General features: G+C 37.6%; 3 long non-coding RNA genes across 3 annotated transcripts; 2 read left to right on the plus strand and 1 right to left on the minus strand.

Annotated features, from left to right (window-relative positions):
• Nucleotides 1–5,753: 5,753 nt before the first annotated feature.
• LOC108166080 (uncharacterized) lies at nt 5,754–7,117 on the plus strand. Its single transcript, XR_014089329.1, has 4 exons — nt 5,754–5,827; nt 5,995–6,187; nt 6,597–6,668; nt 7,046–7,117. It is a non-coding gene; the product is annotated as an uncharacterized LOC108166080 (long non-coding RNA).
• Nucleotides 7,118–13,110: 5,993 nt separating this feature from the next.
• Nucleotides 13,111–13,930, plus strand: LOC145553044 (uncharacterized). Its single transcript, XR_014089224.1, has 3 exons — nt 13,111–13,172; nt 13,352–13,416; nt 13,508–13,930. It is a non-coding gene; the product is annotated as an uncharacterized LOC145553044 (long non-coding RNA).
• Nucleotides 13,931–29,225: 15,295 nt separating this feature from the next.
• LOC145553078 (uncharacterized) lies at nt 29,226–81,480 on the minus strand. The gene is made up of 3 exons (XR_014089263.1): nt 81,175–81,480; nt 80,962–81,078; nt 29,226–29,308 (listed from the first exon to the last, which is right to left on the minus strand). It is a non-coding gene; the product is annotated as an uncharacterized LOC145553078 (long non-coding RNA).
• Nucleotides 81,481–144,179: the final 62,699 nt, after the last annotated feature.

Here is a 144,179-nt window from a genome sequence, read left to right on the forward strand (position 1 = left end):
TGGCTTTTGGCAAACTGCAAATGAGACTTCTTATAGTTTTCTTTATGCCATGGCTTTTCTATTGCCACTCTTCCATAAAACCACATTTTTGCAGTGAATGACTAATAATTATACTGTGAACAGATTACCCCACCTGAGGTGTGGATATATCTGCATTTCATCCAGAGCCACCATGAACCTCTTGGCTGTATCTCTGATCAGTGTTCTTCTTGTTCAGCTTGTAAGTTTAGGTGGATGGCCTTTTCTTGGTAGGTTCACAACTGTGTGATTTGCTCTTTCCATTTCCAGATGATTCATGGAACAGTACTCTGTGAGATGGCCTAAGCCTGCTTTAAGCTTCTCCACAACTTTATCACTGTCCTGTCTGGTGTGTTCCTTGGACTTCATGATGCTGCCGTTCCCCAATATTCTCTTGGACAACTTTTGAGGCAGTCATAGAGGAGTTGAATTTTTTACCATTAGCAGTCATCAGGCAACTTCTGAAGGCAATTGGTTGCATTCAGGGAAAGGGGGCTGAACACTTTTGCACACTGCACTTTTAGCTTTTATTTGTAAAAACTGTTTTGAATCATGTATAGTTTCACTTCTACTTCACAACTATATACCACTTTATGTTTGTCTTTCCCATAAAATTCTGTGAAAATATATTTGCAGTTGTGACAAAATATAGAAAAGTTCAAGGGCTATGGATACTTTTGCAAGCCACTGTACTTACAAATAGTAAGGTAAGTCCAATGACAGAAACAAGGTCCAGACAATCAACAGGTATGCACTGATAGTTATCATATACCCTGCTGAGATATTAAGACAGAAAAATTCATTCCACTGATATAAGAATACAAAAGCTGATGATGATGCATGGAAAATTGTGCCACTCAAGGTTGTAGCACATTGGAATAGCTCTGTTCTTTCATTGAGAATTTTACTTTTTAAAATTTCCTTCCCGCCTTTCTGGAGAAAAAATAGCTTTTGTTTGGAGAAAAGTTCCTCCTTGTTTTGGATACTGTGCATTTGGATTGATTTTTGGAAATATTTTTCATACTTTGCTATGATGCATAACCATAGCAACAGGATATTTTACAACAGAGAGCAAATAATGCTCCAATGGACAGAAAGGCTTAGACACAGCACAGTGTTTCAGCCTAAACACTGTGCTGTGTTTATGTGCAGGTTTCTGGTGCTAGGGACCTGCACATAAGGTCCCTTATGTGCAGGACCTTATGTGCAGCTCCTGCATATAAGGTGCTCTGGCTATAGCTAGAGCTATAGCCAGAGCTATAGCCAGATCAATAGCGGCCCAGATTTGTAACACCAAGCAAGATCTTCGGTGAATGCTATGCAAGATGGTAGCATGATAAGAATGCATGGAACACCACAACCAAGTACCCAGAATAGTGTGAGGAAACATCTGAAGGGAATATAACCTTGAACACACCTTGTTAAAATGGGAGGTGGTAGAAAACAAACAAGCTAAGATCCTCTGGGCCTTCCATATACAGGAAGACAAAATGGGAAAAGCAAACCAACTGAAGATGGTGATCATTGAGCAGCAGAGCAAAGCAGTTGTTATGATGTGACTATCCTGAGTGAACATAAGGTACAGAAAAAAACAAGAGAAATAGAAAAGGCTAAAAAAAAACATCATCCTCCTAGAACCTGAGAAAAAAATTGTCCACATAAGTGGATGACTTATTTTGGACTGTCCAGTCCACAATGCTAAATTTTGCTCCAGATGGGGTCTGGTGTCCACATGTTAGGCCATTATTTTATGACTCAGTGGTGGTGGAAGATTATAACACATTACAGGTTAGACTCAAGATGTTCAGTGTTGTGTAATTTTAGAAAAGTTAGCAACTGTATAAATTTACCATGGTGCTAAACATGGTGATTACAAATATAAAAATAATTAAAGCTCCGCGGAGCCTCAAGCGGCCCGAGCAGCCAAGCGCCGCTCCGGCCTATAGCCACCGCGGGGGACCCAGCACCGCCGCCCGCCTGCCACCGCGTACCCTTTCGCACAGTTGAGGCGCGCGTCCGCCAGGCAGTTCGCACCGTTAACTTCGGCATGGTTCCCTGGCGACACACCACAAATTTGGTGCAGATCGGTCGATGTAGAGAGGAGATATTGATGATGGGATAATCTAGGGGGCGCTGTAGAGTAAAATCACAATTCAAACCTGTTGGGCTCTTTAGCATTGAGCACAGGTCAAACGTATCCAGTTTGGTTCCAATCGGAAGATGCGTGTTTGATTCAGAGACAATTTTATGCATATGGCGAAGGACAGCCAGTTTGCTACGCCCCCATGAGTCAGAGTTCATCATCACAGTTCATCATCAGGTCATATAATATCAGGTGGTAGAAGATTAATTCCATATGTATTACTCAGTAAAAATAAGACATACAGTAGAAAAAACAGGTCACTTCCTGTCAAAAGTGGGCGGAGCTAAGGTTGCGTAATCATCTGACCATGAGAATGTAATGAGGGTTGGTCAGTATTGAGACATAGGAAGTCTGAAGCAGCTGTGACCTTCTTGTATGTGGAAGTTATGTCACTTTGATGTTTTATGGCGAATATTAAAAGTTTGGCACTTAGCCACTCCCACATGCTTTAACATACAAAAATTCCTGTGATAACTTTAGACCTTTAATGTCTCAACTCTCTGCTCACTGAGTTTGAAGTCTGTATCTCAAACGCTGTAGGAGGAGTTCGATCAAATACGACGTCTGTGAAAAGCAGCAAATGGCGGCTTTGATCCAAAATGGCCGACTTCCTGTTAGGTTTGGACCATGGCTCCAAGAGACTTTTTTGTAGGTCTTGAAAAGATACACAAGTGTACCAAGTTTCATAATTCTAGGTTAAAGAATGGCTTGGGGCTGATTATTTAAAATCTTCAAGGGGGCGCTGTTGAGACATTAGGCCACGGCCACAAAAAATTACACTGGATTCCTGTCGAGGGGCCCACAAGGATCAAACCTAGTGAGTTTGGTGCAGCTGGGCTTTAAACTGTGGAATTCAAGGCCAAACGTAAGGAGACGGCGTTAAAGGTCACTTCGCCACACCGCCACGCCCACTTGCTGCATCCAAACCAAACGGGGTTGGACACCCTGACACACCAACATGTCTTCTGTCTGTCGACAGTGTTTCATGTTGATTAGGTCAAAGGGGTCAGATAGTGAACGTTCGCAGTAAAACATGACACTTCCTGTTCTAAGGGGGCGTGGCTTAGGTGTTCTCAAAATTTCACAACTGGGTGTTGTAGGTCATCCAAAGGTGATCACACACATAAAGTTTGGTTGCTCTGTGACTTTCTTTGTAGGAGATATAACAGTTTATGACTTTCTGGTACGTCGGTGAACTTTGACCCCTGGAACGACCCCTTCAACATGCTCGAAAACTCACGAATTTGATAACTTTGAATCGGCCATGCGTTATGAACAATCTCACTGAGTTTGAAGCCGATCGATCGAAATCCCTAGGATGAGTTCGATCAAATGCGACGTGTGTAAACGGCCAAAATGGGCTCAAAATCGGAACTTCAATCCAAAATGGCCGACTTCCTGGGATACTTGCACTATGACATTAATTGTAAATTCTGAGTGTCTTGGGGAGCTCTACAACTGTACCAAATTTCAAGTCTGTACGATAAAGTAAGTGAATAGGAAAGGATCTTTTGAAAGTTGTGCGATTTTTGCGAGGACCTTAAAATACGTACATTTCACACGGGCTCTATGCGCCCGCCAAGTTTGGTGAGTTTTTGAATATGATAAAGCCCCCAAAAAGCCAAATCATTTGGCATTAGAAAAATAATAATAAACAGCACGATTACAATAGGCCTTCGCAGCGCTTAGCTGCTCGGGCCTAAAAAGCATTTATTTAAAAAATATTTAAAGTGCCAAAAATATCATTACTTATGCTATTGTTAGCACAAAACTATACAAATTGATATTTTGTCATTATCTCAATGTTGCTACTTTTCATACATGCAGATTGTCTCTAGGTAGTCTAAATTGTCTGTTGGCAGGTACATCAGCCAACCTTTTTCTGCAGGTGTTGTGTCTGCCATTAGACAACAGTTTGTTTTTATGATATAGTGTTTTCAACTGCTGCAGAAATGTGCTATACAAATAAACATGATTAATTGATTGAACAGAAATGATTAAAAGAAGTGGCAACATTGCTGGTGGGAGATACCATCTGACTGTTGCCTCTTAATTAAAGAAAAATGTATGATAAACTATTTAGCTTTGAAATATTGAATGAAAGTTACAAAATATTATTCAAATAAATGTTTCTTGTTCCTGAAAAAAATCAGACCTTGTGTGCTTCAGAAACAAAATGGAATTCTCCTTTTATTGTACCCCTCCTCCTCTATCAAGGTGGTACAGTCCGTCAAGTCCAGGTGCAAGCAATTAAGAGTTAATTGAACTTGTTTCATTCTTTTGCGTGGAGGAAGAGGTAAGATACATACAGAATCTTTTAAGACATTTAAATACATATAGTTTTGTAATTTTGCAGAATGTTGTAGGTTACTTGATGCTTGAATACACCAAAGCATCTGATTTGTGCCAGTTTAGCTAGTAATTACCAACCATGTTAGTCAGTGTACCAGAGTTTAAAGGGAAGGTGGTTCACTGCAGAATTAGACAAAACTGTATTTGGTCATTTTCTGTGTATCAGTGAGTGATATTATTTCACAGGCACAAATTATCCTAGATAATAATCATTAGTATTAAGATAATTTTTTTAATATTTGAAGGTTTTGAGAACCTGTCAATAGAAAGTTAATTATGTAATACTGTGTACTTCAGTACAGAATTTTCACATACAATAACTCGTATTGTGTACAGCAGGGTGTCAAACTCCAGGTGTTGAGGGCAGGTGTCCAGCCACTTTTAGATGTGTCTCTGATGTCACATGGCTGGCTCAGATTTGGTGGTCATCAGCAGGTCATCAACTTGACTGCACTGAAGATTATCAACTTGACTGCACTGATGAGCTAATTTAGTCATATAATTCAGGTGCTATGGATCAGATGAACATCTAAAAGTTGCAGTACAATGGCCCACAAGGCCAGGAGTACGACACCCCTGGTGTACAGTATCATGTTGTTAACACATTACTCTGATCTTTGCAGGAGATGTCAGCAACAAGGTCTCGGAGAACAAAAGGAAATCCCAAACATGATGCCAGTTATTATTGCTCCTTAGGTGGAGATAAAGAAGGATTTGATGTAAAATACATTAATTCATTTAAAGGTGAGGTGCGATTTTATGCACAGGAATCCAGAGTTTATTAAATAAATGTTTTTTGTTTTGCTTTTGGACTTTTAAACTATTTGTATACTGCACATTATTAGCATAGTTCATGTTCAATGATTATTATAATCAGAACATCTTCATTATTCCACAGGAGATGAGCAACTGCTCAGATTAGAAACACACACACATATGAATGACTAAATTTTGAAATTACAAGTACAAAACAATGAGTTACACCACTCAGTTGACAAAAAATATTTAAGTAATCACAGAAAGACATCAAATTAGATCAATTAACTGATTTAAAAAATGTTAATCTCATTTGCTACTATTTGACAGATCTGCATTGTTTAAAGTTTATTCTATTATTCTGAAGTTTATTCTACTCATTATGTGTACCTACAGGTCGGGGTGTGTTCAGCTGCCGGTGCTTTCAAAAAGGAGATTTCCTTATTGAGTACAGAGGGGAAGTCATAAGTAGAAAGGAACAAGAAACCGATTGAAAGTTTACCATGATGCACTCAAGGTTTTTATGTTTGATTTCAAGTTCAATGGACAACACCTTTGGTATGTGACTGTTTTAAGGTTGTTTTCTTTGCACAGTGATGTAAACATTTTTAGCTTTATCAGTAAAAATAGTTTTAGTTTGTGGAGGAGTATTCTTCTGACATGCATACACCAAATCCTTTCCCTTACATGGTATAGTTATTCTCATTGCATACTTAATATTTTAGTGTTGATGCTGCCAGAGAGGATGGATCATTGGGGAGGCTGGTCAATGACGATGAGATGAACCCAAACAGCAAAATGAAAGTTACAAGAGTGGACGGAAGGCCTCATCTCTGTTTATTTGCACTCAGAGATATTGGTCCAGGGGAAGAAATTACTTATAATTATGGTGATTCTGACTGGCCGTGGAGAAGAAAGGTACTTATAAGTGTGAAAATACTAAAACAAATAATTCTACTAGCATTGAAGCCATTTGAAAGGATATGTCAAGTTGTAGTACAGAGTTTTATTATAGTTGAAAACAAGAAGTGATTAGCAGAGTGCCTAAAAACAGATTTTGGAGAAATACTTACAACTACCATTTCAACTTGGTGGTCTTATTGAGTAAGACCACCAAGGACTGTGCTATCCAAAGTGCTAGAAACTGTCACATGTAAATGCATTAATTCTGACTGTATATTTATGAACATTTTCTAGTAGGTGATATATTTTTCAGTGTTAATATACAAAGGTTCTGTTTAACAATTAACTGGACAGGTACATAGAGTAGGTGGACATTTTCTATTTAGAAGTATGGACTCATTCACTGTACATCCCTTTATTTCAGATTTCCAAAGATGAACCATGTCAGGATGGTGATGTGGATGCATGCAGATCCAGTTCAGGCAACCCTCCAGAGGTAATTTTGGTCTACAACAACTTACTTTCTAATATAAAGTCTTTGAAATGATATTAAGTACTGTTAAACACACAGGTCTTGTGTAATACTTGATATGTCAACGGCATTAAAAAGGGAGGACTGAGGTCCAAAAGAATGAAAGTTACATTTAGAAGCGCACATACACACATGTCCTGTGTAATACTCAAAATGTAAGGTTCCGAAATAAGGAGGACAGAGTTGTGAAATTACAAGTACAAAAGAATGAAAGATACATTTAGAAGCGCACATACACACGGGTCCTGTGTAATACTCAAAATGTAAGGTGCATGAATAGGGAGGACTGTTTTCTACATTAGGAACAAATTCATATTCAGTGAGTGTTCTTTACATTTCAGATTTCCAAAGATGAACCATGTCAGGCTGGTGATGTGGACGAATGCAGATCCTATTCAACCAACCCTCCAGAGGTAATTTTGGTCTCCCAACAACCAACCTATTTTCTAATATAAAGTCTTTGAAATGCTATTAAGTACTATTCAAACACACACAGATCTTGTCTAATATTTGATATGCAAGTTGCATAAAACGGGAGGACTGAGGTCTGAATTTTCACGTCCAAAGAATGAAAGTTACATTTAGAAGCGCACATGCAGACAGGTCCTGTGTAAGACTCAATGCAAGGTGGATGAATAGGGAGGACTGTTTTCGACATTAGGAACAAACTCGTATTCAGTGAGTGTTCTTCACATTTCAGATTTCCAAAGATGAACCATGTCAGGCTGGTGATGTGGACGAATGCAGATCTTGTTCAAGCAACTCACTAGAGGTCATTTGAATCTCAAAATCTATTTTCTCATATAGAGTCTTGAGAATTATAGTACTATTCAAACACACAGATCTTGTGTACTGTAATACTCAACATGTAAGGTGCAGGAATAAGGAGGACTGTTTTCTACTTTGGGAACAAACTTGCATTCAGTGAGTGTTCTTTACATTTCAGATTTCCAAAGATGAACCATGTCAGGCTGGTGATGTGGATGGATGGGCATCCTGTCCAACCAACCCTCCAGAGGTAATTTTGGTCTCCAACAACCAACTTATCTTCTAATTTAAAGTATTTGAAATGATATTAAGTACTGTTAAAACACACAGGTCTTGTGTAATACTTGATATGTCAACAGCATTAAAAAGGGAGGACTGAGGTCTGAATTTGCAAGTACAAAAGAATGAAAGTTGCATTTACAAGCGCACATACACATAGGTCCTGTGTAATACTCAAAATGTAAGGTTCCAGAATAAGGAGGACTGGGTTTTGAAATTGCAAGTACAGAAGAATGAAAGTTACATTTCAAAGTGCACATACACACGGGTCCTGTGTAATACTAAAATGTAAGGTACATGAATAGGGAGGACTGTTTTTTTACATTGGGAACAAATTCATATTCATTGAGTAGTCCTCACATTTCAGATTTCCAAAGATGAACCATGTCAGCCTGATGATGTGGACGAATGCAGATCTTGTTCAAGCAACTCACTAGAGGTCATTTGAATCTCAAAATCTATTTTCTCATATAGAGTCTTGAGAATTATAGTACTATTCAAACACACAGATCTTGTGTACTGTAATACTCAACATGTAAGGTGCAGGAATAAGAAGGACTGTTTTCTACTTTGGGAACAAACTTGCATTCAGTGAGTGTTCTTTACATTTCAGATTTCCAAAGATGAACCATGTCAGGCTGGTGACGTGGATGGATGGGCATCCTGTCCAACCAACCCTCCAGAGGTAATTTTGGTCTCCAACAACCAACTTATCTTCTAATTTAAAGTATTTGAAATGATATTAAGTACTGTTAAAACACACAGGTCTTGTGTAATACTTGATATGTCAACAGCATTAAAAGGGAGGACTGAGGTCTGAATTTGCAAGTACAAGAGAATGAAAGTTGCATTTAGAAGCGCACATACACATAGGTCCTGTGTAATACTCAAAATGTAAGGTTCTGGAATAAGGAGGACTGAGTTTTGAAAGTACAGAAGAATGAAAGTTACATTTCGAAGTGCACATACACACGGGTCCTGTGTAATACTCAAAATGTAAGGTGAATGAATAGGGAGGACTGTTTTCTACATTAGGAACAAACTCTTATTCAGTGAGTGTCCTTTATATTTCAGATTTCCAAAAATGAACAATGTCAGGCTGGTGACGTGGACGAATGCAGATCCTATTCAACCAACCTTTCAGAGGTAATTTTGGTCTCCGACAACCAATTTCTTTTCTAATATAAGGTCTTTGAAATTATATTAAGTACTGTTAAAACACACAGGTCTTGTGTAATACTTGATATGTCAACAGCATTAAAAAGGGAGGACTGAGGTCTGAATTTGCAAGTACAAAAGAATGAAAGTTGCATTTAGAAGCGCACATACACATAGGTCCTGTGTAATACTCAAAATGTAAGGTTCTGGAATAAGGAGGACTGAGTTTTGAAAGTACAGAAGAATGAAAGTTACATTTCGAAGTGCACATACACACGGGTCCTGTGTAATACTCAAAATGTAAGGTGGATGAATAGGGAGGACTGTTTTCTACATTAGGAACAAACTCTTATTCAGATTCAGTGAGTGTCCTTTATATTTCAGATTTCCAAAAATGAACAATGTCAGGCTGGTGACGTGGACGAATGCAGATCCTATTCAACCAACCTTCCAGAGGTAATTTTGGTCTCCGACAACCAATTTCTTTTCTAATATAAGGTCTTTGAAATGATATTAAGTACTGTTAAAACTCACAGGTCTTGTGTAATACTTGATATGTCAACAGCATTAAAAAGGGAGGACTGAGGTCTGAATTTGCAAGTACAAAAGAATGAAAGTTGCATTTACAAGCGCACATACACATAGGTCCTGTGTAATACTCAAAATGTAAGGTTCCAGAATAAGGAGGACTGGGTTTTGAAATTGCAAGTACAGAAGAATGAAAGTTACATTTCAAAGTGCACATACACACGGGTCCTGTGTAATACTCAAAATGTAAGGTTCTGGAATAAGGAGGACTGAGTTTTGAAATTACAAGTACAGAAAAATGAAGGTTACATTTCGAAGTGCACATACACACGGGTCCTGTGTAATACTCAAAATGTAAGGTACATGGATAGGGAGGACTGTTTTCTTCAATCGGAACAAACTCATATTCAGTGAGTGTTCTTTACATTTCAGATTTCCAAAGATGAACCATGTCAGCCTGGTGATGTGGACGAATGCAGATCTTGTTCAAGCAACTCACTAGAGGTCATTTGAATCTCAAAATCTATTTTCTCATATAGAGTCTTGAGAATTATAGTACTATTCAAACACACATATCTTGTGTACTGTAATACTCAACATGTAAGGTGCAGGAATAAGGAGGATTGTTTTCTACTTTGGGAATAAACTTGCATTCAGTGAGTGTTCTTTACATTTCAGATTTCCAAAGATGAACCATGTCAGGCTGGTGACATGGATGGATGGGCACCCTGTCCAACCAACCCTCCAGAGGTAATTTTGGTCTCCAACAACCAACTTATTTTCTATTATAAAGTCTTTGAAATGCTGTTAAGTACTATTCAAACACACAGGTCTTGTGTACTGTAATACTCAACCTGTAAGGTGCAGGAATAAGGAGGTCTGTTTTCTACATTGGGAACAAACTGGCATTTAGTGAGTGTTCTTTACCTTTCAGATTTCCAAAGATGAACCATGTCAGGCTGGGGATATGGATGCATGCAGATCCCGTTCAAAAATCTCACCAGAGGTAATTTTGATCTCCAACAATAAACTTATTTTCTAATATAAAGTCTTTGAAATGCCATTAAGTACTTTTCAAACACACACAGGTCTTGTCTAGTATTTGATAAGTAAGTTGCATAAAAAGGGAGAACTGAGGTCTGAATTTACAAGTACAAAAGAATGAAAGTTACATTTAGAAGCGCACATACACATAGGTCCTGTGTAATACTCAAAATGTAAGGTGCAGGAATAAGGAGGCCTGGGGCCTGAATTTACAAGTACAAAAGAATGAAAGTTACTTTTAGGAGTGCACATACACAGAAGTCCTGTGTAATACTGAAGATGTAAGGTACATGGATAGGGAGGACTGTTTTCTACATTGGGAACAAACTCATATTCAGTGATTGTTCTTTACATTTCAGATTTCCAAAGATGAACCATGTCAGGCTGGTGATGTGGACGAATGCAGATCTTGTTCAAGCAACTCACTAGAGGTCATTTGAATCTCAAAATCTATTTTCTCACATAGTCTTGAGAATTATAGTACTATTCAAACACACAGATCTTGTGTACTGTAATAATCAACATGTAAGGTGCAGGAATAAGGAGGACTGTTTTCTACATTGGGACCAAACTTGCATTCAGTGAGTGTTCTTTACATTTCAGATTTCCAAAGATGAACCATGTCAGGCTGGTGACGTGGATGGTTGGGCATCCTGTCCAACCAACCCTCCAGAGGTAATTTTGGTCTCCAACAACCAACTTATTTTCTAATATAAAGTCTTTGAAATGCCATTAAGTACCTTTCAAACCCACACAGATCTTGGCTAGTATTTGATAAGTAAGTTGCATAAAAGGGAGAACTGAGGTCTGAATTTACAAGTACAAAAGAATGAAAGTTACATTTAGAAGCGCACATACACATAGGTCCTGTGTAATACTCAAAATGTAAGGTGCAGGAATAAGGAGGCCTGGGCCTGAATTTACAAGTACAAAAGAATGAAAGTTACTTTTAGGAGTGCACATACACAGAAGTCCTGTGTAATACTGAAGATGTAAGGTACATGGATAGGGAGGACTGTTTTCTACATTGGGAACAAACTCATATTCAGTGAGTGTTCTTTACATTTCAGATTTCCAAAGATGAACCATGTCAGGCTGGTGATGTGGACGAATGCAGATCTTGTTCAAGCAACTCACTAGAGGTCATTTGAATCTCAATCTATTTTCTCACATAGTCTTGAGAATTATAGTACTATTCAAACACACAGATCTTGTGTACTGTAATAATCAACATGTAAGGTGCAGGAATAAGGAGGACTGTTTTCTACATTGGGACCAAACTTGCATTCAGTGAGTGTTCTTTACATGTCAGATTTCCAAAGATGAACCATGTCAGGCTGGTGACGTGGATGGTTGGGCATCCTGTCCAACCAACCCTCCAGAGGTAATTTTGGTCTCCAACAACCAACTTATTTTCTAATATAAAGTCTTTGTAATGCTGTTAAGTACTATTCAAACACACAGGTCTTGTGTACTGTAATACTCAACCTGTCAGGTGCAGAAATAAGGAGTTCTGTTTTCTACATTGGGAACAAACTCGCATTTAGTGAGTGTTCTTTACCTTTCAAATTTCCAAAGATGAACCATGTCAGGCTGGTGACGTGGATGCATGCAGATCCCGTTCAAACATCTCACCGGAGGTGAATTCAGTCTCCAACAATCAACTTCTTTTCTACTATAAAATCTTTGAAATGCTATTAAGTACTGTTCAAACACACACAGGTCTTGTCTAATCTTTGATATGCAAGTTGCATAAAAAGGGAGGACTGAGGCCTGAATTTGCAAGTCCAAAAGAATGAAAGTTACATTTAGATGCGCACATACACACAGGTCCTGTGTAATACTCAAAATGTAAGGTGCAAGAATAAGGTTTACTGTTTTCTTCAATCGGAACAAACTCTTATTCAGTTAGTGTTCTTTACATTTCAGATTTCCAAAGATGAAACATGTCAGGCTGGTGACGTGGACGAATGCAGATCCCTTTCAAACATCTCACCAGAGGTAATTTTAGTCTTGAATTACCTTTTTTTTTTCAAAGCAAAGTCATGAGATTGATATTCAGCAGTAGTCGGTAACAGTTTCAATGTAACCTTAACATGCAAAAAGCAGAAATTTGGAGAACTGACTTTTGAAATTACAGGTAGAAAGAAATGAAAGTAGCATTTAGAAGCACATACACAAAGGTTTTGTTATACTCGACTGGACAGTTTCTTACATTAGGTGGACATTGTTTATTTGTATTTATTTAGAAACACTCATTCAGTGTTCACCTCTTCACTTTAGCAAGTCAGGTCTCTTGTCAGGCATCCCTATGGATGCCTGACAAGACATCCATAGGGATGTCTTGTCAGGCTGCTGATTTGGATGCATTCAAATTATTTTCAGGCAACTCACCTGAGGTAAGTTTTATCTCCAATAACCTTTTTATTTTCTAAAATAGCCATGAGAATATTAAGTGCTGTTCAAACATATAATTATTACAATTCAAAACCAATTAATTATAACAGTTAATTGGTTTTGATACTCTACACTACACAAGTGACAAGATCAAATTCTTGTCTTATGATTACACTTTTTGGTTAACAGGACTGTGATCACGATCTCATCCCTGACGAAATGCCAAGTTTAGAAAATGTGTGTCATGTGAAGGACCTTTTGCACCTCTGAAATGGAGTGGTGTGAGATGCAAAGGTAATTTTTTGAGAATGGGAATTGGGTTCATCTTTTGTATATGATCCCACAGGAACACTTCTAAAAAATTATTTCATGTGTAGCTGTGCTGTATTTGAAATTGAGTCATGCTGCAGCACCACTTTTAAAATACTTATCATTCTACCTCCCGCTGTCAATTCTAATTTTTCTTTGTCTAGTTTGCAACCAGTCCTGGCACAAAAAGTGTTATGTTAAACAAATTAACATCACTGAACTTCAGTTGGTAAGGTTTTAGTAGAAATATTATTTCTGGAATGCTTTCAATGTATACAATATAAATATATTTGTGTGTGTGTGTGTTTAATCATTAACAGGTCTGTACTGAACAAAGTTCAAATGAAGTGACATCATCAGAAGAGGAGTATGTTCCTGATTCTGTAGATGATTCAGACCTCTCTTGGGATGACAGATCAGAGCTTTTAAAAATCAGTCACAAACAACTACAGAATTGTGAGGTCTCCACCAGCAAATATATTTCCAAAAAGGAAAGTGACGACCAAGAAAGTTTTGTAGAGGAAGAAAGAGAGTCCATTTATGAAGCTGCAGAATCATTATCTAAAGATGTGATCAGCTCAAGTCAGCTTGAAGTATCAAGAGTTACTTCAAACACTGATGCTGAAGACATAATTGGTAATGATGGTGCTGATGGTAGGGCTGAAAACGTCTCAAACACATCATCCTTGCTCAGAAATAAAACTTACTGCTACATTTGTGGAAAGCTACAGACAAAGTTTACACGTCACTTAAAACTCACGAGAAAACACATGCAGACGTTGCTCAAGTTTTGAGTCTTCCCAAGAAGTCCAAACAACGTATAAAAATGCTTATGAAGCTTCGCAACAAGGGAAACCATAGTCATAACTCGGAGGTCTTGAAGAGTGGATTTGGATCACTGAAACCAAGACGCACATCAAAGAAAAGTACAATGAAAAAGACTACATTCACTGCATATACTGCCAGGATTATATCTCCGACGAGATCTGTGGCGACATGTTCGCAAATGTTCTTCAAAACCAATAGAAGCTGCTTCAGCGATTGGAAGAAAAAAGTTTTGTCTTTGGCCTCTATGAATGAGTCCGCTCAGTGTCAGCAGATATCACCAGGGGTTTGGAACATGTTGGCTGTTATGAAAGATGATGAGATCACTTCTACTGTGCGAAGTGACTTCTGTATACTACAGCTGGCCCAATCATTCTTTAACAAATATGGACAGGATCCCACCAAATATGACTACATTCGCCAGAGACTCCGAGAATCTGGAAGACTTCTGCTTACACTTCGCAAGGAATTCTCAATACATACTCTTGAGGATGCTGTGAGACCTGCAAATTTTGATGTGGTCATCAAAGCAGTCAAGAAAGTATCTGGATATGATGAAGAAAAGCACCACTACCGTACTCCAAGCCTTGCTCTAAAGTTAGGTCACTCACTGCAGACAGTCAGTGATATTTTACATTGCAGAGCACTCATGGCACAAGACAGCATGCTGATAAAGTCAACGCAGAGTTTCAAACACTCTATTCTACAAAGTGGTCTGAACTCATCTCTCATACCGCTTTAACTACATTGAACGAGCGGCACTTCAACAAGCCTTCCACTCTTCCTTTTACAGAAGATGTTCAGCGTCTTCACAGACATCTGGAAAAGACTACAGAACAAGCATTGAAGGACTTGGAAGACCATAGTTCACCAAAGGTATACAGTGAACTGTGTAAAGCCACCATGGCAAATGTAATACTTTTTAACAGGAGAAGAGGGGGAGAAATTTCAAAGATGACAATGAATGGCTTTCTGGAGAGAGACACAAGTCCCCTGCATAAGGATGTCGCATTTGGACTGACAGAATTTGAACTTAACCTTTGTCAACACTTCAGTCGTGTTGAAATAAGGGGTAAAAAAGGCCGCAAGGTTGCAGTGCTACTTTCACCAGATATGGTGAATGCCATAACACGTCTTATAGAAAAGAGAGAAGACTGTGGAGTTCTGGCAGATAACCTGTTCCTGTTTGCCAGACCTCATTGTCTGACTCCCTACAGAGGACAGGACTGTTTGAGGGTTTATGCCAATGAATGTGGGGCTGAAAACCCTGAGCTTCTCAGATCAACACAATTGCGCAAACATGTTGCAACTTGTCTCAGATCTTAAACCTCAAGAATCATGAGTTGGACCAAGTTGCTAATTTTCTAGGCCATGATATTCGCGTTCATCGTGAATATTACAGACTTCCTGAGGCTACTACCCAACTGGCCAAGATATCAAACTGCTGCTTGCCATGGAGAAAGGATCTCTTAGAAGCCTTCAAGGCAAGACGCTTGATGAGATTGAAATCGAAGGTAAATACGTTTAAACTTCAGGAAATGTAGAAATTCTTGGACATTGTGTTGGCAATCTATAGCACTTTAACCTAATTCAATAAGGCAATGCAATTTATTTTAGACAACCTAGAGTTGACTGATTCAGATGCTGAGAGTGAGGCCGATGATGGAGAGGTTGATCCTGACCATGAGGTTGATGAAGGAAATTTCACAGATTCACAGACTGGTAAGCACAGTGTTTTACATATATCCATCCATTTTGTATACCCTTGTCCCTTGTGGGATTGTGAGGGTCTGTTGGAGCATATCTCTAGCTGTCAACAGGCAGGAGGCAGGGTACACCCTGGGCAAGCTGCCAGTCTATTGCAGGTTTTACATATGTCAAGTTAAATTTATGAATATAGCACTTTTCAGCAACACGGTGATACAAAGTGCCTTGCATGATTAAAAACATACTTTAATATTTTGTAGCTAAACACGGAATGGAAATTATTTTGTCACAATACAGTAGCTAAACGAGTACTATATGGTATATTTTGTCAGGTAAATCAATGAGTTTGTGGTTTAAGAATATACCAGTGTCTAAGTAGAAATTGTTTTTCTGTCCATCAACCTGTCAATTACTTCTACTCATCTTTTGCTATTTATATGTTTGTAATGAAGTATTTTATATTTTATGACTTTGATTCTGCAGGACTGTTAACTAAGCAACCTGTGGAGGAACCTCCAGGCACGTCTGCATCATTATCACAAGGTTAGCCATTATAATTGGTCTACTAACATGTCACCTTATTTGATTGCTATAAAATGATGCACAGTGTAATCAGACCTTAACTTGTTTGTCACGGCAACAGTTAAGATACATTTGGTGGAATTTCTCTTATTAGTTACCAGGTTTGCTTGGCTCTCTCTGTGCTCTCCTCCTTGATCTTGCAGAACCTGGTCAACTTTTTACTCACTGCTTTAGTCTTATTTTAGTTCATAACTCAACTCAGTGTCTCTTGTAGTAGCACTTAGCATATCACACATACATATGTATCACTGAAACTACAAATCTAAACTGTAAATCTGGGTTTAATCATTAAGAGAATAAACTATTCATCTATTAGTTGCTTGACCCCATAAAGGAGTGTATTGGACTTCACAGTTTAAGGAACCTACCTACAACAAATAAATGCTCATCCAGATCATTATTTTTTATCTGCTCTTTTCAGCACAAAGTAAACACAGAGATGCTAAGGGGAAAGAACTCAACAGAAAACTAAAACAGAAGAACATGGAACCCCGCAGAAAAAAGAACACAAATAAAAATTCTGGTAAATCACCACACCTGCACAAGTCACAAAACACCAACCTACTTAAGCTCAAACGCACAACTGAAGCAAGATGGTTCTGAGTGGGATCTCCTTCACTGGGAAAAAAAGACTAGGGACCAGAATGAGAAGGCCGAACAAGTCTTTTGGCTTTGGATGGTTCTTCACCCACTGCTGAGGCCTGTCTGTCAAACAAATGCAATTTTAAATTATGAAAATCCTTTTTTCAGAATTCAGTCAAATAATCAATCATTCATACCAAGCAAGTATGCTGTTTGGCATTGGCAGAAATTTTCATCTGTGCAACCTACATGCTCATTTCTATAGCTTGTCCCACTAATGTATGTTCTTTATGAATGCACATTTTAAAGGGAAATTAACAGGCATTGCATAATTTATAACAAAGAGAAGTTAACAATTAATATACCAAACACAATTGTTTTCATTTCTTCATTATAAGTGGAGTTCAATAATGGTTTATTTGTCTTTTTTCTAGCATCTCTGGAAAGTGCTAGAAGAGCAAAAAAGCATCCATGGTCTCCCGTAGAGGTTGCTGCGGTAATGAGGCACTTTGGCGAACACATCAAGAAAGGACAACTGGCCACTATGATAGAATGCCAGCAATGCAAAAGGCTGAGGATCCTGCTCTAGCTAGTCGTTCTATCCAAAACATAAGAGATTTTGTGAGAAATCGGGGCGTAACTTTGAAAAGAAAAGAAATACTGTATAGTCTATGTGACTGTAATGAATTTTCCATCAGTGATATCAGCAGCACACATGGGATATTTAGAGCCAGACCAGAGGTAATCTCTGTGTTCTGATATCACTAATGGACAGTTTAAATATTTCATCTTGTGGAGGCAGAAGGAGGGTTGACACAGTTTGAGTTATAATGGCAAGTTGCTTGTTAAACAGAATATGTAAACATACTGACATTTTTGCACCATCTATTGTTTGGTATAGATCTGTTATTGTACTTTAAAAATATTCAGCTGTATTTCTACTGATATGAGTAAGTTCATCGTGTTCACACAATTTGTTTAATCTCTGATTTAACAATAGGCATGCAATTCATTTAATTTTGCCATTAAGATTTATCTTTATGTTCACAAATAGAATTGTTGCTCTAGTTCTTAGTGAAGGTGGTGTAAAATGCTGTCCACTTTATGTGTAGTTATACTCCATAATGCCATGTTTGGACTTCTTAATACACATAAATTTCATGTTTGTGTATGTGTATGCCATGGTCCTGATAATAAAGTTGGCCCTGACAATTACTGTTGGTGTCATGGGCGGAGCCAAGCACCTCATTATCGTTTGTCCTTTTAATACAGCATTGTATCAGGTTCTTGTATTTTGAGTTCTGATGTGTGTATTTACATTTTTAAGTGAGATTTATGTTGTGTAGCTCAAACAAGATTTTTGACAACTTACTACATCTTTCTAGCATAAGTGGAAAGGGGTGACTGTTTAGTGTTGCAAAAAACTGGTTTGAAAAAAGTGTCCTGCTAATACACCAAACCAGTAGGGGTGTGTGTGTGTGTGTGTGTGTGTGTGTGCGCGGCTGCTCGGATGTCCTCGGAGGCTGCTGTAGTACGAATCTGCGGCATTGTTTTGTTTTTCCAAACCAATCTGACAGTTTTCTTTTTCTTCTTCTTCACTTTGCTTGTCTCTCTGTGTCTGTTTTCTGCTGTCAAGCTTGTTAATCTCAAAAGAGTTAAAGAAAATGGAGCCTCTGGTAACTTTAAGTCTGAACATCTTGTTCTGTGGCTTAGCTGAGCAGCGTTGTTGCTTTGAATTGAAAACTGCTGCCTCTTGAGTTTACATTTATGTTTCTGACATTATAGCATAAAAAGCTCAAAATATGTTGTTACATTTTTGTAAATTTACATTTTGAGCTATGCTTACAAATGACAAGTATGCAACAGGTTTCATTGACATTCAGCCTTAAAGCTACAATTAACAGTCTATTTAAATCATTTGAAGTAAATGACAAGAGGCAACATTTCCTTTTCAGTAATTGTTTAATTATAATAAAAAAGGATAAATTCTGAATTTCACATGTTGGATTTCGTAGAAATACCGTGATTTTACAAGTCACTTTTACATCGTCCTGCTATTAGAGAGGCTTATGAGATATGGCGAGGAGATTAATAAACAAATGGCGTGTACTCAGAAAATCAACTTCTAGGTAGATGTTAAGGAATGCAATGTTGGACAGTTGACTGGTGATTGATTCTAACATGGGTTTTGTAGCGTTCTCATCAGGTTAGACAAACTCTTTCCCTGAGGAAAACAACTCGTATGGATACGTCCATAACAAAGATCTGACAGAGCGTTGAGGCCGCCAGGAGAACAACATTTCTTGAGCTTGGGCCGGAACATGACACACAGGCTCTACGTGCCGTGATGGATGCTAACATGGATGCAGAGGCCGAAGAAAACCGTTGAAAGGATTAGTTTTGTAAGTGGAGCTGAAACTAGTACAAATATTTTATATTCTTTTAAGTTTTTAATCTTATTGCCTTCCAAACATCTTCACTACTCCGTAAATTGTTTTCTTCTGGTATCGCTTCCCAACTTGGTAAAAGCTGGGAAGCGCCCCTTGTACTGCACTTTGAGGGTCTGGGCTCTCAGCTATTGAGAATCGTTTGACTCCTGGAGGCACGGACTCTGTCGAAGTTTTAGATTTGACCCAACTGTGAACGCTTGGCCATGAGGCGTGCGACACGGCAGCTCCACCGTTATGAAGCTTACTGGACATTGCCTGCACTGTAAACAACAATCCTCAACTGTAAAGACAGAAGTGTCGATCTGAACAAAGTGGCTGTTCATGTTAATCCAATATTGCTGTGGGTGGATGCAAACCTGTGTCTAAATGGTTTGCTTCCACCCAAACCAAAAATCTAAACTTCACATGCTGGATTTCACAGAAATCCTGTGCTTTTACAAGACACTTTTTTACATCGTCTATGTTGCTGTCATGGAGGTCATTTTTTCCAGTTGTGGTGAATAATGCAGCAGGCTTGCAGATTCCCATCAGATGTATAGTTACTAATTGCCCCAGTCCTCTTCAGCCCTCTTCACAAACCACTTTCATTCCTTTCCATCTTTTCTTGCTAAATTATTTAGAAAACTATGCAGCATTCAAGGGTTACCACCGAAACATTTTGTTGGAAGTTCACAGCTTCAACATAATCTAATTCTCATCAATTTTCCATATTTTATCTGACAGAAAATGTTGAAAAACATAAGTCGTGATGTTATTCAGCACATCGATTATCTTATAATGAAACCTGGCATCTCTCAGCTCATTGATATCTGTTCATTTCTCTCTTACACTGTATAGTGTTACGGCCAAATTCCCAAAACGACTGGACTGATTCACATTTTGCAATACCTTGGTCATTGGTAAACAAAAGGAGTCTGAAACTGTGAACCTAAGGTAGTCCCTTAAAATTGTGTTTGTAAATTCAAACGTTTAAAGCACCTCTTAAACAAAATCTTGTTTAAAAAAAAAAATAAACATGTCAGGTGAGAAAACTGCCTCTCAAAAATCTTAAGAACTACATTCCTGCTGTTTTTTGGCTTTGTTTACCTAGAATGAACCAAGCTGTGGCTTCATCGGCCCAGCTCTAAACGTAGCTGAAACTTAAAGCGATGATGCAGAAGGTGTTGTTGTCAAGTGTAAAGTTGGGGGGAAAGCAAAGATTATCGATAATGGGTGTCCACAAGGACTGCCTCTGTGTGCATAACAGCTGAACCATGGCTGTACCCACACACACACACAGAGCAGCTCTCGAGGCTGTGTCATCTTCCCTGCAAGCTCTCAGATGGAAAGTGTCGATTTTGTTTTGGGCATTAAAAATACCCCAAAAATGCAGGTAATTTCCCGTAGAATCCACCATTAGACGATGCCCATATGAATCATTTGACTCCAGGAGAAGTCAAACGATTCCAGGAGGAGTCCTGGAATCGTTTGACTCTTGATGAACTTCATCAAGTTCATCAAGTAAAAAAGGCAATTATTCCGTTTCAAAGTTCTCGAAAAAGTGGCTGCGTGAATGTGTTCAACACGGTGTACAGAGTACAGCTGAACCCAGAGAATAAAGCTGAAAAAACAGAAGTAGACTTTTAGCGCACTGTGGGGACTTATTACTCCAATCTCTAAACTGGAGTCTTTGTAAAGTCTTGAACTGAAAGCTGTCATTCCTTCTTGAGAACATTAAAGCATTGTATATTTTCACTTCTGTTTTCAAGGTTCAATACAAAGTAAAGAGAAAGACGATTATAATGATAGGAAGGAGTTCACTATTTAGAAGGCCGAGGCCAAAATACAAATAATTTAAGATGATGATTTACGAATGATTGTGGCGGGCTCATTTTGTTCCGCATGTGATATTGTGAAAATCGTTAGCGAATTCAGAGAAATTTCCATATGCTGGGAGCTTTATTGAATAGACATGATATTTTGGGGCTACTGGCAGCACCACATTGAAAACGAGCATGAAATTTATGCATGGCCTCAAGAACATTTCAAAGAAACGCAGTCGGTGAACACAGTTAACGGCTGCATCGCAAAATAAGAGTTAAAGCTCAGTAATGTAATGAAAAACATATATGCAAAGAAGATGCAGAAAAGTGGCCAAAAATGTTTCAACAGTAACTATGGGAAAGTAGAAACTTGAAGTAACAGAGATGTTTTCTTTTTAATCACAATTTGTGTTATTGCCCCGAGAAATTTTCACATCTGTGTGGATACATTATTGATTTATAACAACGCATCAAAGTTTTAGAAGAACATGCTGTATGTGGCACTGCATTTATGTTTTGTGTTTATCAGCTGTGTTTTTGTTCTGTTTATTAAATAATAAAAATTTTATGGCTCAGTTAGTTTTTCTTCATTGTCTTGGGGGCTTCAAGGCCACACCCCTTTGCCAGATGTCTCTGTACTGTGCACTGAGTTACACCAACTTGTCTTCTGTCACTGAGCACAGTTTGATGTTGATCAGGATTAGGGAGTCAAATGTAGACCATTCAAAGTGAAGCATGGAGCTTGATCACTGAGATTTTCTAGATGCCAGATGAGGACCAACCACAGCCTTTCTTTGCAGGAGTTGCGACAATTTGAGTTTTTGGGGCGTAATTGAAGTTTGAGGCTTGACTACGGCCCTTCAACAGGCGTGAAAAGTTGAAGATTTTGATAACTTTAGAGGCACTGGTGCCTTTTGAGCAAACTCATCGATTTTCACACGGACTGATAAAAACCTCTGGAAGGAGTTTGATCAAATACGGAGGCTAAAACTGGGTAAAAAAACGTTGAAAATCGTAGGTTCATTCCAAGATGGCTGGCATTCAGTTTGTTTTAGAGCATGGATATAAGTTAGTTTTGTATAGATCTTGGAAGTTCTATAAGTTAACCAAATTTCATATCTTTATGATAAAGTAAAGGTATATGAGGAGGGTTTTTTTTTAAGTTACCAGGGGCGCTGTTGAGCTATTTCTGTTGAGACTTTTTGCAAAACTCTTAAAATGCATACATTTCTATACAACAGGCATGTCTGCACACTTTTGTGAGTTCTGCACATACTCAGGCCTCCAGATAGCCAAATCAATTGAGGAGAGAATAGTAGCAAAAAACATCAAAAAAGAAAACAGTTTTCGGAGTGAATGAGCTGCTCCGGCCTAATAAATTATATCTTCCAGCGGGAATTTGCTGAGGTTGTAATACAATGTGTTTCATAATGTGGACTGGCCTAAACTGAGATCACAATCAAACAATACAGGAAGAGTAAAAAACCTCCAAAACTGATCTAGAGTTAAATTGAATTGGATATAAGATTGAGTATTTAATTCTTATATTAAATACTAAATTCTTGATAATGATCAATATTTTGATCATTATTAATGATCAAAATATTGAACTGCAAACAGAAATTAACTGATTTACCAAAGCTAAGTTCAAAGATTGTTTTGAGGTAAGAAAATAAAGTAGCAAGGCACATAAGACATCATGTGTCCTCAAAGCGTAGGTGCAAATAGGCCTGAATTGACCTCAAGAGCTCTTTTTTATCACACATTGTCCCATTTTTACAATGTTACACAATGTTCTAGTTTGATAGAGAGCCCTAACTTTGATCTATTTTACTTAACAATTTTGCTTATTTTCTCCTCACTTCTTTCCCTTTGACTGTGAATCTGAATTTGAACCCACCTCTGTTCTTCTACAGGAGGGCATATAAATCTGTTAACTGAGTTTAAAGCCAAAGCAAGGCTCTGTAATAAAAATGTACCTGCTTGCAGTGAGCCACTTATATTTGCCTCTTCTTAAAGAAAATGTGACTGCAACAAAGTGAAGTCACACAGTGGCTCAGTTCTACAACAGGGCGAGTAGGAAACAGGTGATGCAACACAGTTGTAAACATGCTAATTTGCCAGAAGTTTTGAAATGTGTTGCTGGCATTGTGTTCAAAACATTTAACCACATAAATTGGCTTTCTTTATTTAAAGCCATTTTATTGTGGTTTAATTCAATTTGGTTTGAATTAACCACACAATTAAACATTTGCTCATTTTATCCTTTTGCAAAAGCCAAAGTTTACAGGGAGGGTGCAAAGGATCAGAAAATCTCATTGTATGAGATATAAATCAGGAGAAGGATACAAAAAAAATCGTTCAAATTTATTAGCACATGGAAGAAAGTCTTCAGCAACTAAAAAACAAAAAGGCGTGGAGAACAAAAAAAATACAAAAACTGGACTGTGTTCAAAAAAAATGACGAAAGGCAGAAACTTGTGAGGAAGCCTACAGAGAGCCTGACAATAATCCTTTGGGAGCTGCAGAAATGTCCAAAACATAGACACAAAAACAATACTAAATAATAAAAAAAACTACCCACAGTAAAACACTGTGATTGAAGCATCACCAGTCAAGTATATTTTTCAGAAAAAGGGTTTATTTCAGAAGAGAGAAAATTGTAATCGCTTCTAAATGCCAGTCAGTTCTGACCCAAGATCTTTTGAGTCTGCTGGAAATATGGAGATAAAAAATAAATGTGTATTTCTCAGCGTTACAATTTATCCAAGCCTACACCCAAATCCAGAGTCCAGAACAAAATCTAAGAATTTAAGGGGTCTCCCAAAGATGTCCTCACGGTCTGGTAGATTTGGGAAATCCTTGAAGCACAAAGTGGGCAAAACCTTTGCAAGTCAAGATGCTGGATGTTGATAGACGTTCAAAGAAATGCTAAAACTGAATCGAGCTGTTCATCAAGAAAGTTGTAGCTTAAGGTTGTGCACACTTATGAAGTGAGGGTGTTTTGCTTTGAGTATATTTTTTTCAGTTGATTTGTATAGAATAAGCGTAACCTCGTGTGCAGAATGATTTTTAAATCTTGATTCGTTATTTGACAGAAGACATTAAACAGGAGTACTTTGTAAAAAGTGCCAGTCGTTGTATATTTATGTTTAGCAGCTTATCATCCATACCAGACGTTATTATATCAGCCTCAGGCTTTTATTATGTATATTGGTGCTTCTATTTTATCACCAAAATAAAACGATCTACCACCCAAAGGAGGCAGAGACCTTATATTTAGGTTGTAACAAACTATGGATTTAACTGCTACTCTAACTTTGTGCCCCACAACTCTTCATTCATTATCCCACAAATTAAAAGACAACAAAAAATTAGAGCAAAGGTTAAAAAAAAATGTCAGCAACACTAGGATGAAAAGTGTATAAACTTAAAGAGTAGGTCTAATTATAACCGACGGCGTCATATTCATAGTTGGTTTCATTTGTCAACTGCCACTTTTGCTTACTCATTAAAAAGGCTTGAAGGCATGGCGCCTTCAAGCCTTTTTACGTGTAGCTTTGTGTCTGCGTTTTTTTGTTGTTTTTTTTACTGGGAAAAGTGGATGTCAAGATGAAACTCTGGGAATACATAATGACTTCATTAGTGGTACTTTTCTGTGATTAATTGGAGTGCTGTGTCACCCAGCGTGACAGAGAAGCTCAACGTCACTGTTGTGACAGAAGGCCCGTACCGTGTTGATGAATCGGGAGATGATCGCACCCACAACTCGTAAGACGCACACATGTACGGTCGCACGCATTCGGCTTTATGTTGGCACAGAAATCCCTCTGTCATCTCTGCCGAACAAAAGATCTGGCTTTAATCCAGTCAGGCTTGTAGAAAAGGGAAGCGCTGCCTATTTTTCATAGGCCGACTGTAGTCTCGCAGTACACGGCTTTGATTAGCAACACTGATGTCACCACATTCTTTCTTCTTCTTCCAGTGCCTCGTTGGCACAAGCCCAGCTGTGTGATCACTCTGAAGATGCTGGCAATCTCTCTCTCTTTCTAAACGGTGGGGGAAAAATAAATAAATAAATCCAAGGGAACTCACTGTCTCTGAGCTCAAGGGGCCAGATAAATATGTTGTGTTCAACGGTTTCTTGGGGTTCACCATCACAGAGCGTTCGACTGTCAAGGAGCAGAAGGAGAAAACAAAACATATGTGTGGTGGTGTACAGAAGTCAGGAAGGAGATGTAGGATTAAAGCAGAGGAAGAATGGAACAGTGAGTAGTAAACGTCAAGCTTTGTAGCCGCCACGGAGAGGCCGGGGATAAAGCGGAGCAAGTCTTTCAGGCGTAAGATAAGAATAAGCTACAAGAGGCGGACAAGCTGTCTGCTCATTTTGATCTGGGTAAATGCTTCCCACAAGGAAAAACCAGTCTGGCCTTTGATGGATTCATTTGACTGCTGCTGTTTTCTGCAACTTTGAACAGGGCGTATGGAGTCAGCGAGGCAGGATGATCCCGATGCACGACTCGAGAGACCTTTACAGTGTAAATTCGAGTTGATCAATTTTATTGACGCAACTGTTGCACTGGGTCTGCTGCCACATCAGCGATGCAACGAAATGGTAAGGGACACGTCTTGACCTGAGATTTCTACCTGAGCCAGTATTAAAGCATTTACTTATTCAGGAGGAGCCCGATGGGACGGGCTCGGTTCAGGGAAACAGCTTTACTGGGAGGCTGTTTTTAAATGTTTGTATGTCTCAGACATAAAGAACTTAATGGAGCACAGCAATCTCATCAATTTTCTATATTGCATTAAACAAGCAATTAGATTTTTTTTTCTTTCTGCAATGGATTCACAAAGCAGATTGCATTAAATACACTTGCAAGAAAACACACACATCACTGCCCTCTCTTTAGCCAAAAACACAGTGATCCCAGGGAAGGAATTAAAGACATTGAGAAAAATATTAATATATTTTATTATTTGAATAAAACAAAGCATCCAGGTCCACGTCCTTAAGAACAATATCTGACTGGAGTGTCTAAGTGTTTTTTGTTTTTTTAATCAATAAGTCATGTTGCAGGTTGCATGGTAAATGGTTTGTACTTGTATAGCACTTTCAAGTTCAAAGGTCCCCAAAGCGTTCTACACTACACTGTCATTCAAGCATTCACACACACATACACACACTGATGATGGCCCTCTGGATGATGGCCCATGATGCATTAAAGGAATGCATCATGGAATGATGCATTCCTTTAACTAATTAACTTGGAAATAAGCATTTGTTGAAAATAAAATTGTACAGCATTCAGATTGTAAAATTACTAGATTATAGTAATGTGAGAATAAAAAAACAAGAACTATTACATCATCTCAATCCCCCTTCATGAATGTAAAGTTTCTTTTTCTGCTCAGCCAAAATTATGACCAGCTTTCAGCGGATGGTATTTTTTCTCTGACAGTATCGGGACGTCTGACCAAGGCGGGTGAAGTGTCTTCCCCAAGGACGGAGATTAACCACCGCCGCCACTTTAGCCCCCAGTCTGCGTCTCATTTCAGAAGTCGACGTGTGCACAGGTTCTTGACCGCACACATTTTGCGTCTGCAAATGCTTGGTTGAATTTGGTCTAATGTAAGGGCCAAGATCTAGCTCTACATTTTTAATATCTTATTGCCACAAGTAAAATATGCCTGGCAGTTGCTTATCAACCACAACTTTCCCCAGTGCTGGATCTTTAGAGACTAAGATGTCGCTGTTCTTTAGCTTGGTCTCTCATGAACTCAGAGATCATTAAAGGCAGAGCAAAGGATTGCAGAAGGATTTTCTTTCTAGAACATAACTCCATACACAGAGAGATGCAGGAAAGCAAACTCTTCTGTTTACAATAGAAATAGTTTTGCATTTGCTTATTATGTTCCTTCCACAATATTTTTTATGTCTTTTCTGGTGTTGTTTGATCAACTTGCCAAGTGCTCTGTGGCTTTCTCTTCTCGTCACAGTTTGCTCAGATCAGCGTGAAGTGTTGAAGGACACTAGCCTTTCCTTTCCAGTGGGAACACTGAGATATTCAAGAGTGGCACTTTATTTGTCAGGCACAGCTAGAGGAAAATGTCAAATATGTTTACCTCCTAAAATGAAATATTTTTTCTCTTATGCCTGTGAGTTGGTGAGTCTCCCTGCTGTGCTGTCCACCACTTTTAAAAAGGTCTTATAGCTCCATAGTCCTATTGTGCCATATTTATTATAACTGGAATTGCCTATGTATGGCATTAAGCGGTAGAGTAATATAATTTGAAAAATGATGGATAAAATTGAACTTTAACTCTGGTCTACTGCTTATTGCAGATTAATGCCATATTCCTCTTGCTACATTGCAGGTTTAATGATTTGTAAAACAGACGGGAATTCAAAACTTATGATGATTCCTTTCAAGCAAGAAATGAAGAGATAAGGGAACTTTTATAGATTAATTTGATCACATTAGTACCTATTGGTCAGTAAATGCACTGATGTCAGGTGTTGCTCAGTCCCACCTGTATTTATGTTTTCACTCGTTACATCACAACCACAACAATAATGCGACAGCTTTTCAAGATCACAATTCTTTTAGCATTGTTGCATAATAAAAATGAGTCTTTGCTGAATATGGTCATGTGCAAGAGACAAAGATACCAAAAGATACCAAAGATAAGCCTGCAAAGCATCTCCAAGTCAGCAGTCTAGTTTATTGCTAATTTAAAGAAATGTCCTACTAAAGAATGTACAACATATTTCTTACTCGGCCAAAACTTTTTTGCATGAATATATACAGCAGGTATCATTATTTTATTAACAAGCTCCATTTGTTGAATTAAGAAATAGATTATCACCTGATCACATGAAACCAGAAATGTTCTCCTTTTTTGACAGTTTCTGAAAGTAGATATACCGTTATGAGATCTCCCTCAGATTTTCTAAATGTGAATGGTATATTTGGGCACATGACTTATGACTTAAGCAGGAACATTTTCCATTTCAATTTCCCATGCCACTGATCTACATTAAAGAGCGGGGTGAGATACGTGGCAGTGATTCAGCACAGAAGAGGTTTTACCTGCGCTAAGTGGCAACCACGACGAGACAATAAATGGGCCAGTGAATTAATTATAATGCTAAAGCCTTGTGAGGATGAGCAAAATGTTTTTGATGTTTCCAGAAATTGTATTTAATATGGTAATTAGAGAAAGCATTTTACTCGTTCTGCATAATACAGCGTTGGCTTCACTGATGGATTAACACAAAGATTAATGGATGCTTTGAAACACTTTAATACTAGTCTGTTGCAGACAAAATATAAAAAAACATTTGTAATCTTCATTTAAATGGATTTAAAATGCATTCTTTTTAAACGCTTGTGGTTGCTTCAGATTTGATTACGCTATTGATTGCAAACTTTTACCCTACAGCATATTATAAGTCCTTGTTCTGTTCAAGTACTGGCAGGTACACTGGGCCATCACAGAGGACCCCATTCGGCCCTGGCTCTCAGCTCTCTGGCATAGAATCAATGCAGAGTTTCAGATGTGAGCAAAAGCCGCAGCGGACAAGCACACACATCACTGCTGTTGAAATGATCGCACCTTTACTGCAGTGTCATAAAAACAGGGGATTTCCATCGAGACACAGCTTTGACTAGATGAACATAATGTCTCTAAAGAAAGACGGCAAGGCTGAGAGTGTTGGAGGGTAAATCACTGGTGCTCACGGTGCACTTTGAAAGGCTTATTATTGTATGATCAGACGTTGACAAAGAGGATATACGTTTAAGAAAATTATTTAGCTTTTGGATGTGGCTCATTGATGGGGGATTTGGCAGTTCGTCTTTGTGCAATTAGGTTTTATTTGCCTTTGTGTTTCTGTCAGGTCAAAATAAAAGAGACGGGCGATAGGATACTGCCTCACACATAACCCACGCTCTGTCTAATAGCCCTTTTAGCTTTAGATTAAATCGTCTCGCTGCAATATATTAACTCACTGATTCTCACAGTAATGCAGGGATTTGGTAGAGTTAAAACAAAACGGAACGGAAAATACAGCATTTACTTACGATCTCTGAGTGCTGGCGTCTGGAAAGAAGGTCTCTCCTTCAGCAGGAAACTCCCACAAACACACTCGAGGTTGCAGTGTGTGTATCTGGAGAGATAAATAAGGAGAGACAATCAGTTCTTCATACTCACATCAGGCTACTTATGGAGGCTTTTTTTTGTGAAAAATAATGTAAAAGAACACCCAAGATTACAGTTCAGTTTATTATTGAGTTCTTTATTCTTTTGTTTGTTTCTGTTAGGAGTTTGTGTTTTGTTCAAAAAGTTTTTCAGATACTGTAAGGTCTGTAAATAAATAAAAATGGAGAACTGAAACATATCCATGCGCGTGGGTGGGAAAATAACACATAGTGCTGCTTATATAATGGTGGATGTCAAGATGCAAATACTTAGACCTCCTGCAGCTATAATGCATTTGCGTTGATGCAGACCTCTCACTGGAGTCACTCAAAGCCATTTGCAAGACTGTGTATTGTTTAGCTACTGAAAAGTGGTGCAAAAGCATAGCTTTATGTCCAGATGTAACCTTCCTGTCAGAGGGCACTTGGTTGTCCTTTGATATCAGAGTTTTGAGGGAAACTCAACAAATGATTCAATCTTTTGAAAGAATTTAATACCTTTTTTACCAATGAGGAGTAAATCTGTACCAAATGCCTTTTTATTTGGTTAACTTCAGTATGACTTCAATATTCAATATTGTTTGGTTTATATATACAGTATATCTATATATATATATATATATATATATATATATTATATATATAATATATAATGTATATGCATTGTAGCATTGCATGTTAGGGCTGAGAAGTGAATTCAGGCAAACAGCCTATGATAACCTTGACCTTGATTTTCTGTCAAATGGAGGCACTTGATCCTTCGATGCTGCTATCTACTCTGACCTCAGCAGGTTAAATATTACTGGTGGCCTACATTTCCTCACATCCATCTCCATTATGGTATCTATCATGGGTCATAGGTCTTTAAGCTGTTTTGTTTATTTACCATTCATTGGTCAGCTGAGGTCAAACAATGCTGAAGGAAATAATCAACCCAGAGTGCTATTATTTGAAAACTGCTAAAGTCACTTCCAAGTAATGTGACCCATGCTTTGCTCACTTTTGGGAACACTAATCCTGATTATATTTGTTACAAATGCAAACCTAGATTTTGTTTTCTGTTACCCTTAAAGATACAGTTGTGCTAATTGTTAGAAGGAAAACTTTTTTTTTTTTACACCTTCTCTCAGGTCAGAATAGTATATAGTAATAGTAATAATAATAATAATAATAGAACAGGAAAAATATTTCTTGAGGAATAGTTTTATATTTATTTGTACTTTTGTTTCCTAAAATATGGTTTGATGTTTGCTGCATCACCTCAATAAGACTGTCTTGCAATGGAATCTGTGTTGCAGTGCTGCATTAATATTACAACATTGAGGGGACACCCTCCTCCCCCTCATACTCAAGCTTTAGGATGATCATTTTTGTGTTTATATGCAATTTTAATTAAAATGGAAAGTAATTTAGTTAAACTTAGCTTTGAGAAAGTTTTAAAATTTCTTGCACAGTTGCTCAGCCTTTGCTTTTATGCGAAACTGATGATTTACCTGGGTGGCTAAGGGAGCTGTTGAGTGCAAGAAAACTGCAGAGACTAATTGGACTTATGTTTCTGAGTGAGTGTATTCTCACACAAAATCATTGATCATGCTCTATCATGGTATCTGACCACACTTTCTAATTACAGACCAAGAGAAATACTTTGCATCATCAGAGGATGTGATTCGGCGTTCCACCAACTTAAAAGCAAACAATTACATTTCTGCCTCAAACAACGTCGCTTTGCTTGTGGAACCAAACACAAGAGAAGAACTCGGCTAAACATTCAGAAACTCTCAATAGTCAAGCTGAGCTCTGCTTCATGGAGCTGACCCTGGAGGATGTAAAATCTAATACACAAATTTGTTGCCTGAGAGCAGAAAACTAATAACCCTATTCAGCTTCAGTGGCTTTACTCGTGCTTGTTGGTTCACATTTTATAATGTTTAAGAAAGCAAGCCAGCTTTTCTGCCACAAAGCATGATACTTTTTTCCCACAATTAACCAAACACACATCTGTTTGTGGCCTGAAGCAGATTGTTGACATTATTCAAATGTCTTGTTATGACAACTTAACATTAACAAGAAATCATTACTGTTTAACTTTACCTTTAATAACATAAAGTTACCTAATTTTTAAAGTGCAATCAGTATAATTATAACATTTATATCAGTAATGATTTCTTGGTTAATGTCAAGTTGTCATAACAAGACATTTTGAATGACAACTTTGTATTAAAAGTATCATAATTTACCGAATGATGCTTTATGACAACAGTCATAATATTCATAAAGGCTTATTCATGTTCATGACAGGTGTTTATGACAGTGTCATGTCAGTCTTATTCACCCCACTTCAAATAAAGTGTTACCGAATAAATTAATCCAACCAAGTCACCAAGAGCAGCAAATTCATTGTAGTAGCAGTTTCAATTGTTTTGTGTTGAATACTATGGTCATTTGTCAAATTTGAGTGATATCCTTCTAAACTGGTTTGATAACCTGGTTCAAGTTTAAAGTGGAGAACCATCCAAAACCTAAAGTGAAGCTAAGACACCACTGTCCTATCTGAAAGTGACCACTAGGGGCAGACAGAGGCAATGCTATCCTCTTGAGTTAGTCTTTAAGCCAAAGAGACAAATGTAAAGGAGCCATGTGAGGATGCAGAAGGTTCCATGAGCGGCTGATACCAGAAAACGTGTCAGATCCCAAAGGTGTTTTCCCTTCATGACCAGAGCAGATACTGATGTATCTGCAAGTGGATTCTCCAGTGACCTTTAACCTTTTCCTATTGTCATACCAAACTCCCTAAGTGATAAACTCTGACATAGATCATCCAGAGCAACTTCCTCCTGGCATCTAATAATCAAACATATACTTTATATCTAAGTTGTAGACAAGAAATATTATCTCAGGCAACAAAAAAGTTGTGCATCTTAGATTTAGAAATGCTTGTCTGGTTGATCATTTATATAGCTCATCAATGTGATGTACGTTTTTGTCTTTAAAAGCTTCAGTAAACTGATTTCTCTTACGTATTCTTTAAATAAATACTAGCCATAAAAATAATAAGAAATCTGCTCTGCCTCCTTTTAGAGGAATTGTTAAGAACTCCATGCAAAGGTCAGCAATTCATCTTTGGATTAATTAATTTTATTGATAAGTGAAGAGACAGATGGGACTTTTTGCAACCAGTGAGACTGGTTGTGCTATGGATTTAAAAGTCCATTAAAGTAATTGATATTCGCTACACATGTGAAACTCATACATTTGTCTTAAGCAGGCAGACCGTGTCTGCATTGTTTATTTTTTCCCTGGCTGTTCTCCTTATGGAGGCAACAAGCACAGCCTGTAGTTTCTACTCCTTTAGATAGATGACAATACCATGCACACTTAATACTGAGAAAAATATTTCTGCTTTCATTTTAAGCTTGGTTACACAAACATTATGTAGACAACCGGTCCTAATAAAGAGGGGAAACAAAAAAAAAAAGTGTGTTGCAGCACATCCGGATATGTCTGAACATTTGCAGCTCTGGCATATTTAATTAACGGGCAGCATTTTGTACGCAACATCCATATATCAACACAACACCCACTGGCATGGCATCTGCAGAGTTTCTATGGTAACCACTTGCAACGTCTCATTGCAGTCATTATTTGTAATTAGAGCTAACCCATTTGCGTAAACCTTGATTTTTAAGCAGAGAGGCAAAAATGAAGGAAGTCAGTCTCTTTGTTTGTGTCTTGGATTGGTAGAACAACAATGAAGTCAGAAATGAACAATATAGTTAACAACACAAACATGAAAGCTTGAAGTATGAATCAGCAGTCCTCCTACTTGCCCATACTTATATTTACATACAATTGACAATGAAAAAAAAAAGATCTGCGTCTTCGGAGCTCAAAATAATTTGCTAGAGAGCAACTTGAACTGAAGACGTTTCCCTGATCAGCCTACAAACTTTAATATTCTCTTCATAGCAATACCTCACACTTGGCAGGAAATTAGTGGTTAGAAAGAATCCTCTCTCTTCAATAGGCAATTGCAAGGATTTCTGATATTATGACAAAACCAGGCTGAAAAGACTAGACGTCCCAATAATATTTCCACCACTAAAGCTTTTGCAATGATGAGGAACTCCCAAAACCAGAGCACAAAGAGGACTGTAGGCAGTCTAAGCTCATTGCCAAGAAAAGTTAATACAGTAAAAGCAGCTGGGTGAAAACAACCTAATTTAGGTTATTTTTGAAATTCAGTACTTGGGCAAACACAGACTGATCCATCTCTGGGCTAATTTAACACGGCAGGGTGTGGTTGCAGGATGGTTGAAGGTTTGAATGAGTTAATAGATGAATTAAAGTGACTAAGGTTTAAACCTAAGACCTCTAAAGACTGGACTGAAAAGAATAATACATAACCTGACTTATAATTTATGGATTAATAATGAATCATCAAACAAACTTTTTCTATACCCACTTAATGTTTGCATGATGTTAATGCTAATCTCCAATTGCCAATGGTCAATATGGAAGGTACTGTGGAAAGGTCACCAATCCATAACAGAGCATGAGGAGACATGCAAACATAAAAACGTGGACGCTCACAGCAACAAATTGTCCCAAAAGTTATTTGGATAAATAATGTTTTCAGAAAATTTTCAAAGAAAAATGGCAAAATAATGCAAGGACACATTCTCAAAGATCCCAAAATTGCATGTTGGGTTTCTTGGAAGTTTCCAGGATGAAAATCTCAGTCCAAATCTCAATTCATACATTATGAAAAGAAAAACACAAAAGGCCAGTGCCATTGTTGGACCTGGGAAATAGTAAAAAATGAATGTAGATTACATGAACTCCCACATACTCAGCAAGTGACGCTGTCTCTAAACACTAAGTAGCCTGTTTTACCAGGACAAACCTCTCTGTCTTAAACAAGAAATGTATTTAAAATAAATGTGGGAACAAAGCACAAAATCTAACTTGTTAACCTGCCTTCCTTATTCCTTAGAAATAAAATGACAACACCTAATCAATAACCGGAATTGCAACTTGCCTTGTTTCTCATAATAATGTTTCGCTTGAAACGTCTTTGAGTTGTTGGCACATTACTAAATGCTCTTCCTCTGTGTCCATCAATGTTCTTCATTCAGCTGTCATCCTCTGCATCTGCTTGCTAATGGAAGCTTAAATAACTATTTAAAAAGAAAATGATGGTTAAACAATTCAGATGAATTTAACAAACCTCTTAGCCATTTCATTTTGCGCATTAGTACTGATCATCCAGCGGGGGAGGCTGAGGTAAGGTGTCAGCTAAAAGCTTATAATGAAGCGCACAGTTTGTCAAGCAGGAAGATAAAGCCTGTAATTGCACAAGGTCCTGTTGTCAATATGCATCCTAATGCTTCCAGGGGAGCTATGGTAATAAGAGCAGGTGCTTTGGCTTTCTTCTCCTTCCAGATAGCACATGGCTTTGCCCTTCTTGACACATGAGAAGGATTCGGGGAAAACTGTTTTTTTTTTTTTTTTGGGAGTTTGGATATTCATAATAAACCAGGTGGAATATTCAGGCACAGTGGTATCTCAGTGGTCCAGCTGTTTTCAAGCTCAGATGCTTGCAGTTTAAGGCAATCGTATTGACTTGTTTTGTGTTTTACATCTTGTAGAACTTCACATACAAGTCATTTGCAGCAAGCTCTCTTTTTTATATAAAGGTCTGAATGTTTTAGTTTTTGTGCTGCTACTGTATTATTATACTACCAGTTTTGCATAATAAATCATGACAGATTTATGAAAACTGTGGCTTGATTTTATAGTAAAATTATCAATGATTACACCTTGTAAATCATTGATAAGCAGTTTGGTAAATAAGGCAACAATAAACTAGAATTTGTCCCTGCATCTGTCATTTTCTGACTATGATTATCAGATTAAAGAAGCATCTGCTTGATCTTTTCAGTTCTCGCCCTGCACCAATTGATGGAATAATAACTGCAGACAATCTTAAGAATAAAGCAAGAATGTTCTTTATTCTTGCTTTGTTAAACTGTGCTTGCTAGTTAATTCAACCATACTACACAAAGTGTCATCATGGTTGATAAGAACAAAATCAACAAACACCCTAATTAACGTATTTGAACCTATGAAAGAAAAAACTTTGCTTATCATGCTGCTGCATTTTATAAGTGTTGGGTTTCTGTTAAATTCTTCAGTCACCACACTTTAGCTAATGAGTTTGAATCAGCAAAGAGCCTTCCACCACCGTATGTGTTTCATAGCAGTTACTAAGTGTGTGCAACTAATTAAGAACTTAATCACAAAATAATTTAGAAATCCTTTCAACCAAGCTCTCTGCATGCCTTGGGCAGCAACTGGGCAAGTGAACTGATTCTAAAAACATTAGTGAAAGGGTTGGTTACTCGTAGGACCTCACTACATTTTTGTAATGTGATACAGTCAAAATTTCCCTCTGCTGAATAGTCTACAGTCAACTGGTAGTGGTGTTATCACAGTTAGAGCAGCTGAAACACTCAACGACAAATTTAACAATGTACAACTATTTTTCCTGCAAACATTCTCTACACCCGGAAACACTGAAACATCCTACATTTTACCAGGTAGTACCCATGACAACCTTAACAATCCTAGGTTAAGGTTCCTCTATATTGAACATCATCACTGCTGCAGATGCAATGTAAAAGTTCAGTTTTTAGGAACCCCTGTCTTTTTTACATGAACATCAGCAAGGTCAAAAACATACTGTGAATAGATGGCAAAGTGAAGAAAGTATACAAAAATGTCAATTGCTTTACAAAGGGCCATGCATATTTGTCTTCCAGTAGAAACCCGTGACTATACCTTACCCTTAGATATCTTCTCTTATTATCTGCACTAGTACCTTTTAAAATAATATGTATATGTGAGTAACTCAGATAATGCTCAATAATGCTCTATACTGTTTAACCCACAGGACAATTTGCACAGACCATGAGAAGCTCATTATGAGCTTGCTTTGCAGCTTGATGTTTACACCCTAGGACAATTATACATGATTACCCAATGCATACAAAGGCAAAACAAAGCCTAAAGGAGATCAGTGAATGGGAAGGTGGGCAACTAATTAATACAGCCTTTACTGCCTTTTCACAGAAAGAAAGTGTGTCTGTGTCGCACATACTATGTGTGTGTGCGTATGCGTGTGTGAGTGTGTGTGCTTGAGGGAGACTCTGTTGAGATACTTATTGGAGGTTGCTGGATGGTTGCACATTTTAATTCCCTGCACATCTCACAGATAAGGCTGCCGTCTTGGGACTCCTGACACTTTCTTATCTTTGGAATTATTACCAATTACTGAGATAATTTCCACCCAGGTTTTGGCCCAACAATTCACCTGATCTTATTATTGGAACAATGTGAAGAATGCATAAAATTTTGGTTGGTCAAAATGGGTTTCCCAAGTACACACACAGAAAGGAAAAAGACACCGAAAACGTAGAAGCAGGGAAACAACTGAGAGCACCACATGGTAATAACATGTGTTGGTAAAGAGGTGTATCCAACAATGACTTAGAGTTAGGAAGCACAAAGCTAAAATCAAGTAATTACACGGCAAAAATATAAAAATCCGAAACAAGCAAAAACAAAACCACACCCACACACAGCCTGATACACTAAAAGGTTTGTGTATATATATATATATATATATATATATATATATATATATATATATAATATCATATCATACACAAAACTGATCTACAAACATGCAAACAGAATTGCGAAAGTAAAATGAGGAGAATCGTAGGTGCAATAAATTATAAATTTAGCGTGCGAATATGCAAAACATATGCTGATCATCAGAAAGTGTAAAGTACTGGGAGGAGGATTGGCAAAAGTAATGATCTCCCACCTGCAATGAAAATTATTGGTATATGCTGTATAGCATCTATATTTTTAAAAGTAGGTGTGAACTGGCATTCAAAGAAATATGAATTTGCCAATGACTGAAGTCATTGCTTGTCAAATATTTCGGAACATTTAAAAAAACATAAAATGAGTTGTACACTAATTTACATGAATTGTATTATTATTATTATTATAATTATTACACATCCAGTGTAATGACTTTCTACTTCATTTTTCTTTAATGTCCAGTCTGCTCTCTAACACTCTCCATGATGAAAGCCAGTGACTCGAGCAAATTCCTCATTTAAACATGGTGGTCTACATCACTATTGCTCCTCTAATCAATTTCGTGGTGAATATTTGTAGATTGCACATGCAAGGCACCCACTTATTGATGCGTGAATTCTCCAGGTACTCCGATTTACCCCTGTAACCCACATAAAATGGGGATGTCTCCTTGAGAAACAGAGGCTAGGGAAGCTAGGTAGTCTACCTAGCCAATGGACCTTACCAAGCTTCGCCCAGAAACGACCCTCGAAAGTCCCACGTGGCTGCATGTCTCACAAGCAAAGCTTCGCGGAGCTTAGTTTCTATGTGTAAACATGGCGTCTTTCATTTCGACTTACTCTCTGCAGAGTATTTCTGAGTCGGTTAGTGTAGCATTTCTGCCGGATTTTCAAAAAATATCAGTACCTGACAATGGACAGGGGAACCAACAAGTTCATGTCATCTTTCTTGGACGACATCAATGTGTTTGAGCCACGCGATGCCTCTAACATTGTGCGCCTCACAGCTAAATGCTACCGGTCGATGGGGAAAACGGCAGATCCTCACACGCTCAGCATAAATATGGCTGTGGACAAGATCATTGATGCCTATTCTTGCAAGGCTGGGTAAGTCGGACATTCAATGTTTTGAGGGTTACTTTTGAAACCAGTGATTTTTGTTGTTGGCAAATGTTTGCGTGTGCCTAGGCCTTATACACGGAACTCAGTGCTAGCGTGGCTAACACGATTACAGTTTAGTAAAAAGCCTTTTCAGGTAAAATAAAATCTTTAATGTATGTCAGATACTGTACACATTGCATATTGATCTGTTCAGCTAACGTAAGACTAACAGACAGGCTTCAAGGTGTAGAAGTTGTATCGGTACTGCCATTATGCTTTACTTGGCTAAAAGGTTTTCATAATGGAATGTTTTTATTATTGACTGTCTTTTTTTCATTCACTAAACACAAAGAAAGCAAAACAATAATACTTAAACCAGCACACACTCCTTTGTTCTTATTGATTCTACGATGGTTGAGCTGCAAATGTGGTCGTGCACAAGCTTTGATCCAAGCAAGGCATTCCGTTTCAGAGTTTGGAAATCTGTGAATTTTAGTTCCACAAATACGAACATAATACCGGACATCGCCTGTACAGATACCCCACTGACAGAGTCCTGACGCAAAAACTTTCTGCCGGTCTGCTAGTCCACAATGTACAATGCATGTGTTTACTACTGTAGGTTGTGTTTGTGAGACTGTCATGCACGTGGTAGCTGTGCTGTGACGGAAAGTGGGCATTAGCCAATGAAACGCGGCCCCTGTGGTAAGGTCATGGGAAGTTTAGTTTCCAGTGTGTATCAACCAATCAGAATGCAAATTGCCGCTGTAGGTCCCGCCCTTCTTCCCCGTGTCTGCAGCATTGTTTGTGTGCGGTAGAGATCCGACATGAGGAAGAAACTGCGTGAGAGTCCGTGTCCTTTAAGACATAAAAAAATACTAGACACGAACTCGAAACAAACCCTTTTGCAAATAGAATTACCGTTTATCATCCGACTTCTAAGCTGGAAGTAGTGAAGTTAGTAAACAGACTGAGCTACACTTTTTCGGCAGAGCACTGTTTGAGCTACCTCGTTAGCTCTAATTGGCTATTGGTTTCCTGGAAGTTCATCTCGTTCTCCGTTCAGCTGAAGGTAAAGACTAAAATATAGTATATGCTTACTTTATTCACAATGAAAGTTCATATTATTGAGGTTAAAGCATGAAAAATATGCCTTTTTACATTATCTAGTGCCCCACGTGTCCGGACTGAGAGCCACCATATTGTTGCCCCAAATGTTTGAGATCGGTGAGCATATTCTATGCCTTTCTTTTGGATTTTTGTTCTGTTTATCACATTGTTGTTAAATAATAGCCTTTATCTGAACTATTTAATTATTCAAATGTAAACTTTTACTGATTTTGTGTAAAATGTAATGTTTAATATTGTGTTTGGAAAATGATTTTGCAATTAACAAAAAAGTGAATTGATAATGCTGTGAAATACTGCATTGAGGTAAAAGAGAATTGCTTTATGGCAAATTGATCTCTACAGAAATTTGATTTATGGATTAAAGCTAGAACAGCTTAATAACAATTCTATATTTCTGTCGGTCCTGTCTGTTGACAGGTCAGGATTTTTGGTGGCTTCCTCCTGTGACTATGGTTCCCACCTGGACTTAGAGAAAGAACTGGATTCCTTCTTTTCCATTTGGAGTCTTGCTGCACCGTCCTCTGTGGTAGGCCTGTATCACTCACATCTTCACGCACAGTTATTTATACCTGAGACCACTGAAAGACATTTGTCATTCCTTTTGTTTCATCCTGGAATTTTTGACATTACCTTTTGGACCAGTTTTTATTTGGGACATTATAACAAACTGCTGTGTAGGAAATTCTCCTCATGTGAACGGTGTTGAGTTGAACCTGAATTGGAACTGAATTTGATTAACTTGTTTATTACGGTTTAGAATTCAGATTATCAGGATGCACCCAAAATATTTAAAACTGTATTACTACCATTTTCTGTATTTCATTGTGTGTAATTTTATTTTGCTTTTAAATTCATCCAACTGCCTTTGTGTGTCATCTAAACACCCCACTGTGCTCCGATAGCCGAACCTATCGGCCAATTAATTTAAAATACTACTCTGCACTACTGTGTTACACTCCCACAGTCCAAAAACGTCACAATTAGGTTAATTGTTCTTTCTAAATTCTCCTTCAGTGTGAATCTGTCTCTGTGTTGCCCTGCGACACAGAGACAGAGTGTACCCTGCCTCTCACCTGCTGACTGCTGGAGAAAGGCCCCAGCACCCTTTGCGACCCTTTAAGGATAAGCGTGTTAATGACTGGACGGCAACTTACTGCACATGCTTTTTATTTTTCTTCACGCTCCTTATTTGGAATCTCGTCAGGCCAAAACTGTTTTCATCGCAAATTTAAGGTGTTCAGCTCACTTTAGTTGGTTTGACCCCCTCCCCTCATGTACGCAGTTTGTGATCCTTTAAAGGGCTTAGATTTTAGGTTTTGGATCCGGTTCTGTGATTAAAACAAAGTCTGCTGAAACAACTGAACTGCAAATCCTTTTAGAATCTGTGTAGACTGAAGAGTTGTGTAGCATGTCCCCAGCTTAGGCGAAGTGAAGTAAAAATAAAATTCTCTGAATAGTTCATTAATTATTCTGATGGTTAGAATAATTGAAATAATGTTAGTAATCCCAATTGATCCAAAACAGAAAAAAAACTTAGTTTCATTTAATATAAGGCTTTGAAAAAGTGGTTATTTGTGTCCAGCCGTGTTGGGATGTTGATTACTGGAACAGGTGGGTTATTAGCGAAAAGCTGCAGCTGGGAATGAGCCAAGAATGGGAAACTGAGAAAGGGGAATGGAGAAAAGACACAAGGCCAGTACAGGAATGAGGTAAACCATACATAAACTGAAACATTTCCAAACATGAACATGTGATAACAATAGAAATCATAAGAGTTTTCTGAAACACAGGGTATTGGCCAAAAGGTGAGGAAGTCGATGCACAGGGTGTAGGGGACACTCCACACACTTTTTCCAACCCTGAGAAATGATGAGAACCACTTCAACCATGTGACAGATATGAATGCATCAGTGGCTTTGGTGAAAAGACGGAGTCTAAAATAGCTACGTCAATTACGTGGTAGAAAATGGCACATTTCAGGCTCTGTGTTTGTATGATTTCTAACGGTTTGTATTTCATTATTTCACATTTATGTGGCCAAAAGTTAACGATATGACTAACTTTGATCCCTGTGTATTTGACCTCATCCTGTTTGCAAATACTTTGCTCTGCGTTTAATAAAAATCTCCTCCCACACCACCTCATCATCACTTCTTTCCGGGTGATGCGTCTGCTGACAAAGTATTCACTTGCAAAATAACACAAATTGAAGATAACGGTAATTAATCCAGATGCCTTTAACTCGTGACCAAAACATTTGCTTTATTTATATGTTACATTTCATCATGACTTGGAAATCTTGTGCTTTTTTTTTCTTTACCTTTGGATATTTGGCAGTTTCACTAACACCAAAAGGGCACAAGAAATACAGGGGAGAGGTAGTGTAGAGGTAGACGGTGTTGCACCGTCAGGCTGCTCTCCTCAGAGCTGCATTGAGTCCTTGGTTGAATAAAACAGATCAATAAACAGATGTAAGACAAGCCACTTTTATTATATTTACTATTTTGTGGTGTTCTTCAGACTCCTGATTACTTGGACAGGGAACGCAGGCAATGTGAATGGATTTTCAATTACATAAATTGCAAAGGGATGGGCAGTAAACACTTTCTAATTACATTTTAATTTATTTTAAATTTACAAAAGAGGCTCCCATAGACGAAAGTTTGATCTTACTTTAAAATATTTTATATTTCCTGTGAGAACTTGCCTGCTTTAAAAGAAAGTGCTGAAGATTTTACTTCCTGCCATCCGGGTTGAAATTTTCCTGTTTTCAAACACAGTGTGGTCCACTGACTGGAAAAGTATTAAGCCAAATGAATAACGGTTTAGAAAGAAAAACTCCAGAATTATTAAAATGGTCTTTTGGGGGGAAAATAGTGTTAATGGACTCTATTGAGGTGCATGATTTCCCTTTTTATTGCAATCCTCTAAAAATAAAATCTGAGTCAGTGGTGAATTTGCTTTCATGTAACTTGATTCAGGTGGCAAGCTTTCATTTATGGCTTTGACAGATTTTTGTTTTCATGTCTGTCTTTCATCTTGTCTATTGCAAAGAGAATCTGCAAATGTTGTGGTGCATGTGCTTTACCAAGATACAATCATAACTTCCGTAGTTAAAGTCCAGATCACTGTAAGTCCTTCTAGCATCACTGAGTGCCCCTCATGAAGGCAAGTGCAATATTAAATTAAGTGCCCATTTAAATCTTCAGGAAAAGAAAGAAAAAGATTGCAAATGGATTTATTCAGACAGTTCTGTTCCCTTCATCAGAATGAAATCTGACATGAGTTGTAACGCTAGTTCACGATTAGGGTGAAGTGTTACTGGGACACTTAGGAGTCCTATTACTTCATCCAATAACTTATTTTGTATGTACGGCTCTGTACGTCACAGTTCAATAACAGCAGTTATAGGGGGATCGTTTTCTTTTTTTGTATTGATTATTCTACTAAAAAGACTTTGCTTTACTCTTTAGGTTTTTTTGTATCCACATGGCATTGTTCTATCGCCATCTGTAAGGAAATCAGTCTGTGTATGGATTTAGCATGGACACATCCAATTTCCCTAAGTAATGCCTCTGTGTATTTTAAGATGGAGAGCATTGCAATGCATTGTACCTCTGTAACTTGTACTTAAATGTAAACCTCATGGTGTCTGTTACAGCCCACTCATCTATGCGCTGGAATCTGTCCTTTATTACGTGATTGTACCCGGGGCCCAGCATAAGGAGTTTACGTCAGCAGCCAGAACACCTGTGACTAACCACGTCTTTCACTGCACTCTTCCCTTTTTATCTTTTAATGTCAAACTGCTCCCAAAATACGCCCACGCACCACCACCGCTTACTCTGTGCAGAAAAAAGGACTATTATTCATGCTGTACTTTGCTGTGGCGTAACAACAAAGCAACAAAGGAGGCAGTGAAGTCAACAGTTTATGATTTGCATTTATAAGGAAAAGGAAAACAATTTAATAACAGTGTGCTTAGCTTTTTACTGAACAAATGAACAACAAGGCGACTCATTAAGGCGGATATAATGTAAATATCCAAATTATCTCAAAGTTTTGTTCCTCTTGATATCAGTTTCTTAATTTGACAGCCTATTATTAGACTATTTTAAAGATAAAGCTACAATAACAACATTTGTGTAATTGGTCGAGCTCGGTAAAACTTGGTCTGAAAAACTGGAATTGGTTTCATAAGAATATCCATGTAAGATTAGCAGAGTACAGCGACATAAATTTATCATCAACACATCAAACTAAAAGAAAACAAATACTGTTTTTTACAGTTTCCTGTAATCAGCAGCTGTTTGCTCATCATCACTTTTTGTATTTCAAGCAACCATTTGCTGTAATCACAACACATTCAACCATTGCCCTTTCATGATTATAACACATAGATATTTTGCATAGAAAGGGTTTGACAACTGCAGACAATTATAAAATTTAGTCTCAAATCAGAAAAGGCCTGTGTATTTTGATTTGAGTTAAAAGTAATTAGATTAAACATGAACTGAACGTGTTTATTCAGAAGACTCGCTTCCTGAAGTAATGTCTGTGATTACGCCAGCTGACAGCTTTGCCTGGACCAGGGACAAGATAATCTTAGATGTGCTCCCCCTACCCACAAAATGCTGCAACTACTTGGATATTTATCAATGTTTACAGTTTTAAGGCATGATTAATCTTCTCCCTTACTCTTCTCTTCCAGCTCCTCCTCCTATCTGCAACACTTTGTTTTTTTTTTAAATGTTCTCACTCAAAACAAGTTCTAAATTACATTTGTGATTGAAAGCGGAAGGTGATAAGTGAAAATCTGAAGAAATCAAATATATATATGCGTATACGTAAAATAAACACATATTGTCTCTAGCTTGTTTTAAAGCTAGGAACTTTAAAAACAATATGTTTTAAAGCTCCTAGCTTATCAAACAGTGTAGATGACTTGAAGAACTTAATTACATTTGAATTATGCATATAACTTTTTTTTTATTATTATTTTTTGCTACATAGAGGGAAGCAGCAAATGGGAGAGGAATGCATGAGACCAAATGAGATATTTGCCTTGCATGCACAATGCCTGCTGCCAAATACAGTGGTGGCTTCTTCATGCTTTTCTTCACTAGTGACAAGGAAGCTGGACACTAGATGATGGGAAGATGGGTGAAGCTGAATACAGAAACAATCCTGCAAGAAAAAAAAACTCAGAGGCTGAAAAAACTAGAGATGGGTAGGAACTGAAGTTTACTTTCAAGGAGGACAAAGACCAAAATCACTCAATCAGAGCTGCCAGAAAGGCTAAATTAAAGCACATTCACATTGTGTGGTTCAACACATTATCGGGCACAGGGGTTGAACACACAGGCAAACAATTCCTTTCAGAATTTTATTTGTAAAATGAAAACCATGAATAATTGTACTTATTTGCACAATTATGTGTTGGTCTACAACAATCTCACTAAAACATGGTGAAGTTTATGTTTGCAATGGGTTAAAATATGATAATGTCTTTGGAAAGGTGCTATAAAGACGAAAAGACGACAAAGGCTGGTTTGAACTGCCTTAAAATTGGATCAAATTTGATTTGCTATTTTATTGAATGTGAATCTGTGCTGAACTCGAAAGCAATGATGACAATTGAATGAAGTGACTTGGACTGAATTTCATAGAAAGTGTCTAAAGCAGTGGTTCTTAACCTTTTTTGAGGTACCGAACCCCCCAGTTGCATATGCGCATTCACCGAACCCTTCTTATTCCACCTCCCCGGAACACAAAAGAATTTGTGGTATTCTGATTTAGTAATGTAATTATATTAACTGTGTTACCACCCCCACACCACTAGAGGCAGTACCAACCCCGAAAAGATGCGACTAAGGAGCAGATTTAGACTATAGAATTTGGTAAACACTGTGAGCTTTGCTGAAGTAATTAAAGACACAAGTTCAAATCCATGTTGAGAGTGGAACTCCTTCAATCAGGGCTCCTCCGCAGCACTGATTGGCTAAGCAATGTAATGTGATCCTCTGCAGCAAGTGATGGCAAAGCGGGGCGTCATCACGACTTTACACAAGTGTGTCTTTACCTCTGCGGCAGAGGCTCCGCCGAACCCCTGAGACTGACTCACCGAACCCCTGGGGTTCGATCGAACCCAGGTTAAGAACCACTGGTCTAAAGATTGTTTCTTTCTGATTTGGTGTTATATCAGTAAATTGGACTAAAAGATTCAACTCGCAGTCTGTGGATGATTTATTACCAATACTTTGCATTCTGCCTGTGTTGCTGCTTTTGTTCTTATGCATTTATAACATCTGAACAGCTGCAGTGACTGCATTATTGAATCCTTCATGTTTGTATTGAGCCATACACAGAAAGAAAACAAAACTAAATCATGTTTTTTGTGATACTTTGCTGATATGGTGCGTACAAATAAGTCAGTTGCTTGTAAAGATTAGAATAAAAGAAGAATAGCGTCTCAGTTCTTTGGTGCAGCTTCTGAATAAGATAAGCATTAAACTATTTCCTCCAACTCCTCTAGATATTTTTAAAAGATAAACTTTGCAATAAATGTTTCAGTTTTGCATCTCATTGTATTTTCTTGTCACTCAGTGCATGCTCTTTTTGAATGACAAAGAAAGCAGTGCAAAGCTTCATTCGATGGTCCTTCCATCTATTTGGTGAGAGCTCTGAATTAAAATGAATCGCATCACATCTAAAATCAGGTGACACAAATCTCACTAGAAACATGGGTCCTCTGATATACTGTGAAGCACTTTGGTGTCATCTTATGCGGCCAATTATAAGTCAGTAGCATAAGCTAGAACTTAATGCTTTATGCTTCAAAGAGCACTGCGTTGACCTCTTAAAAAGTCAGGTCTACGGGAAAGTGGTAAAAAGCATTGCATCATAACAGGTTTGGCCCGATAGAGCGCCCGAGGCCATCTATTGCTCATCCAGAGAAAGCCATTACACAGAGAGGGTCACAGAAACACTGTCAGTGGACCTTTAACAATGTTGAGCACTGCAAGAAATCTGCAGAAAGGGAACCATTTTCTTCAAATAGATTTTTTTGTTATTTATATATAAAAATGAAAGGACATAAATGTGAAGCAGTACAAAAGAAATTTTAAGATCAACAATATTTCCTTTGTAATGTGCTATTTTATATCATAACTCTTATAAACTGTGCAGTCAAAACCATTCATTTAATAAACACCAAATCTTTTTTTTGTTGTTTTTTTAATAATCAAACATTTAAACATCAAAACTAAACCACCTAATTGGTAATCAAGATTACCAATATTATTCCTGGCTGCTAAATTCCAGGAAAATTCAACAGGTGTGTGCTAAATTCCACACCTGTTGATGTATTTTAAAGTGGCATCTGAAAGACAGTGCCATCTTGTGTGACAGCCTTAGAAAATCTATCAGGAAGTACAAACTACAAGTGTCCTTCCTCTGAAAAGTTCCAGATGCCTGAATATGCCATAATCGTCAAACAATAATAGGCTAGTATAAATGCATAGGAAAGTCCCGTCATTATTCAGGATGAAGACTGACCCTGTGTCTTAGAGTTGGACGTGCCCTTATGCTAAATGTATATGAAACAATTCCAGAAAAAACCCCCCAAAAAAACACTCAAGACTTTGTGAAGATGTTGGTGCTTAAGAGGGTGAAAATGACATGGACTGAAGGTCAACTCAGGAAAAAAATTCTACTCCAAAATTGATATTAAAAATGTAATTTTACTAATGTACCCTGGGTAAAAAAACAACTTGATTTGTGTAGATATGTCTTGAGGTCTGACAAAAGTAGAATGCGTTTGGACATGATGAGTATTATAGAGAGTAAAAGGGGGAAACGTTCAGACCCGACATCATCCCAGCTGTTAATTGTAGGGATGTCAACATCAGGTTTTATGCATGTGTTGCTACAGGGGAGACTGGTGCATTTCACAAAACATATGGCATCATCAGTGCAAAACATTTTGTGAAAATACTAACGCACATCCCTAGATATCAGCCGGGAAGTTCAAGCTTGAGCACAATAGGGTCTTCCTAAAGGGTAATTATCCTTTGGAAGGGTAATTATTTTCACGCCTCCAAATTACTTACAAAGGCCAACAAAGCCCGTGTTTTGGTGTCGCCATCACAAAGCCCTGATTTAATTTGCATAGAAAATTTTTGAGCAAAGCTGAAACACTCACAAGAAAATTTGATGCGCTAAAATTTTAGAAAATGATTTAAAAAAAAAATCTTGATTTAGCAAAGTGATCAAAATTAGGAAAGGTTTACTCTGATTAAATGTAAGAGAGAGGAAAAATGTCTTGTGCCACAATATAGGTAAATATATGGCTTTCAAGCATAAAGAACTTCAGAAAAATATTTTTTTCCTTACAACAAAGAGCATTTTTATGCATGAAGCAAAAAAAAAATATATATATATATATAGCCCATACCGGTGAGTAGATCTACAGAGAGATTTGTCTAAATGAAGTGCAATAGACTAACTGTCACAGCAGCATAATGAGAAGCTTCTGCTTTACATGTCAGGAAATTGTTCTCAATTCAACAAGATGATGTATCCTCTCTGATAGCTCTGAAGTGATCTTCACATGCTGACGCACAGATAGGACCTAATGACTCAAAGAGTGCTACTCTCCACCTAAAATGAAACTGTTCATGCTGAGAGAGGCAAACGGTAAAACAGAGAGAAAAAATAAAGACAAAGGTCTTTGTTTAAAGCTGCAAGCACAACTTCCAAGCCTTGCTACGCTCTTTGTGTGGAGAACTAGGTTTAGACACTAAGGCAACATTACATTGGTTTAATTGGAAGATTAGCTCCAATTGTTTGTTATTGACTGGCTGTTAACTTCCCCATTTTCACCTCATTAACTGATAAAATAGCATTGCTGCACATAATGTTTTGTTGAAAAGCTGAAAGAATGTTCACTTAAGGTGAACAAATTCTTCTGTATGTGCTTGTGCTTACAAAACGCACTCTGAATATATATAGTTTTTTCTCCTGCAGTAATGTGGGGAAACATGATATTTAATAATCTGTGATATTGGTTTGCCTGAATTCATGCTTTGTAGTTCTCTCTTAGCTCAGATGTGGAAATAAAAAAAAAAAAAACACGGCCTCTTCTGATTTTTACCTGCGTAGTTGAGAAAACCAGTGATCGTTCCTGCTTTCCCCCCAGAGCTGATGGAGAATATGCAAAGCAGCTCAGGTTGCACTCTGCAGAAACCATAAATTTCCTGTGAACAACTTAGAGGAGCTCATAAGGGCTGTGATTAGGAAATGAAGTGCTGTTGTTGCAAAGCTGTGCACCACCACATCCCTTCTGCCTCCTCAGCATTCCCGTCACGTGTCCCGTCACGTCACGCTTTTACACATTCCCATAAAAACAGAGATCATCAAAGGCAGCTGCACTGAATCACTGAGGCTCAGCACTAATTTTAACAAACAGACACAGCAACGACTTTCACACTTCTGTTTGTTGATGTACCAGGCAGCTGAATGCAGCATAAGATTCTGCATCCCAGCAAACGCTGAAGGTTGAGGTGAACATTGATCAGTGGCAGCCGAGCAGGTCATCCCCTAACGCTGCATCAATACGTCAAAGTTGCACTTTTCCTCAGCACAGTCCCAGTTGCGACTGCAGATTGCTCGGCTTTTAAAATGTATGACTACTGACAAAAAATATTGAGCTATAAAGAAAAAATTCGGAGAGGTGATAATTTAAGTGGAAACCTGAACCCTTTAAGTGAAGAGATCTATTGCACCATGTGGAGCATTTTGCTAAAACAGTTTAAATCCATTTGTTAGCTCAGAGAAAGGGTCACCATAAATCCATATTGGCTTATTCTTAGTGGTTAGTGAAATCCTATAATAAAACACTTGAACAATAGATGGAGTGAATTCATCTATTCACTGACATAGTATATTGTCATAAACTATGACAATATAAAAATTAATAAACTACTTAGAAGAAAATAAGAATAATAACCAATAAAATTATTCTATGATATTACAGATAAATAGATATGATTAAGAAACAAAGTTTTCTTTTGAGGAATTGGGATTGATTGCTTTAACTCTTATAGGTAATGAACAGCTGTTGCTATGTGTTCAAGTAAGCAGTACTTAATGAAAAGATGAAGGTAAAATGTTTTCAATAAAGTAATGTTTTTTTTGTTTTTTTTTTTTAATACCAGAACTAGAACTCGATAACCTTTTGAACAATTGATACATTATCAAGATGGTGCCTTAAACAAGATATAGACTCACAATTTGATAATCCGTCCATAAGCTTATTTTCAGACGGGAAGCTGCAACTGAATATGCAAACAGACCCTTATTTAATTTTGCATCCAAGGTTTCTTCGAAGATGCCTTCTTTAACTTAGTGAGGAAAAGGATTTCACGCACATGTGTCCATCCAGGCTCCGGCGGCCACAGATAAGAAAAAAAACAAACAAACCCATCAACACTGCTGCAATTCAGTTTTGTTGTGCTATGATGTCACATGCATTTCCACTGTGACTCCTCTTTGCTGGGAGGTGTGCATGGGCATTCTGGTATTTAGAAATTCTCACCATTCTCTTGTCTCCTGTGTGTAGTTTAATCCTTTTTGTAGTTTAATCCAAGTTTGACCCAAACTTAGAATCTTCTAACATGACTTGAAAACTGATGTTCTCCATCCAATCTGACTAAATCTGAGCAACTTTCCATCCACTTTTACAATTATGTACTACTTTGTGTTAGTCTGTCTCATAACATCCCTATAAAATACACTGATGGTTGTGGTTATAATGTGAAAAAATTTTAAGAGTCTATCAGTACTTTTACTTTTAGGCCCTTTAGCCATGTAAAATTCATGCATGTTACGTCATATTCTGGTAAAAGTACAGAAGCGTATATAATTCTAAGCTATATTTAGTTAAAATGTAAAAGTACTCCTTTTGCAGCCAACGTGACTGACGTTCTGTAATATATTACCTCATTAATATTGATGCAACAGTGCATAAGGAGCAATTTTTAACTGGTTTCCATGGGGTTAGCTAGTATTGTGTGATAGATTCCAATAGGAGGGTTTGTCCCATTTAAAAATGCATCGCTACTCTATGATGCATGAGGATTATTTATCAATTGACTGTTATCTGATGGCAGATCTTTCCCAGCTAATTTTAATGTTTAATTTTTGGTTTGAGCTGAAATACTTGCCTAACAGTTGAAATAGTAGCCTCATATTACCATACATCATCAATCACTGTCTGAAGGGATAATCACAGTATTTGTAAGGGGAAGAATGGCTTCGTTTGGGGGCATTTGGTACTTTCTCAGATAAATAGATTTTCTCTGCACAATGAGATTTTGTGTTCTCACTGCATTTATATCACAGCTTAGCCTTGCAGTCTCCTGTGAGAGCCCAAACCCGAGGCAGTTAGTCACATTAGAGCTGCCTCCTTCATGCATCACAATGTGGTGGACCTGTCAGCTGATGGCAGCAATGTTTGTTTATTTATTTATTTTTTTCTTACACTCTCACCTTTCCCCTCCTCAAGTTATCAGAAAAAGAGCCCTCACTCAAAGAGGCCCTGAAGCTGCCAGGCGAAGAGTGATGGGTGTTGAACACAGAGTGTGTTTGTGCGTGGGTGTGTGAATGCTTCTCTTTTTTTTTCTTTTTTTAAAAATCCTGTGCTACTTCTGCCGCATTTCGGCCTCGATAAAGTCACGTCCTTGCTGCTGTCGCATGCTCAAGTCCTCCTTTCCAAGCGGCTTGAGACGATTTAGGTAATTCAGTGGAGATTAAATGCAGATTTGCAGTTTCTTCCTTTTCAAAAACAGCTTTCGCTCAAGCAGCTGCGATATCTCCCCACTTCCCCATCTTAGCCGGCTTCAAACTTTTTGAGTAGATGGTGAATCCTCGAAGATTCCCCGGGTTCAAACAGCTTTCACAGGGGCTGCAAAAATAGAAGCCGTCACAAATTCATTAATCATTTAGCTGTGCATGACTCCCAATCAGCTGGGTCCTGACTGTAACTGTGCAGCAAGTATTCCCCAGGTTCAAGCGGGACTGGGAGCATAATCGCAGGAGGCAGCTTTGTCCTCACAGCCACGTTCGATGCTTTGATTGTTATCTGAAAAGGAACATCTGTTGAAGCCACAAGTTTTATGTCATAAGAGACTCCAGCTTTTGGCTCAGTGGAAAAATCTACTTAGCGCTTGTACTCACACAGGCACTCGCACAAGCAGATAACAAATACGGATCAGAAACCAGCTGAAGCAGGAACACAGGGACTGCGTGTCAGTTTCTCCTTGATCCTGAGACAATCTGCAACCTGAGGAGCCGCTTCAAAGAAATCATGTGACGTTCTCAGAAATTCAGTTTCCCTCTGGGTGGATGCTATCCTTTTAGTCTACTCCTGAATCATAAATTATCAAAATGTTTTAGGATTTTCCTTTCTAAGAGCTATGGAATAAAGAAAAATATACCCAAATGCTTTCTTTGAAAGCATTAGGGCACTAGAGGCAGGAGAGACTGGAAGACTTTTTAGTACCCGTCTTATTAATGCTTGAAAAATAAAGCCTCCAGAATATTAACCAACTAGAATATTAAACAATGTAGCAGAAAACAAATAAAACAATTCCCCTTTTACCTCCTACTATACCCAATGTTTATGAAATAGGTCAGCAACTGTAATCTGAATGTAACCTAAATAAGAACACCATCAACACTTCAAAAGCCATATTAATATTTGGAAGCACTGCAAAGGTATGAAATCCTGCTCTCAAATTGAAAATATAAGCTCTTGATATTTGGCATTTTAATTCCTGTATGTGCTGACATGAACTCTGAGCAAATTTTAGTAATTTGCTTGACATATGGGAGAGAAACTGAAAACAAAAGTATTGACCTCATCATGTTGGTATTGATCCAATACCAATGCTCACCTTGTTATTGATGGTATTGATATTTAGATCAATAAGCCCAGCCCTACCGAAGAGTTTGACAGTCAGTGGAGGATTGCTAGGTTTAAAGTTGACAAAAGACCAATAAACATAACAAAGTCTATATAACCTCCCAGTTTACTGTGAATGTAAAATGTTATGCCCTTTTCATCTCTTCTAGCAAACTAAAGTAGGGGCAATGATTGCACAAAGTTCTGCACAAAAATGGTAAAAAGTACTGTATATATATCTTTTTGAAAAGGAATATAACAAATGTTTGCAGTTTCAAAAGGTTTTAAAATTAAGTGTGAAAATGCACATCTCAGTGAATTATTTGCATTTTTTCTCCTCCTAGAATCACACACACTGAGCAGTCTTAATTAAATAGTACTGAGTTAATGACCTGAATTTGAACACTGTTTTGAGACTTAAACCACAAAATGAGCTCCAGCAGCTTAAAATTTAAGTTGTCTCGTTTTATCCATCAGTTCTGATAACTAGGTGATGCTTTTGCCAGTAATTTATACGGATAAGCAATTGAACATGATCAAGTTATCAATGATATTTTAATTCAGTGAGGATATGAAAAAATTAAGTTCCCCCAGGAGGGGAATAATGTAAACTAAATGAGAATAATTAAGAAACACTGATTTAGATCAAGGCTAAAAACTACTTTGTTGCTATTTCTTAATAAATGGACCATTTATAATTTTTAGATTTTATTACAATATTTTACAATGATGATTTTTGTTTGTCCTTGATGGCAACACTCGAGAAATCATGTTGGTTACTTTGTCGTTTTTCTTTTGTTTGTCTAATATTTGTTCATTATTGCATTTTGTTTTTTCTTGTTGCTGAAAATAACTTTGCATTATTTAGATTTGCAAAGCCAGCAAATCTCTGTCAGACGGGAAAGCCTGCAGGAATGTATGCAAGTGCAGCATGTGATATACATCAAGGCTCCTGGGCTTCTGCAGGAGACCGAGCTGATTTATTGTGTGCCAGACTGATGAGCCTGTGAGCCACACAGTTATTGGCCACACTTGGCATGAGGGAGAGGGATTACAGCTTTTAGCGGGGAGAAGCACCAGAGAGACATTTGGCAAAAGGCAGACTGGCCACATGTTCGGTTCCAGCCTCAAATTGGCAAATAGGTTTGTGAAGCTGTCAACTGCCAACACACACTTTAGACACCAGCGTCGTTTCACATCACACCGTAAAAAGATTGTGGACCAAACTAGGTAGTTGTCACAGAAATTATTCAAAATTTAATCAAGCATAGTAGTTTTTAATTCAATGTTTAAAAATGGGGGAATTATTAAAAAAGAATATTTCTTACCTAAACATTTCAACAAGTTGTTTTGTCCCATGAACAGTCATGTCTTCCCTTCATCATGTGCCAGTTATTTGGATGGATTACATTATTGAAGTTTGGAAAACAATATTAAGGTTTAGAAAGATTTGGTACTGAATGAATAATATTTATATCCAGCTTTAGTTAAACAATGTTGCAAAATTTAAACCAAGTGGGGCTTCTTAATGCTGAGGTAATAATTGACAATAAGCAACATATTTATCTTAGTAATGTTCTGAATACCAGTCTGTCGCAAACTTTATGTATTCATTAAAGTTGCATGCTTTAATAAGAAACCAGTTCTTCTTTTGTCAACATTAATATGCAAGATGAAAATCCCAGATGAAATGGCCTTAATATGTATATAAGAATTTAACAAACAATTAAATACATATTCAAAAATTTATACATTTCACTTGTTAGGTATTATTTTACCTTACAGACTCGTGTAATTTCTAAAAATAAATATTGACTGAAACCTTCTACACTAAAGTATAAGACAATAATTGCACCACTTTGGTGATTAACAGTTTGTTTTATCAGTGCATGCTGTTAAAGTTACACTATTGTTTAAAAACAGATTGACAGAAAACTAGTTAGACTACAGACTGGAATCACCCAGATCCAGCAAGACACTTAAACCTTAAATCCATTATGACCTTCCTCCATTGTCGATTAGTTTCTCATCATTGCTGTTCAGACACATTGTGAAAATTGAACCAATCTAAAAATAAAAAATGCAAATGCCAGCAGACCAGATGGACACTCAGCTCAACTATATTTGGAGCACTGTAGTAGCTGCCCTCACAAATGCAAATTTTCTAATTCTGTGTTTCCTCTATGTTCAACTTCAGCTTGAATGGGCTGCAAACGTGCAACTTAAAAGAAAAGCAGTCAGGCTCAAATTCAGCACACCGTGACAACATTAAACATTTACCTACAGACCCAGATTTTATTTTGTTATGGATTGTAGCTTCTGATGAGCATTCAGTTCAGCTGAGTCAGATTGGTTCATTTGAAAGTGCTTTGCACCTGTTTTTATTATGCATCTGTGATTGTCTTTTATCAGTGAGTTTCTTTAGATCAAAGCATTATGTGTTTTTTTATTTTACTTGGGGCTAGTTTGGTTTGGGTAGTTTATTTCCCCTGATAGATGAAATCATCATTTGAAATCTGCTTTTTGTATTCAATTTGGTTGCCTTTGTCTGATTTTAAAATTTGCTTGTGTGATAGTATGAAGCAATTAACTATGATAAAACAAAACAAATCTCTAGGGGACCAAACAAATATGTTTAAACTACATTTTTTTTCAATGTGGGATCATTAAACAACAAAGCAACTTTAGCAAATTTCAAAAGTAAAACAGATTTCATAGGTCTAAATATATTTTCTAAAATCCAGTCAAGGTCAAAATTATACACACAGGCTCAAATATTAGATGCATAAACACTTGGTTAATTGACTCTTAAGGAGTTGTACTATACACATTCTTTTTCAATCATTTGATCACTCTTCTTGGAAGACTGAGAAGAGTTCATTTAAATTGGATGGTTTCCTGTCAAACACTTGACTGTTAAACATGGTCCACAAATCTTCAATACGGCTCTGGTTTATCTATTTTAAATTTTGAGTTTTGTTTGAGATCATTGTTCTGTTGGAGCACCCGACTATAGCCAAATGCCAACCCACACTCGGAGAAACTCAGATTGATTGGGCTGTTCAATAAACTCAAGGTTCAAGCCTGGCATCAACTAGAAACTCTAACACCAGCATCACAGTGCACTGTCACATGTGGCTTGCATTAGCATTGATTTTGAGAGAGATCGCTAGTAAACCAACCCATTTAAATGAGCTCTTCCATTTCTGCAAAAAAAAAAAAAAAAGTAAAATATCCTGGTTGATCCCAAAAGCTTGTTAATGGTTAAAAAAAAGCATATGGTTAATATGTTGTTTTGTCAATGACATGTCCATACATTAGTGGATACAATTTTGTCTTCATGTATACTTCTGACAAAGTAACTTTTGAAGTTCACTGAAGTTGTTTGATCATTTAATCTGGAAACAAACAACAAAAAAACAATTCAAATGCACCAACAAAACACACACACGCACACACACACACCTACACACACACACACACACACACACACACACACACGCACACACACACACAACCTAAAGCGTAACTTTTAGATGTTGGCACAGCTATAGATCATCAAAATCTGATCTACTTTGTTTCCAGAATAATGCTTTCAGTTTAAAAATCTTTATAGTAATGCTGGAAAAAGTCAGATAACAAAACTGAGAGAATCCTTTTACCTCCAGGGGCAAAACCATCCGAAAATAATAATGCTGACTAAAGCAGATAACTGTCATAAAAGTGATTCTTCACACATTGCGAGGCTTTACTGTCTCCATACCATCTGCTACGCAACACTACTATAGAGTGCAGAAATGTATCATTATCACTCAAGTAAGTATTTACCTTCATAACAATGAATTTATGAATGGAGAGATATTTTAATATGTATTTTTTTTATATCTTATTGACTCTGTAGCACTGGTGGTGTCTCTTATAGAAGGCAGAAATAATGCTGCATCTCATGGAAACGAAGACAAAACACTGCAGATCAGCTGCTGTGACTGCAGATGCGACAGGATTGAAGTGATTCGGCCCAAATTAGATACAGTGTTGCAGCAAACTCTGAAAACTGATTACAGTTTACTCATTCAGATTAAAGCTCCATACACATACATCCCAATAGGCTTTTGCATGAATAAGTTCTTATTCTAGTTTTCCCCTTTTATTAGTGTGTGCATTATTCATCTTCCATATTTGCTGTTCTGAGTATTGTTGGCATATTTGCTTGGAGCAATTCACTCTGAAATATGACTTGACATAGACAGGATTTACTGTATTCCTTGCAGGACTAATAGGGTATTACCAAAGGGATTTGTTTAACTCCAGACACTTTAGCTTAGACTTACTGAATGAGAAAGGACACCCCCCCCCCAAAAAAGGTGCTTCACCACCGGTCCTGTAATTATAAACAAACATGTCCTCAAGGTTTCATCTATAATTAAACAATTTAAATAAAGAACCAAATGTTGGCGATATCGCCACACCACGTCTCAGTTGATCATCTGTGATGAATCTGATTGAATCTGAGAGAACTCTTAGTGACTTTTAATCATGGCTGTAGTCTCCTAGCAGGTGGTCTAAGTGCCCTTCATTACAGAATGATTCCTCTCCAGAGAACGGACTGCACTGGCTGATGAAGACGGCGCCTCCCATTTTACCTGCAGACCATTAATTAACCAGAGGAGTGCTCCATCTCAGCAGTGGCCCTCAGTTGAGATCAGACATAGCCTGTAAAATCCTGGAACAAGATCAATGGTCGTTCTGTTTTTTATAAATCAACATAAAGACGTCCTGCCAGGCGGTGACAACCAGCTAATGTCAAGAGGGAGAGCATATTAGTGAGAGATGACCCCGCTTTCTGCATGACTCCACCTCAGGGTGTGTGCTTGAATTTTTTAAGTCTATTTACTTCTCAGTAGGTCCACAGTCTGCTCACTACTGGAAAGTGGTGGAAGATCTTTAAGCCTTTTACTTACCGACTAAAGTCTGGAGTTTGGGATACAATTGACTTCAGACTGAGTGTTCAAACACGCTGACATTAAATATGTAGAGTACAATCAGAGTCTCATTCTGAACTCACTGAGTTAAATATGTTGAACCACAAGCAACGCTGCACAACTTCTTGCTTTCACATCAAAACAAGGCTGAAAAACATTTAAGCACCACAGGTTTGTTCATTATTATTTTCAATTATAAAAGTTCATATCCCTTAGACATTTTCACATTTTATCCAAGTAATGATTACTGATTAATCCTTTAAAAAGTAAGTTACTTTACTGACTGCTTGATTTCAAAAGTAATTAAGTTACATTACACATTACTTTTATAGATACTTTGAGTAGCTGCCAACAACAAACCTAAAAATAACAGCTGATTTTAAAAATACTCACTTTATAGGAAGTACATTTTTAACAGAAACTAATGATATGACTTATGACTCTTTGAAGGGAACCAAATCGACTCCAAAATGCAGTTCAAAAGATCAATTTCTGAAACTAAACATAGCTCTATAAACATGTAGAGAAAGTTGTTTTTATATCTGAAATTCACAGAAAGGTTTTCATAATCTGCATTAAGCAAAGTTAATATTATTCATAAAATATAACATTTTTAAACATATAAATGTCAAATACCCAAGTGTTTAACATATTAATCCTGCAGCTGCCATCATGACCTGATCCTGGAAAAGCGGAAGATAATGAATGTGATGGAGAAGCAAAAATAAAAGGAAAATGTAACAAGAGAAACTTTGGCAGAAATAAAGATCCTCTTCTGCACTATTAAATGTAATAATTAAGGCACTAATGGTAAACAACACTCAAACATAATCAATAAGGAGCAACAAGCAAGAAAATCCCCCAGAAAGGAGCACACAATTAACCGTCTCATCATATAAAATGTCAATGGTCCAGACTGTCTGTCCAGCTGCATGAAGTCTGTGTGTGTGTCGCAGCCAGGTCACACACTGTCTGCTGCCCTGACATATGATAAACTGCTTGTAAACAAAAGTATCAACACACTTAGCTGTATTATATAAACTGGTACTGAATAGAGAGAAAACTCTACATGTATTTTACTATCTAATAATATATCCATATTTAAGCTACTATGCTGAGATGTGAAGAATTAACTATTAAAGTGCCATTTGTCCTCTATTTATTCTGAAGAATAGCAGAATCTTTGGTACGCCAACGACCTCCTCCCCCCAACTCTGTGATCACTCACAGAGATCACAAAAAAATCACTGTTTAGTATCAAAACAGGTTAAACGTGGATTATATAGAATTATAAATTATACAAAATATATTTGAAACCAAACACAATCTACACACATTTCTTTTCACACAAATCTTATATTGTATTTAGTGGTATCACGGTAAAGGAGGCCAAAAACAAATGCAACCCACACTTTTTAGATTTTCAGTACAGAGCAAAAGCAAATCTTAAAAACTGCGCTGAAGTCTGAGTTGAACAAAATATGAAAAAAAGTCAAGGAGCAGGAATGTTTGTGCAAATACCGTAAAAGCTCCAACAATATGAATATAAATACGTAAAAGAGTAATACAGTGAGCACCAGTACCTTAACTTCTTTGTAACCATTAAAGTGAACAGTTCTTTCACTGTAGGAACTGATCTAGTCAGAAACTTTGAGTTCTCTTTCATCTGTGGAGATATATTTTTTACAAATGGATTTCCTTGCCCTTCCTCTTTGAAGAGATAAACACTCTATTATTTTCATTGCGAATGTCAATACTGAAGGTAATAATGTGCAGGAATAAACAGGGAAATGTATATAATGTGGATGACTGTGAATTTTGTTTAAGCTGAAACTGAAAATTCAGTCATACTCATGTAGGTTAAGCAAGAAAAATGGAAAGAAAAACAATTGTGTGTGAGTTTAGAAAGAATTAAGCCAACAATCTGCTACCTTGTAGTCTTGAATTTAACAAACTAGTCCTAAACCCTCCCAATTTTCTGCTTTTAGGAAACCCATGAAAACTGGATCTTGTGTGTGTACTCACAGCTTTCACTGTAGCATTGTCTACGTTGCAGTGGCCTGTGCCAAGTGTCTCGGTATGCAGTGACATGGCGCAGCATACTAACCAGACTGAACCCAGACTATTTATGAAAATGAGGCTAGAGTTTTGTCTATGCTTCATCCCCCATTTGTAGATCCTGTTTTTGGTAAAAACATATTTCATTGCTTTCGCCATGCAAGTATTTACTCAGTCAGAAGACATTGAAAAGACTGTAAATCACCGATCATGTATGTGGGAATTTCCATGATGATGCAAACGATGAGGAAACGTTAACATTGTGAGAGCGGTAATCATAAATTAAATTCTTGCGTTAATGACAAAGTACAGTTTAAAGATTCAAATAGCTTTGACACGATTAAACCTCTTGTGTTAAAGCAGAAAAAACTATGAAATAGTATTACTTTATCGTTCTCTGTTAATCAGATGACACTTTATTCCCCTTTCTTAGACTTTTTATAAACTTCATGGTTGTGATTATTTTTCTTTGCTGCAAGGAATCTTTGTCAGACACAAAAGGTTGATTTCATACTAATAAGACTGGAACCAGATCCTCTCTTCATCCGACTAATTCACTCTGATTAAGTCTTACATTGCCTAAAATTAACTTCAGAATGCATTTCTCCGCCTAATGAGGGCAGTGGATTTGGTTGATTATAATTTGCGCTGAAAGAGCATTAGGAAAGGATTTATGTTTAAATAAGCAAAACCAGCACCAATGCTTACATAAATACCAAAGACCAAAAACCTGGCTGTAAAGTCTGTATACGTCTAATTTGTTTTGGAGGAGACTGTGTTTACATGCTTATATTTGTAAGGCACTGCTTTTATACATAGGTGTTTTAGGTGGAGACTGAATTAAACGCCTAAATGTATATTTTAATCTTCAGAGAAGAATAACTGGAAAATAAACAGTTATTTTTCTCGTTCTTGCACAGACTGGAGAAAGTCTAGCGTTAGACTAAAGTGTTTTCCAGTTCTGAAAAAATATGGAAGAAAAATAAATATGAAAAATATTTAATTTCATAATTTTATTCTCTAACCCATTCATTAAAAGATCCATTTGTATGTATGTATGTATAAAATATATGTATATATTGAAAAAGATAAACAATACAAGCCGTAATAATTACAGTCAACATATTTACCAGATTTTATACTTAGTCTATACTAAATAAAGCCTCAGTTACTAGGAATTTTATCATTATATTCTAGCCAGATGATATTGCAAAAGTGAGGCATTGCTCAAAACAATGAGGTTGATGTATTTTCTTTTTTGTCAACCTTCATCCATACTATGTATCCATTTATCTTCTTGGAAACAGAAATTAATCCCTTTTCCATTAGTACCTGAAGACAAAACTAATTGATTTACAGTAATAGATGGGATGATAATGTCTATTTTATTGATAAACACACAAAAATCTTAAAATGTTGTCAAATCACAGTTTCATAACATGAACAGATGGAAAAACATTAGCAAAATATCAGTTGACAAGTGGCAGGGGAATCGAAGTCAAGACGGATGTTTTGGTTCAAATCAATCGTTCACGCACAGCGGAGTGCTATTTACAAGAGGACACATTCTGCATAATGTAACATTTAGTATGTCCAATTACATTATAGTTTTGCATGGGGTTGCATCCTTTCCTCTGGGATGTGGTAATGTAGGTGTGGGAGGGCTGGTGGCCCACATGGATTCAGTGAAGCCACTTCTCTATTTTCCTCAGAGTTTGAATGCATTAAAAATTTAAATTAGCCATCCCTGAAGAGAATGAATGTACCTCCACACAATTACGGTGTCAGTGAGGCTTTTATCTGTGTGTTTCAGAGTGTGTGTGTGTGTGTGTGTGTGCACAAGCATCTCTGTGTGCATGAGAAAGGTTGGAAAGACTTACAGTAATACAACCTTTTGGCCTGCTTTAATTGAGCATGCTTATGCAAGATCACAATCACACATGCTTACATCAGAATTTTCCAGTACCAGAAGAAGCTGAAAGTTGCAATCTTAGAGTTTTTGCCTGAAAATTATAGCATTTTGGAGTGGTTTGCAAAAGAAATCATCCATGAAAGCAATCAATCTGATTGAAATATGCATAGCAGTTTTCAACTACAAATCGGAGCAATTTATCTAGCCGTGTTTGCACATGGATGTGTTGACAGCAGAACTCTGAGAACAGAAGCTTTGTGTTTGATTGTACAGGGGAATCAGACGGTACGGTCTGCCGTCACTACGCTGACAGAATTTTTCTTCCACATCCTCCATTTAATTACAGTCGTATGAAAGCACAGAGAATACATGTGGAGCAAACAAAGTTTAAAAGTCCTTCACCGTTTCTAATTACTGAGAGAAATATAGAAAAAGTCCAATATTTGTCCAAAATATAAACTTAACCCTTTCATGCATAGTGGTCACTACTGTGGACAGCGATCTAAAAGCCATTTTCTTGTGCTTCTTGTAGATTTTTATGTTCAGCTGCAAATGCAAGAAATTATTTTTGTTAAATCCAATATGGCCGACAGACAAAAAAGCATGCCGACCGACCCGGTCCCTCCTTCTGCTGTAGACGACTCTGGTAGGTAAAACAAAGATTGTGACATCTGATAACCCCTAAAGAACAATACTACTGATCTATTTTCAAATAACAACTTTGTATTTAGAGAAAATTACAATTGATCACCTAAAAAAAAAAAGAATAAATAAATAGAATTACATTTTCTTTCTACCTTTTTTTTATGCCTTAAGGAAATAAAAAAAAGGGAAAAAATCCTGACACAAAGGATGGATCATAATTCATGCAAGAACGGGTTAATGCAAAAATTCCAAGTTAAATTGTCATATTGAACATTTGCACATAATGTAGAAAATGTGCCTCCAAATCATCCTGCTCGTTGCCCTTCCCAACAGATTGAAACCAAAGATAATCACAGACAACCACAATCACTCTCCCATGTATTGTTTACACTGTGCGCACACACAGAAAAAATAACCAAGCATGGCCTAGTTGTTAATATTGGCAAATTAATCACCATAAGTGAGTTAATGTGATGCAATAAACATATCTAATTACCTAAAATTACTGTGCACATGTCCGAACACATCTGTGAAGCAAAAATCAAACATGCTACATCTTGTTCTGGACACAATGGACCAAATGGTGTCAAAATGGCCCCTGCTACACAAAAATGGGCTTACTCAACCTTGAACAAAACTACTATAATTCAGTAGGCGTCGAAGAAGCACTTCTCACAACATACTTTACAAATCTTCACAGTCCCTGTTTCACAATATCAGGCAACTAAATAACAATTACAAAAACACTGCTTAAAAGTAGATAAATTATAAAGGAGCACACCTTATTTTACTGGATGCAGAGAATCCTTTAAAGGACAGCCTTCACTGCCAGGCAGCAGCCTGAAAGAAGCAGTGGATTTTTATCACCTAGGTAAATGAGATAAGACAGAAACAAACTAAATAATAAAAAAGACCCTGCAACAAAATGGCCTCCTAAAACGACAGAGCTCTGGGAGCATTCCCAGTTGGAGATAAAAGTGTTTCATCTGTCTTTCTCTAAGTGCCAATACATTTTTTTTTTCTTCTTTTTGCTTGTTTACCAGTGAGTAAAGAATGTATATGACCATCGGGATAAAAGAAGCACACCATCTTGTTTCAGGCTGTCTCAAAGATTTCATAACGCCTCAAAAATGTATGAAATGTATGTTGTCTGATTTAAATAAATCATCTAGGCAGAATTTGTTATTCCAAAACAGTTCTAGTTGACTGCCTTGGGTGGTGGAGCTTGTAGGGGGGGAAAAAGCTAAATTCAAATTTGTAAATGTAGATCTTTTATATATATATATATATATATATATATATATATATATATATATATATATATATATATATATATAAAGAAAAAGTATAAGACATAAAAATGCAAAGAAAGGTGTCAAAGATAATGGGTGAAAATACAAAAGCTCTTGAACCGTGACCCACCTTAATGATGGTTCACGGTTATCTCAACCTTGCAGCTGAATTTCTTACTGAGGAAAAGTTTGCTCTACCAGGAAGCAGCTAAAGTCAAGCTAGACTGACCCAGTGGGGAGGAGGAGAAATTTACATTCAGTCTCCATTATAAATGTTCCAATGGCTTTGGGCCTCCGTTGTGCCAAGACACTTCTCCTGAATTCAGAGTGCAATTGATTCTAGGTAAAGATAAAAAAAAAAAAAGCAAGCAAAAAAAAATTGTGATTTTAGAACAAACATAAAGATTCCTAAATCCAATACACTGGCAGATCTGTAAAACAAACAAATAGGTTAAATTGTAAAGCAGAGCAAAGAGTCAGCTGAAAGAATATCAAAGCTTGGTGCACCTAGACGGGGTAAGGTAAAAAGAAACGGATCATTGTCAATATTAAGGATTTATCAAAGGTGTGGCCCAAGATGTTCAAACGACTGCAGCTAAATAATAAATCCATTCCTTTTGAAGACGAGATAGAGAGTTGTGATGGTGTTCCTAAAACAAGGTAAAAGCCTCGTTTTAAAGATGTTTCATTGTGCTAACAGAACACAGAAGATAAATGGTTTTAAAATGAAGTGTCATGTTTTTCAGGTGGCTTGCACCACACAGAGCTTTACAGCAAAATAACGTTTGTTCAATATTTTTGCTTTCTCTTTCGATAGAATTAAATAAGCAGAGACATTGGCCACTCCTGCAGTCGCTCATATTGATTTGCCCATGAGAAGAAACACGCAAGTCATGTCTGAGACAAAACTGGCACATTATTTGCATGAGCTGAATCCAAGTAGTGGTGAACAGCTGCCTTGAATTCTGTTGGATTAAACCAATCAGCTTTTTAAATTGGCTCCATGTCATCATCCACAAGTGATGAGATGACGGCTTGTTTGAAACGGCATTGTTGTTTTAGTCTGATGTTTTGCCATGAGCTGAATTTCTTCAAGACTTATATTGGTAGAGACATAAACAGCCAAATGTCAACAGAAAACTGCCTCAATAGTCTAAACCAGGGGTGCCCAAACTAATTGAGACCAAGATCTACTTTTTCTCTCACCAGCCGCCTGAGATCTACCTCATGACACAAAGACATAACAATTGCTAATTAAACTCTATTGACTTATTTTATATGTGAATATACATCAGTTAAAGCAGAAATAATAAAGTGACAGAAAACCTAATCCAGTTTCATCCTCAGTGAGATTCTGACACTGGGCAGGGGCGCAACTACATATTTGTGAGGTGGATGCGAAAACATCATCGGCGCCCCCCCCTCCCAGTTTCTCAGGTTTCCTCCCTTAGTCACGCACTTGGAACATACATTGTCACATATTATATCAGGTGAAATTTTCAATCATAAGCAAATAAGAAGTTTATTAGAGTACAAATATTTAACGCAATTTAACAGCAAGGGCACTCAGTGCTCAACATTTCGTGTTTTGGAAATATGAAATCTTAACAGCTTGCACTCCTTGTCAGAGTTTTAACATTTATGGAATTTAAATTGTTACATTCCGTGACATAAATCTTGTGTTAAATAGGCTTAAAAAATACAGCAGTCAAACCACAATATAAATGAAACTTTAATTTAAATCATCTCCTTGTTGGATAACAGTTACTGATTGGACATTGCATCTAATCTGACTTATCAGATACATCACATCACCACTGTAGTAGTATTGAATAAGACATTTAAACTTAAGTGCCCCCCTGCCAAAAAGGTTGGTAAAATAGGTAACCAACCTTTTTGAGTCTAAGGGCTAAAGTGACTCTAAGGAATTTGTCTGATACACACATGAACTTGAACAACTCATCTTTAATTAAAGAATCCATAATGCATATGAGTGAAAAAATTACGCCCTGGAGAGCTAAGTGTTGGACCATAGCTGGGCACTGCCACAACAACTTTAGCTTTCCGTGTTAATATTTCCTGAGTTTTATTTAGGTCATTCTTACACTAGTGTGCGGTTATGTGTCTGTGACAGGTTTATGTATCAGATATTCATAGAAATACGAAACAAATTGCGTCCCTTAATGGTTTAATAGGGGATGCAACTTTTAACAGCCAAATATGGGACGATTCCGTATTAGGCTAGCTTTAGCTAACCTGATTATTTACCACCCTCCTGTCCTGCTAATACACTGACGGTACTTACCTACTATCTTTCAACCACATTGAAAGGCTTTTTTTCATCCCGCCAACATCTTTATCCTTCTCACTTTTCCGTTTTCTGTTTTGCGCCCCGGACAGCTTTTTTTTCTGCCGCTCCATTTTGTCAAGTGCACTACGAGTGGAAATCTAAAATAAAAAAATTCAAAAGGCGCGCCTGCGTTCTCTTAGGGGCAAGTGCACAGCCACCTGTATGGGAAGGGAGAGCGACGTGAAGGAGCTGAGGGGCGCCTAATCAGTGCGGTTTCCCTGTTAATGATCATTTCATTCTGTTAAATATAGAAAATGCCAACAAGAAAAAAACTTTTTTCGAGACGGGGTTTTGGCGCCCCCTCTAGTGCTGCGCCCCTATGCGTTGCATACCCTGCATACCCACTTTTTGCGCCACTGACACTGGGAGCAGGTTACTGGTTTCTCAGTAAGAAGCTGGTTGCAAACCTGAGGCCAGCAGGTGTCAGTCAGTCATGGTAGATCTGAAATTTGGTTTGATGACCTCAATATGAGAAACTACAGACTGATAGGAGGAACCAAAGAGCCCAATAAAGGTAAAGGCAAATCTTCTGAAGTCGGGACATAATTAATTTAATTTCACATAATTATCGCGGTAGAATTTGTTAAAACTTAATGAAATATATTTGTCCTATTTGATGTTTGTTGTGACGTATAGTCACGAACGAACGAGGTAATTAGTCCAATTTTGTCGTTTATCGAATGTTCAGAAACTACAGCAGGTGTAATGAGCCACAGCAAAGATAAAAAAAGGTAAAACAACCCGAACAGACTATCAACTGGAAACATCTCCTACCTTTTTACTCTGTCTCTTTGTCGTTTAAGCACACCCGTTGCCTTGGCAACCGCCTGCACCCCGCAAGCCGAGCAAAGATTAGGCTACATTAAAAACACAACATTCAGTCCGTTACAATATCAGGTTTCCAGGCTTGATATTTATTTCTCGATTATTAATAAGCCTCTCATGAACACAGCGGTGGTTGAGTAGCTAATTTAAACTCCTACTCTGTTCGTCAGTTGGTCTTTGAGTCGCTTTTGTTTTTTTTTTTTGTTAATGGAACCGAAACGCACAGAATTGCGCAACATCTTGTTGAAACAATAATTACTGAGATTATTAATTTTAACATGTTTCGTTGACTTTTAATAATTATTCTTTATTTAATGAAGCTACAAACGTTTAGGATCTTAGTGAATATTTTTGATAAGCCTATCAGAAAAGGAAGTGCTGGCCTCAGCGTCCTGGCGGCGTTCAGTTTGTCACTTGCCGAGATCCACTCAAAACCTTTCCACGATCGACCGGTCGATCGCGATCAACGTATTGAGCACCCCTGGTCTAAACCATTTGTTTAATTATTAGAAGGACTTTAGTGGCTGAAAATGTAACCAAACACTGTTACGTTTCTGAGTTGCTAAGCAAGGTTACCCACCCATATGACTGGCTTTTGTAAGAGCTGACCACCTGATTGGACTGATGTAATAATGAGAGGAAGTCTCTGCTATCACCTGGACATACATGGACATAATCACTTGGCAAAAAATAATGCCAAGAGAGACATCAATTAAGTGTTTAATAGGATGAAGCACTGAAATACATCACCATTGATAATGTTATTGATAATGTTGCACTGTCTTGTTCACACAGCAGGTCTTAATGCTCAATTCAGATTTTTTCCTGAGATCTGCTTAGTTTGTATGGATATTGGTAATAATGAAGTACATGCTGTAAAATCTGATCTGTGTGGATGTGGCTTAAGAAAATGCTTTACTGTCTAACTTTGAACTGCTGTTGCTCACTGTCATTCTGCACAAAGCACACTCCTTAATGCACTGTTGCATCTTCTTATAAATAAAAAAAAGGTTTTAACCTTAATAATTATTAGGCTTCTGTATAGAAGAATAAATAAGAATGTAAACACTAAAATGTGTGTTTTTTTTAGGTGTTAATCAAATTCAGTGTGTATTTTATAAACTGCTACCATTAAATGTCCTATTTCTCAGTTTTATAAAAAAAATTGACGGAGACAAAGTACAAAACATAAAAAACAAATTAAATCTCAATGATTTTGAAAAACTAGGCATATTCTCACATCCTACTTGACAGCATTAGAAATACTCTGTCAGTAGAAACTCAAATACTTCAAATATGTCAGTAGTATTTACAGTATTGACAAGTATTTTTCAATTAATCTACATGTTCTTTTTTGAAAAAAGAACAGAAGTGTTTTTGCTAACAGTTGCATTAAAATGTGTAGACTTATCACAACATTTGAGCACACCTGTGCATTAATTTTTAGACCTTTGAAGTGAAGTGCTGTATTATGTGCAAAAGCTTTATCTTCGGTTTGTACTGCTTCAGGGAGCGAGCAACGTGCACATCAAAGAACCTCACAGATCTCAGCAGAGAGACTCCAGCACCAGATTGAGAGGAATCCTCAGCCTTATTTACTCCAACAAATCAAAGGTACCAAGAGTTTCCTGTCTGAGAAGCAGCTTTTCTTTGAGGCAACACCGTGGTAGCATAGATTTATGTTTTCGATTTGGCTGGTTTTAGCTTTCTTATACTGTAGCTCTATTTTAACAAGATACAATGAAATGTCACACCAATAAGTATAAAAGCACACAGGGGACCATGTGTTTAATGAATCCACTTAATAGTATGAATTCAATATTTAAAGAATTACTAGGTTTAAGATAATTATTACAGATGGTGTTGCAGCCTGTTTTGTTGAAGATTTTATGAGTGTGTCAAGGCAACAGTAAAAACAATGTGAGCAACAAACCACAGATAAAGATTTCAGTGTTTAATGTATGCTAATTTGTTTTACTGCTCACAAATGTATCTTTTCAAAGTTCTGGTGCAAGACTCAGTAGTATATCACAGCAAAGTGGGTTATCGTCCTCTTGTACTTTGAATTGTCTTGTTGCTGAAAAAGTGCTATATAAATAAAATTACCTTACCTTCATGTTTAACAACATCATTAATGTCCAAATTTTTGTGAGTCACGCCCCCAAAACAAAGAATAAAATGTGTCACAGTACAATAATAAATTAGCCATATTGTTTAAACACCAAGACAAACTCTTTTATAATTAATAGCAGATCTGTGTAATGTTTTGTGTAAATGATGATTAACTAACAGAAGATTCTGTAAATATACCGAAAACGAAAGTGCTAGCTCTCCCATGCTTGAAAAGCTTTATAGTCTAAGAATTGCTAATGCTAGTGCTAGCTTTCTCAGGCTAATTAGCCAATATCCACAGCTAGTTATTCTCAATTAGCTTTTTTAATTCAAAGCAATATGTCAAACAATATGTACTTTGTCCATATATGTCTAGACTGAAATTATGTTTATGGTTTAAAAGCTTACTATGTTTTAATTCAGTTTGTAGATTTGTAGCAGGAAGCTAAACAGACCTATTTTAGGATAAACTGGAAGCATAAAAAGGTTAAATACATCTCTCAATTATTAAGACATCATTTTTAACTTGATGAGTTACATATCATCACACTTGAATGTGCAAATAATAAGCCCCATACTCTTCATCAGCGCTGCTCATATTACCACTGCAATCGAAGTTACTAAAAAAAAAAAAAGAAAAAAAGGAAGTGAAACTCCATTCCTCATCTGCCTCAGGTGTATATACTACAAAATTAGTAATAATTACTCATGCTTGAATGTGGTGTACATGCAGTCTCAATGTTAAAACTGTAACTGTGTGAGTATGAGTCTTTGATAAAATAACCAAAGACCAATCAACTCAACAACCCCACACAGAACTCCAGAGAAATTTACTGCGTGGCAGAATGAAATGGGACATTCTGACAATGACTGAATGTGGCTGCAGTTTTTAAGCAACAAGAGGAGAAATTGCTAGATGTGAAAAAGGCAAGTCTGACTACAGAATATGGAAGAGCTGAAGGAGAACATAAAACTGAGTTAAAGTTATATCTTATTTAAAACACACAATCTGGGGGAAATTAACTTTACATAGGCAGTGGAAACGGTAGTCTAAAAAAAAGTAAGGCTAGATTTGTATTTAATCACCAAACATGAACACAAGTGTTTATGTAATAAATTTTGGAAACAAAAAAAAGAAACGCATTAGTAGACTCCTCATGATAAAGATTTAAAACGACTCAAAAACAAAATTAAGTGACGCGATCTAGCCTGAGCCACTTCTGAATAACATACCTACATGCAAGTCAGCAGATTTTTGATGTAAGATATCTGATAACTTTTATGATAATGATGATTTTCTTTTTATTGCACCTTCCATCGTAAAAGGCGTAATACAGTTGCAGCAATCCACGGTTGTATAAATGGACACGGGGCAACAAAAGCTTATAAAAAAGGTAAAAAATAGAATTTTGCCATAAAAGTTTATATCAGTGTCATGAAGACAGATGATGTTAATTATGTCGTGTAACAGCCTGAAACAGCTAAATCATGCTGTCACCTCAGTTTGAGTGACTGTGCTTTTTATGTTCTGGTGTATTGTCCTGGTGTTTATGTGCGCAATACCTAACTGTGAATGCCCGCAGCATACTTATGAAGTACCACTGCACTTAAGCCGTGTTTAAAATGCTAAAGCAGCTGACTACCCCGGCTCTCTTACTATGCAGAGAGAGAGTAAACATTTGAAACACTGTTACACATGATAAAAATAAAAAAACATAAAATAAATCGTGATTTGAGGAGTTCACCTCATACCTGTCACTTTGCTGTCAGTGTTTATTTTTTCTGTCTTTCTGGACTTGATTGATTGTGACATAATGCTTGCAGCCTTGGTGGGAAATGTGGGCACTATGCATCATTTTAAAAGTTAGAGAATAATGTAGTTTTCTGTTTCAAATAGGACATAATTAACTTTCCTTTGGTCAGAACTGAAAACTATTGGACATTATTTGTTCAAGGAAGCCTTGTGATCAAAACTTGTGTAAAATACAAGAATAAAATGTTTTTATTTTTTTTAATTAAAATGGCATTTACTTTGCCATGGTTGCATTGCTGAGAAAGCAGCACAGATACCCAACTTCTCTTTCATCTACCTGCTTGTTAAAGTTTATATAAAATATACCATACGTTTGATCCTCTGAACAGAGAAATCCAACACACACACACACACACACACAAAAAACAGTTTTAAATCTTTTGTAGAAAAAGAAAAAAAGACCAGACATAAAGTACTGTGTCATACCATGCTTCTAGGATTTTATTAAAATCTATGCCGTGTGAGTCAACCACCAGCAGGGTCACTGAAAGCTTTGATATAGGGGAGTCTGGAGGAGCTTCACTCTGTGCAGCGGCTGTGGTGGTTCTACTTCACAGAGCCACGTCTGATTTAAGTCTGATGCAATCTAGTGTTTGACAGCTTGTTAGAGAATTCTGCAGAGATCTGTATCCACAACATATTTAGAGTTTTCACCTGCTAGACAATTAAATGTAACAAGAGGCTTTAGAAAGGTTTAGTAATCCCTGAAGTAAGGACAGACTGTTTTGTTTATTAGACAGCTTAAGCACGTGTCCCTCTGCTAGGGAAAAAAATGTAATCAATAGGCTTTTTGTCTGACGGAAGGATGTCAGACAACAGATTGAGTTGATGAAAGTGTTTAAAGGCAAGATCTCAGTTGCTTTGTGGAGTATTTGTGAAAGATTTATGCAGTGTACAGTGAAACATGTTTGCACATATTCAAATAAAAGTCTTAAGCTCTAGTCAATATTCAAAGGTTCTGTTTCCCAGGCATGGATTAAGCCTACTCATATTCAAAAAGCTTGTGCCAGTGAAGATCTTCGCTGAATGTTTCTTTTCGTCAAGGACCGGAACTTAATCCAAGCCTTGGAAACAGACTGAATAAGCTAAAAACTGTAAAAATGTTAAGCCTCTAAGATTATCATAGCAGTGAATGTAGTTCTAAAACATACTTTAATCAAGAGGGAGAAAAGGTGTATCGCAGTGGGAGTTTTTATTGTTGCTTGAGATTCGAGGCAGAGTTCGATGTAAATCAGTTTATTTATCTAAATTATAAGCACGTAGAAACGACAAACATTTTGTACATGAATGCATGTACAAAATGCGCTTTCTGCTAAAGAATGCGTGGTAATTAAAATTAACGAACGCTAAATCGGTGAAGCACTCGGTAATTTCGCCTTTCGTTTTAAATTAATCCAAAACACAACCCAGCAACTCCAGACACACTCATGCAGAGAATTTGTGACCAGCATAATATGCCACGGTGACATGGTGATATTTGTTTTACGAATGCCAGACGCTAACGGTAGATAGTTCATTTCAAGACAGCATGAACTTTAATTTAATTTAGCAAATAGGGACTGGTGGTGCGCACCTACATGTGCTATGATGTTTGACATGCCACCACCTAAAAATGTCCATAAGTCCATTTTGCATGTTCTTCCTCCAAGTTACCATCTGTCATCTTACAGTAGCTGAAGTATTTCCACATAGCAGACTTCACTCGTTTTAGATGGGGGCGATAGGAGGCGGCTTGTCTGAATTTGCAGAATTCAGGCAATTTAATTTATGCCTCTGATCAGACATAAAAAAATGCTTATACAGCAGGAAGAGTAGGACAGAAAATTTTAGTGCTTTTGAAACCATGACTTTTTAACATCGCAATACACCTTCAAACCTGTAACCTGCCCCTGCCTAATTATTACAGAATGCAACGTTATAATGCTGAAATAAAATGGTCATTAAGCAAACAGATGGTTGCTTCATCAGTGAATATTCCAGGAGTTCATCCATGCTAGTGTTACTGGTTATGCCCACATCTCTCACAGAGAATGGCGTACATCCCCCAAAATGGCTGCTGACCCTGAGTCTTTCACAGCACATTACATTTTCTCTTTGATGGATGTTCAGCCATACAGTTTTGGCAAGAGAATTTTGTAGATGCTGTAGAAAAGCTTTTTGTCGATGAGGGTTCATCGTAATTTATTCATCCTCTTCCCACTTTGTGCTCCGAGGGTTAAATGGTGAATAAACTGAATTTTTGTAGCACTTTTTGAATCTTGTTGACCACTTTAAGTGCTTTTACTCTACATTCCAAGTCACCTACTTAAACACACACTTTACTGTAAAAACCTTGAAATATATCAGTAAAGAAGGCACAGACATGTTGTACACTGCTTTGCTGTGCATTGGCTGAGTTACTGTAACTAACAATAAGACTCCATCATAGTACACAGATATTAAAGTAATAAATAACAGATACAAACTAAACCTGTTTACTCCAATACAGAGGGTGCATTTTCTACAACCAAATTTTAAACTTCAGTAATTTTTTATACACAAAGTAATTCAAATTAATGGACTCAAGCTAATGTACACGACTGTAGTATCAGAACACCTGTGTTAAGAGATAAACAGTATCTTCTGCAAACTGCATAAACAAGTCCATTTTTAAAATGTTCATTTTATTCTGCCTTTGATATTCAGCATTTCATTTTACAAGTACACAGATTCGTATCTAATCAAAGTTTTAACAGCTCAGATGAAAAACAACCCAATTATTGGGATTCATTTGATTTAGCAAAATGTATTAATTTAATTTACCTTTAAATTGTGACAGTCACTTGAAATGCATGTTACACTTAATTAGTATTGTATAACAGCAATTGCTGTGTGCTCTACTTCACTCCACAAAAATGGTGCATTGAATAATGAGGATGATTTGTTCCTGTTGATAGTGACCGAGCCTTTGTCTCCTGAACGTTTCTAAACGGTATTCTCCACTCCATCATTGTTTAACTATAATGTTAAAACAACACTTTACTAAAATTTCTAAAGGACTGCCTAACTTGGGACAGCTACTGTAAAAAGACGTTTGTAGCTGTCCTAATAATTTGGCTTGTATTTCTTTTCTTTGCTGCTCCAATTAAGCATGTGGGGGCCAAACTACAGTCATATTCAATAAATTAGAATAATACTGAAAAATGTATATGTTTCATTAACTATATTCAAGTCATTATATAGATTAATTACACACAGACTGATCTCAAGCCTTTGTTTTGTATTAATGATGATTTTCCACGTGGAGCTACTGAAAACTTATATTTGATTACAATATTATGTTAGACCAATTAAAAAAAACTATACAGAAATGTGAGCTCAATGAAAAGCATGTTGAATTTCTGCTTTTTCAAAAGATGCTTTTAATTTGAGCATCATCGGAACAAATTATAATTTATTTAATGTAACTGTGAGCCCTTTGCATTAAATGTTGTGTCTATAATTGATCAATGTTATAGGTTTGCTATATATGTATTCAGGTTTCTTCCAAATAGCTGAGTTCCAGCCCGGAAATAAGGTGTGAATTGGGTCTGTATCCAAATCCGGATCAATGTTTGACAATTGTCAAGACTTTATATTCAACATACAGATACTCAGAGCCATCATAATGTTACTGTGTTTTTTTTTTTTACATTACAACATAAGGAGTGGCGCAACTCAAACTGGCTGACAGCTGCTCTTCTCAGCACATGCATAAACCCAAACCCAAGTCATAGAAGAAGGACTCGGTTGACATAAAAGTGAAGGTAAGTATAAGAAATATTTATGGGAGCTTGAGAGAGACATATGGCTGTGCTGAAACATAAACATCTTGAGGCAGATTTAGTATTTATGATGCATGCAGAGAAGCTATAGATTCCTACTGTTGCTCATTTATTTCAGAAGGGACACTGCACATCGCATAATGTGCCAGAGTCGGTCATAATGACTAGTTTTCATCTGTAGTCCCTCAACGTGCAACCAATATAAATGTAATGTATTACAGCGCAATGCAAACAAATGAACAAGCTTCTTCCAAAAGAAAAGAGAATGATGATGATAAGTAAAAAGCATTTTTTATCTAAAAAGTCAAGCTACAAATTTAAAAAGAATAAATAACCTTATAGCACAAAAGCTTATTGAGTTAAAAACGATACATTAAAAAAAACAGAATAAAAATAATAATCACATGATCAGTACCTGCACTTTGATTATCTAGGTGCCATACTTTTAAGTTTGTAGAAAGTTATTTAAAATGCTCGTATGTTATTACACTTTTTGGTATTTTATTCCATTCGAAGCTTTCATTAAAATTGAGTTCTGGAGCTCTGGTGGTTCTTACAGACAACGATGTAACAAGTGGAGGAGGTGAAATACCTCTAAAGACCAAACAGGTTTGCAAATATTTTTCCAACTCAACAGATGATGTTGAATGTTAAATGACAAAGTTTTGGGTATCAAAACGGAATTAATGAGTCCGCAAACCTTCAAAGGGAAGTCAGTTTTCTGGTAGTTTTTGATGAGGCTTCACACCGTCGAGTGATTTTCCAAATGATTCTCCAGCACCATACTACGTCTCATTAGTATCTAATGTACCTGTGCCCTGCATGTTGTTGAGGTAGAAATGTTTCTGGTTGGATAGCCGGAATGGCTGTCGACATGGTGTGAAGTTGTCTATTAGCCAGAGACTGTTTGCAGCTAAATTAAAGTGTGGTTACACTTTTGTAAAAAAGACGGACTGTTTTGCTAAATGTGGCCGACAGCTGACCAAAACACACACCCACAGCTCGTACAATCTGGTTTTCAAATGGCAAATTTATCGTTTGGATTCACTTCAAATTTGTGTTCTTATTTTTCTTCCTCCCCCCCCAGTTGACTGTTTGGGATTTTGGCCAAGTTAAGCAAAAACTCCACATGGCATTGCTCTGCCATGGAGCATAAATCTGCTGGCACGGAAGACCAATTAATATAATTGTAGTTACTTAAATATTTATCACTCTAGTAACACCTTCAGTTTATTGCTATCGTTTTTGCCCGTCTCAGGTCTGATCTCCAGCTTGCAAGATTCCCCCTCAGAAACAGCAGCAGAAAACGATGGTTGTCAGGGGTGACCACAACCAAGAGTGAACGTGATATATATATATATATATATATATATATATATATATATTTTTTTTTTTTTACATTATCACAGATGATTGGGAGGAATTATCTATCAATCTATTGATCCTCATCATAGCACAGATCTTGCTGTAGCATGAGTTCTAGCATTGTCCTGTATGTAAAATACATTCCCTTTATGATGTCATTTAATCAATCCCATTTCTTTATGTTATCCCGACCCCTGGCCTTTTAGCTCTGACTTTGTTTGTGGTTGAATTACTCTTGTCTGACATATCTTAGTAAAGAAGCCAATATCTAATCAGTTCTTATCGATCCCATATGATCCCATATCATTTAAACAGTTTCTAAGCCTGCAAAATCAATTTGTTGATTAAGACAACAAATTGTCTTAAGCAATATTAAATTGTATTATTGTAACAGACAATATTTGTAAAGGATAAACACATGGCTCTCTTTGCGGTTTGTCGAGAACTGATGCTGCTGCTAAAGAAAATACTGATATAAATCACAACCAAACATTAAACTTATTTTCTTTCTAGATTTTGCAAATAGGTTTCATTTCTACAGCATTTTAACAGTAACCCTGGCCACACAAACTGACTCATGCACCCAGTTTCATTTAAAAATGTGCACACCTTCTTATTCCAATACACAGATTGGCATGCAAATTGGAGTGAAGTGTTTTGCCTAGTAACACATCAACCTGTGCCATTAAGAAACTGGAATTAAACCTACAACTGTACAAGCGTAAAACTAAAATGCTTCCCAGCAAGCAACAGTAACTCTGATGATTTAAAGGCAGTCTGAGGATAAAACTAAAATGGTCAATGAGCAAATAAATATAAACTCAATCAGATCTATAATCAACTGCAGCTTCTTTAAGCATTCATAGCAGACATGAGGAAATCTTCATTAGTAGAGACAGAGTGTCTGCATATTGCAGCACACGATTAAGTATTGTTGCGATTGCTGCCACATGCGAGTAGCTCATGCAGTTATGCATAACTGTGGCATGTACAGTTTGGCACTGAAGTTTAACGTTTATAAGGCAGAATGTTTCAGTATGTCCAGAAAGTCTGTGGCTGATCCCACAATGAACTCTTTTACAAAATCTTTTTTTTCCCTAAACCTTTTTGCTGCCAAGTAGTTCGTTTATTTTACGCTCATTCTGACACGTTAGCCAGTTACAGGAATGTTGGTTCCTATTTAGTCCATCATCGTTGTCCTTAATAGTCTTAACCTAGCACAATATTTTAACTTGTAATGGCATCAGATTCTACCTTTGTTTTCCTTTACTGCAGTATCTGTCCATCAGTTAAACACAGACTGACACTGAACCTGTCATGCTGTCACTCACACATACTGCCAGGTTAGTCACCAGTTTCGTCTCATACATGTTGTTGGACTGTGTGAAACATATTGAGCCACGTCAGCATTTAGAGGAACGCCACATAGAAATGCCTCGACCCATTATCAGGTTAAAAGCATCACCATTAAAAGATCATCGTAGTACATGATGTCCTTTAATTTTGGAAATGACCGCTTTGAGATGTGTGTTGGTAAATAGAGTGAAAAATATAAAAGGTTTCATTTTAGGAATACTCTGGCTTTAGTGACAGTAACCGGCACAACTGAATATAAAATCTAATTTGGTCAAACAAAACAAAATCCTAATAATCATATATGTTTCTGCAGAACCAGTAGACAATATAGCCTTTGCATACAGTGTTAAACAGATTAATGCATGAAATTAAATATCTATCTTTTTAGATATAGGAAATTAGTTTATTTATTATTTGATCTTAGCTCAAGACAAGAAGTAAAACTGTAACTTTTCAAGATCCCTAAAATGATATAAATAAAACAAAGTAACAAATGGCTTTAAAAAAATCTTTTGCAAATAAAAATTTGAAATGTTTGGCATACAACCACCTCTACTGTAACTTCCAGCTGCAAGTCTTTTATTGGTTCTCTACAGCTTTGCCCATCTAGAGACTCTTTGTAAATTTGTATTTGAAAAATAGCTCAAGCTGGGTCAGATTTGATTTAAGCCTGAAAATCTATGTTAAGTACTGTGAGAAATTTTTTACTGGATTTAGGCCTGGCCTCTGATTGTCCCATTCTCAAATATTAATGTAAACATATTTTTGGCTGTATGCTTAGGGTCATTATCTTCCAGGAAAGTGAACCTACATCCCAGTTTAAAGTCTTTTGCAGCATCTAAGAGATTTTCTTCCTTTTTTGCCCTGTCTATGTATTTTGGTTTTCCTTCCTGCTTCTCTTACATTAGGGCTAGATTTTTGGAGTGCACCACTAATAGTTGCTCAGTTGAAAATTTTTCAAAACCTGTTGACTAGTGGATCTCAAGAGGAGCTCAAGAGTTATAATTTGTTCTTTGGCTGCTTCTCTATTTACGTCTCTCCTTGCCCCGCCGTCGGTTTGGATGGACTGGCTGTCTTGAAATGTTTGCAGTTGTTCCACGCTCTCTTCATACTGAGCAGCGCTGTGTGAGATGTTCAAAACTTGGAATATCACTTTGTCAAACTGTTCTACAATGATGTCCCTGACTTGTGTGATGCATTCCTTGGTCTTCATGATGCTATTTGTTGTCTATGTTCTCATGCAAACTTCTGAGGTATTGTACACAGACAGCAGTCGTGTCACTAGATTTTATTTAGGACATAATGCTGAAGAAACATGAATAGAAATCAACAAGTTTCAGCTTTTCATTTAAAATACATTTTCATACCATGTATGATTTTCATTCTACTTCTTAACTATGAGCCGTTTTGCATTGGTCTACCGCAACATTTACAACGAAAGCCATTTTGCTGTTATACATGGTAAATAAATTTTGTCTGGAGCCATACAGCCTGCATGACACGTTTTTAGTTGTATGAACACCTACTACAACAATTATTTTGAGTTTTTACTAAAGTTAATGAACTAAAAAAAAAAAGAACAAAGTAACATTTCCAAATTTTGCACATAATAAAACACTTTTTTGAATGAAACGTTACGTATTTATGGAAGATGTTCAGTTTGCAGCCTAATGACAAAATAAAAGAACTAAACGTTTATATTTAAACATATTTCTCAGGTCTTTAACACTTTTGGCCAACACATTGAGGAGCCACGGTGGCTAAAGAGACACCTTGTTTCTCATATAAAATCATTTAGAAACAGCCATACACTCAGGTATGGATAGCTTTTGCAAGTCACCATATATTTTCTCTCTAATTAGATCACATAAACAAATTATCCCAATTAATCTGAGATAAAGACATGCCATTTATCCTACCTGATCTTCTGTAGCACATCTGGCAGATGTCATTTTTCATGCAGACATTTTCACTTCCTTTGATATGTATATAATTAGAGTCAACAAATCACCCAAATGCATCAATTAGGTAAAATAGAAACACAGGCTGCATCAGACTAATACCAGACTGAATATCTAGTAGTTTTCTGGAGAAGTTGGTGTTTTCATCAGATTTAATGATGGTAATTAATGCATAAAATACTGCAAGGCTTATCCTTGAACTCCACATCTGTAATTCCAAGACAAAACTCATTTCATTCAACATTACTGAAGATTAATTTCACTATTTAGATCTAAGATAATCTCTAGCCAGGAAGACCCATAATGGTTGATTGTGTCTGTTCACGCTCGTCTCTGGGGAGGAAGTACTCAAGTTATTTGTAACAAAGCCATCCACGAGCCATCTACTAGCAACATATTTATTGGAGCATAAAAAACTTGTCTGTTTTTCCCCTCATTTAAATGCTTTTTCCTGTAATTGGTGTAATCTCTAGGTTTTATTTTGTGCCGTTTCTCCTTTTTACTTTGCTTTTATGCAGATCTACAGAGCTACTGGCCTGTGCCAACTGGTTCTCCTTGCATGTGCATCAGACCTTGTCACTTTGATGTTGATTGGATTTTGAAAGCATGCCCTGGCTTGGTATTTATCGGTGGCAGTCATGTTACTCCGGACGCCTCAATGAGCCATGTTATGAGAAGCTGGCAGGTGTGTGGACTTGGACAAAGGCGGTTTTGCAAATGGTGTTAATTTGCTCCATACCCGGCAACCTTGGGGCTGTTCTGCTCTTTGTAATGACTAAGCAGAAGTTGACAGTAAACAGGGGCTGCCCCACAGAGTGAGACATGCAAAAAGATTGCAGAAATTATTTTGGATCTTTAGACTGAATTTAATTCAGGATACTAATGCATAAATTAAGTACAAATCTTGTCTGGTAATTTCATCCCTCCTTGATAGTGGTGGAGTTCATGTGTAAGTATAATGTATAACCAAGCATCTCTGAAAAAAGCAAATTTTTCCTCAGACATTCACTCTGTCAAACAACAGACGAGTCGAGCTGATGCAAATCATCGAAAGATGCTCCAGTATTTAAATTCAACTTGTATATCAGCAACTAATCATAATAAAACAGGTTGATATTTTTTGGTCCGTCTTCACTTCTCTTTTGATTTGTTTTGTTTTGAGAAGTGAAGGTGTTTATTGTTACTATTCTCTCCCCTGTCCAGTGTCTTCAAACCAACCACATTCGTGTGATGAGATCACAAAACCATAGTCATCTAAGTAATTTCTTTCTTTCTGTTGATTCCTCCTGGGCCTATAGCTCTGTGTTTAGTGATGTATGCACCGTGCAACAGCACTGGACAGCTCATCTCTCTGAAGCACGGGCACCTCTGCATAAACACATTCGTTCAGAGCCAATCTCTGAATGGAGCTGCTGCTGCCGTGGCCATTGACTTTCACAGAGAAAGTGAACCCCCCTCCCCCCCAAAACCATTTAAGAGTCATGTGAACAGTATTAGAGATAAACATATGCTGCTTGGAGACCTTTTCTCTTCCTGTTTTCAGCCTCTTAAAGGTCTTCGTAGACCTTCTATTTTTAGTAACATGGCAGATAATCATTTGAATCCTCTGTTTGAACCTCTATTTCCTAGCATAGGTTTTCTGTTCTTAATTTCAGTCTACATTCAGGCTTCCTTCCCAACTTCCAGCTTTCTCATGGCTTGATGTATGCACACCCAGGAGCTCTTCCTGTTCTTCAGCTTCAGTAAGCACTGTCTGTAAAGTCCCACAGAGCTTTTCCCCCAAACATTTCTTCACTATAAGCACTTGTAGCTACCTTGAAACGCAGAGAAACACAGCCCCAAGTGTTTGGAAGATATCGCCAACCGAGGAGTTTCAAATAAATACGAGACCAATCACTAAAACAGGATGTGGCACTTTTCAGTCTTTCCCTTCTTCCTTTCCTGGTCCCTTTAATGCTGCCTCTTATTTCCCACTGACATCATGTAGACATCTGATGGATATCAGAGCATCTCGTCCAGGAGACATTACCCATTGTCATGCTTCCACAGTGCTCATCCACAAACCCATCTTCTTATCAATCAATGGTCATGCAGCGCAGCACACAAACACAAGCAAGAACCAAACAGATCAATCACTTTTTAAGCGCAGACCTGGATCAAAGACGATAATTAAATGACACACACACACACTCACGCATACACTGCCAATTCCTGCACATCTGCACAAGTCAGTACTGATGGAAATCCAACAGAGCAGATCCAGCTGTGCTGCTTCTTACCTGTGTGTCTCTGTGGAGGTCCTCCTCTCAAGCTGTGCCTGTTGAAGACCCTTGGTCTGCACAGCGGTGCCCTCCTATATGGGCATGCATCTGTATTGTAGATCAGAGCTCTTCTGTCTGTGTGTCAGCATGGAGAAGAGGAGGGATCAGGGATCAGAGAGTCCTCCCAGCCGGCAGCCCCATCTAGTGTATCTCCTTGTGTCTCCTACTTACCCGGGTCATTCCAGCCAGCCCCTTAGCAACCGCAGACCAGGGAGTGAACACTGGGGGGGATGGGAGGTGCTTACAGGACTGAAACAGAGCTGGAATGGCGAGCAGAGCAGCTACTCCTCCTACATGTCTGACTGCAGCGAGTGGACATTCTGCAACTGAAGTCTCTGCCTGCCTCCTGTTGTCTCCCTGTGCATGGGCATCAGAGTGCGTGTGTGCATTTACACATTGACGCCGACTCCTCCCTGTGCTGTGTGTGAAATCAGAGTCTATTCGCTCTCTGTTAACGCCTCTGGCAGCTCTGAAATGCTGTGGCAGGGTGAGAGAGGATGGGAGAGAGGGAGGGGTGTGTGGGAGCAAAAGACGGAGACCAGCAGCAAAGACATTATAGGATAGTTTTTTTTTCTTTTCCTAACCGATCTACTGGCAATAGTCTATCACAAATGTATGATTGAGTGCATGAGTCAGTCTAATCTGTGAGCACAAAGGAGACAAGGGAGAAAGCATACACAAAGAATATATTACTCACATTGGTATGCAAAAGTTTCTAAGCATATTAAATAGTAATATAAACTTACTAAATCTAAACAAAATGTTTCAGAGTGAGTAAATAAATAAAACTAATGTGAAGTAAAAGCATCCAATGTCTATACCTGATATGGGATGTTAAATTGCAAGCTAATTTACTTGAAATATATGCGTTTATAATGATATTTACCATATATATAGTTTGTTTGTTTTTTTTAAACAATACATTTAATTTATAGGCACCTTTCTTGACACTGAAGGACACCGTGTAAAACACACAAAATCAATTAAAGGGGACAATAAAATTATAAAATTATTTTAATAGAGCAGAAGGCTTAAGGTACAATAAGCACTTTTTAAACGTGATTTGAAATATAAATTTAGATAGCTCTTCTGGAGGCTACCTTTTGAGGAAGTGGAGTTTTTGCTCTGAACCGTCACCCCATGAGGATGACAGGATGAGAGATTATATCAAAGTGAAGATCTTCTTTAGACTAGCAACCTTTAATTAACTTTTAATATTTGCCCCTAACTGACAGTGTTGTATTAAAATATGACTGTACAGGACTCAACAGTAAATGAGCTGTACAACAATGATGAAGACTGGGTCTGTTTACTTTGAGATTACTTGTCTTATGAACTGGTGTTTTTGAGTAAAATTGGGTTGAATTGAGCAGAGTCAATGAGTATGAAAGGCCATGAATTAAGATATCAAGTACAACTAAAACACAGTCTGGCTTTTAGATTTGAGAGAGGAAGAAATATGAGAAAAATAAAGAGGATGAAGTATTGAGGCTCAATTTCCGGGTGCACTGATTTCTTCGTGGAGCATACTAACTGTTTTGCTCCGACTGCCTCAAGAATAAAAAAAGCAGAAAGGGATCAAATGAAGATCAGGCAACATTTGAAGAAATGGAGAGAGTCATTTAAACTTGAGGAAGCAAAACGTGGGAGAGAAAAACTTGCAATAGAAGAAGAAGAAAGTAGAGACATTTGCATTCAGAAAATACTTAATAACCACAACTTCTTTTTTCTAAGAATAATTTTCCCAAGCTGTCTCCTTTATGTATCTTACACTGTCATCTTCTTGTTCCATATGGAAAAAGAAAAAATGCAATACCATAGTTGACCTGACATAGAAGACCAATGAGAATGAATACAGAAATTGTATTCATTCAGTATGTCTTGTTATTCCAAGACATACTGAAATAACACATAATTTTATGTCTATAAAATGCAAGTCAACATACACATACTCGTTTTTGTTAAATTTTTATTCACTGCCTCATTGGGGATCGTGCTGTTTTTTTCCAGTTGTCAACATAATAATAGAACTGGCTAGTAAGAATAATTTAACTTATATTTTGTGTACGAGTTCATTTTTTGGCCTTTTGGTTCCTCATAGAAAATTATGATCAAAGTAAAAAAAAAAAGTTTTTTTTAAATAAAAAAAACTGCAAGTCTTCCAAGACTACTTCTTAAAAACAGTTGTTATTGCATAGTTTTTTTTTTACTCTGCTCGTGAGCTGATCTATGATTTTCTATATCTCCCACATTGTTGCCAACCCTTGACCGGTAGTTTTATTGTCGCTACAAATGTGAAGAGCCAAGCTAGTCATCAAAATGTCTGGGTTGCATGCGAACTCTGCAGTTAGTCCTGGCAGAAACTAGTGGGCAGACACACTGATTGTTTACCTCACAGATTCTGTTGAGCAGACTGCAGAGTATGAATTTGCTTCAACACTCATGTAGCAAGACTACAAGTGCTTCGAATTGTGAGTTTTTAATGGATTTGTACAAGCATTTACTTGCTTTCTTGACAAGACTGATCCAGCTGATCTCCTAACTGATCACTTCTTCCTTAGTAATATTTCACTTCAAATAGTTTGTGTATTTTAGAGATCTTTTTTACTCTTAACATTGGGGGGTAATACCACTGCCTTCTGACAGTCTCCCCCAACCCCAGTCCAAAATCTTGTCTTTAATGTATTTAAGTTAAGGTGTTGGATGGGGCTTTACATTTCCTGTGAGAAAAAGGCATACTGGGTGGGTAATGGCAGCAAAGTTCAGAAACACACACCGTGAGACCCTGCTGTGGTGTGGTGCTGCATTTGCATTGGTGCATTTGCAGAGAGAATGGAGGCCAAGACACCGGCATAAATTTACCAACTGGAGGTCAGCTCCCAAACTGACCCCAGCATAATCCCATCTCCGTTACATCACCACAGTGGAGATCATAATTAGGGTCCCACCTGCCCTTTCCTCAAAAAGTCCCATGGATGCTTTAGAGAAACCCACATTGGGCATTGGGAAGTAGCCCAGAGGGGAAGTGAACAATATTTTTGGTGTCAACAGGCAGGTAGAGTAAAGGTTAGACAGGGGCTCTAGAGACGCTGATATGAGATTCACATCATCTTATTGTACATAAAAATACAAAACATTTTCACATACTTTCAGCCAAAAGAGTGTTAGTGCTAGAGTGCATATAGACGGCCATCAGAGAAAGCTCCCATGCAGTTTGGATATGTGTGAAAACATCTGAAACATCCCTTGTCATGTATTATGTGTTTTGTTAATCATATTGTGATGCTTAAGATGAAGATTAGCTTCTGGGTCATTATAAAAGTATTTGTGTCTGCTAATGTTGTCCTATCTATGTGTGACAAAATCTATTTGGAGCCAGGGAGAAGCATAAAAAAAAGAAAGATTAAATAAATCACAACATTTTAAAGTATTGTTTTGATTTCTTCTGATCAAAATATATATTCTAGCTATATAAATATGTGCTCATGTCTTCAGCTGTGAAGCTGTGATTGTCTGAAATTAATTACAAAGATGCTGGTTGTTTAAATGCATATGAAGAGGGATTAGAGTAGAGAGTAGATCTTGCAAAGACATGAGTTCTTTGTGATTTACTTTCGTCTGAATTATCATTATTCTTTCTATGCCATATGTGGGTAGTATCTTATGGTTTTCCTGACTGATCGCTAGTGGTTTCCCCCCCCCCCCCATCCAAATCAACAAATGTGGTACCTTGATATTTTCCAGCATTGCATCTCAGTGAAATTCAGCTCTTTTATCCACACTAGGAAGTGAGAGGATTTGCCAGCACAATGTCCCAGTTATGATTGTACAAAATCTGATTCAGATTGCGTCCTGTTGGAGATGTATGCGATATCTTCTTTGTTATGAATTGTTAAGTTTGTGTTGATGGTCTAACCCAGGGGTCCCCAAACTTTTTCCTGTGAGGGCCACATAACTTTTTCCTTCTCTGCTGGGGGCCGGAGTCAGTTTGTAACAGAAAAAGTGTGACGTTTGCAGGAGTGCCTACATGTAAAAATGTATTGTTTTCCACAAAGCACAATCAAATAACCCTCTCTGGGTTCTTCACAGAACAAAAGTCAGGAAATAAATAATAACACTAATTATGAAATAAATAATAACCAAATAACCCTTTCTGGGTTCTTTACAGAAATATCCAGGAAGGATTATAGTCTGTATTTTCCGAACTATGAGCCACAGATATCTCTGCTGCTCCAGGTTTTCCACAACGATGCAGCAGCAGCAGAGGGGGGCGGACACCCAAAATATGAGTCATAACAGGTCAATTGAATATCACATTTATTATGGTTGAAAAAGAAAAAGTTGCCAAGATTAGATTTAACTGAGCTAATTACGATAGTTTCCGAACGGTAACTGTAACAGTGAAAGTGCTGATCCTTCATGTCTGCTACTAGCATGTGCCAAATGAAAATGGGCACCTTGTTCTTCTTCTTCTTCTTTAGATTTCAACAGCAGCTTGCATCCATTATAGTTGCACTACTGCCATCTACTGGATCCTAATATCTATACCTCAAATTCTCATAATGATCCCAGTATTATTTAAAAAACAAAAAAATCTTATTTTTCCCCTCAATGCTATTTAACTGATCAACAACATTCTCAAATTTCAATTCCCTATTAAAACCTAATTCCGTTTTAATGGGGGCTTTCTTCTTTTATTTCCAATTTTGACTTCCAATGATTGACTTCCTGCTAAAGAGCCCCCTGGTGGTTGAAGAAAAATCCACATAAAAGCGGCTTATAGTCCGGAAAATACGGTATATGAAAAAAAATCTGAATGCTCTCTGGTATTGTTCAGGGGGCCGGAAAAATGTGGAGGCGGGCCGGATCCGGCCCGCGGGCCGTAGTTTTGGGACCACTGGTCTATCCCTTTCAGCCTTCCAACAGACGCACACTATGCAGGATAGGACGTTCCACAATATGAGCCTCATTTCATCGTATTTATACTCGCATATAACACATTTTCAAAAAACATGGTTAGATAAAAAAAAAAAAGCTACAGTTTAGAATTTGAGGTATTAAATATTTTGGCTCAGTTCTTTGCAGGGCTCTGCTGAAAGTATTATTACATCTTTACAAGGTCTTGTTCACATTGTTTTGTAATCCGGCTCCACTGTTCATTCTGCTCCATTAATTTTCCATCATTTATGCCTAACCTCTCCCAGATGATGGTTTTTGAACAATTATAACTCACATATGGAACCAAACTAACCCTTTTTCATCAGAAATGCGAAATATGATAACACAACACAAAGCAAGAGATCAAAGTTGTAACAAAGAAAAAACTATTTAACAAGTGTTTAAAATTCCTTCACAGTTTGTCCTCTGTGATTCATCACAAATTGTATCTTATTGTAGCTTACGGAAATCCAGACCTGATCCTTCAGGGGAAACGATGACCTGAAGTCTAACTTTAAACCTAAATCCCTGTGCTTGGATGTGTTAATCTAATTCCACATTCTGCTTCTAATTCAGGTTTAGGAAATTGATGAGGCAATGCCTGAGGAAACTTTGGGAAGGCTATTCTGTCTCGCAGAGTGTGTGTGTGTGAGGGTGGGGAAAGGGGGTAATTACACATGAAGAAGATAGTTACTGTTGCATTAGATGTCAGCAGAGGGCTTAACAGATGGTAATACCCTCTTAGTCCTTCACTCCTGGCTAACCTTTGGATTACAACGCTAACAATACAATCACTTGCATGCAGATGTGCTGCTGACAAATGAGACCAGGCTGATTTAACTTAAGTCAGCATTAATGGTATTCTGCTGTTCTTATACACAGATAATTAGAAATATACGAGTTTTTTTCCTCGCTCTCTGTAATTATCTGTCCTGATGGGTCCTTCTTGGTTTCTGATAAACCGTCACGTCTGCAGACATTAGTGTCAGTCATTAATAAGGGTTACAAAGTCGTACTTTCTGATATCAGCTCAGCCATTACTGGAGTTAATACAGTTATTATTGAAGGTCCATTTAGTGTCTGCAATTATCCCATTTGGTGTGATATCTTGGTATCCTTCTCTACACATTTTCCACTGAGGTCTTATACTTTTTTTATGTGGACATTTAATGTTGGATTATAATTTACATGGAATGGTAACATTAATTTTACTTTATTTAAGAAGCATTAATATATTGAGTTCATTAGGGCAGATATTTTGCAGATATTATTCACTCACAGTTTAAGAGAATTACAAAAAAAATAAGCTTTTGGAGATTTTTTCTGCCTGTGCAGTAGGTCTCATCTCTTGTGAGTCACACTTAGCCTTTTAGCAATGATACCAGCTCATTCTCATTCTTCACAAACAGCAGCTTAGTCAGAGGGCCTTGGCGTCGGTGTTTATTGTAATGTGTGCCCTCGTATATTAGGGTTAAGCAAGCATAAGATGTTGAAATAAATATTATTGCAGAAAACTTCCATTGGTGTAACACTGGTATGTGTCCCATGTAACACTGGAAAATTCCAGTATTCTAAAATTGTACTCTGAACAAAAATGGAAAATCGATTTTAATGTGACCACTATCCGAAGCATCAATATAAAAGACTCCCATGAGACCACACAGAGACTTTCCTATGGCGTCAACAGTCTCTCCTGCTTTTTATATATAAATTGGACAATGGCAAATTTTGAAAACCTCCTAAAAATAATGACGGTATCTATTTTACATAGAGTTTGAAATCTTTATTTAATGTTGAAGAAGTGATTGCTGGTTTGAACAGATTACCTCTAATGTCCTCTACATTTCCAGGGTTAAGTGATAAACTTTGCTAACTGGGACAGCGTAAAGACAGAATTTTACACCAAAACATATAGTTTTATCAGCGGTAATTTAGCAAGAGAAAATGGAGCCGTATACAGAAAAGTTTCAAACAGACTTTTAGCTCAAAGAAAAATGTGATCACAAAGTGAAATCACATTTTGCTGGAATGACTTCTTTGATTATTATTTTTTTTTTAATGCATGCTCCGCTTCACTAAAACAAAATCATGTCAGAGAGAACGTTCTTCAATCCAGCTAGCTATAAAAGTCTCTGAACATATTATACTGCCATTATGTAGCAAAGACATTTGATAAACTGGTTTAAAGAGCTAGCCTGCATCAGGAGCTAGCTCTACATAACCTGAATTATGTTGCGTTCACCATCAGTAGTCAGTGCACTATAACTGCAGGCTTTCACACTCAGACTACAAATCTAGATCTAGCATAGACTGTGCAGAATCACAAAAGAGAGTCCCATAGAGCCCTGGAGTCCTGAGAGAAAAGACTAGCGCTTGTTAAAAAACGTTAAAGTGAAGTTTGATCAAGCACTGAGTGCTGCAGGGGAGAAACTGGCACATAAAGATGTCTCTTTCCTTCAGTTCATAGCTAAAGGGCTACAACTTGACCACCGAGATCAGGATGACTGAATCTCAATAATGAAGGATCGTTAGGTTAAAACCAGTTCAACTATAAGGACACATCATTACAACTTTAATAGAAGGTTTTGCGATAAAGGATAACGATACATTTTAATGTCACAAAAGCTGTCCCATTAAAACCTCAAGTATCACTTTGTTCTGTGTTTTATCTGATAGACAAACAAAATAAACCATAACTATAAAGTGGAAGAAAATTTATAGCATAAAGATTTTTTTTTTGTCACGAATACAAATAGTACCTCACCCATATGTCATTTGACACTTTTTATTTCAAATCCAATCATCTGGAAATGGATAGTGGGCCTGATTACTTTACTGAAAAATGTAGCAGTAGTGGAGGGACTTCTCGTGAGTTCTGCTATCAAATCCCTGTGAAACATTAAATGTCTTGGCCAAAAATAACTTTGTTATTCTCATTGGCTTTTCAAGAAAAAGAAATAAAAATTCTAATTTTTGCACAGTATGAGCAGGACTTATTTTGGATGCACCCATTGTAACTGTGACGGAGCATCTCTGAAAGGACAATTATTAGTCATATACTAAACAGACATGGCTTTCATGGAACAAGGGTAGAACCAAAACTATTGTTGAAAAAGAGACATATGAATCCTATTTGCAATTTGCTACAAGCCATGCAGGTAATACGGTAAACGCTGTGAAATACTGTATATTGTCTGGTCAGATGACACCAGAGATAAACTAGTAAAAACACCATGAAATGGGCAAAATATATTACTGGCATACAATATATGCATGCACTGCACTTGAAATACAATAAAGCAGCTATTTGGGATTACCATACTGCAAACATTTATGAGCAATCCAATATATTGTGTGGTTCTGTAATGCAAAACATGAATCTTAGCCGGAGCTGCAATAGAATGGTTTAACTTAAACATAACCATTTGCTAGAATGGCAAAAATCAAATTCAATCATATTGAGAAACTGTAAAAAGACTTGAGGGTGAGTGACTTGCAGCTGTAATTGATATAAAAAGCTTTGACCAAAGTATTTGCTCACAGGGACAGTAAGTAAGTATGTCACACTTAAGTCTTTTTTTTTTAAACAAAACACTTTTTATTAACTATTTTAATTCTACTGAACAGTAACTTGCAACACTGATTCTCTTTCATAAAGTCCCAATATTATCTTATGAAATTTGCTTTTTAAAGTAAACGGAGAAAAGGTTTGTGAGGTATAAATACTTTTGCAAGTGCCTGTAGCTGAGATGACTTTGCACATTAAGTATGTATGTCAACAGTCACATTTATTACCTAGGAAGCCCTATATACAGTAAGTATTACTTACAGGATACATGTTTTAGCCTTTTTTTAAATGTACTTAACAAACCATTAGTGGAACGTCTCTCTTTACCCAAGTGGACAAATTTAGGAACTTGAAAATGTATCAGTCATCACTGTATCTCATTAAATTTCCCCAACTAGGCATTTCATATTTGTCAACAGTGTTGCTGTGACCTGAATATTCAGTATTATGTACAGCTTTTCTCAGAGACAGAAAACAGTTTTTGCCCCTTTGTCACCTAGTGAGGCAGCAGATGATTATTCTGTTGGCATTAGCCAGTTTTCTACATTGCTAAAACAAAAACCTACCAGCTCATTTATTTTGTTCAAAGCTCTTTCATTGCACTTTACTGAGACATGTTGCTTTTGTTGGACAAACAGTTGCATATGGAAAAGATTATATGACAAGATGTTGCCTCTGCTCAGCCAAAAACCGCATGGATTGGAGCCCATCAATGAGACAGACTGCAGTACATAGGAAGATTATGCTTGTGTGAGGAAAATGAGAATGAACAATCTGCATTATCCATCTGCTAGGCGTAGAAAACAAACATTAGCATAAAAAACAAGGTTACAGAGCTAGCACCCCTGTAGTGCGCATAAAGGAGTTAGAAAATCCACAAAACTAAATGCAAACTGACTGTTTGGCTCAAAAAGCATTTGCTAAAATTAAAGTTGATGAAGAAAAACAACAGAAGTTTGTGAAAATCATCTAAATGAAAGGTTTACATAAAACGCTTGGAAAAGAACATCAATCTATTGCTGTTTGTCCAATTTAACATGGAAACAGTGTTCAGTTGAAAACTCAGCTTCCCCAGACTCAGCTCCTCCAGACTAGCAGCAGCAATTAGCCAATACTTGTGAGTCCACTGAACCCATCATACAAGCTATTTCTCAGTCCAGTGCTCCTAAAAGCAGTTTTAAATCCGTAATAAGAAGCACTGTTGTGACGACGTAATGAAGTCGGAGAGAGGGATGGAAAGTAAGCTTCTTAAAGCGATAGTGGCCCAATTTCAAAATGTCAAACTCCCTTTAGTTCATGTACAACATTTTTCTTAACAACTGAAGGTAATATAGTTACTTGATTTTGCTATAAAATCAAGTAACTATCCAGGCACTATGTCCCTGGAAAACCCATAACACCGCCCCTTAAATATTTACTAGTGCTTTAACTATAGATTGTTCCAGCAGAGCTATTTCCCAGCAGCTTTTTAAAACATCCCTTCTCCAACCTGAATCATATGAGAGCCTCATTACTAAGCCTCTGCAGAACTGAGTGTGACTGTTAATGAGGAAAGCCAGCTACTTGATTCAGGTGTGTTGGAGAAAAGACGTATCCAAAAACTGAAGGATAGTAGCCCCTGGTTTAAAGTCAGTCATCTGTCATAATTTAGTAGATACAGAATCTATAGCTCCAGTAATATTCTCTCTCCCTCCCTGCCTTCCCTCTTTTCTTTTCCGTTTTTACAATCACCAAGTATGACGCAGCAAAATGTTATCTTTTTGGTTGGATACATTTATGCACAGGAGCGGCTGAAAGCGTCTTTTTTTGTTGTCAAGGTTTTGTTAAAAGAACCTGTCCTCAAATGGAGCAGAACAGGCTGCCTGAAGCAGTTTAATATGCTAATGATCAGCTCACACAAACACACAGCTGCACACAGGTGGGATTCATCAAGTGGAAACATGCTTGTGTAGTCATGAGCCATTTGCTGACTGGGAGCTGAAACCATCATGCAAAATGAGAGAAACAAAATAAAATAGTAGGAGTTGGGTTGGGGCTGCACCAACCCAACTCCTTTCTGCCTAGAGTTTGCATCTCCCATAGTCCAAACACATGATCTGTCCAGGGTTTACCCCACCTATCGCCCGCTGACTCACAATATCAGTTTGCAGAATATTCAAAAATGTTATTGTTCTTTAATGTGTTCCTGATATTATGTAGCCTTAACAAACAGCACAATAAAGAGTTTTTTTTTTCCAAGAAAGAGAAATTGTCTTAGTGTCAGTTCTTGCTATTTATAATTATTGCAATTTTCAAGTCCTCTTACAATTTATTTCCTTTCTCTAACAAGTAGCTTGTACTGAAGACTTCCAGGTATTCAGTATAAACTAAGTGCCAAGAACTTCTAAAATCTAATAATATTGCAGAACATTTCAACATTTGTGGTGCCTTTTCCATCTATACGTACAACTACATGTAGATATGTATAACAATCCAAAAACATTCTTATTTTATCAAAAAGATATAATTTAATAGCCTTTCAAAAAAAAAGGAAAATGGCTCTTACATCTACTCATTTCTCTTTGGTTACCGTAATCAGAACAATAGAGCTTGGACTGCTTGAATAATGTGTGTTAACTGTTTTGAGTTGCATCTGTCAAACTAATGAGAAAAGGTTAGCACATTTGCAATAGCTGTCATCTGCTCTGCTGAGAAAGTGATGATGAAAATAAAATACAATCTTGCCCGGGGCACCACAGAGGCAAGGGACAGTGTTGTTCTTTCCTAACGTAGAGCTGAAGCAAATGTTCAACACTGCATCTAAAACAGGTTTTAAATAGCTACTTGAGACAAATTCACTAATGAAATAATGAGAAGCATATTAATTGTGTAAAAAGATAATCTGACAAAAGGTTCCAGTGACCATATTTCATGTTGCTGTGTTCAGGGAAGAGCTGAAGAGCCATATAACTTATTGTACCTTGCTTGTCCAGTTATTAACACTTAGTGCTAACTGTTCACTCTTTTATTGATTTAGCTTCAATCTGAAGTTTGGCAAAAACTTGAGATTCTATTACACTAACCTTGTGTGGTAAACAGCTGGTAAAATAATGCTCTCCATATTATAATATCTGTCCAATAAATGGAGAAATGGTAAATGGCCTGTGCTGGTATGATGCTTTATCTGGTCCAGAGGACCCTAAAGCACTTCACACTATATTCAGTCATTTACCCATTCACACACACGTTCACACACTGATCGTGGCAAGCTGCTACATTTTAGCCACAGCTGCCCTGGGGCAGTCCGACAGAAACAAGGTTGTCATGCCCCGGCATGTGAGTGAGTAATGAAACCATGAAGAGAAAGAAACGATACACTAAACAGACCAATATGTAGGTGCATCCTGATTCCTAAGGGAACATTTATATCTGAAGCGAGCACACACATTAAAAGAGAGAACATTTCTTATATATATACACACACGCTTATGTATGCAAAAGGAGAACATGCAAACTCAGTGCAGAAAGATCTGAGGTCGAGATTCTTACTCAGGACCTTCTTGCAGCAAGACAACAGTACAACAAACTGCACCACTATGCAGTTTTTTTAATGTTCTTTTTCTATCCATTGGTAAGAGTAGGCGTCAGCCCCAGTGTGAGTATGGACTGTATTTAGCATGCATTGAAGATGAGTGATTAACTGAGTAGTTGTTTAGCTGATTTTTAAAGCATTTTCTATCCTATGTCAAACTTTATGCTTGCTGTAGTCTCCTAATTGAAGCATTTCTCCTATTTTTTATCTGCTAAAGTCAATCAGCAAGCAACTATAACCTTGACGACAATATGTAAAGTCACAAAGTATGGTAAATTGGTTCTCCTCACATATTACAAAGTAGAACACAATCCATCAATTTTGTGATGTAAACAATGACTCAAAGATTTGTTTGCTTAACAAATGGGTGCAGAGTTGTTGCTGCAATCTCTTTCGACACTCTGTCAATATAGGTTTGCACGTACCAACACGCCATGACACAAAGGGACTCACAGCACTCTCTAACAAAGAGAGAGGTGTGTCATTGGTGACCTTGTCAGGGAGGATCTATCAGCAGCTTGGATGAAGAAGGTGCTGATTGTGATCATATGGCTTGAAAGTCTTTGATCTGCACAGCACAGAGGCTTAACACTCAATTAACCCCATGATCCCATTTGATTCATGTGCCGTACAGTAAACACAGCCCATAAAAAACACACCACAAGTTTGATTCATCTGTCAAATTTACACTCCAGATTCATGTCCACAGATGTCGATCCACCTTCATCCTCTCCATCGTTTTCAGGAGTCATGTGTCGCACAGCCTGGAGTCCGTGCTCCAATGGATCAATGGCATTTCATGAGCGACTGAGTAATGAAACCAGAATGAGAAATAAGATTGTTAATACCCACTTTGACCCGAGGCTGAACTGACATGACGACCAGCTGTACTGCTTAATGACATATTGACTGACTGACTGTTCTGATAATGTGGGGCCTGAAGTCAAAATGTTCTACCTTTTGAAGAAAAGCATATAATAAACAACCACTTCATACCTAAAGATGAACATTTGTGAAAAAAAAAAAATAGGCTTGATGGATTTTCTCGTTTTTCTTATAATTCTGCAGTACAGAAAATTCTTTACTTTCTTTTCTGGGAAGTTTGAATATTTTTTAAGTAATTTAAATAAGCAATGTGGTATATTAAATCCATCTGTTGATGAACAGATTGAAATATTAACTACATGGATTAGGGGTATTTTTATGTGCAGATATTTATTTCATGGGCTGCATGCAAATAAGGCACAAATTAAAGCTTTTGACACAGTTATTTCATAATGGATCATTTGACTGGATAATTCCAGCCAAAAGCCCAATCAAGAGGAACATGTCAACAAACCTGGTGTCCAAATTATAGAGAAAAATAAGGGTGGCTACAGTTTCAACAAACCTATGCATAGAGAGAAACACAAGAATTACAACATAAATTCCTGCAATGTTCATTTAAATAACATAAAAAAATATCCACAAAGTTTCTTCTTAGTTTTGCAATTTAGAAAACTAAATACAGAGTGAAACTGGGATTTATTATTTGTATCACATGCCTCCAGTAAAACAGTCATGCATCGCCTCCAACTCTGGCTTGTTGAGGTGTATGTCCTTTGTTATTGATGTCGAAAGCACAAAAGGAGCCTACAAAGAAAACAAATCCTTTGTGTTGTGCAGTTTCTTCTCTGGGTTTTGTGTAAACCTTCAAAGATATTCTCCAAATATCCCTCCCACCCCCCCCAAAATAAGAATGGCCAGTCATTCTGTACCGTATTTGCTTGTGCTGTGAATCAAACAATCTGTGCTGTTTTAAGGTGATAAAAGCATCTGGCTGAGGAAACGGTCTCTGTAAAAGAAAGCGTCGGCTCGCGCTGTCCACGTTAACAGATAATGCAGGACAGTTCACTGAATGTCTCCTTGCCCTAACAGACGTGGCTGTCACCGACAAGGGAATGATGCTAAAAATAACTTCATGGACTCCGGGTAGGAGATTAGACGGACAGCCACAGAACGGTCTTGTTTGTCCAAAAAAAAAATCTTTCAGATCTTTGACACTGTCCTGGATCGATTTAAAGGTCTTTTTGAACCCACACGAGTCGTAAAACTGTCCTGCGCCTTTTGTTTGGGATGAGAGTGACAGCAGGTCTGGTTGTTGCTGATTACAGTTGACACCCTTGTGCAGCTGCATTTAGACCGTAGCATGGCAAAGACTGGTTTAAAGTCCTGTCAGAGGATGAATAAGCAGCAGGAGTCTGGCACATACCGTTAGACGTCTGCGTAACACCACAGTTATGGGTCCTAGGTTGAGTCTAAACAACCGAGCCAGTTGGTAAATGAGATCAGACAGTCGGGTTTTACTTTGAAACTCACATTTTCCATCATGGAGCTAAAACTATACTTGCTGTTCCGGGCTTTTGTCTTAAACACAAAGATCTACGATTACTTACTTGGAAACTTTGACTTCCCTATTATAACAAATTATAGAACAAATAACATTCAGGATGCTTTTGTTCATGTGAAAATTAAACAAGGCTCTTTAAAGGGCATGTGATAGAATCTTATTTAAGCCAAATATCTATCACCTCAGCATACTTTGCCTCATACATGGTTATTACTCCTCTAATCTCAAGATACGTAGTTCATTATCTTGTTATCGCAACATGAAAAGAAAATTAATGGTTTTTCATGGTCAAAACTCCCACCTAATTGCTGTAACCTCCCCGGAAAGCAAATGAAGCAGAGTTGAGAGTGGAATCACGCTGCGCATGAACTAAACTGAAAGTGACAGGAAATCAGAAACAGAACCTTGCTCTTTCACATCTAATTTTACCCAAAATCAGCACAAAGTAACTGCAACCCCATCCTGCTGGTAATGTGGAGCAAATGTTAATCTGACATGGGTCAAATATTTGGGTAAAACAAGCTACTGACAAGTAACTGTGACAGACGAGCTGCCGCTGTACAGAAATGGATCTGCCAGGCCTCATTTATACTCTTCCAGTTCAAGACTTTTTTTTGTTGTTTTTACTTTAAAATGGTGCCATAGTGTCAGTGATTCACAAGATGGTGCATGGATCTGTAATTTTTTCCGGACTGCCATTTTTTATCTGAATTGTCAACTTTATTATGTTCGTTACGGTTTTTACTTCGTAGTTGTAGTGCACAGAACTTACAGATTCCATTAACTGAAATGAAACTTTATTTGACGCAAAGTTTGTCAACGCAGCTCCCATATTTTCACCAAAACTAGTCTGAACTTTTCATACAAGACTGAATAGATTTTAATTTAAATTTGTTTACCCAAGATTCAGACTATCATCTGAATGTCACAGCTCAAACTGACATTAGTCACACCACACAACGTTTTTCCAATCTGTTTTCAAGAACCTCTGAGTTGTAGCATTTGTTTCCTCTTATGAGATGATGAGAGTCGGGTCTATTGTAGCGTTCTGCAGTTTTAGCCCATCTGCTTTGATGTTCCACATGACTTGGTTTTATCTGAGCTCAAAAATTATCACAAACAATATTTGCTCTTTTTTTCCCCGTCTCTGTAAACCAGAGAAATGATTTTGCATGATCGGCAGCGTCTGAGATACTCGGAGTAGCACATCTGGTACCGACAACCATTCTATATTTGGAGTGACTTGGATCCATTTTCCTCCATGTTCTGGTGCTCAGTTTGAGCTTCATTAAGCTGTCTTCATCACTTTTTGATTCTGCACTGGATTACTGCACTTCATCAATAATGTTGCAGCCAGTGCTCTAACCAAACTAGGCAAATGGATTGGGGTTCACTTCTGGTTACAGCAAATTGCTACATAGGCTCCCTGTTGCTAAAGTGATGGCATATAAAATGAAGGCACTGAATTGTCATGAGCCTATATAAACTTCAAAGTTGCTGTGCAGGAATGAACCATATTCCTCCCTCAGCTTATCTGAGACCTGCTCAGTCAGTACCTCAAGACCAGAACTAAAAGACAGATTACAAACTTTAGTTTCTCTGCTCTTCAGTTTGTCATCATGTTAGTCTAAATGATAATGTGCTCATAAGTCAGCTAACGAGTCAACGAGGACTTATGGAACAATATTGCTGTAATCTCTGCTTAACAGTGTTGCTTTGATTTCATCTTATAACATAATTTGCAATAGTAATAACCTTCTATGTCATTCCAGTTGAATTAATAATCTTTTGATCCAATACCAAATGGCAGACTCACTGGTCTGTCACAGTCTGTCAGACTCTGATGCCCTCAAATAGTCTCACCTTCTCTGACTTGAGCCATCTGTCCGGGCGATGCTCCTGGGAACTTTGCTATTAGCCACGGGGCTCTGCTCTTTGTTAGTCTCTCAGCAAAACTGTGATGCCACTTGACCTTTATTAACTGCATTTCATCCTTGAATTAGTTGTAGTCCTCTTGAGGAATTTAGCCTCTGGACGATGTTGCACTAACCATGAAAACAAAACAAAAAGAAACCAAGGTCAGTGAACTGTCCCTTGGTGCAAGTCCAGTCATCTGCAGATAAACTAGTGTGACAGCGTGAGCAGCAGCCGGTCATAACACTGGTTAGAGTTAGGAATGAGAAGCAGACAATTGTTTGAGAATTTACAAAACCAGGATGTTCTTTATGAACAGAGGTTCACTTTGTTTTTTAAGATGAGGTTTAATCAGACAATAAGGTTTTGAGCCTATCTGTAATTATGGCTTTCAGACATAAGAACAGCTTAACACCACTGTGTTCAGTTATTTTTTTATGATATGGCTATACAAAAATAAATGTACAGTAGAAATATAATCTTTGACACCTTGAACTAATGATGGCCATACATCTATAGTTTGAGGTGTCAAATATTATTAGCTGTATTAATTATTGTTGCCAACCAAGTCTGCTCTTCTTGGTAGTTTGATTATGTGTAAATATATTTGTAACAAGAACATTTAAGATTGATTTGGTTGTCGGCACGTTTATTCTCAGCAGCTTCATAAGGACCCGTTGAATCTATTGTGTGAAATGTCATTTGTCATTGTGTTTTTGTGGAATCAAGAAACTATTGTCTTTTCAGTCGGCGTTCTTGCTGGTTTCACATGATGCCACACAATGCTACAGAAGAAAGGAACAAAGCTGTTGCCTTTTCTTTCTTTGGAGTCGTAAGCTTTTTAGTGCTGACTGGGATCTTTGCCTCCTACCAGTGGGGGATAACTAAGCAGTAACAAGGGTCAAAGTTATGGGCTGTGTTACAAGTTTACCTGTCCTCTCAGTGAGTGAACCAGCACCACAGTGACAGTGTGGCTGATCCAATAGAACTCATTATTATCTTTTGTAATAATGAATGGGACGATTTTGCCTGGACCATTGCCATTTTACCTTTACAAATACACTTTTTTTTATGTCAGGAGAGGCTTAACACATGAAAGTGACTGATGCAACCCAATTTTTACAAAATATTTTTCATGTTGCTGCACAAGCACTTTCTGCATTGGTCTTTTAATGCAGTGTATTAGTCTACCTCTAAGTCAAATTTTTCAGCAAAAGTTAGGTACTAAAAAGTAGCTGCCTACAGCACAAGGCATTAAAGCTTGCAAACATAAAGGCTGCAACTCTACTCATAGTTATTGGTAATTATTATTCGCTTCATAAAATTGCTGCCAGCATCTACATAAATGTCTGACAGAGCCCTGTTTTATGCATTTCATGGTTAACTGAAGACACTTGTGCTATTTTGTCAGGCGGAATGATGGATGTTTGGCTCATCATGAGCAAATAAAACAGAAGCAGATGTATAGAGAATCTTTTCACGGTCCATGGAGCATGGATCATTAACATTTACCTAGAGTAAAGGTTAGGTTTCTTATGTGAAAACATTTTTATTAGCAGTTAATAATATGAAATTATAACATATACAGTTATATGCCACATAGAGGCAGACTGTTCTTCTCTCACATAAAGAATGCAGAACGCCAGGCGCTGGGTGGCTCAGCTGGTTCAGAACACGATTCCTGGTCTTGGATCACTTGCTGCTGTCTTCCCCTTTTCTCTTATGCCTATTTCCTACCCATTTACTCTACAATAATGACCATTACAGTAAAACAAAATCAGAATTGTATCGATTCCCTTTGTGATCATAAGAAGAAAAAGAGCAAATGACATCCATCTCTACATCAAACTTTGTTGATCTTTGTCTCATGTCGAAAGGTTTAAATGGGAAACGTATTAGAAACGTATATTGAAATTCGGAAAAAAAATCATTTTTCAATTAAAAACTCTCTTTAAACAGGAAGTCACCATAACTTATGGTTGATGGTGTGTAATTAATAAGCTATGAAAAGAAGAAGGAATCCTAAAAAAAAAAACAACTCGAGGACTAATTGACTAATTAATAATTGAATGATGTCGGAGACAATAATACAGCAAATCACAATTCTATCATGAATCCAGCAGTGAGAAAGATGTAAATGTGTGCAGGGGGGTTTAGAAGGTACCTTCACGTAAAAATCCCAACTTAGGAAAAGCCGGACTTGTGGCTAAGCCTAGCTTTAGAAGGCAGACAAAAGAGAACAGTGTCTTGGTGTTCTCCACTATATGGAAACAAAGTGAGTCTGTGTAAGGAAGAGAGAGAAGCAGAGCAGAAAACCAATATGTGGCTTCAATGCATTATTCAAACCTAACTCCATACCTAACGCAGTACCTTAGTCTAAAACCTAACCGCTAACCCAAAAGCAGCACTTCTTCTTACAGGATCCAGGTTTTTTGTCCTTACGATGATTCAAATACAAGGCCACACACACACACATAGACACTTTCAAATTATGAAAAGCCCCAATTAAGGGGTGGAACACAGTCGCTGCTAAAGTTGCAGAGTGCTCTGCAAAGCAATGCTGAATGCAGCTGAGCCAAAACAGAAGCAGAGAATCAGAAAAAAACACAGCAAGACACAAAAAGAGAAACTGAGAAACAAAGCAGCAGGGTATCCTGCACAACCTGAGCAGCTTGATACTATGAAAAGCGATAAATTACTTTTAATAATATGGTAGTTTAGTCTGAAGCCAAGTGCAAACAACAGCTTAAAGACGCAAGACTCACCGAGTTGTTCCACCTGGACACAAGGGGACCACTTACCTACCCAACAGGTGATACACGCCAGTAATTTGTAGCGTGCAAACAACTCGAGTCAGAATATTTCAAGCCTAAACCTTTCAGTACTGAGAACAGCGTGGCGTATACCTCACTTGTTGTCGCCTGAAGAAGAGCGATAAACTTTATATCGGCACAAACAAGACTCAGAGACGTAGGAAACCTATATGTCTTCTTTTGTGTTGAGTAAGCATTGTGGTGAGCATTGTAGGACCACTGGTACCAACGATTAGCACTGATGTCCGAGTTTGACCTTTCAAATTAGCTTTCGACTGTTTTCTTGACTGCTTTCTGCTAATTTTTTTTCTTCCCTTTCTTACTTTTTAACACGTTGAAATAGATGAGGCTATTTTAACAAGGCTGAATAAACCTGAAAAGAAAAAGTCACAAAAGTGGAGGTATATGCCTTTTAAAGTACTGCTGAGTCTGTTTAAGCTAGCATCTAAACTAATGACTGTAGCAGTACAATGGCTCATTTTGCCCTTGAATGTGTTTGTGTGACTGCTCATGTCTGGTCATGTCTGGGGTTGTGTGTCCTTTATCGCGAGCATTGTTGGTGTTTGAGCCGTTTCACCATCATTAGCTCTCCTGAGAGCAGTGTGAGTCAGTCTCAGGGGAGGGTGAGACAAAACATTTGGAGTACAGGGGTCAGGCTGTCTGCTGCGACAACACATTGGAATATTTCTTTTTTTTTATGTGTGTCTACGAGGAGGTTTAAGGAAGAGTTTTGTCATACGTTTCGACCCTGCAACAGCCACTACTCTTCTGTTCCCTTTCCATCCTTTTGTTTGCCAAAGTATCTCCACTGCACTCAGACAATTACCCTCCTGACTCCTAGCATCCTGTTTCCACCGTTTCACTCATTAGCTGAGGAGAGCTGGTGTGTATAGTAACAAGAAGAACATTTGGTGTGTATGAGATGCTGTTTACATGTATGCTGTCCCCCTCCATCTCACTCTGCTGGCCAGAAGTGGTTCTGTCTTTAAAAGCAGCTCATTAGTGTGGATCACACACCTCCTTTTACTCCTACAGCTGGTTTTAGGCACATTAGGCCAGTGATGCTCCCTCCCTCTAAAGGATCATAAAAAAGACCTAGCATTGCTCATGTTTGTTCTCCTATTAATTAAGTTCCCACAACCCACTTAAACTCCAGCAGTCATGCAGCAGCAGTTTTGTTTGAGGCTTTTTCTTGAGGAGGTACATTACTGCTAATAAAATCCTCTGGTAATCTGAACACACTGAAGCCTGGATTCTGAAATGGATTTCTTTCTCCTCTGCTTTTCTCACAGTTTTTCCCCACTTGAGGACAGTCGATGTGCTCAGATTAAGGACTATTACAGTACTTGCATTTTCTAATGATTGCCAGGACTGGTAGGCCAGCAGTTTGAGAGAATTTCTGTGGTCCTTAAGGAATATTTTTGTGAATGTTACCGTTTTACTTTACGACTAGAACCTAGGCACAGCTGATCTTCAGCCTTGGGTCTCCGGTCTTGTCAGTGGTTACAAAAGGCGTTTTTCTCTAATCAAGTAATGAAAGAAAAAGTAACTAGATTAAAAGCAAAACAACATAAAAATGTTCTTCCTTGAAACCAAATAATTTTATTTGATTTTATATATACATATATACATAGAAATAACTGCCTGTGCCTCTTTGTTTCTGCCCAATAGTTTATTAAATATAAATTCACTAAAATCCGTGCACCTTTCTCCTCTCTGCTGATAAACCACTTGTATTTAATTTTATGTTGTTTTTACAAGCGGACATTTATGAACTTATGACCTCCCTTTTGTCGTTTTCATCTCTTTGTTCATTAACAATCTGCCTTTAGCTTCTGCCTAAATAATTTCTCATCTAATCCTTTGTTGCGATGAACCTTTGCAACATCTTTCAGTTTTCTTAAGGCCAAAACAGGGACTGTCATGAAAGGAAAAAAAAAGTTTGCAAACAACATAAAAGTTTAAAATGTGGCAACACTCAGGCTAAGAAAGGACTGTGGTGCAGCTGCAAAATGAAAACAAACTTCAATGTATGAGGCAAGTTTTACTTCCTGCTGGAAATAGGTTCAGCTGAGTGTGACTAGTTCAATGAGGCTATTGCATCAACATAAATGAAAGGCTCTTTTTTTAAACATATTTACAGCATGTTTTTGCAGGAATGGTTTTTCATTGAAGAACTTTAAGGCTTAATCTAATTTATTGCTGTCACATTAGTGTCACCTGAGACATTTTCTTGAACATTTCCAGTATAAATTTGAAAATCACTTCAAGAAGCTGACATCCGTTTTACATAAACTCATTGTTCGTCACCAACAGAATACATACGAGAAAAATGTGTCATAGTAAAATGTAGCCATACTTAACACAATTTCTAAAATTTCACACATTTTAGCAAAAGTAATTAAAATATTTATCAATCTAAACTAAGCACTGTTTAATAAAAAGCGGACGTCCACACGTTTGTCTTCAGCACTGAAATGTGGTTGCATGACTTCAAGTACCATGTCCCTGCTGGAACATGTCAATACTCATTTTGGTTTAAAATCACGTTTATGCTTTTATAGGAAGTGGAATGTTTTCAGGATTGCAAAAAATAATAAACATTCTGTTTGAGAGACTTACAAGAGTGACCAGATTTACAATATAAACCACAGAATTTTTTTCTGACATTAAAAGATGGACGATAGATGCATTTTACAAGATTATTCTCGAATGGACGATCCTCTGCCAACTTTAAATGAGCATAAAGATGATGGACCTTTTGAAATCTGAACGTGCAGCAGTAAATATTCAGATGACAGACCAGCTCTCTGTGGCATTCTAGAAAGAGGAGCAGGAGATGCAGATTTATTTTTCATAAACGTATTTGATTTGCACATTTGGCTTGATCCTCATGGCTTGTGAAAGCCCTGAGTCGTCTTCTGTGGCTGAAAGCTCACCATGAATAAACCAACAGTGTCAAAATGTTTATTTATTCATTTATGAATCTTTGCTCACGGGAGCTCCTCAGTAACTTCTCTCAGTGGGACACCGACATCTCTGATGGTCTCAGAGCATGCAGACAACAAAGTAATTGTTAGATATTTTCACGGACATCTTTTTGTTCCTTACTGTACTGCCATCTTTCGTGTCTTTGCCGTCTCTTAGGCAGACATCCTCATTTATCACTGTCAAGGTTAGACTGGCGTATAGAAGAAAACAACCTAATTGCTCACTGCTGTGAAAGAAAGAAGTTAAACTAATGCTCTTTTGAGATGGGAGTTTTGATCTACAGGATAACTTCTTTCTTGGCTGATGTCTCACTCCTAAATATTTCAGTAGCTGTTGGTAATCCAGTTCCTCTCTCAGAGTGACTCATATTCTCGCTGCCACCTGAGCAGCTCGGCTCTCAAGAAGTGAAAAATGTCTATAATTGGAAGCCAGTGGAGTGTGCTTGTGGGATGGAGGGTGCCAGATTAAGGGTATGTGTGGCGAGAGTTTGCAAAGTAAGCACTTTTTGCTGCGCAATATACGTATTGGAAAGCAATATACATGATTCAAACAAAGACTTATACTTCAGCAAATATCTGTGCTACACGAGCTCATCCCTGGCAGTGTGACAGCCTGCCAGCTGGCAGCAGCTTTATATGAATGAACGGAGTAAAAAATAAAATAAATAAATGGCAGTTTTAAAACACCAGGCTGAAGGTTGCAATCTGGCTATTTTCTTTGGTGTTCAGTCTCAATCAGATGTGATACCGGGGAGATGTTTTCTCATGTAAACTGGTTTTTAATGCTTAGCAGTCAACGCTGACTAAACTTTCGGTAACACTTTATTTGAAGGGGTGTGCATAAGACTGACATGACACCGTCATAAACATGACATAACATCTGTCATGAACATTAAGAAGTCTTTGTGAATGTTTATGACAGTTGTCATGAAGTGTCATTCGGTAAATAACGACACTTTTAATGCAAAGTTTCTCTAAAAGTTGCATTAAAAGTCCATTAAAAATGCCAAATTTGCATGATTTTGTAAATTATAATTTAATGCAAAGTTGTCATTTTTAATGGACTTTCAATGCAACTTTTAGAGCAACTTTGCATTAAAAGTGTCATTATTTACATTATTTAAATAAAGTGTTACCAAACTTTCTTTTCATCAACTGACACAGCAAATGGGTGACACTCTATACCTACAATAAATAAACACCATCTCTTCTCAACTAACCGTTTTCCCTTTTGCTCATTATCTTAGCTTAAATATTTCTCTGTTTCGACTGATTTCGCAAATCACGCTTCTACAGTCTCTGTAATAGATAACCTCTTCTTGTCCCCTGCGAAACTCTTCCAAAAGCACACAGTTCATTAATAATTTCTGTGCAAAATGTTGATTTAGTGATAAGAGGATGAAAACAAATGCACACTCCAAGTTAATGTCATGCTTCATTAACCATTGTTGTGTTCTGTGCCATGGAGTATTTTTTTTCCCTGTTCCCATGGGAAACTCCTTTTTATGGTTGAAAATATGAGAACTTAATTGAATGTGGCACAAGTGCACAAAATCCGACTTGCTTTGAGTTGCTGTAGTGTGCACAGGTAATGAACCAGGAGACAGGTTCAGCATTCTGAATAATAAAGCATGGCTGGTAATTTGAGGCAAACAAGAAAACAGCAGGTGTCAAAACTCTCTTAGATTTAAATAAAAAGGGAGTAAAAAGGATACAGGGCTTTTCTAGCTCTGTGGTGTGGCTGTAAACTACTGAGGTTTTTCTGGCATCTGTTTTCTTCCTGTCACAGCTGTTTATATAGCTGCAGCCATAATTGGATCAGACTTTTATTTGTGTGTGCTGCAAGCCAGGAAAGTATTTCCAACACTATATGTAAGCAAATCTATGTTTGTTTACTGTCAGATGAAGAAGATGGGGGGTTCAGAAAGAAGCCCTTTGTAATGGGGTCAAGATATAAATGCTTAGGTCCATTCATAAGGCACACGAATGAAAAGAAAATTATTTAGAGGCTTAAAGGTCTGAGAAACAATAACCCTCTCATATTTATCTTATTTTGCTTTTGCTCCAGGTTGTGTGGTACTAAATAGCTTTGCTTTCAGTGTCTTGGCAGCTTAATCAAAGCCAGAGCTCCTCAGCGGGTCCACCAATGTGCAGGTGGAAACTGCTCAGTGTTTTATTTACCTGTTGCATCGTTTCAAGGAATGCAAATAACCATTGAAAGGATGAAAAGTTGTAATTCAAATATAAGTTTTCAAATAAAGAAATATTTTTACAAACAAAAGTGATTGTCCTATATGTGCAGAGGTTTTTTATGCGAATTATTGAGTGTGGAGGAATTTATAGGACATGAACCAAATCTTTTAAATATCTCTTTAAAAAGAAGGTTTGTTATTGCTCACTAATTTTTTTCTTTTTCTGTTTACCTTTTGGATCGCTTTTAGCAAAGGTTTTACTCATCTACCATTTGTTTCATTTTGTTTTCTTTTGTTAATGCTTTTGTTATTTCACATAATTATGGAAGACATTTATGATGAGCTCAACTTTCACAGTTCCCAGACGGGAAAAAAAAATCTAGTAATAAGAAAACTGATGAAGTCAGAATTGTTACTTGGAAATTCAAAGGTTCCTGAAACTATGTTCAGATTAAATTTCCAAGACTTATTTCCAACAATTATCTCTGGTTGTGATAATAAAACTCAATAGATATGAGATGTTTCCCACTGTTTATATTAAACTTGTCTCTTTCTGCTATTTTGTTTCTATTTAAAAAAAAAACATAATTCTGTGACTATCTTACTTTTTTAGGGTTTCCATTTCTCATTCTTGTGGAGTGAGACTGACGTGTTCACTCAGAGTCTCATGCTGGCCAACATTTTCTTTATTGAATAGCAAGAAAATGTATGTATGCTTTTTAAAATTTTAGTTGCCATGAATTAAACAAATCAAATTATTTAAAATGGAAATAAACTACACAAGAAACCTTGTAGCTGAAATGTGTGATACAAAATAAACTTGATTTGACAGGACTAACCGGATTATTAACTGGCTCAAGTATTAATTTTATTGTTAATTTTATCAAGGTGAGTCTATGACTGATTTAAAAGAGCAAAAATTCTAACACTACAAACATGTTGCAGGCTAAAGGGATCAAACTTGAGAACTTTAAATAAAATCCAAGCTCATTAAAAACCCAACTTTAATGGAAAATTTAGTAATCTCTCAGGGAGTGGGGAGTGGTTTTGCAGCCAAGAATTTCAAGTTGTAATATCATAAGTATGATAAAGAAAAAAAAGGAAAACAAAGAGAAGGAAAAAAATGTACCATTTGCTACCATCTCTGAGTGGCGAGCATCTATTGCTGCAGCTTCCCCGATCGAACAGGAGGAAGGAGTGCCCTGTGTGGGTCAGACGCAGCTGTTTACTGTCTCAGAAATACTCGTGTTTTCTGCCCAGGCGGATTCACAACTCTATCCCCCTTGGCTGGAGAGCTGTTCAGTCGGCCACAAAATATCTAGAATGTGGCAGCTGTCAGTTCTGGTTCAAGTGGTTTGTTGGTTCCCTGTTTGGTATTCAGAACTGGGTTTTATAAGTAACAAAAACATTCATAAGGGCAGTTACTAAAGAGAGCTAAGCACAAGCAAAAGAGCCAAGACAAAAACTCAAATCTGTTCTGATTCTGAACCAGTTTGCCAAGAGTTTGCTGGTCTACTCGTTTTGTCCCATCATTTACCTGAGCCAGAAATCAGCAGACTGAGCTTCCAGATCGGGAGATGGCAGAAAGTGCTGATCAGCCAAACACAGGTAAATTTCAATGTCATGAGCATTGCACTAAGACTGCAGGGAGGGTTAAAGACGTTCACTTCTTAGAGATTACAAAAGCCGTCTGTGGTAATAAGAAGTTATAACCAGGTCTAAAAGTACAGTTATGACATTTTACAGGAACTGGAAGGGTGGCAGTTCTTGAATATGGAATGTAAAATGGTGAATGGCTTGTATAGTAAGTACTTTTGTGCTTATTGAATCAAAAAAACCAAAGCACAACTTTTGCTTTAAAAACAAAGTAGGAGCACATTAATGCCAGATGGGCCATAAAATGTTATTCCAACAGCAGCAAAAGAATAGTTAAGAAATGTACAGATTTCTTGATGTCACTACAAAAAAGGTTTGCGTCATGCTACAGTGAATTACTCTGTACAGCCTTGTGACCTCCTCACTCGTCTACTTCCACTGATATAGTGCCTCCTTTTATTGAATGGCTCTCAGAATTCTGACCCTCAAAAACAGATTTAGTGATTGAGTTCTCAGAAAGGATGCTTGTGCCTGGTGGTCTGTGAAAACATTTATTTTCACAACATGGTCCTCACCTTTAACAGCTGTGTTCTTTATCTGTGCTTTCTAATTACAAAGTTTAGATCTTATACAATCAGTGGAAAGACAGACCTTTTCATTAAGTGCAGACTGTTTTTTTTGTTTGTTTTAATAATGATTTTTGCATATTTGTCAAGGTTAACCCACAGCTTCTTTGCAGGAAACATGGGAATACAGTGCTACACACTTAGTTTAATCTAATGTACCTGATAATTGCTGTTTTTTATTTATTTTTTAACATTTCTCCACACTCGCCTTGAACTTAATCACAGATTTTCTTTTGCTGTCCGCTGGGGATAAAAGGAGTTTCTGGGAAATTCAATTATCTAAGAGGAAGATAGCCACCAGTCTCAGACTACACAGGATCTTTCAGTTTATTCCTCCTTTCTTCTGCATGGAGGAATCTCTCTTCCTCTTTCCCCTCGCATTTCCATGGTATATCGCCTGTATAATATTTACTGTATAATAAATAATTTTCTTTTTCATAATTGGTTACTTCTTGCTGTGAGTAAAAAAAAAAAATCTTGATATTTAGACTGCAGTAAGAATCCAAATCTGGTCTTTCATCTTTTGTTTCAGGTTGTGTTAGACAAGGAACACATAAATCTGTTGGGGAAAGCACCGAGCATGTCGTAGAAAATACGACATGCTTTTAATCGTGGCATTTGGGAAACGGCACATGTGGCAATTTGATGTGCTTTCACCCAAACACACACGCACACACACACACACACATACACACACACTCTCGTATATAAAAAGTGGAAGCTGAAAGCATAAAATACCATGTCTCCACAAACCAGGTGTGTTTGGGCACATGCAGAGTGACACCGTCAAACCAAATCTGACACTTCCTGTCAGGAAGACGCTCTGAGGTTTAGTCTCTTTTATTACAAAACGTTGTTTGACTTTGGCTTGGTTGTAAGAAATAAAATCACACAAGAGATCAGTATGAGTGCAAGTCCAGGTACGAACCACAGTCTTAGACTGAAGTCGGATAAAATAAAATAAAAAAAAATATATATATATATATATATATCATGATACAGCATTAATACATTTAGGTGCTGTTGGTTATTAAATGCGTTAATTATTTGTAAATTGTACCTAGTAACAAAAATTATAAAACCGTTTTATTGCAGGTTTTGTGAACAGAGGAAACACTAATAGCAGTCAATCTGTTGTCTTCAAAGGGGAAATTACCCGACTCTTCTTTATAACTAAAGTTTCCCTAAAAACCCCCTTGCTTGCAGTCAAAATGGAGCATCTCTGAGTGATGCACTAAGTCTACAGTCATCATTTGAAAAAAACATAAACATTAAGGTTAATAGTAGGTTTGTTGTGTACCATGTGTCTTTGACCATATATACTTAATATTTATGGATAAATGAATAAATAATACTTCTACCACTAATGGTACTCATTAATGCATTGTTTTGAACAATTAAGCAACACCGCGCATTGCATTACCTTGTAGAGGCCAGAAGTATAAACATTACGTGTTGAAGAGGGAGTGAAACATAGTGCTATAAAATGTCGCTATGTCCCAGTAAAGTACATAATACTGCCCCTTGAAAACAACATAATCTGTTGTCACATGCAAGTGTCTGAGACGAATAAAATGTACATCCCTTTATCTGAAAACTTCAGAGAAAAAATAAACACACTTACTAGTAAAGTTTAAAATTACGGAGAAACTTCTCAAACTTTCTGCGTCTGAGATGCTCAGTATGCACAACACACTTTCGAGGCCACTGCCATCACTCTTTCTCTGTGAGTGTGATTGGTTTTTGTGGCATACAAGTTTCATCACCCACAAATAAAAGCTGCCAAGCAACATAATGACATAATAAAGTTTCCCTCCCCAATACAGCCACTTTCCACTGTGACCTTTGGAAGGTTAAGAAGCCTACCGTACAACTCAGATGATGACTTCAGATTGAGTAGCTCCCTGAGTGGAGGGGCAGGTTTGTGTGTCCGTGTGCTGGGGGACCAGATGTAAAAAGAAAGTTGGATGGTTTGGCACCTGCTCCATCAGCACTGTGAATTGCGAAATTGCATCGATTGTTGTGACAACATTATTGCGTTGTGCACCACCCAGCTGGGGAGGGAGATAACACAGATAACGTTGCTCATTTCTCATGAGAGCACGCTTCCCTGCCTCTGCCCTGGGCTGTGCATCTGAACAGCTGTGTGTGTGTGTTTGCATGTGCTGTAATAGGCGGCGATGTCTCTGTAGTGGCAATGCAAGAGATAGCAGCTTGTGTGTGTATAAGAGATTTTCTCTGTTCAATATTTTTCTTAGCAAACAGCAGACAGTGCCATTAGTGTCAACCATGAGTAGTTGGAAACGTAAAGTGGCACATGAATATAGAAAGACTTGCATTAAGTTGAGTAATATTTTTCCTTTTACTGTACTTTGGTATGAGGAGGCAGTGGTGGTGCATACCAAACAAAGACGACTCCAAGGTTAAATGTTTGTGTTCCTGTGTGTTCTCCGTACGTTGATAAAAGAGCAGATTTCTTTCATACCTTCCCCATTTTTCCTGACTCTTTGGATGATGATGATGTACTGCAGAACATGTGCAAGCTTCAGGGTAGTAGGAGATTAGAAGATACCTTATGTGAATTAATTGACTGCAAAATACCTAAAGGGAGAGCTGGGATCAGACAAAATGCTCTGAGTGGTAAAGGGCATTGGCACAAAAAAGAGCCCATAAAACTTTTTAAAAGGTTTAAGGGAAAGGAAATGGCTTTATTCACTGAAGAAGCACAACCATGAAGTGGTTTGCCAAAAGATTCATTCATTTTGAAGAGTTTAGCATTTTATCACATGTTTTTTAAATGTTTTATTTCAAAATTCAGCACAAAGTAGAACACAATTGTGAAACAGAAGGAAGACAATAAATGATTTTTTTTAAGCAAATGTATTTAGTCATATTTATTTTGATACCTTTCAATAAGATCCAGTGATTGGGAAATTGCTGCTTATTATGTAGAATGTGTTTAGCAAAATATCAACACTGTAGAAATAAAACTGTTTAAGGGCAAATATCATCAGAACCAACATCATAGAAACCAAGGAACAAATCATAAAACCATGCTGAAGTCCAAACCAGGGTTAGCTTATAAAACATGAACATTACATGTAGCACTGTGCAATCTATCATCTAAAAATGGAAAGACTAGAGCAAACCTACCACAACAATGTTATCCACCTAAACTAACTGCAATAAGAGCATTCATCAACCAAGGTAACTTTGAGAGGTGCAGAGAACCACAACACAGGTGTAAAAACCTTACAGGGTCGTAGTTAAGGGCCTGTGCAAACTGTGCAACAACGAAGAAATGCATTTGTTGTCAATAGCAAAAGCATTTTTTTTTCTGGTTCCGACATTTCATGCTTGATGAAAAACTCAAGTGCACAACTCTTGACATGTGATGGACAAAATGTTGCTAAACTGACAACATTTATGCTTTTCCATTTTGATTTTGCCCAATTTAAATAGTTGACACACAATATTTGTTGGACACAATTTAAGAAGAAAAACAAAATTAGGCCCAGATATGTTGGGCCTAATTTAATGTCAATCCTGGCGGAGAGAACATGTTATTTCTTTTAAAAAAACGTGTGGAAGAAAAACTGACAGAGGCTGCAGAAAAGTTAAGACTCTGTAGCAGGTTAATCTTCCAGCAGGACAAACGTACTAAACGGGCAGCCAAAGCTACAGCGTGATGGTCTAGGTCATTTCATTTGTTGGAATGGCCAAGATGAAGACAATGCTGTAGTCCAGTCGATAATCTTTGCAGAGACTTGAAATTTGAGTTCTCAAACTCTTCATTCAAACTGACTTAAACTAAACGACTTTGCATACAACATTGGTCAGAATGGATTAACTGTCTTGCAGCTTTATTTGTTGTGACGTAATTCCACTAAGTTTTGACTGCCACATCTTTTTGATGTTTTAAATATAACTTTTATAAGCCATGTATTCTGCTGGTGTTTTATACACTTTCTGTAAACACACTAAAGTCTGTGGTTGTAATACCAAAACACGAAAGGTTCAAGAGGTGTAAATGCATTTGTAAAGCACTGTATTCCACCGAATGACTAAAAAGACTGAGCACCCCATCCCTTCCTTCTCTCAAAGCTCTCAAGCTGCTTGTTTCCAATGTTTGGTTCACCCATCCTTATGAAACCAAACATCTGACAATGAGAGGGCCCTTTTTGTCATGTTTTGCTGTTTCCTTCAGGCTAGAGTTACTTCCAGTTTATTGTCACAAAGAAAATGGGATCATGAGACAACGAGGGACACAAAGAGGGCACTTGACGGTAATAAAATTATGTGACGATGAGGAAGGTGATGATTGGATATTAAATAAAATGGGAAATGCAAAATGTCAAATGGAAATCTGAACAGGAAGATAGTGCAAGTTAACTGCAACAGCTAGAAATCCTGTCAGCAGTGTGCAGTGAGAGGCTGATGCCTCAAGGTGCCAAATTGATGAGGCAAAGTAAAATGGAAGGTGGTTTGGCAGAATACAGAAGAAAGGCTCCCTGTGGACACCTCTGTTCACACTATGAAAACACTTTTCTCGTTTTCAGTATATTTCTCTTTTTTAATTTTCACCAGTTTTCTGTCTACATGCATTTCCCTGATGCTTCTGTCATCGCTTTGATATAAATGATCTATCCAGTCCATCAAAAATTTTATTCATGAGCATCTTCATTCCAAGGCATCGGCTGTTTTCGCTTTTGTGTTTGGGTCAGCAAGACTTGCTCGGAGACAAGAAAGCCAGTTAGTTTAACCTTGTGCCCCGCATGCACGCCCAGCAGATAATAAGTGCTGCTAGCAGGAGCCAGTTAGTATCATCTGACACTGCGTCTCTCGTGTGATCTGGCAAAGCAGGATGCCGGTTTCTCGCTACGCAAGCAGAGCCTCCCTCTGACATGTTTGACTGATTTAATTCACACTTCCCCAGCTGTGTATTCACACATTTTTTTTAGTCAGCGTGGCCATATTTAATCACATTGCCTTGATTTCGTTCACTTTGTCCTTGCTGCAACTTGTTCAGGATAAATTTCACGTTTCATATCTTCAGTAACAAAGTAACTGTTAATCAAAGGGACAGGGTTCAAAGTTAGTTTGATTTTCTTTAGTGCAACACAAATTCCCTAATCCCTGTGGTGAAAGTGTTTGGTCGACTTTTTGATTTCTGCAGCTGAATGGTTGGAAAATGAGGTCAACAGTATCACTGTGGACAAAATAACTCTCTAAAAATCCAATAGTCTGGTCTTGACATGTGCTGTGGGTAACATGAAGGACTGGAGTATCTGTCCTGAAAGTGAAATAGCTTGTGAAGAAAGGTGGAATGTAACACCTGGAAACATAGTAAATGGAAACTAAAAATACAGTATAATTTTACTCCCAATTTAATAAAGCTTGAGCAGGTTTGTGAATAATTTTCAGCAGTGTATTGGATAAGCCATAGGTTTAGTGTTTCATTTGTTTGCCTCTGTTTACTTTTATACAATGCATAAATCACAACTTTTGTGACTCAAAATTGGTCTAGCAGTGTGTAGCTGTTTAATGTAAAACTAGCTGCATATTGGGTCATTTTACCTAGTTTACTAATCTGGCCATTGCGTTCAAATCTCCCTTTTATTGCTCTGGCTTTCTCTCACTGAGCTTGAGTTTTTTATTTTTATTTTTTTCATAAAATTTCAAACGGGGCAATCAGTGAACAGAAGGATAAGTTGTGAAGGATGACGTCAATTTTCTGAGCTGTTTTAGAGTCACAGTCTGCCTGTAGGATTTTACCAAGGTACCAGATACAGATAATACCTTTATCATAATGGTTGGAAATATTACTTTGGTGCAAAAACAGACATACACAAGAGGTAAGCAAGAAGGTTTAATTAGAAAAGAATTGAGAGCTTGAAGGGAAGCAGTGGTTTTGTGGTCTTTTGGAGTTGAAGTTTAAATATTACAAAGGGGAAAGTGGAACATTTTTTACTGTCAGAGGAGTTGAAGTGAATTTCCAGAGGAAGTAAAAGTGTTGCCACGTTTTACTTTTCATTGACATACAGAGTACTCTTAAATGAGTTCTTCTGTGTCTTTTTAGTGTGTCTGCTCTGTCTTCTCAACCCCCCCGTCAATAACTCAATGCAATGACTTGGGTTAATTGAAATACATTTTTTCGTTAAGTGCTTCAAGATGAAATTTATTGCTGTATAAATAAGCTGAATTGAATGGGTAGGGGGTGGTCCAGTGAGTGAACTGGACCACCTCCCTACCACCTCTAGTCAACTTTGTTTCCAAGTTAACTAGAGGATGGAGAATGCTGGAGGCTGGGAAGGCAGGTGGTGACGGGTGGAGGTACCTGGTAGGTGGTCGTGCAGGAGCAGCCTGAGGATCAGCAGGGAGTCTTGTGATGAGGATCTAGATGACGTTTAGAAACCAGAGGGAGGCAATGGGGGTTTGATCCAAACATCCACAAACGAGTCTTCTGAGGGGGAACAGACTGCATGAGGGGCAGTATTCAGAAATAAACAGTTTACAGTGGTCCTGTTTACTATTTCTATTGAGAAAACTATCTGGCTATTCTTAGAAAAAAGACACATTTGCTAATTTGTCTCTTAAGGCGCACAGTGAGACAAATCAAGAACATCGTGGGGAATTTTATGCTTCATTTGTAAAAGAAAAGAAACAGTTTTGACTTGTTTTCTTATCTCTGGATGAGAGTTTTGATGTCCGCGATGCAGCTCAGTTACTTGTCTTTGTTTGTGGATTAAGGAAGACTTTGAAGTGATGAAGGAGCTGGCAGCTGTGCAGCAAATGAAATGTACCACAACAGAGAGCGATTTGTTCATACATCCATAGACACACTGGGACTAAAATGGGGCAAACTGGTCAGCATTACAACTGATGGCTGACCAAATTGGACAGGGAAAAATATTGGACTATTGAAGCGGATGCAAGATGAAATGACATTAACCCGAAACTAAAACTGATACTTGACATTATGAGATGTTGTACAAAACAGTGTTAAAAAAATAAGCCATGTGTTGATGTTTTAGCAGAAATTGTTAATATTCTGCACCATATAGCCTTATGTTAAATCTACCAGATCACACTAAATGTGTTATTTTCATAAACCTGAGTAACCAGTGACTGTTGTATAGCTTAAATGTACTATAGCCACACAGAGTTGTATCATCTTTATTGTACAATGTACTTGTTGAGTGCAACGCAAGTGGATGTGTGCTCATCAAAATTAATAAAAGACACCTGAGAAACTTATGAAGCTGGTTCTACTGTTAGAGCTTATTTGGCCTTCATGAAATGTTTGAGAGAGGTGACTTAGCTAGTGGATTTGCAATAAAAAAAAGACTTGAGTCAAATAGAAGTCATCCAAGACTTTTATACCAACTGTACTTATTATATCCATGCACTACATTTTTTTTTTAATTTAATCTATGAGCTGCATTTTAAACATTCTCCTAGAACATTCTCCTAGCGTCTGCCCTGAAAGATAGGGCCGACGCTATCTTTTTACTTGTTATGTGAATGTCTAGCTGGACTGTCACTTGGGCAAGACTGTTTCTGAAGGCTGAGAAAAGAAGACGTGCTGCGCTGTGTCCAGCATGTCTTCTCAGAGAGGTTCACACGATGGGGGCACATCGTGTTTGTGTTCACACACATGATACAAAATAGAAGTAAAATTAGATTTCAGAAGGGCACTTTTTTCTCCAGAGGTAAAAGGACACCAGGTCTATCTATGCACATGCCTGGTACTGTACATATATTCAGTGTACACCAGACAGATGTACTGTTGCCTTTTAATCCCATTTAATGGATTACAAATCTGTGCCACTGGAAGTAAATTAAGGAAATAAATTGGGATTAAACAGGTCAAGTATGACAGATAAATCATTTTATTCAACTGAATTGGTATAACAATATAGCTTTAAAGAATTATGTAAAAAGTTTTTTTATATTTATTATTATTGATTGGCAGAAATAAAAGTTTGCTTTCACTATTCTCATTTAGGACATTAAACAACAATGCGCATTGCAGTCATCTGGTGCTGCAGGCTCATACTAAGGCTGTGAGGTGCAAAATAATAAAAATACATTTTCAGTGATTAATAATCTTCTCTTCCAGCCTGTGGAAAACTGACATCTCTCCTCAGTCATGTCTTCAATCTATTAGAAAATATTGATTGTTCTTTGGAAAGATAGAGAGTTCTAGAGAGTAAAAAGTAGAGTGACAAAGAGTTTGAAGAGACAATTGAAGGCAAACATGAAAGGACCGACTGAGAGGGCCAATACAATTGCTGTCTCTCATCAGTAATTGAAATGTTGTGGGGATATTTGGGACTAACTTGCTTCATGGCTGTCGTTAAACATGCTACCAGATTTGTCAGAAGTCTGTGGAACGCAGCACAGTGTGGCTTCGGGTGCCAACGCTCTAGATGTGACCATGTGTCTTTGGTGCTGACCAAAGATACAGGGTCTGTTATGACAGCGACAGTGATGGTGAGACACAGGCTGTGATGGAAAGGTTACAGTGGGTCCAAAGGCGTTGGACACAGAATGAAGAACACATGCTGAAATTGGCCCAACAAAGACATCACCTCCTAAGGAAACTGAAATAAAACAAATGACTGTATGTAATCTCACTGAGAAGTACAACGTGTTTATTTGTTGTGGGCCTTTGCTTGAGCCGAGTTCATGGAAATGTAATGGGGAACCCCTGGTGTGGTGGTGGACTGTGTGCTCATTTGTGAGTTTGTGTAGAGAAGCTTTAGCCTCTGGTTTAACGTTTGATTTTAATTCTTACAGACAGGTGTGACATTGCATGGTGAGCTGATGCTATGTGTGCCTGAGCCTGCCTTATTCAGTGACATTGGGCAATGTTTTTTTTTTGTTTTTTGTTTTTTTTTAAACCAGAAGTGTAGAAGAAATTTTCATTCAGTGTTCTATATTAAAATAAAGTCGTAAATGTATTAGTTTTAACTTAAGTAAGGCACACAACAAATGTGAATTGATATTCCTTGAGCATTGCGAACGAAGGCTAAACGACATGTTACAGCTCAGTATAAAAGTTCAACCAGTTCACCTGTTGGAGTTGCTGCAGGAAGAGAAGGTACATTGTTTAGAGGTCTGCTGAAACCAGCAGGGAGGTGGTGATGTGTAATGGGTAGACAAAACGGCAGCTGGACCTGGCTAGAGGGAACACGCAGGGTCAGAAAAACATGATGCAGGGGGTAGATTAAAATAAGTGAAGGAAGGACAGCTTCAGCTAACATAGCGAATATAGAAAATGTTACCGAACTTTCATTTTACACCACTGACCCATCAACAAATTAGTTGATGACGAATTCAGACACAGGCCCCTTCAAGTCTCAAATCTTTATTTTTATTTTTTGGTGAATTCAGTTCTCCATTGATCTCAAATCTCATACATGAACATGTTTGTACAAAGTATCCATTTTTCAGTCTTGTGTTTTCAACTAATTATATCTGAAGCTCGCGCAGACAACATCATCAACATTGATTTACGAGCATATAGCTGTTATAGCTGTATAATCTTTGGATTTATTATCCAGATATTTGTTCAACTGTGAAATCATGAAACTGAGCAACAGAAAAACACAGCTATCTGTCAAAATAGTTATTTAAAATGGCAGGTCGTTATTAACGCACGTGCAGCACATTGGAAAGTATTTATTGATTTTTCTTTTCAGGTCTTTATGTTCTTTGTAGACCAACATTTAGATTTTTTTTCTGTAGTATTTTTTACTCATTAGTAGCTGGACAGGAACAAGGGAAGAGAGAGAAAGCAAAGACATTGTAGTAAATGGCCTGCAACCAGGAATCAAACCAGGGTCAACTGTGTTGAAGTCTGCAGCCTTGGCATATGGTGCGTCTGCTCTACCACTATAGCGCCTCACATTTAGATTTTTAAACATTTTTCTTATCACACAGTTTATTTTAATATTACTCAAGTTAAAAACAAGTGCAGACAGTAAAACTACTCTTAAAGTACATTATACCAAAAGAAAAAAAAATACTCGTGTAAATGTAAGTAAGTAAATGTCACTAGTTGTTGTCTCCCTCTGAGCATAGACGACAACATTGGTATTCTTATGAGCAAGCTTAACGTGATTGGCAGGGATTAATTAATAATCATTTAGCTAACATTGTCAGCGTCTAACAGCATTACTCAACTGGCACGGTTTGTTTGGGAAAAACTGCAGTTTTTAGCATTTTGCTGGCTCTGACTGTTTTGTTGCTATGACTCTAAACCAGAACTACTCAGCAGCACATCTTTCCTCTCTGACCTACAGATGTAAAGCCGATGTTATGTGTACACTCAAGACATTGCATAGACTGATCTGAAAACCATGCCGCAACGTCTTAATAATGGGTGAAAAAGGACCTTGCTGTGTGTGGATAAGACGAGCAGGTTCCTTAATCATGCTGTCAATATAACTCTGGCGGGATGTTCTGTTGAAAACTATGGATAAAGTTTTGATGACAGTTATTGTAAGTTGTAATTGTGGGAAATCGATGGCAAGACTCACATTTACGCTTCTACTGTTTGTACAGCAATTTGTTGACAGGCCGGGTCTTGTTGTGAACAACTGTGCTAGAAATTCAGTCTCAAGATGATTCAAGAGATGGCATTTGATGTTATACAACAGGATAGGGGTGCAACGACCGAGAAAACAGTTTTAAACTCATATTGTTCAAATGTCCTCAGACATTAAAACTGAAGATATATTTGTTTAGAATTAGCACAGTAAGCTCAAATAATTGCATCTTGAAATCTACATTGAATATTTTCTCCTGGTCTAATTTTTTACATTTCCGAACAGCTTATCAAATGAAAGTTAAACAGTTTTTCCTGTTTAACTTTCCTTGGCATCTCTGCATGTATCCCAAAACACTTGAGATCAAGGCTCCATAGGAGTCCTGCATTTGCTTTCAAGTCTCTGCTGTCATGTCGCCGTCATGCTGGAGAATAACATTTGGAATCAGAGACACCTCCCTGTTGGTACTAAATGATGCATGTCTGGACACCTACAAAGCTGTGTGGCAAATGCATAGATAAATACGTGTAAATGTTATGCAGAAAGAGATACCCTCTGACATTTATTCAGCAGCATGTAAATGTATTTAGCTTGAGGGCTTTAGGGAGTATTTGAAGCCAATAAAAAAACTCAAAGTGACAGCTGCCATTTAGGCGGCAGAGTAAATAGTTACAACATCCAGACATGATGTCATTGGCTTAAAACCACAAAACGCAATAATCCAGACAAGGTGACTGGGAATTTAAAAGCCATACGTGTCGATAACAACTCTTATTTATGTTGAGTGTGTTTAGAATGACTTGGCAATTTTGAGAGCACCCAGGAAGCCGTCGCGTCGATTCTCCTCAAGAAGAGACGCTTCTGTTCTGTCCAGTATTTATTTCCCCATCGCTCTGGTCTCTTTGTGCATCGCAACCAGATGGATTGTGTGTTTGATTGTGTGTTTTTAAGGAGTACGACAGGTTTTCTACCCGGTCTGGTGCAGTGTTTAATGATTAAAATTAGCATTCATCAACATGTGCATCACAGCCAGATCTAAAAGCTAAATGACATTTAGAAATTCTCTTGTTACATAATTCACCCTATCCTTCCTTGTTTGGTTTCTTTGCTCATGCCTCCGGTGAAGTATAAATACCAGTCTGGTGAAAAATGGTTTTGTTGTGCACTATTATTGTTCCATTTTGGTGAGCCTGTGTGGATTGTAGATGCAGTTCTTGGTACTTGGGTGTTCTTGAGTTTCCTGCTGACAAGAGTGGCACCTTGTACACTGGTTTCCTACTATATATCCTTATATTTTGACAAGTTGTACATCCAGAGATGACATTTCTCATATCTCTCTTGTACTGAGTGGTTATTTGAGTACTGTTATTTTTCTATTATCTCAGGTATGTGTGCCCCTTCTTCTTTGACCCCTGAAGAGAATAGTTTTTGTAAACACAAGTGCAACTCGACTGGATGTTTTCTCTTCTACAGACCGTTCTCTGTGAGCGCGAGAAATGGTTGTGTGTAAAAATCCCACACATCAGGTCGGGAAATGCTCAGACCAGCCGGTTATCAAATAAGTGTGCCACTTTCAAATGCACTTAAATTCAATTTCTTTCCTATTCTAATGTTCAGCTTAAACAGCAGCAAGCAATCTTTACCACATCGACATGCGGTTTTGCATAATAAAATTACCAAGCAGTGTAAAATAACTTAAAATGTCTCAAATAGGATTTTGTGTTTTTGGCATGGAACAATTGATTTAAGGATGAGGTTTAGTCTCATCAGAGTCACTTAAAATGAGGTGATCAGGATTCACATCTGATTCTGAGTTTTGGGTGTAGGTGTCAACATCTCTGATATCAAACCAAAATCACAGTTTTTCTCACTCAGGATAAAGTATTTCTATTTTGTCTTATTATTTAGACAACAAAAATGAATATTGTTCAAGACAAATGCATTTCCAAATGTCTGCAATAGACTTTATTCCCTCTCATTTAGCTGTCTACCTCTTCTCTCAACAAAGAACAAGTGCCCCGTTTTCAGGCAGGTGCCTTGTTTACTCCATGACTAAGTTCAAATAACATTGTCCTCACCTGTCAGTGTGAAATGAGTTAAAGGAAATAAATGCTTCACAGAGTGACTGAAGCACTCCAGATATGACCGGTGTTTAGATGCACATGGCGCGAAACAAAAAATGTCATCCCAGACGTGTTGGAGCCAGAATTATCCGTGGTCATTTCTGGTACATAATTTCGAAAATCTTTTACTCGTTTTAATTGCTAATCAATTTCATGCTGTATTTCCACGTGCCTGAGTTCCCTCCCTCTACATTATCACTTCAAAATGTTGGTTGTGTGTTGATTCTAAATTGGCCCTTGGTTTGGCTTTCTGTATGTGTCTGTCTCTGTCTTTACATCCTGTGATGGACAAGAAGTCTGTCATGTATTCTGCCTCTCACTCTTTGACAATTGGGCAGGAATCCTCTCAAAACTCCTGACTATGACAGTCACTGACAGTGGTGGTTGAAAACATGGATATTGAAAAGAAATCTTCGCCCATTAAGAGAGGTTTCTAGCATTTTCTTGCTGTGATTTGTATTACTTGGCAAGAATTCAGAGTTTGCAATCATAGATTTTAGTTTCTTTTAAAAGACCTTCAATCAGACTCAAATTGATGAAATTAATAAATCTTTTGAAACATTTGATGTGGTTATCCAATGTCTAATTCTTTCTCTCTAGGCCTTTCTTTATGAAATTGACTTTTCCCTAATGTTTCCTGCCAATCCTATAATTACCCTGTAATTACTATTTTATAACCTTGAATATCTACACTGGCTATAGTGCAGAATTCTTTGCCTCTGCCTTGTTGCTAAAATGTATTACCCAAATAAATTTGACTTGACTTTACTAGTGTACTGCATTCTCAAAGAATATTATTTTTTGCTTTCCTTTAACGACACAACACTTTACAAGGAAGATTCAAAGTTGAAAGATGACAGTTTTCTTACAAACTTGCAATTACCTTGTACTGTTTCCTGCTATTCTTCATTGAAGCTATATAGCATTGTTGACCAAGACAAGCAGTCTGACCAAAAGTATTTTCTTTTATGTCTGTATACATTTTTTTTTCCCTAAAAGCTGCCTTTCCCAGTTGTCAACTCATCAAGGATTAATGCTCTTTCATCCCAATTACTAATATGATTGATTGTCTAGTGCCTCTGCCACATGCACCAATCAAACTGTAGAGGGAGTTGCAGTCATGTCAGAGAAGTGCAAATAATGTATTAGTCAAGGCAGCCTGTCATTTCCTTGAGGAGTTTACTGCTGTGTCTTTGCATTTATTGGTTGTGCCTGTGCATTGACATTTGATCCCCATGTTGGCACTGCTTTGATCAAATGTTTGCTTAAGGAGATAAGGTTTACTTGTTTACAGATGCTTTTGTTAAATCCACTTTCAGTTAAGCTGATGTACACCATATATGTTGTTTTCAGTCTCTCTCCCTCTGGTAAAGATGTATTGATTCTTTGCTATTCTTTAGCAGTTTTTATATCCTACTGTTTGTATAGTTTATTCAGCTGTCTAAAAGCATTAAGTTGTTGAACATTCGATTGAAATAATACACAACTGGTTCATTTGGTTTAGTTTCAAAGGAGAGCTTAAGTCCTTTTGCTTCCTTATTTATCTGAAAACTTGAGATTTTGCCACAAAGGAGATATCTTCAAAGGTTTTTACTTCCTTGCTAATCTTTTACTTTCATGTCTTCATTGTTGAAACGGCATCCTAAGTAGGGCCACAACAGTTTCATGGTTGTTTGCTAAAAATGAGAAACAACAACAAGCCTGTAACGACAAAGTCCACCTTTAAGATAGATGAAGCCAGCAGCAGCAGCAGAGAACCTCAATAGGTATGGAGTATAACTCATCACTGTTGAAATACACTGCTATAAAATTTGTTGGACATTTTTCGTCGTCACTCCTGCTGTAAAAACCGTTCTCGGGAAAAGTCCAGTGATCTGTTCTGTCCCAGCAATCTTCATTATGACCCATCCAGTGTTTGCTAATGATGTGAAGCGATGTGCATCAGAAGAGCACAGTCTCAGCGTGGTTTCAGCCTACATCCTGTGGACGGATGGTCGCATTGACTGCCGGTCGCTGCTAATTCAGACTGTGGCGCTGCGAAGTCGGCTTACCCTTGGTGCTTTGAGCGGTCACTACTCAGACATTACAGCAGCAGGTTGACTTTAACGTGTGCTGCATTAGGCCTCAGAAATCACACAGAGGTGGCCAGACGTCCCAGTGTAACGTATGAGGGAAAATATTCTCTTATCGCTTTTTAGTCTGCTGTGTTGCTCATTTTTTATCATGAGGTAAAAGGATGTAACTTTTTTTTACTGTTTGATGTTGATTGATTGTTTCTTAACTGAAAAATGATGTATTATTAAACACACTGCACATTGCAAGGGGCTGTAAATGGGAACATTTTTAAGGTCATTCTCTCAGTCACAACCATAGACAGGCTGGGATTTATGAGTGGGATACGATAAATGCCATGAAAGCTACCTATATTTCTCATAAATCATCAAAAGGGTAATTTGTAGAAGAGCCTTGTTATATGCTTGAAAAAAGTCTCTGTATTTATCAGAAATTTAAAAGAAATACCCTCACGTAACTCAAACACAGTCGTGCTATCATTTGGTCTCATTGTGATCTTCTGTTACTGTTTGCGTAAATTAAACAATCCATAATTAGTGAAAAATAATAAGTACTACGAAATGAATGTAATTATGCACAGATACATCACTCATGAATTATTGAACAGATATTTTCTGTATTTGAGGAGCCAAAGTCAGAGACGACACAAGACCAAGCAGCACAACTAAAGCAAGTTGGTCCCAGACCTTTGATGTGTTTGTGCTTATGGATTCGAATTCAAAAAACCTTTATTGATCCCAAAGGGAAATGGATTAAATGTTGTTGTAACTCATAATAATTCACATTCTTCAATTTGGAGAATATGGAAAATTAAAAGAATTCTATCAACAATGTTATATCATAGGTGCAGAAATAATTAATCTGCTTGGGCGATTAAAATTTATCCATACTTGCTGACCAGAAAAAGGGACAAATTTCCTTAGTGCGAAGTGACAAAAATACTGTCTGAATATTCAAGCTAAACTTCTACTTGTCCTGTTATGTTTTTGTTTTTTTATTTTAAACCAACTCAGCAAAAATAAAAAATAAATCAGTACTTTATTCATGCAGTTTTAAGGTTGCTTTATATTGTATTTGTGATCTGACATCATAAATTATTTGCAAAAGTGCTGTAAAGGTTTAGTATTACTGTTGCTGTTAAGTAGCAAACAACAGTGTCAGCTGTGGTCAGGAAGTTGTAAAACCGTGACAGGATAATACCAGTCAGAGCAGGAGTGAGGGCGAGGAGGAAGAGGTGGATGCAGAGAGACAGGAAAAGGTGGAAGAGATAGAAGAGGTGAAAGAAAAACAGGAGAGGAAACCCAGGACTCACTTTAAAAAAATGTGCCAGGTACTATGTGCGGGATTGGATCGGCGTTATGTCTTTCCAGAATTAATTTATATTAAAACATGTATCACAAACATCTAATAATATAAACAGACACAACTTTAACGACATGCATAAAGACAATAATACCTGCATTAAAAGAATGTGGCTCAATGGGAAGAGTAGTCATCTTGCAGTCAGAATTTTATAAGTGCAGTCTATTTATCTTTCCTCCTTGCATGTTTTGTGTTGCCACATGCTTAATCAGCATTTTTCCCACAAAAAAAAAAAAAATCTTCTTTGTCGAGGAAACGATCCCTGATTGAGTTTGGAGATTGTCAGATGGTGCAGTGAACGACCTGTATTTGTACAGCACTTAATCAAGACAAAAGACTCCAAAAGCTACAATCAGTCATAGAAACATTTACACACTGCTGGTGGTAAGCCCTGGAGCAGACTGACAGAGGCGAGGCTGCCATTCCATCTACATGTGGAATTCTACGGCCACCACCAGCAGGCAAGGCGGGTGAAGTTTCTTTCTCAAGGACACAACAGCAAAGTGGCTGAGACGGATGGAGTGGGGGTTTGAACCCCTACCTGCTGAGCCTGTGTCGCCCCGTGAATGTAAACGGTAAAAGATGCTAATTCATTATTAAAAATTTTTAGGTGTCACTTACAGCCTCTCTTTGTTTCAGAGGAATGACACAAAAAACTATTTGGATTAATTATCAGCTTCAAAAACAGAAAATTGAGTTTGGTTTACTTGTTTCATACTTTTAAGATTTACGTAATTTCCCACTTTAAATACTAACAAATTTTTAATAAAATAAAAAAAAAGATGTACATAAATGTGTGCATAGAGGCGTTCACATAACCATTGCTCTCAAAAGTATTCACACTACCCCTTTTGTCAAGTTTGAAAATAATTAGACGCAGGATTGCATTTACAGCTATGGAAACTTCGTGTTTGTGAATGCAGAAAACAGGAAGAAGTCATTCAGGGGGACATAGGTGCTCAGCTTTAGGACATACAGTAGTAAGACATGTAGCCTGTCAGCACACACCTTCATGTTTGACTGAACAGCTTTCTCAGCTTTTTATTTATTCAGCTAAGCTGTGTCTTCCTCAAAGTGATCTTGATTTTTTTTTTATATCTGTCTCATTTTTTGACGTTCTCTGCAATCGCACCTTTCACATTAGTACACAGAGAAGCTACTGCGCTGTTCTATCTGCAGATTTTTTTTTCCCCAACGTCACACACACTGTGACAAACTGAGAAAGTAAAACCTAATTTTCTTAGCTACATCACAGCTTGCAGAATGCATGACCCACCTTGCCATTATCCCGACATAGAAATAATCGGAGTGTCAGATGTTTCATCATTCATCCTGTTTCCATCTACACGTGGAATTCAGATGTATGCTGTAATGGTGGAGATAATTTTAGTTCCTGTATGAAAAGTGCAATTATGATGACTGCGATCTGAGGGGGAAAATTAAGTTTCAGATTAATGGTTTTTGCAGATCATCTTCTTGAAATGTGTTACTCAAACTTTAAGATAAGAACAGAGACCTATTATTTCAGCTAATGATCTTATCCTTTAAGGTCAGCAAGCTTTATTCACTATGGTAAAGATTTGCAGAACAAAAAGAGCCATGCAAGTTTTTCTTTCTTAGCCACTAACACTCCTGTCACATTCATTTTCATTTTAGAGCATTGAAAAGCATGTAACATATGTTACACGTCTTAAATATCTTGCATTATATGTATCTATATATAAAGTAAATTAATGGGACATTGTAGTGGCATATGTGTCACTTTTGAAGAACTTTGGCTGTATGTAGTACATGTGCACTGGGATGAAGTGTGTTAAATTCTTGTTTTCTGCTGCATCAGGAAGTGAATTGCTAGTTTTTCCTCGACATTTTTAAAATTAATTTTCATATTTTTCTCAATGTGAAGCGAGTGTCATGGTCAGAAAGTAGGCCAAGCTGTCAGTTCCATTTCAAGCATCAAGCAAGCTGAGGTAATGAGTCAGTCATTAGCCATTCAGAGCAAACTTTTTTTTCTACAGGGTCATAGGTATTGATATTTGAAGTACACAAGGCATGTGTGTGATGAGGTGCATATATGAGCCAACAGGCGTGCAATTTCTTTATGCTACAGTGTCAAATGTAGTGGTGATGCCGGGGCTTTCTATGGCAGTGAAACTAAAAGAAGATATGGAAATCCTAAGTAGAAAGAAGGATGCATCCACCCAACAGAAGTAATGGGATTTCTTTCTTCTTTTTTGTGTCACATGAAATGATGGAGTAGAAATGTTTCATTGTTTTGGGTTGAACGCTTTTGAGACTAAATGTCCTCCAAGGAAACCTTTAACCAGGGTAATTGGAGTTTAAAAATGGAAAAGATTGTGCAGATTTCCATGTCATCGTCTCAAAATGATGTTATTCTTGTTAACCATAGAAAATTTTCTACGTGAGGTATCTGATTTGTAACGATAAATGTGCATTTTAGCCCTTGCTTTGCTCCTGAAGGAGACTGAGAAGTCTGAAAAACACATGCCAAAAGATCTTGAAACTGAGAAGGGGAACCAGATGATTTGACAGAGAGGCGCATACAGGCTCTTTGACTGACAAGTGCACTAAGCCTTTATCAATCAAACAGGCCCCATCGGTTGACTCTGCATTATGGTGGACAAAAAGGCTATAATATCTGATTAGACTGACTGACACCAATCACAGGTTAGCCAGAGCACCAGGGACTGACTGCTTGCAATGCTCTAGATGCTACATGTAACCCAACTATGGCAACATCACATTCAGTCAAAACAATGGCCTGAGAAAGCTCTGAGGGCATCAATATTTAACCAAGCAAACTGGCGGCCAAAATGAGCTTGTCCTGCTTTATCCCCCAAGAGGAGCAACTCACTCCAGCAGACTAATTGCATTACATTACTATGCAGAGAAGTAATTTACACTGTATTCCTTTGATACCACATGTGAAGAAAAGGGAGCACGTGCTCCCACGTGCCTCTTGAGCTATTAGGAGCTATCAGACGAACGCCACGGATTGGATACTTTCCTAAAATGATCCACATTGCTAGGACACATTGATTTGAACTGTGTAAATTTGCAGCAGGAGTTAAAAACGTTATGTTTCAAAATGTTAAAGCCTACTTTGCTACTGAATATTTAAACATATTTAAATCGGGGCACACAAGTGATAGGATTTGTGCACACGTTGCTACAGTAAGATTTTATGATCAATATATACTCTAGGCTTGTGGTCCAAAATAAATGTTTGGACTTTAAATTAAAATTGAAATGCAAAGCCACTGTGCAAATTTGCTGACTCAATTGGTGTTTCATATACATAAGTACACACTATAAAACTGGATCACTTGTAAATGTCACACAGAAAAACGTAGCCAACCTGCATGTAGGAACACGCGAATAAAATAAATAGCTCATTACCGAGCCTCTGCAGAACGTGGTGACACGCTGAGGGGTTAATTCTGCCATTTGCTTCAGGTGTGTCGTGTGTGTTCATCCCTCTGCAACTGGGAAAAAAAAGCTGTTATCTTCCTCTCCGTTTTGCTAGCTTGTGAGATAAGAGTATTTGCTAATGAAAAAACATTTTCTCCCACTCAAATATGCAGTCACATTAAAGCACAGTAAAGCAGCTCTTCCCATAGGAAACCAATATTGTATTTCTAAAACGTGGCATTAAATACATTTGTATGCATCATACAAACAGTGGTTTGCTGCTACATTGACTTTTAAAATATCATTTATTTAACCTTTAACCTTCCTATGGTGTTAGGGTCCCTACGGACCCGTTTTGAGTTTTAGCATGCATAAAAGTACTTCATACATTTGTTTTTTGCGTTGAAACTTTTTGACTTTGTCAGGGACTTCCATTTAAACAAAGTAAAAAAAATTATTTTTTTTTTACTAAATTACAAAGTGCTCTGGTGAAAAAAATGACTTTTGTGGTGTTCGGGTCATTTGTGACCCGGTTAAAATTTTCAATTATAAAACAATAAAAAAATGCCAAAAATTGAATCATAAACACACAATCAACCAACAGCCTCTTCCTCCAACCACTTGAAGTTCATTTAGGGGCTTTTCTCTTTGCCTTTTTGCGAGAACAAACAAAGGGAGACATGTCCAGGCTTGTCAAGCCATTTGAGTGTAGACGTGGTGACTTGCAGAGTACACATCTCCAATTCACAGGATGCAACAATGAGGAGAAGATTCACTGTAAATGAAGCTTTGGATCACATCTTTGCTGCAAATGAGGCAGAGGACACACAGGATTTTAGCGATGGAGATAAGCAGGCCTCTGAGAACGAAGATGATGTGGAGTACCAATTGGAAGAAACAGACACAACTGATCAGTCTGAAGAGGAGGTCACTGGTGCTGAAGCTGCTCCTGCTGAATCATTCCAATCCAAACGTGGCAACATCCGTTGGAGCACAGTTCCTCCTGATGTGCATGGAAGGACAGCTGCTACAAACATCATCAAAATGACCCCTGGGGTCACGAGGTTTGCTGTGACAAGAGTAAGTGACATCAAGACGTGCTTTGATCTTTTTTTGCCATTGTCACTAAAAAAAGTCATAATTGCTATGACAAACCTTGAGGAGAAAAAAGTCCATGGCAACACTTGGAAAGACATTGATGAGACGTACCTGGATGCCTACATTGGTGTTCTCCTCCTTGCTGGAGTTTACAGATCCAGCAATGAGGCAACTGAGAGTCTCTGGGATGCATCAACGGGCAGAAATATTTTCCGGGCAACAATGTCTCTTCAGACCTTTCAGATGATCTCAAGAGTCCTCAGCTTTGACAATCGAGACACCAGAGCAAAATCTGACAAGCTTGCTCCCATCAGGGATGTTTGGGAGAGATGGGTGCAACTCCTTCCACTGATGTTCAACCCAGGGCAAGAGGTGACAGTGGATGAATGTTTTCTCCCTTTCCGAGGAAAATGCCCGTTCCGGCAATACATGCCTAGCAAGCCAGGCAAATATGGCATAAAAATCTGGGCAGCCTGTGATGCTAAAACAAGAATATATAGAACAAGTACTTGATTTCTTTTGATGTGATTTTCTCAATTGGTTGTTTATTTGACCTTGCAAATCTTTGTTTTATTGTAATTTGTTATTATTTATGACTGTTCTGTTTTTCATATAGTTAAATATTGTATTAAAGTTCTATTGTGTGGGGGAAAAAAAGACTTGTTTTTGCCCTTTTCTTGAAGTAAATATATACGGGTCCAAAATGACCCGAAACACCATAGATGTTGCTATATTTGATAATATTAAAATTAAAATCTTTTTTTTGTTGAACATTTAAGAAATGTGTTTTAATATCTCTCAGTTACACTCAGGTAACAGAACAACTGATTATTTTGTTGCCTTCTTCTCTTAAGTTTCATTTGACCACTTTTTTGACATTGAAAACGAGGGGTATTTTGTTAAAACAAAGGCCCAGGGGGCCACAAAAAATATTAAAACTAATCTTTTCATGGATAAGGGAGCCCAACCAGCTAAACAAGAGTTAAGAAAAACATTGGATGATAAAAGATTGTTTTTAGGGCATTTTATGGCTGATTTAATACACGGGTCCAAAATGACCCGCTAACACTACAGATGGCAGGAGAAAGCTAACACCAGAGGAAGGTTAAAGCAAAGGAAAATGTGAAAATGATGGCCTTGTTGTTGAATGCGTGCATAATACAAAGCAGTCTACAAATTTGCATATTTGTTTTTTGATGCGGCAATGCTTTACGACATGAAATGTAAACAATGATTAGATTTTCTTAGTTTTCACAGGGAGCAAAGATAACGCCTCAGAGGGGGATCCGTCTCCAGATTGTTTGCATTTAATGGTCGCATATATCTTTGTTTTCTGTTTCAATAGACATTGAAAATGAATTACTCTTTCATACTATGTGAATAAAACAAAGATGATATGAAAATAAGATGCATTTAACATTTAATCTACAAAGCTTTTCTTTTCAAAGCTTGTTACACGAACAGAAGGCAAAAAAACCCGACTCCCTGGTATTAAAAATTACACTGCATTATGCCAAAACAACATAGAGTAAGATAAATATGCTTTAAATTCAATGGCCATTTTGAAAATAGCGTTTGTTTCTCCGTTTTCCCTGGAGCTGAAAACTCCAAAGTAGAGTCGGGACTTTTTTTGTTTTGTTTTGTTTTTGTTTTTTTTGACCCACTGTGGAGGATTGTGATTGTGCAGTACTTAAGAGAGAAAGGCCTCAAAGAAGAGTGACTTTCCATCAGTTGTTGAAACACACAACAGCTGCCACAGCGAGATTGTCTCCAAGATGAACAGTCACCCGAGGCTCTCATCAGCTCACCTTTGACAACTTGTGCAGTTTGGAGACTCTTCTCTGCTGTCAGTTAGAAATAAACCAACTTTAGTCCTGAAAAAAAACTATTCAGCTGAGCTGTAGGAAAACAGAAAAGTGTCCAAACTAAATAGTAGCAGTAAATAGTAAATACAGAAATTAGAGTGAAGTTATTTGATGTCAAATTTTGAAGGGAGGTTCTGTGACTTTTATTCACATTTAGAGGTCAACTGATTTTTTTCTGAGCTCTAGCTTAAAAGTTGAAGATGGAAGACCTTGCTCTTATAATAATGAATGCTTTATTCCTTGAAATTATGAAATCATAGTGGAATCAATCCTTCTCAATCAGGATGCCCTGCAAAAAACTTGAATGCTTGAATAACAGCCATGTTGGAGCTACTGTATATATGTTGCCAATCATGCAGCTTTTTGATTTCATGAGGGCCTTGTTTATTTTAAGTTGACATCACCACTACCACAGCAAATAGACAGTGTCTGAATCTCACATTTAGTTTATTTATCATTAGCATATAGCTATATTAAAACTTAAATTTTTGAATTAAAAGTATTTATCTTGGAGGCAGTAGGGTAAATATGAAGACTTTAGCAGGCAAAACCATGTGATATATTCATACTCATGTATAAAATGGGTTTAGAAGGGTACAAATTAATGGCTGATTGCATGAAACATCCCAGGGTACATTTTATTTACACCCCCCCAAAAAAGTATTCCAAGATTACCTAAACTATAAAGATGTGAAGAGGTTAAATGAGTCGTTTCCTTTTTGGCTTGTTGGTTGGTTGTCTTTTCATATAATCCTTTGTTTACTGGTGGACCTATGTTTTATCGTTTTTCAGTTTTTTCCTCCCTCTGCGCTTCTTTTTGGAGTTTACTGTATTTGTGGAACAGGAACATTGTTGGTTTTGCAGCCCCTGCACCGCTTTCATTTTTTCTGTCCAAACAGAAAATAAAAATGGAAAATTGACCTTTCTGCTGTAAATGCCTGTCATCTACGCACAAAAGGAAATCCAAAAGACAAAAACAAAAATTCAAAAGGGCAAGAAAGGACGGCTGGAACATTTGATATTTTGCAACTTATCAAGCAAGAATGGGAACAAAGTTTTCTTAAAGAAAGAAAACTAAAATACATAGAGAACAAAACAAAAGAAGTAACTAAGACTGGCAACATAAAGGGGTGAAGTCAATGTGGCAACACCTAGACAACGAAGTTAAATCAAAAAGCCAAGATGCAAGGTGAACTCCTGCCAAGGAACACTAAATGTTGCTTTTGAAATAAAATACAAGCACTTTAATTGTCATGGTTAAATTATGAATGTTACAACATTAGATGTCTGTACAAGGGAAAGCCTTTTTAACTTGGACAGTCTGCATATTTCTTTGCGATATAACAAGCATTTGAAGGTGGTATTATATTAGTAAAAACCTCCATGGCATACAAAACGCTGCGCTCAAAATTACAACAACCCATAGGAAAGGCCAAGTGTATGTTTAGTTTGGTGTAAACCAAAAGAACCACGGAAAATGTTTTCTCTTATAAAACTGAATTGAGCTCCGAAGCAGAGAATGAGTGAGTCTGATTTATAATTGTTTATTCAGAAACTGTTATCATAAAACACCTGCTGCACTTGACTGGCCAGATAAGTGGTCTGTCGCAAAATAGTAACCCAGATGCCAAATGCCTCGTAGAGAGTACCTCTCCAAGCTTTTTTAAAGCTTTTAAAAACGGCTTCGGACTTTTAAGCTTTACTGATCTTACCACAAAGAACATACTAATATACTTCTGTTGCTCTGAAAATCTCAGGGCCCAAAATTACCATTCATCTTTGGAAAAGTACAAAAAGGTCATTCTATTCTGGGTTAAGTGTTTTGATATGATCTACAGACATCCTTACAGTTTTGTTTCTATTACTAAGTTTGTGGAGATTTCAAGTCAGTTTATTGATGCTTGGTGTAGTGATTCTCATTGATGAACCACCTACTTGAAGAGAAACTGCAGTGTAATTGAAGTGCCTTAATAGACGGAGATTAAGCTTTGTTTTTTATTTTTCCCGGCATTTACTGATCACTAACTGATGTAAATAGCTGCTAAATGCCTCCCTAAACACTATTTTTAATCACATCGCTTTAAAACCCCAAACAGGAAGTTTTTATACAAATGTAATTTAAAGAAAGTGAACAGACCAAGTCAATAATACGGCCACTAGAGGTTTCTAAATCAATTTTGACATTTCTTCTGAATTTTGGCAACTATGGCGGTCCAGCAAACCCTGCATTGTTTTATAAATAAATGAAACGGTGACTATATAAACCCGAACCAAATTAATGTACACTGTAAGTGTCGTTTACTTTTCCATTTATCTGATTCTGATATAGCACAATGGGTAAAATTCACATTTATTACTATTCAGAACGATGCTCTGTGATGGAAGGCTAAACGGATGCTTTTAACTGCTCCTATAAATCAGTGAAAAGCTTTTTGTGTTTCATTGTGGGGTCGGGGTGTTATTCATCATTGGAGTTCAGTTTTATTGTCAACTTGGCACTCCCAGCAAAAATAAATATTCAGGGTGCATGGGGTCTTTTTTCTTTTCTTTTTTTTCAAAAAGTTGCTATCCTTTAAGGACTTTCTTTGCCAGTGGCAATGAACAGAAATGAGGAAAAGACTGACATTTCAAAGGCAACCCCTCATGTTAGATCAGTATGTTATAGCTTATTCACATGTTGATTGCATTTTTATTTGCAGTTTATTTTGGATAACTTTTTCTGCCTTCAACAAATAAGATGTTTGTGGCTTACAGTCAGCCAATAAATAAGAGGCGTTTTGTTCCCTCCCAATGTACGGTTTAATAATAGATGACTAAAACATGTCAAACCATCATAAAAGACAAACCTCCACTGTGCAAAGATGTCAGCTAAATCTTGTCTGTGGGGTTTAACATGACTCAGTCGTTGTTTCATTTGTCTCAAATTCAAAAACAAGCTTTAGAATCAGGCCAAAAGAAAAAAAAAAGCATTTAATTCATTCTGAGATTGAACTTTATGATCTTCAGATTCTATGCCAACGGTTTTATTTAGCCTTGATTTTTACCTCCCCACTCCCAAACATTGAGTTTAGGATTCCTGTTCACGCTTTCTTCAACGTTGTGTTTGTTTTAAATACTACATTTAAATACTACATTTCAACTTATGACTCTCTCTGCATCAATAATCATTGATCTGTGCCGAAAAATAATCCTTCACTCTAATTGTAACATTGATCTAAAAATAAATGACATTATTGAGTGCCATTCACTGAAAACAAATGACTACCAGGCTTTAAACCCCTCAGCATATCATATTGTAATCATTAGTAAAAATAATGGAGCGAATTTCTAACCCATTTTGGACTGTTTGGTCTTTGCTTTGCATCGTTATAATTGGGTATCTCAGTAGAAATTCATGCTGTGGTTAAAAGCTTCGGTCAATTAACCCAGACGACATGAGCAAAGACTGCGACCTTTGATCATTAAACAATGTGCTAAAACTATTTACAGCTCCTGGAGACGACTTTGGAATACTAATAAGAGGCCTAGATTAAAGATGAAGAAATCTGATTTTGGTTTTTAAATGTTGAACACACCAGCTCCACTGACTGTGCAAGAGAAATCTATAAATACAAACTTAATGTGTTCATGCTGACTATTTGTGTCTTTAAAATCTAAGTATGTAAGCATTACCCTCACCCAATTCCTTAAATATAAAGCAAGCTAAATGAATTTACTCCAACTTTATGTCCACATCCATGCAAAATGTGCAGTCATTATACACACAGTGGAGCTTTTACTCATATTTAATAACATTGCTAAACCATTGCTTAGTGAAATATTACTGAAAACTATATGAATATTGAACACAAACCCACCTGTTTTTGAAGGAAGAAACCCTGTCATGATGCACTCCCATCATAACTCACACATTTTAGTGGGATTTGGTCTTCAGAAGCACTGTTGGTACATTTACCACTTTTACCTGAAGGCTTTCATTTATGAAGAAATAAGTCCATTAGCTCTTTTCCCCACATGTGATTCAAAACTACCAGGAAATACGCCACAACATTCTCATTGCACAGTTATGCGGTGTCAGACAACAGCTCACACATCCACCCACCGCTTTGATGCTTCTGGAAGCAAGCACTTCCTCCACCACTACACCTGCTTTTCTGCTGGGAAAAATAATGGCAGAAATGGAAAGGAGGAAAAACACAGATGTCAGCAGGGACAGACCTCCAGAAAGGCGAGTCTCACCATGTAATAACATTGAATAAAAATGCCACAGTACTGCCATATTTGCACAAAAATCTAAGTATCTAAGCACTCATATGCTGGACTAATGTTACCTATCATCGCAATATTTTATTTTGATTCTGGTACACAAATCTAATCTGTTCTACTCTTTACATATTGAGATTTAGCCAACAAGCTGAGAAAATTAGCTCAAAAAGCGATAAGTTTCTCAGCACTTGCAATTGTAGCAATTTTCATTTCTTGAAATCTGCACCTTTATACTGGTAAGATCCCATGCTGTTACAGCCACACACTTACAGCAGCAACATGTGGCAATAAAGCAAGAATTGCAAGAGAGCTTGCTGGCTCGTGTGAGCCACAGAAGTGTTGCTCACTGTGGAGAAAAATCTTTGAGATGCTCTGCTACACACCAAAATGTTTTTTTTTTTGTGTGTGTGTCTGTTTATATTTTGAGGTTCCACTGTTTCTTACATGGAATAAATCAAGAATATGCTGTAGGAAATCATCAGATGTGAGTCATAATATCAGTTCATTTTCCATTTGAGTGTAACATGAAAATATAAATGAGAATGTTGTTATTTTTACTCGACTTGATATTGTCTGTGGATTGTTTTCTGCAGTTCTGCCAGGGGCGGGTTAGAAGTTTCTCGATCGGCCAGTTTGTTCCAGGTTGAACCAGCTGGTAGTTGGTACGCGTTTTTGTACCCCGTAAAATGCAGCAGCGGTGTTACCCTCACAGCTGCAGGTTAGCTGGGTCAGTGTGATAGTTTGCATACTAGCACCTTGTATTGCCTTGTTGCTGAAAATGTGCTATATAAATAAAATTACCTTTACCTTGATTAAGGGAGATATGAGCAGTCCCTCTCAATTTTAAAAAGAAAGTAAAAAAAGGAGGTATTGGGTTAAATTAACCAATATGTTAGACAGAAAGGAGAGAGAGATGAGTGGGGTTGGATAATGTAAGGGGGGGGGGGGAAAAACAGGATGCAGCCAAATTAACAGGTATTTCCCGTGGTGGAAGGGCTAAGGTCAGTGACGGCATGGACCAAACAGGTTTAACAGGTTAGCAGGCGCTGCCTACACGGCTATATTATCCCATTCCAGACGTAGCATATAACGCGTTAATGTGTTCAGGGAATACAGGATATTAAAGGCAGCTATGTTACACCATAGGTGTATAAATATTTATTTTACTTGACCAATTAAAATCAATCAAATCTGGATGCTGGGAAAAGGGCGTTAATTTCTTATTACAAATATAGAAATGTATATTTAGCTTCCTTTTTTTTTTTTTTACCAGCTCAATAAAAATACAAAAGTCAGTAATCTATTTCCCATGTATACTAAGCAATTTTCTTAAACTGATTTTTTTATTGTACTCGTTTCTCCATCTGTTATCCAACACACTCCCCCTTGCAAGGTCTCCAGGGGGGCTTGTGCCCATCTCCAGCAGCCAGGATACACCCATGACGACTCACTCGAGATAAAGCTAATTTCTCATAGATGCCACAAGTATGTTTGAGGGAAAATGTATGTTTCTAATGTTTTCACCTGCCTAGGTCTTAACTAAATTGCTCTAGTTTCAAAAGGTTAAAATGCCATCATCAATTTATTGTCATGTAAAAGAAAGTTATGATGGTTTCCTTCTGTTGGTGAGGTTTCATGATGTAAGATGTCTGTGTAGCTTTGGATAATTTTTTTTATCCCAACTTACCCAATAGCTTTGTTTGTTGAAAAATACAGTATTTATACATGAAACATTCTATTGGTTGAACTTAGGTTTCTTCCAACATTTACATCATTTTTAGGGATTTCAAACTCATAATGAACATTTAATAAAATTTCACAAACTCTGCATGCATTATTGACCAGTTGTATTTCTGAGATTCTTTGTAAATACATTTGTAGCACTGCTATTTTAAAAGGCATTAAGATTTAGCCACAGAGGACCAAAACATTGGGTTTCTTTTGGAAGGCAACTAAAACAAGCACAAAAGAGCGACTGGGTGCCAAGTGAAGATGAGGGATATTCTTACCACCTCTCCAATGTACAGACCTTGACAATCAAAAGGAGGCCCTGGTTCTTATTTTAAAGGGCTTAAAAATGGAATGGTGCTTTCGTTTCTTTTCCCTTGACCTCCTTTTATCTGCTTTGATCCTCATGGTGCAATTTGCTTCAAGTACTCAAGTGTCTGTCCCCTCACTTCATTGCTTTACTTTCATCAGATAATATGTGTGTGTGTGCATGCACTCCTTGATGCATCTTCACTCCCTAGTTAATGTTTATTACTAAGCATTACAAAGCTATATGGAACAATGGCTTGTGATTGGACAGCGAAGACGGTAAAATGGGTCGAAATGGATCATTTCACAAACCACTTGAGTGTAAGAGAATCATATGAACTGCTTTTATACTTTAAAAAACGTCCCAGTATACAGTCAGAAGATTCTGTCATCGAATTTGCTATTCAAGTCCATGCCTCTGGTGATGGGTGACATTTCATTGATCCACTTCTGTTAGGTAACAGGTTTGTTTTTGAATGATGCAGCACTGCATGACCAGATACTGAATTTATTTGAAAAGCATATCTTCTTATTGTTTTAATTTCTTCAGCTGTTTGCGTCTCTTCTTCTTTCTCTGCCTCTCCCTCCCGCTGTAGTTGAAATATTTGTCTAAAAGTCTCCAGTGAAGCAAGAGATAAAATTGATGAGGGGAGCCATTATGCCCTTTCACTGAGACCTTGAACGCTCCTTTTCCTGAGAGCCTCCAGTGTTTGTTTAATTCCACCGATGCTGTCTGATCTCGCATGCACACACGGATTCACAGAAGCACAGATGTACACAGGGAAAAAAATGTATTCTTCCTCCTCAGAGGCAGGGACCTTGAGACGGCTGTGGTGAATGGCAGAAAAACAATGAAGCACTTTCCATCCTCCAGTGAAGTGGCGTTGCCAGGCAGCAGTGGCATGACGTCGTTACCTTTTCCATTCTACCTTGTTTCACCGTGGAGAAGATTGAATGTGGTTTTGGAAGAAGGATTTTGTGAAAACATGTGAATATTAGTGATTGAACGTGTGAATATACATCTGAAAAACTTTTAGAAATCAACCTTTTAGCAAATTCTTGCAGAAACTGTTCACTATTTGTATTACATCACTCCTTTCAGGGCTCTTGTACTTACATAGGGGATAAATATCTTTTTGATTCGCAGAAGAAGCTAAACATTTATCAGTCAAAGACTATTCCCACATAATAATCAAAAGTGTGCAGTTTGGTTGACTTTCAATCTCAGCGGAGGATACTCTAATTTGCTTAGGTGGTTATTTGTCCTGTGTGTTGGGCCCTGTGATTGGCTGGTGAACTCCAACAAGTGTTTTTATTTTTATTTTTCACTGAAAGCTGAAATTTGGCACCAAGTCTCAACTAAAGGAGGAACAGAGGGAACATAGAAAATAGTAAGATGGGGCTCAGGTCTTCCACAGTACTTTTGGTTGAGCCTCAGCTGAGGTTGCTATAAAGACTCTGCCATTTAGACTTTGAGAATCACTTCTCAAGTGTGGGTACAATGTTTGTACTGTATTCACCCAAGCTTTCAATGGACAGAATGCCTTGTGACTATGATTGTATCCAGCCTCTGGTCTCTCCATTACTGATGTAGAAGAATAAGAGCCCAGAATCTTTCTTATTACTAATTAAAAACAAGCAGGCAGGTCTTCAAGCTCCTGTGGGTCATCATTACCAGGCATTTTGGCAGTGCTTTTCTTCTGCTCATTTCTATAAGACCCTTGCTCCAAAGCAAAAACACAGTGTGCCTGGCCTTTAAACATGAGAATGGTCATCATTTGTAAACAGCATTTTTTTTTTTTTTATCTGACTGCAGGCACCAAACTGTGACAGCTGTACTATGACTTCAGTAAAATTACACCAATAAATAATACTGAAGACATTTCAATCATCTCTTAAAAGGATCCATGACTAGTTGAACATGTTGGCCTAAATACGTTGCAATTTTCCTATAACCTAAAAAATTGCTGTTTGTGACACCAAAAGTCATAATTACTTCAAAAATGTACATCTTTTGTTATATTTTTCAGCTATGGAAGTCGTGTTTTGGTCCATTCTGTATTGGAGCCTACAGAGTAAACATAGGAAGGCCAAGTTTTCCCGAGTACTTGGTTATCATATTGCGTTGGACTGGTGTAATTTTAGTTAATGCCACACTGTGTCACCATTGGTTGTGATAAAAACAAACAAAAATAAATAAATAAAAATTTAGGCAAATCTGGATAATTTCCCACGTGAAAGAGGAGAGCGTAGTGCGAGAGCCGGAGTGGAACACAACATCCGAACGACCTAATCTGGACCCTGGACGTTTCTACAGAACTCTTGTTTGTACCAGAAGAACCAATGAAGGCTCTAACAGGTGATAGTTACCTTAACGAGCTAAAAATAAATGCCGTGCTGCCGCTGAGACAGGCAGAGCTGGAAGCTCTTTGAGATGCTAACGGGAGCTATATCGCCTGCAGTACTGCCATCACCTGTGAAAATATTTTATAAAAATTTATAGAAACTAAATAACCAAAAGTATTATTACTGGATTGTTTTTACATCTAAGATAAATATTTCCTAAGTAAGGTCTATTTTTATAACTAGTCATGGTTCCCTTTAATATCCCCAAAAATGAAATTATCTTTCCCTTCAGAGACATACCTTCTAGAGGTGATTTTTTTTTTTTTCTGCTGTCTTCAACATGTCTCTGGGTTCCACATTTTCTGCTGGAGGCTTCTAGAGATTAGACAATGACAGCTTGCAGGAGTGAGGGTAAAACAAATCTGTTCAAATTGTTGCCAAATACGGACAGGCATACCCATGTGCACCTGCACCATCAGCAGAAAGTAGACTTTTTAATAAATGTGCCCACTATGCAGGTTTTCACTCGATCACGGAGGCATTGACGCATTTATGTCAGAAAATGTGACCAACGTGTAACTCTTTCACTGGTTCTATAAACTGTCTCGCTATTCTTTGACCATTCAGAACTCCTGCTTTAGAATTTGAGTTTTAATAGTGCAATTATATTATTTATTGTCCTATTTTTATATTTTAGGATTCTTCTTAAGTCCAGCACAAATTATGGTATAAGAAAAAGCAGAAAAATGAAGCCTAGGTGTAAATTCAAACAAGAAGACTCTCCAGTCTTCCAGTTTGCATCGTCCAATCGCCACATTATTTGCCGTCAGCCTATCATCGTCAGACCATGCCCCAACTAAGCCAATCACCGATTGCCCTCTTGCTTATAAGGACCTTCATCCATGATGGCACCCGCTCTCTAACCGTGCTCAACAGTTGATACGCTTGAATGTCAGACTTCGAGTGCAATAACGCAGCTGGTTCCCTGGTTATCTCCCTTGGGGACCCCAGTCCTCCTACCTCTTCTCCCGCCCACTGCAGCACTTGCCTGGCTACCCGTCCGGACCTTCAATCCTCTACTTCCATCCTCAGATTGAAAGGCATTTCAATTACCTCTGGCCTCTGCTCACCCCAAGTCGCCTCGCTCGTTGCCCTCCTGCCTCTTGGAGAATCTTCGCTGTCTCTACCTCCACCGGTCTTTTCCCCTCCTGCCCAGGTCCAAGGCAAGCGATCCAGCAAATCCTCCGCGTATTCCAAGCGCCACAGCAGCCGCCACAGGGGCCGCCCCTCGTCCACGCTTCCCCGGGTCTTCTTCTCATCCAGCTCCAAGCCCTCCTCAGACACGCGCAGAAGTGCCCGGCCCTCCTTCAGGACAGCGCTCTTCCCCCTGTGCACGAACTCATCTCCTCGCCTCCATGGACTCCCTTCTTCGTTCCATAACCTCCCCTCTCAACTCACCTGCAAAGTACCGCCACAGGTGCCATCGCCACATCTATACCTCCCTTCACTTCTGCACCAGTCATTCCTCAGCCAGCTCTTCAGTCGCCTCCCATGACTTTCACCCTCGGCAACACCTGCTCTGTGTCCACTCTAGGTAAGAGTGTCTTTTTTTTTGTTCTCTTCCTTCTCATTTTCATTCAGCTCATTAGTTCTCCTCCCTCCCTTATTAGGTGCAGCTTATATGCCTGTACATGCGAACATCTCACCCAGTCTCTGGGCAAAAATCCTGCAGGGGCAGAATATAAATCTCACATCCCTTCTACCCTCCCCTGAAGTTGATTTACGTGTCGCATCAGCCCAATATTTTTCCGCCATTCTCAAATCATCAGATCCACGTCTCTCGAAAGACCTCTCAATCGGCCAGTTTTTAGCGCCATTTAGTGTCTACAGAGATGTAATCTGCTCTGGGTGATTCTGAGACAGATGAGTCAAAAAAACCTAAATTCACAGACAATATCAAAACAGAACCTGAAGAAGTTCCGTACCCTGGCAAGGAGCCAAATCCCTGCAATTTTGGTAATAATTCCTCATGTCATCTCAAGTTTGTTGCATTGTGAATCGTTCCAGGTTGCGGCATTTACATAAAAACACCTGCCATTTCAACAGGGCATTGTGAGCACTGTCTATGAGCTCTGCACAAAGGAAAAAAGTGAAGATTAAGACAATAGTACCTATTAGATACAAACTCATACATATAAGCTTGCAACATAACAGAGCAGATATCAAGATTTAATGTTGTCAAATAATATATCCATCCATCCATTCTCTTTTCACCCTTGTCCCTCAGTGGGGTCGGGAGGGGTGCTGGTGCCTATTTCCATGCTAACGTTCCGGGCGAGAGGCGCGGTACACCCTGGACAGGTTGCCAGTCTGTCGCAGCAAATAATATATATATATATGTGTTATATACGTTAATATATGTTAGGTATGTTTTTCAAATACCTGATCTGAAAGTCTCGTTTTCAGGTTACTTCTCTGCTTTTTCTAAATGTCTCATTTGTAATCAATTTTTGGACCATGAAATAGATTAATTAACAAAATCAATTTAGTCATTTTATAGAATATAGTAGATAATTCAAAGACACCCAAACATGATTAAAAATGTTTCTCCAAATGCTTGATGTTTGCACCTGCTCTCAAAGATTTTCAGCTGCACACAGGAAGACGGGTGTTTACAGCTTTTGTTGCCACCTGGATGCACATGGTTAAACATAGCCTCGACTTCCTCATCAGTAATTCAGACATTATTTTCGATGACTCAGACTTTCTGGATGAGCTAAAACCATCAGTTACTCAAGTGTTTGTGAGTCACCTTTTTTTACTAAGTAGCATTAGCCTTTTTCCCATAAACCTCTCCTTCCTTAATAGCTTTATCTCTGTAATAATTCCCAAGTTTCTGCAGAAATCATGTGTGCTGTTTTACCATTTCAATCACAGGTCTTTGCTTGTGCAGCAAAATCCTTCCAGCTAATATGGAATCATGGAAGCAGATATTTTATTATAATGCTGGATTGCAATAATAAAACAATTAAATACAAAAAGAACAAGATCCAGGCAGAAAGTACATAACATTAAACGGAAGATGGAATATGTGCTAATTTTGTGTTAATTCTGACTGAGTCTAGAGTTCTTCACCACCTCTGTACAGAGCTGATTTATAGAGCTATATGGCGGTCTCTGTTTGTGCCTTATCTCCCGCACGCCATTCCACCTTGACTCAACTCCTTCACCCTGATCCCAAAACTCTTCTGCTTTTTCCTCAACTGTCCTTACACAATATTGAAAAGTTGTGGGAAGTATCAGTAACGCATGGGTACGGCTTGTATCGTTAATGTGCCGTGAGGTTCATGCCAGTAAAGAACTGGCTCCTCTGCAGTCGGATGTACAAATATACAAAATCTGTGGTTAAAGTTATATTTCAGTTTTGACTTTAGTTGAAACATGCTGCTCTTTTAATGGTTATTAAAGGGGTTTAACAATGCAATATGGGGGGAAAAAAGGAATATTTCATGCAAGTAAAATATCTTTTGACTGATTTTCTCTACTTTTATTAAAACGGCAAATTGTCTATGATGTTATCTTTATTTCTATTTGAACTCTATACCCTTCTCCTGTCCTCCTTTGTGTAGATCCCCCTACTTTGGTGTAAAAATCATTGTCTGTCTTCATTTTTTAATGTGTGGCTGCTTCAGCGGAGACAATCGCCAAGGAGCAGAGTCGTCCTGGATTGGTTCTTTTCTGACTGTATGCATGGGAGGAAGATCATCCAGCAACATGCAGATGTTATCCATTGTTGCTATGGGTCTAAGTACAGCTCACTATCGGTACATTATGGTACGTCCCGTCTCACCCTGCACACTTCCACTGCACGTGTGTGTGGCCAACCAGAAAGACAAAATATGTCCCACACATTCATTAAATTTATTAGATTGTGAAACGTCAGCATGTGTACTACATATGACCACATTTTTATATTTATTTTTTTCATTTTTTTTTCCTGTTGCATTTACAGTTCAAAGATTTAACTGTGAGAAGATAGATACTTCAGAAAGCCTTGTACTGTGTCCCTCTTTCTGTGACTTGGGGCAACCTTGACTCAGAACAGTTCCTCTCTGCTGCACATCACAGTCTCCCACTGGACACTCTAGCCACTCTTGTCGTCCCCCCACGCTCTATTTCGCTTACAAATGTGAATACACTCTATCCCTCCGTATCCCCCTCTGTATCATTTAGTGACAGGTTATGTTCTGTCTGAGTGTGCAGCGGGTTTATGTACTTGTTTACCTGATCTCTGCTGTTCTGCATGAATGAGTGGACGTGAGTCTGTGTGCTGTAAAATTAAATAGGCTTTCTCAGAAATGCAATGGCCTATGTTTTAGCAAATATTTTTACTCCATCTGAGATCCCTCCAAGTAGAGCATTTTGTCTGTGCCTGTGTTTGTACACAGCGAGGCAGGAGGTTTAGTTTGAAGAGACTAGACTTAAAGCTGAAGTGTGTAACTTATTAAAAAAACATGTTTTTTTTACGGTGTCAGACGGAGTAGGAGCTTCTTAAAGAGGTAAATTTGAAGGAGAGAAATTGAAAAGTAATTTTTATTGTAAGTCATGTTTGATTTCGAACATAACTGATAGTAACATAGTGATTGTACTGTAAAATGCCACTGTGTACCTAGAAAATACATAATACTACCTCTTTAATGTCGGACATTTGGATAGTTACAATGCCTTTCTTTTCCCTACAGGCTTGGTTGACATTTAATTTCTTTATTCTTGTGACCAACGTGTAAGAAAAGGTCCAGTGGCAATTACAGCCAAGGTCAGTGCAGTGGCGAGTGCTGTGATGTTAGGATGTTGAACACGGCTCTTTGATGTTCTATTTGCACACACAGGAAAAGGGGAAGTACAATCTTCATTTCTTTAAAACAAAGAAATTATTATTCAAAAGAACTGCACCACTGAGGCCAAAAAGCCTCTTTGAAATCACAGCTGTAACGCAGCGATTTGTCCCTGTCAGTCAGAATGTGCGCATGTTTAATTTAATCCTTTTATAGCTGTATCAGTCAGCTGCCATGGGAGCCTCTTCCTAATGGTTTTAACATAATTATTTGCTTTTACCATTTCCAACAGATAAATATTTGAGTCTACCAGTGCAATAACTCCTGGACTATCAAGGAGTAGTGGAATCACACCAACCTTGGAAAACATTCACTTTTAATCATACATTTGCATAAACTCATCATCCCATCTGTGTCTTGCGATGATACAACAAACATAAATAGCATAGTATAGTATTGCTGGGTTTCAGATGACGTGGCACCAACGTCACCCAATGCACATGGAGGGACAGAAGTAAATGCAGCCCATTTATGTTTGTTGATCCAGCATCAAAATGCCTAAAGTCTGTTTCTGTATGATTGTTCC

The sequence above is a fragment of the Poecilia reticulata genome, chromosome 10 (assembly GCF_904066995.2).
Source record: "Poecilia reticulata chromosome 10, P_reticulata-male-v2, whole genome shotgun sequence".
Taxonomy (NCBI): Eukaryota; Metazoa; Chordata; class Actinopteri; order Cyprinodontiformes; family Poeciliidae; genus Poecilia; species Poecilia reticulata.